Below are 144,179 nucleotides of genomic sequence, written 5' to 3' on the forward strand. Positions count from 1 at the left end.
CAACCCTCAAATAACTGTCAGGATATCATTTTTTTCAAATTTATGGGTGCAATATGGTGTCTCATGTTGTATTTTTTCCAATTTTTCACCTCTACTACTTAAATTGAAAATATTTGAATATACTTATTCCAGTTTATTTTTTAAACGTTTATTTAAAACATTAACAGAGAGCTCAAGAGACAGTGAACAGGGGAGGCATAGAGAGAGTTAGAGAGAGAATCCTAAGCAGGCTCTGTGTTGAGAGCACTGGGCTGCAGGGCTTGGTCCCACGAACTAAGAGATCATGATATGAACCAAAACCAAGAGTTTGACTCTTAACCAACGGAGCCATCCAGACACCCTCAGTTTATTTTCTATGATTTGCTTGTTCACAGGTTTTTACCCATATTCTATTAGGTAATTTGTTATATTCCTTATTGATTTTTCACATTTAGTTTTTTGATATCTAATGTATATAAAATTTTTCTGTAATTATCCTCACCAGATTTGTGACTAGTGTTTTGACTTTGTTTACTATATAGACATTTTTAATTTTATCATAATCACATTTTTCAATAATGTCCTTAATGATTTGATATTTCCTGTTTTAAAAATCCTTTCACCTTCTGAAATTATAAACGCCTTTATATTTATTTCTTTCTGAAACTTTTAAAGAATTATCTTTTACACACCTCTAATGAATACAAAATTTTATTTTGTAATCTAGTTTGAACAGAAATATGCTTTTAATTTTTCCCTGGAGGGAGGGGAAATGTTACAGCTAAAAATTTAAAAATCTATCTTTCCCCAATGATCGATGGTATCTCTCAGAAGTTATTTTGTTTTATATTTGTTTATGCATTCTTTATCTCTCTTTCTTGTTCCACGTATCTGCTTATATATTCATGACACAATATTAAACTATCCTATTTATACTTTAATATATTTATGCTGATTCTGAATTATAAAGTATTTGTAAACTTTTTTCCCCAACTATGTTATTAGCTCAAGAAAGACAAACACTGTATCAATATTTTTAAATATCTGCAATAATCAAAATGAGAGTTTTAAATACCAAATGGAAGGGAAAACTAGGGAAGAAAAAAAGAAAGAAGACATTTTTTTCTTGTTTTAATATTTTTCTAGATAAGTAGGTATGATTCCAGAAAATTGAGTGTGGAAATCACAGAAAAAAAAAATCAGAGAAAATCAAAAGCCAACCAAAAGCACGAGAGTGTATTTTACTCCCCAAATAATTATCTATAAATCAAGGTAAACTGTTATGTTTTCTGGAACATGCTTAGTGTAATTATAAGGTTGAGATAAGAATTCAGTTTGTTTTGGAAACAGACAAGCTTGTCTCTATAAATTTCTAGCTTTGCAAAATAAGAAATGTATCTAACCTCTGTATTTATGCCTCATTTTCCTCTTCTGTTAAAGGGAGTAATGTTTGCCTTATACAACGGCTAAAAATATTGAATAAGATAATGAATGCAAAATATTTATGGTCTGACACATAATATAAAATAAATATACTCTAATAATTACAAAATGAAATACTTAAAATTGTGAGGAAGAGGATTTCTACTGGTTAATTTTGAAATGCATATGAGTTTGAATATTACACATTAGTCAATCACTTTCTAGGTGTGAATTTAAAATTAAAATGTGATATTTAATAGGTTTTTTTAACCAGTTAAAAATGAATAAATTCAAATAAGTGGTATATATGTGTTCTGACAGGGTAGGATATTAAAAAAAAAAAAAACTACAGTAAGGATTTCCTCTCCAATTTCATATTTCCTGAACAGATGTAGATTGGCTCTCCCTTATCCTTTCTGAGCTAATAAAACAAATTTAGAGAAAAAGTAAATTGGCAAGTACATAGCTTCAATTCATCACAGAGCAGTATAGATACTCTAATCTCCTCTTTTCAGAGAAATGTAGCCTACAAAACACTTTCTTCATCAGAAACATTGCTGTAGTATTGTATAGTGATTGTCCAAAGAATGATATATATTTTTAGGTATTCAGGACTATTTTACCTATTCTGTACCACAGGAACTCTTGTGATAGGTAGCACTACATGTAAAGGAAAAATTTTTTTCAATATCATAGTTAGCTTTGGGTTAATATAATGACCAAATTATCTTGGATTCCTCTCTTAGTTTCATAAGATACTTTAAAGCTATTATGAAAATGTGTTTAACTTTAATTGATATTAATTATGTCTATTTTGCTACGTGTCAATAGTTATTTTGCTAACAAACTGAGTCATTACTTTAACATGAGAGCCCTGGTGTTTCTGTCATTCAAAGAATTTCTTCAATAGAGAGATGCTATAGCTAAACATATCATTGAAGGAGAGAGCCTGGAAAATCTAGCAGTCTCTTCATCCTAGCCATAGTTGCATCAAAGCAGGTGGAGTTTTAGGTATTAACTGAGCTGATGTGAAAGGTTATTTCAACATAAAAAGCTGCACATATGTATTTATAGCAGCCTTATTCATATTGCCAAATACGAGAATCAACCAAGATGCCCTTTGCTATGTGAATGGATAAACAAATGGTGGTCCATCCATACAAATGGATACTATATGACAATGAAAAAGATTGAATAATCAACACACACAACAACTTGGATGACTCTTAAATGCATATAGGTAAATGAAAAAAAAAGTCTGAAAAGGCTACATACTTGAATGTTTTTATTGGTGTGACATTCTAGAAAGGGGAAAACTATAGAAATGAAAACAGATCAATGGTTGCCAGGGTTTAGGAAGGAAAGTGGTAAATGAATACGTAAAGTATAAAGGATATTTTAGGTAGGTGAAATTATTCGATGTGATAATGTAGTGATGGTTACATAGCACTGTACATTTGTCAATTCCTTTAGAATCTTACAGAAAAAAATAGTGAACCTTAATGTGTGCAAATTTAAAAAATCAATTAGGGCATCCCAGCATGTAATGTAGGCTGCAGTAAAATAATTTAACTAAGTTATAATGTATGAGACAACCCCACTGACTGGGCGGTGCTGAAATGAGTGTAGAATTGAGGACTAAAATGAAATAACTCTACGTAAGTACTACACTCTGGAAAAAATTCCCTCAAGAGGATATGGATTAACAATTCTGAAACTACTATCCATATATACTGGGAATAAACAGATAAATAAATGGATGGATGATGTGGGAGCCAGTTATCCTACAATTGGAGTGAGAGATTATAAGAAAGTAAGAAGGCTAGGATAAACTATAGGGTACTAAAGTAGAACTGGAAACATCAGTATGAATTTATGTTTATCCTAACACAGACCTATACACATAGAACAGAGAGAGAAATAATCACCAAAACACATGTAGACATGAGTTGATACATACATGTAAATCTCCTATCTTTGTTCACTGAGAAGGCCTAAAAGAAATGACATTCCCGTGAGAATGGGGACATCCAGTGCCCAGTTCTTGGATTCTAATGCCACTTTTCAATGAAAGGAATCCAGTCTTATTGGCAAAATGGCTATTTCTAGGGTAACGGAAGAAAGTATATGAGCCTTGTAGTGCCAGAAAATAAGGAAGTACTCAAAACAAACAAACAAACAAACAAACAAAAGAAACTGAAGATATGATAAAGGGACACAGAAGCTAAATGAAAGAACTCCTAGTGGCCAAAGCTGAAACAATGGATACAGATTAATAATAATAGTAATAGTGATAATAATAATAATGGTAATCATAATAAAATATAATATTAGATTATAACCCAAAGCATAAAATAAATCACCTAGGAGTTCATACTGATATACATAAATAATTGAACAAGTGAGGTGGCAAGGGAGAAGAATAGACACATTTCTTGTGCAGAATAATTTTAAATAATTTATGTAAATATTAGAGTCTCAAGAACGTGGTTATCAATTTTCCACGCTTTTGTATAGGCTGTACATAGTGACTTGCTACCAGAAACTATAGTATAAAAAAGAGGAAAAGAGTAACTTTACCTGGTAAACACTATCTTAGTCAGCTGATAAAGGCTAATGCCACCAATGGTCAAGTCATGTTGATAGTAGGCATCCTTGCTATGATGTGATGAGAATGGCACCTTTTCTTCAAACCCCTTCCTCTAGTCCAACCGTTAGAAAAATATCAGACTATCCAAAATGAAGGATAGTCTACAAAATAGTTGACTGATACTCCTCAAAACTGCAACAGTCATCAGAAGCAATGAAAATCTGACAAACAATCTTGGTATAGTGAAATCTAGGTAGAAATGTCAACTAAAAAGGATATAGCATCCTGGATGGGATCCTGGGATGGAAAAAGACTCACTAGGTGAAAACAAATGGCTTTTCTTAATAATCACAGGCCAGTGTCAGATTTTTGGTTGTCACAAATGTACCATACAAATGTAAAATGTTAATAGTAGGGGGAATTAAATATGGGCTATATAAGATACCCGCAGACACATATAGTCTTTGCAACTTTTCTTCAAATCTAAGACTATTCTAAAATAATGTTTATTTTTAAAAGAGCTCTGTGGGCAAAGGAATAAAAGTTAAATAGTATGAAGGTGAATTATTTTCTTATATTGCACCAAAATGTAATTAATTGTATTCTTCAAACACAACTAGAGGTTTGAAATCATTGCAAAAAAAGACCTGTGAGATTGAACACTAACTGAGAGAAAGCAAATATATTTCTGTTTTTTAACTTAGGAGATGTAAAATATTCAATGACAAAGAAACTTTAAGTCAAGTAAATATCTCAAAGTAAAATAAAAATTAATCTTTACTGACACTATTGGGTCAGTTTATAATATCAAACCAACTGAGAGAAAAATATATAATATTTGGACAGATTTAATGGTAGTAATTCAACATAGTTAATTTCTATAATTCTCAATAATGAACCATAAAATAAATATATCACTAAATATGTTCAAATTCTAGTATATAAGTAATTCATATGTGATAATGGACTAAAGCAGATTTTTTAAAATCATATATTAAAAATTGTTTCCAAAGTTTATAGTTAAACTTTCACTAAACTATATATTTTGGGAGGGGGGTTGTTTTGGGTAAGGTATAAACATCTGTTAAAGCTCTGGTTGTGTTCAAGCAATAAATATATCTATTATTGAGAACTATCAAAGAGAGAACACAAATCTGCTATAGGGTATGTTCTGTTTACTGTATGGTGTTTTCAGATTAAGATGGGTGAACAGATCAATTCAAAACATCTCATATGGTGCAACATTTACTGGAAAGTCTTATTATTTCTCTCTGTATTAATGATTGCACTACAATTTAAAATATGTTTAAAGTAACAGTAAAGTTGGCATCAACAGAAAAGTGAGATTAATTGATATTGAGTGAAAAATGATTATTGAAGCCTTCAAAGTGCATAGATCTGGAAGCCTTTACTATAACCTTCTGCCTTTCTAATAAGTCGCAAGTGCACCAGACAGAATAAGCAAAAATCAATTTAATAATTCAAAATGAGTGAAATATTCTAACCACAGTTCTTATGGTTACATTAATTGATTTTCTTTTTTTAATGGCAAAAGCACAAACTTGAAGCATTAACCCAAAAGGATCTGAGGTCATTTCCCAGTCAATGTGATTAATGATTTCAGGTTCATCAGTACTTAAATTTGCAAATTGGGAGTGTTGTGCTGTAAAGTAAGAAATGCTAATGCTGGTCGTATTTCACCTATAGTTTTCATCCTTCATTTAGGGCATATCTGTTCTTATCCTTCCATTTCTTAAATAGGTCAGTGACTCCCATAATCCATAGCCTGGTGTTTCAGATGGGTTTTGAAGATTTCTGTTGGTTTATGGCACTATTCTTAGATGTTTAAGAATTATCAAAATTATTTCCATTTGCCTGCACATTTGAAAAAATATTACACAACCCACCCCCTAACACAAACTTTATAAGTGCTGCCATATAATTCCATGCTTAACTTCATGTTAATATTTAAAATCAAAATGTCATTTAGTAGTATTTTAATTGGTAGGTAAACTACAGAAAATTAATATATTTGAATTTAACTATATGAATGCTATATATATATACATATATACATATAAATGTGTTATATATATATACACACACCCACATATATATATGTATATATACATACACGTATATATATATGTATATATATATACATATATATATACGTGTATGTATATATATACACACACGCATGCATATTGGGCCAAATAAAACTTGGTTTGAATGATACATGAATAGGGAAACATGTTATATAACTGAGGCCTAATAGAATGTAGACATGTAGGCATTCCAAAAGCAAAATACCTACATATTTTGTTAGACATTCATAGTTTGAAAACATATGTCAGAGCTATCAGTTTGTAAGAGGAGCTCATTAATTCAGCAACAAAATCTCAATGAAAAATTTTCTATAAATGACTTATTTAATGTGTGCTGTTTGGAGACTGCCCTTTAAAACAATGGCTTAGTTGTTAAGAACATTTTGTCAGTGATAAGCATACCAGGTCTAGTAATGAACTAAATTGATAGCAGCAAAAAACACATTTCTGCTTTAAATCTAACATTTGTGATTTAGTTTCCATAAATCAACACTTTTTATAGTAAATCTATGTTGCTGAATTCTATTCCATTTGAAGCTTCCTTTGTCTTTAATTTATGATATATGTTTAGTTTATAATTATGTAAGGATTACATGTTAAATTTTTAAATAAAAATTTAAATGTGTATATACTTATGTAAAACTGCAATACATTATCACAGCAACATTAGAAAGTCTGCGAGAAATACTACTGAGGTGATTAAGGAAGGAGAATAATGGCCCAGAGAGTGAGAGCCAGCCCATGGGGGAGGTGTTTGGGGCTCTGGATTTAATGATATGTATCTGAAAAGGGTGCTGGCAGGTAAGTTGCTTAGTGTCTCTAGGAGGAACTGGTTTACCCTGGGGGCTTCGTCCGTCCAGGGTCAGCAAGGTCCCAGCAGTCAAAACATTAGAATACAGAAAATAAAGACCTTGGTAATACAATGTGGACACAAAAGAGGATGTGATCAAAAAGGAAGAGATAGTAAATTCTAAATTGGGGAAACAATGGAAAAGGCTTTCTAAATAGGTGATCTCTAAAATATATTGAGAAATGAATAGGATTTTCGTAAGCTCACACACAGCAGTTTGTGTTTGATGGAATAAAATGTTAGGCAAAAGCAAATAAATAAAAATTTAAAAAAAGTTTATTTTCAGGCATATGAGAGACCCTGGGAGCCATGGGATGTGGCTGGGGAATAAGTTTGTGACTAGAGAAGAATTCATGGACAAAAGCATAAAATTATAATTCCTCTCCAAAGTAGAACTTGTATCCTCAGAAAACAAGTTAGAAGGAATATGCATCACATACATACCTTCCTCCTAATTTTCCAATCTCATCCACTAACCTGACTACTAATCTTTCTGAATTATGATCTGATCCTGTGGAGAACTCCTAGCTCCCAGTTTGGGCAGATCAATGACAACAGAGCTTAAACTACCCTACTTTCTACATTGATGCCATTTTCCCATGAGTCCTTCAAATGTTTATCTAATTCAGTGACCAAACCATTCTCTCATAAATTAGGAAGAACAAGCCCAATTATCTCACAATCAATTCTTCCCTCTGGACTTTCACTGCCATGGTTACAGGTGGAAAACATTGTCCCGGAAACTGGATAATTGAGCAGAGAAATGCATGATTTAAAAAGGAGCAAGAAAAATATATACAATAAAATCTCTGTCAAGGAAATCAAGAGTAACAAAATATTACTTAAATTAGTATGGACTTATTCTCTACTAATCATTTTATCAACATTATTTAGTTCTTATAACAAATCTGTAAGTAGGATTTACTCCTCGATGTAAAATAAGGACACTGCATAAGGATCACCTGAAATATATCTGGGGACTCATCCCCAAGGAATTCTTATCTTCTAGGCCTGTCATGGGGCATAGGAATGCACATTTTAACACATATCATAGATTATACCAATACAGGTGACTGTGGCCCATATTTTGAGAAACACTGGATTAGTCACTTATCAGTATCATACAATAAGTAGTGGACTTCATTGGAGTCCAATATTCATTCTTTTTCTCCTCATTATGACCCTAGAGAAAAAACGTTTTCTCAAAATATTCCAAATAGCCTTATTTTTTTTTTACAAGTTCTGACATTATTTATGAAACATGTCTGTTTACACAAGAGGAGATGTGTCAAAAGCTATGATGGGGTCAATTGTTCTTTGACCCAAACAGGAAGGTTTAAGTTTATTCTCCAGACTTGAAACATCTAATTACCCTTATTTTGATGGCTTTCCTCCCTGTTACAGATCTAGGGAATTATCTTTTTTTTTTCTAGAGATATATAGGAAAATATCTAGGAAAGCAGTATCATTCCATGTCAAAAGGCTGTATACAATTTGAAACAGGACATTTTCCCAATAGATTTGAAAGTTAGATTTATGAAATATTTGGTTGTTTTTACTGTTGCCTCTTAATCATTTCACATAGGACTTAAGTTTTCCTTCCAAGTATTAAAATGGAATTTACAGATACCTGTAAAGTTAAACTTCACTAAAACTCCGTAGTGAATAAAATCTCACTTTAGTATGTGTCATGCATAATGATGTATTAATAAAATGAAAAAAGCCATAAACGTGGTAACTTTTCTATTTTTTGCTCTGTTAATAACATGCTTTTTGAGCTAGGCCAAATTTATTTAATTTTACTAAGTTCTTTTGTAATTTATCTACATAATGTTTTAAATATAAACTTGCCAACTCTTTGAGGTACTAAAATACTAACAAAAATGTTCCTTTCAGCTCAGGTCATGACCTCACAGTTGTGAGATCTTGCCCAACACTGGGCTCCACGCCTCTTCTGGATTCTCTCTCTCTCTCTCTCTCTGCCCCTCTTCCCTGCTTCTGTACTCTCATTTTCTCTCTCTCCTTCAAAATAAACTAAAAAAATAAGAATAAAAATGATCTAGCTGTGATGGAGGATTGGGGTGAATGCTCTGAGCAATAATACGTTTAGTAAAATTGAGGGTGATAGATTCAATGTTAAGTCTCCTTGGATCCTATGTGAGAAACCCACAAGAATTAAAACATTAATTACTTTCTCATGGTAGAATATCTTTAATTGATCAAATAAAATGTAGAGTTGAACATACGCCAGAGAAGACTTTACAAGTAAAAGGTCATTTCTCTTGCTTTGTTTTTGTCTATTATGAAGCTGGATTATTGGATTGGTGTTCCTATTAGTGGATGTTTTAAAATTTATCACAGATAAATTTTCTTTTAACTTCCCAATAAATACATTCTAGCTTCTTCACTTGGATAAAGTAGATCACCTGTTCAATTATTTCATTCATAAGAATAGATTTGGAAATCACTTATATATATAAAATTACTTCTTTGGATTTTTCCTCATTTTACTTTACTGTACAATTATAATTAATTATTTTAGTTCTCCTCAAAGTCCCATTAAGTAAATAAGTAGAATTCTAATTTTTCTGAGTGTATCCTATTCTATTTCATATCAAACCCTTGTCTTTTGGTAAAAGTAAAATGCCCATTTGCTATGTCTTAAATATAAAGAGAATACAAAACTCATTTGCTCTTGGTAAAGTGATCAGGTCATTAGAGTTCAAAATGATGTAAATAGTTATGTTATTTGAAATAATTAGCAAATAGAACTTATATTTCTATTTAGGATCAGAGATGAAGTATCCAATATTAAAAAGTAAAACTTTAGCAACAATAGGATATTTACAAACTTAGTTGACCTAATTTGCTGCTTCTAGTCTTTCGCTATCGTGTTCCTCTTATAGGAACTTGTGGGAATAATTCAAAGAATAGGAAAAGCCATATGTATGTTCATCATGTACTTATTTAAGCCAATAGACTTCAACAGTATAGAAATAGTTACTTAGAAATATAGAAATACATCCAGTGACTGGAATCATTATTAGGCAATAACTCTAGAATCCATGTGTCCACATGGTAGACTGTTCAGTAATAGTAATTTTTTAAAGCAAGATAGATATATATGTACAGTTAGTGATTATAACTATAAAGAATATATGCATATATATGAGTCAAAACTAGAAGAAATTAAGCAAAAAAAGTAGTCATTTAGGGAAGGAGGATTACAGGTGACTTCTCAATATGTTTTCATATTTTTATTATATTTGTTATACTGTTTACCTAATTTAGAGTGAGAGATCCCAACCAGTTTCCAAATAAGAGAAAAACTTATAATTTTTAAACAGTAAGTAGACAATATATTAAAACTATATATGGAAGAAATATATTTACTATTATTTATTGTCATATTTATTCTCCGCCCATAATAGAAGTTGCATTTTCTTTAATTGTAAAATTAGTTGCTGAAAATATGAATGCCATCTAATGCACCCCCACTCCTCAAAAAAAAAAGTAGAAAGTTGACTCTTACTCATCTCAAGAGAGTCTGCAAACAAATAAGTAAATAAGGAATATATCATTAACCCCATTATCAAATATGATTGAAGTATGGGAGAAGTTGAAGATTTTTTTATTGATTTTTGAACAAACTATACACACAAACGTGGGATAATGCAAGGAAAAAGAGAATTCAACAGACAAAAGCCGAGAATATATTCACCCAATCATTCGCACTTCGATTATTCAACCAGCACAAATTCACAGAGCACTGATTATTTAGTAAGATTAGGGGGTGAAATAAGAGACTACATCAATATTTATTGAGTTCCTACTTGACAGAATCACACTCTTGGTTTTCCTAACACTCTTAAGAGTTCGATATGCAGCCTTTGTCCCTTTATTCCTGCTTATAATTATTCATTTAACAGATACTTAATGAATACCAGCCATATGTGAGTCACTGTCCTGAGTATATTATATTGCATACATTAGATTTGGTATCTGTCTGTCCTCAAACAGTTTATATTTTAAATGGAGGAGAAAGGCAGTGAATAAGTAAATAAATGAATACAACATGGATGTTGATTTGTATGATGTAAGAAAGCAGTGAGATGATATAAAAGAAACTGAGGTGAATCAAGTCTCTCTGAGAGGATAACATTTAAACTAGGACTTGAAGCATTTTTCTACCATTCCAAAAAAAAAAAAAAACTTAATTGAATTAAGCCACCTGCACTCACGCAGGCATTTAAGCCACATATGTGTTAGAACTAGGAATAACGTGTATTTTATTCACAGGTTACTTGTAATAGTGTCCAATCTAGATAGAAAGCTCACCACTTTTGCCATGGAACTTAAGGTGAGAGACCAAAGAAAAATAGACATGCCTCTCTTCATCCACAGATGCTCAATTTCTAAAGAAATGATGAGCAAGTCATTAACTAGAACATTCAAACTCAGATACAACCAGTCAGTTTGGTATTTGCATACCTTGTCACTTTTATCACTTCATTAGTAGTCTCCTGAGCTCCACCCACATTTATGCTAGCAGGACTTGTAATAACACTGAAAGTCAATTCTGTCTGCTTGGTTTATGGAATCAGGTCCTGAACCTCACATTACCGAACTTGTTGTAGGAAACATGGGGTGTCCTCGAGATGATGCTTAGTTCCAGGCTCCATGCGTTCATAACCATCTAGGGTATTTCACATTTGTTCTCTGGTTGGACAGTTCCTAGAAAGCAAAACTATTGGTTGTTGGATGCTTAGCCTGAGCAAAGAGAAGAGAATTGAGGAGAGAGGGTAAGAAAAGAGATGGGGTTGTAGATGAATGGTCTCAACCGCTACAGTTTAGAGTAACAAGGATGAGTAAGGTTTCTAAGGATTAAGTGGAGCAAGTGAAGACAGCTATATTTGAGTACTCTTACCATTTTCCATTCTAGAGAACAATCTGCCAAAAGAGGACTTCAGGAGCAAGAGGCCACTGGGACTATTACTGAAGGATTACTACTAAATGGAGGCAAAACTTGTGCTGTATTTCTCATACTAAGACATAGTAGACCTTTAGCCCTTTGAAGAATCCGTATGAGACACCCATGAGACAGATAACATTTTGATGGTACCCGGTCAACAGGCATGGATGAACAGATGATGGTCAGATTAACGGCAGCAATTAATAGAGAAACTATTAAGGCACAAATTAAATGAGAGACATCTGTCCTTTATTCCACTCCCATTCATTCTTCTCTCCACTCCCATTCCAGAGTGACCAGAAGGGCAAGGAGATTTCCCAGTGGCCTCACCAGTTCTCAGTCCCATCTTTGACATCAGGGCAAGACCAGGTATAGGAGGCAGACTAAAGCCTTACCACCCACTATTTCTTTCCAGACCTTTCAAGTCCCAAAGCTGTGTGTAGAAGGAAAAGGGAAATAGATTGGATATGAGTCTAATTCTTTAAGTTACTTTTTGTGTCAAATGATTCAAACTTGTACAGGATAGCTTTCCTGTTTTTAGAAAATCTATCAAATATTTATGAAATGCACCTCAATAGGTGTTTAATTTTCTCCATATAGCTTCAAAAAAGTCAAAAGGGCTCTGATTCCAGTTAGCTTCTTGATATCCATAACCAACAATAGATATTGGGAAATCCTGAATGCCAGAGGAATAATTGTATTGCTACACTATATGAAACAGATAACTTTTGTTCACCTATTCTAAAGCAGGGTAGTTAAGAGGAAGTTCTAATAATGCAGGTAAGAAACCTTTAATTGTTTTTGTTTTTCCTCCCTGGAGTCCCCCTACTATAGAAAGAATGTGCGTTTTCTTTACCTTGAAAGATATTTGAAAGTATTATAAGAAGAAACATCTACAAAGTTTATACGTTCCTACCTAAAACATGTTATGCATTCAAAACACATTAGTTATTTGTAGCTTCATTACCTGGTAAAAATGGTAGCCTCTGAGCACATTTTTTCTGTAACATAGGAAACAATTTGCACACTTCTTTATAATAGAAGACAAGGTTTTATCATATATATGTGTGTGTGTGTGTGTGTGTGTGTCTGTGTGTGTGTGTGTGTGTGTCTGTGTGTGTATGATATTTGATATTCCTTGGCTCCAAGAGAGCAGAAATCCTGAGCACAAAATATAGCAGGATCAGATTTGAACCAGTCTGAAGTCCAACCCCTCACCACAAGGGAAAGCCATATATAGACTGATGAGAAATTAGCTGTTCATATTTTGAAAGGGATATTGAGGGAATAATGAATCTTCTATAGTGAGAGCAGTGTTAAAGAGTATATTCTGAAATAACTTTGCATTTAAAGCAAATACTAAAAACTTACTGAAAATGTAGAGAAAGCCAGGAATGAGAAAAATGATAGTGTGGCTGATATCTATGAGTAGGGGAAAAACATTAGAAGTGGTTCAGTAAAACTTAGATAACAAAAAAAAATAATAACTGGTAAGAATTAACCCTGGCAGGAAAGGAAATTATCCTCTTAGCCACGCTCACAGAGGATAAAGTAACTTAAGGAAAGAAATACTAGAAACTGAATTCTAGACTACACATGCTAGAGCATCAAAACAAACCCTTTTGTTTTAATGTACTTAACAGTATTTATGCTTATCATTCTATATTATTAGTATATTATACTGTAATATCATTATATTATCAATTATAATTGCTGTATTGATCTCATAAATTCATCCACAAACTGTACAAGCACTTTAATACACATATACTATGAATAACTTAAGAGGAAGAGAGTATTTTTTTTTCAAAAGTCTATTAGGTAATGAATATTTTTCTCTCCCATCCATAAAATTGCAAGTTACTTTCAGACAGATACATGGGCTAAACAAAGTCCACCTAATTCTTACCAAACATAATCGGTTCTTCAGAGTAAGCAACACTAGGGAAGGCAAAATGCCTTATAAAATGCTATTTAACAATGCTCATCTCTGTCCTGGACATCTGCACATTTGACATTAATATGGGAGCATTTATTTTGACAATTTCTTTTTTACCTCCTTTTTTTTCTGAATAGGTATCTTTCAGAGAAGTAAGGTTTTATTGAATTTTGGGGGATTCCTAGAAGAGTGTAGGTTTGTATTCCAATTCTGTTATAAATATAAAATATCTAGCACATTTACATCATTAAAATTATAGGCTTATTCATTTGCATGATAATAATGCAGATGATGGTAAAATATGAAATGATTGTTTTCTTACATAAGAAAGAAAACTTCATAAGTGAATTCACTTCTAGTGAATATGAAGTGAATATGATTTCTAGTGTTTAAACAGAGGCATAATTTATTTTAACAACGTGTATTTATAGAAGCTACTAAAACAGGAGGTTTTTCCTTGGGTGTGTGTGTGAATTTCAAAAGAAAGAAGAAAAAGCAAAGCTTTCGTAACTAACAATGCTTATTACTGTTCCTAACACAATGACAGTAAAATAATATTGCCACTGAATAGATAATTTTCATCTCAGGCCATCTGCAGATGTGACTCTATTAATTCATCAGGCACAAAAAGTTATTGGTATTCCCAGAGAAGTTAGAGGTTACATCACTTTCTAGACATTAGTTTACTATTGGTATTTTTAGACATCTGTCATTTATGTCTATGATAGATTAATGATAAACTAACTTGCACCTTAAAATATATTAATATTTGTGGCATACTTGCAACATTCATTCATTTTATTTTCCTGGTAAATAAACCCTGATTGAAGACTATAAAAATTAGGATACAAACATCATGATATAAAACAATTCACTGCTATCTCAAAAATGAATAAAATGTTTAATGAGATATTATAATGGATTGATTTAATTGATCATCACTACAGTTTAGTCCCTATCACACGATTAGGAACAAAGAAGATATATTACTTAAATGTGTACCTGTTGTGTCAGTTTTTGCTAATGTGTAAAATTCTGATGCTGTGCTAGGGAAGGTGAACTTTCCTAAAGGAGGAAACTTACAGGAAGGCTGAAATCTTTATCTTATCATGAAAGCTTTGCCCCAAAAGACATATTCATATGAGTGAGAGCAAACTTGATGTGACTTACTAAATTTATGGCCATGGTCCTGTTATATCTTCCAAATTCATTTTCTCAGTGAAACCGCACATGCTTTCCTCTAGAGAGTATATTTTACACCTAAATATCCTGCCAGTTTTGAAGCTAAACAGCAATAAGTGAAAGGAACTGTTTTTATTATTTTTTTTTTTTTAGATAAAGTAACTGAGTCTTAAAGAGATTATGCAATCTGAATAGGCCACACAGCCCACAATTGATTAAGGCAGGATTTTAAACTTACGCTATAATATTTTCTTTGTTATGAAGCGAATAACAAATCATAATACATATCGCAAATATTCTATGAGAATTTGGGCTCCAGATACTTGTTTTCAAATTTTAAGTAGGCTCCACACCCAACATGGGGCTTGAATTAACGACCCTGAGATCAAGAGTTACAAACTCTACCAACTGAGCCAGGCATCCCTGGATATTTACTTTTTAAAGAGATTTTTTTTTCTGGAATTCAGACCATGCAATGAAGGGGTATATACCAGAAACAAAGGAATTCTAAAAGTTTGGAAGCTTTGATATCCATTCTCTAGATGTTAATTTCCCTCATAGTCTTAGCAAATAGGGCACAGATTGAAGGAGATAAGGCATATTGACATTTTTCTTCATGAACCTTTATTTTGTGTTAACATGCTCTTTGTTCTGGTATACAAATGTTTTAAATTATTCAGTGAATACTTCACAAGATTATACAGTTGACCCTTGAACAACATGGGTTTGAACCACATGGGTCCACTTCTAAGCATTCTTGTTTGTAAATACAGTACATCAGTGTAAATATATTTTCTCATCATTATCTAAACATTTTACTTCGTCTAGATGACTTTATTGTAAGAATATGGTATATAACACATGTAACATGCACAATATATGTTAATCAACTGTTTATGTCATAGGCAAGACTTCCAATCAATATTAAGATATCAGAAGTTAAGTTTTGTGGGAGTTAAGAGTTATACGTGGATTTTTTTCACTGCAAGGCCTTCAGTGTCCCTAACCCCACACTGTTCAAGGGTCAGCTGGAATATTACATTAGAGGAGGATGCTGTATGCAGTTGAGAAACACACGTACATTCTTCAAAGTCTGATTTTGTTCTGTCTGATGAAAGTAATAAGAGATGTGACAAATTTTTGTGATAGATACAACAGGACCAAGGAGTGAGACCAGCATAGCTGGAGATCAGGACCTCTTTCATACAGTCGCTCTCTAGATATGAATGGATAAAAAGCTTCCCCACAAGAAGATCGCATAGATATATACACTAGACTGGGTCTTGTTTCTTGGTAAAGCTAAAAAATAACTCAAAGTCTCTGATAACGACCCCAAAACAAAATAAAGTCGTCCTAAATTTTAGGTTTTTAACTTCAGGCCTCTGGAAGAAGCAAACACTCTATATGAATAACTGTACTTGAGATCCAGCCTTCAAAAAGTTATCTGAGATGAAGGTTCCAGAAATACAAATTAATAATAAGAATACATCCTTCATTTATAAGGGAAAACATAAATTACAGTATCATAACCACAAAAAACTAAAATATTGAAATACTGAGGTAAGAGTATGATTTTTAAAATAAAAGAAATGCCGGGGTGCCTGGGTGGTTCAGTGGGTTAAGTGTCCGACTTCAGCTCAGATCATGATCTCGCGGTTCGTGTGTTCAAGCCCCGCGTCTGTGCTGGCAGCTCAGAGCTTGGAGCCTGCTTTGGGTTGTGTCTGTCTGTCTGTCTCTCTCTCTCTGTCTCTCTGCCCCTCCCCCACTCGCGCTGTCTCTCCCTCTCAAAAATAAACAAACATTAAAATTAAAAAAACAAACTGGGTTTAAATAAAATAAAAGAAATGCCTAACAAAGGAACAAGAGACTATCAAAGTTTTAAATAGGGACTGTGCACCTAGCTGAGCACTGAAACGGCCCTTACTGAAGGGTCTGCAATGTCTCAAGGGACCTCAAAAGACATCAGAAATGGGAAGGGCCAGAAAACCCGTGTATGAAGATGACCTAAAGGGTCTTTGTCAGGTCTAGGTGGAAATCAGTAAACCTCAATCTCTAGAACTGTAACAAATTCCGCTTTGTGACATACAAGTATTTGGAGAGCGGCTGGCAAGCACAAATATCCACTCCCCACCTTCGCGTATGTAATTCCCTGTGGCCACCAAACTTTGCAGCAGTTTTTCGGAGCGGTCCGAAAGACCGTTTCCCGGGAAGGCTGTCCTCGGGAAGACAACAAAGACAACAAAGGCTGTCCTCGGGAAGACAACTTACCCACTCTGGGGTTGGTTTTCTTTCGGGACACAGAGATGGCTTGCGGAGATTCTCTGCAGACTCACTGCCCACCGGTGGGGGGAAGGAGGTCAGCAGACAGCCTCCAGCTGAGGTCTGATCACCCGCAGAGAGAGCAGCTTCACCTGAAGTTACCTCCTGCCTGGGTTAACCTGAGGCTGCTGGCTGGACAAGGTGAGAACGTAAAGGTTCACGCTCCCGCTCCACGTGGGCTATTCTGTCAGGCCAGGCTTGTTTCAGAGTTCCCCGGGAAGGATGCCCGAATCTTCAACAGGCCTTCGTTTATACGCCCATTTTGTCCCCTGCCCAGTCCTGCTTCCAAAACCTTTCCTCAAAACACCTGAACTCTATCTGGCTATTATGCATTTCTTGAGGATGCCGCCTGGAACGGAAATCAAGTGTGTGTGTGTGTGTGTGTGTGTGTGTGTGTGTGTGTGAATCAAGTGCGATCTTTAAAAATGAATGTGTGTGTGTGTGGGTGGGTGGGTGTGTGTGTATTTGCAATGCCAAACGTAAAGAGTGGGCCAAACTGCAGATGAGAAGGTCCAAGGCTAAACATTAAGAGTTTGGAAATGAACTCAAACCATTCTCTAAACATCGTACTGTAAATGGATGAGACTTTTCAGCTAAAAGACAAAAAGTACCAGACTGAATTAAAAAGAAAAGAGAAAGAAAAAAAGAAAAATTGGGCCCCCGGGGTGCCTGGGCAGCTCAGTTGGTTACGCATCTGACTTCGGCTTAGGTCATGATCTCGAGGTTTGTGGGTTTGAGCCCTGCGTCCGGCTCTGTGCTGATAGATCGAAGCCTGCAGTCTGCTTTGAATTCTGTGACTCCCTCTCTCTCTGCCCCTCCCCTGTTCATACTCTGTCTCTCTCTGTCTCTCAAAAATAAATAAATGTTAAAAAATGTAAAAAAGGAAAAATTGGGCCCTATCTTTTTTAATTTTTTTAATGTTTTTTATTTATTTTTGAGACAGAGAGAGACAGAGCATGAACGGGGGAGGGGCAAAGAGAGAGGGAGACACAGAATCAGAAGCAGGCTCCAGGCTCCGAGCCATCAGCCCAGAGCCCGACGTGGGGCTCGAACTCACGGACTGCGAGACCGTGACCTGAGCTGAAGTCCGACGCTTAACCGACTGAGCCACCCAGGCACCCCTGGGCCCTATCTTTTAAGGAGAATCACATCTAGACATAAAGATACAGAGAGATGAAAAGAAACCGACAGGAAATGTTGAAGTATTTGCTGTCCTTACCAAATAATCAACGACACACCAAAAACCTGCGACTCAATGGCTACACCTGGAACTTTGTGGAAGAAGGTATTTTCCTGCCTCCTTCATGTCTTTCTGTGAACTCACCTGCATCCACACTATTAACAAAAATGACTGTTATTTGAGAACATAGGCAACCAATGACACTGCATTCTACACAGTCCCTTTATACGTAAATCTTGACAAAAAAGAAAAGTAAGGGAGGGCCGCCTCAGTTGGTTGGGCTTCCTACTCTTGGGTTTGGCTCAGGTCATGATCTCCCAGTTCATGAGTTCAAGCCCCAGTTTGGGCTCTGCGCTGGCAGTGTGGAGGCTTCTTGGGATTCTCTCTTTCCGTCTCTCTCTGCCCCACCCCTGCTTGTGTTCTGTCTCTCTCCTCTTTCTCTCACTCTCTCTCAAAATAAATAAATACATATTAAAAAAAAAGGAAATGGAATTAGATTCTATTAGGGGGAGGAGAAGAGACTGAGAATTCCTTCCATGGTACAAGCACTCGTCCAACCACCATTGTGGCTGTTACTTCCTTTCCTCTGTATCTGTTGTATGCTACATACTAATGAAATGTTAAAGATAATGTACACGCATCTAGACAATCCAAGTAATAATAACAGAGAGGAAGAAAGTAAAACTCACTGCCAGCCATTGTTAACACAGGAAATTGAGATCTATGATGAAACCTGTCAGTCCTCAAATCTCGGGTCTCCCAAATTTTATGCATTATGGTTGTTCACCAATAACAGCTCCCACAACAAACAGTATTTTAAGAGACGTTACTATTATCTTTGCTTCAAGTACATTACATGCATGGTAATTTATATTTGGCGGCAAGGGCAGGTTATGAGAAATATTGGTAAATAGAATTTATTAGAAGCAGATAGTGGCTTTCAGTTCGTAATAGTGAGCCGGCGGAATAGAAATGAAGTTTGGTTATTTTTACTTCTTTATTTACCTTTTAAAGTTTTTACAAGCTTCCATAAAAATGGTCTAGCGTAGAAGCCAGGAATATTTTGTTTGAATGCCTTGGCTTCTAATTTCCCATATAATTCCATGATTCACTTTGTTTTTCTTAAAAAAGTTATTTATTCCATTAGTGTATAATTTCTAATGTCAAAGGCACATCCTGCCTTGCCAAAAGCAAGCTCACTAAGATTTTTAGAGTAGTAAAAGGAGATTAGTGTTGAGCCCTAAATGTGGAAAACTACTAACAGAAAATATTATTTTGGTCATGATGACCTTTTCTTTTTATCGGTAAAATTTAAATTACAGAGAAGAAAAAAAATAATGAAATCCAAAGTAAATATTTTACTCAGACTTTTGAGGGTAAGCATTTTCAATTCTTGTGCAAAATATAACATAATTATTGTGTCGGAATTGCTGCACAGAAGCATCCTCTTCATAAAGAAATACTAATTTTTGTTCGCTGACAATAAGCAGCATTCAATTCAATATTCCGAGCAGAAAGTAGGTACGGATACACAAAGATCTGTATTTTCAAAGTATAAAAATCCTAAAGTATTTTGTGTCCAACTAATGTTTTATTGATCAAAATACATTATGATTGCATCAGAAGTGTACATAATGTATACATTCATTTAACAATTTTTTTTTTAAATTTTTTTCAACGTTTATTTATTTTTGGGACAGAGAGAGACAGAGCATGAACGGGCGAGGGGCAGAGAGAGAGGGAGACACAGAATCGGAAACAGGCTCCAGGCTCTGAGCCATCAGCCCAGAGCCCGACGCGGGGCTCGAACTCACGGACTGCGAGATCGTGACCTGGCTGAAGTCGGACCCTTAACCGACTGCGCCACCCAGGCGCCCCTAACAAATATTTTTGAATCACTTACATGGTATCATGCATTTGCTGCGCTGAACACTGGGAAGACACACTACCTCCTTATCCTTGTGAGGCTTTGCTGGAGATCGAAATTAACCAAGTCAATACATTTTTAGAAATATTATCAGCGTATAGTAAGTGCTTACTGCTTTCCATTCCCATTTCCCTTAACAGGTAATAAAAAAGTTAAATATATTTCTTTCTTCAATTTTGTTCTACAAATTCAATTATTTTTTAACCCATGTCAGACAGGTTTTATTTCCTGCTTCTACTAAAATTCTTTAACGGTCACCCGTAACCTTTCATAAGACCACGTCTGCAAAAACTTGCAAATATTTTTCTAAGGGTTAACTTCGTATATGCGATGCTTATCTATGTAATGGGTTAGTTGTATCTATTATATACATTTCATTCCTTCCCTCCTCCAATTTCTTTTGGTTTTATATTTTTTAATTACATACAGAAATTGTCTGTTTGAAAATAGCCGTGGTACATGGGGAGGAAGAGTAGCAGTGGTGCATGAGGACAGAGAATTACCAGTAAGAAAATGAGAAGTGGCCAGTGTCAGAGGTGGGAGAAGCATGAAAAAATGTGAACATCATAATTAACTGCCACTGGGGAATGGATCTGAGACAAATAAGCCAATGGATCATGGAGTGCTCTTAAATGGGGAGGTTGCAAGGGTAGGAAGGGTGACTGATGCTTGGGTTATATGTGTATTTAAATAGAGCTTATCTATGTGAAAGTATGCAAGAATTTTAACAAGTCTTACTCTAGAAAACTTCTGCAGAGAGCACTCACTTGTCAAATCTCAACTCCCTTAGTGAAAGTCAGTAATACCTTTCTTTGCTCACATAGCCTTTTTAAAATATCCAAATCGTAGTATCCATCAACTGACAATATGTACTTTAGTCTTCTGTCCATGTTTCTGAATTCTACAGCAATTTGTGAACTTCATAGATTAAGAAACTTTGCATTTATAGTTAAATTTCTTAGTAAACATGCCTTTCTATATCTACAAAGATAAATGTTAGATTAACCAAGATCAAATATTTCATTTTTGAATTCCAAGGGTTAATATACTACTAGCAAATAGTAAATTATTCACTACGTTCATGCTAAATGAAACAAAAGACAAACATTTAATCACTAACAATAAAAGGATGGGATCAGAATCATGAATTTGCAGTATTTTTAGTTTGAATCTCAGAAATCTTTAACCCATGGGAATTTTTTAAGTTGATTTATTTTGACAGAGAGAGAGCGAGAGAGAGCGAGCAGAACAAGCATCAGCGGGAAAGGGGCAGAGAGAGAGAGGGAGTGAGATCATCTCAGGCCGACTCAGCACGGTCAGTGCAGAGCCCAAAACAGGGCCCGATCTCAAGAAATGTGAGATCATGACCTGAGGTGAGATCATGATCCAAGTCAAAAAAAATAGTTGGATGCTTAGCCAGCTGAGCTACCCAGGCGCCCCTAGCCCTTAGGAATTTTGAATGTTCGTGTTACTAATTTCAAAGTTGTTTCTTAGGCATCTAACAATGTTTTATCACCTTCTGTTACACATGATTTTATTTCAGTCTTTTGTTTAGAAGTAGCTTGCACCATCAGAGAGTCTATATATCAACACAACGGAACATTATCTGTCTGCAATAGGAAAAGAGGGAGATGTTTATGTGATAATACAGAACAATCTCAAGTACATATGTACATATTTGTATGTGTGAAAAAGCAAATTATAAAACAGTATGTGTAATATTTTATCATTTTTAAAACAAGGGTGAGCATATATATAGATACATATATACATTTCTTTTACTTGTAAAAAATAAATTAATAAAAATATAAACACTGGGAATAGGAAATAAAAATGAATTTGAAAATGGTTATTTACCAGAAGAAAGGGAACAGGGCGAAGGGACAGGTATGGAAAACTAACATTTCTGCATATATTTTCACATATATTTCACTTTTTTGATCATGATTTTTAACATTCAGAAGGTAAAGTTGTATTAAAAATCTCAATCTTGGGGATCCTGGGTGGCTCAGTTGGTTAAGCATCCAACTCCTTTTTTTTAAAAATTTTTTAATGTTTATTTATTTTTGAGAGAGAGAGAGAGAGAGAGAGAGAGAGCGAGAGAGAGAGAGAGAGCGCATGAGTGGGGAAGGGGCAGAGACAGAGGTAGACATAGAATCTGAACCAGGCTCTGGCTCTGAGCTGTCAGCACAGAGCCCAATGCAGGACTTGAACTCACAAACCATGAGATCATGACCTGAGCTAAATTCAGACGCTTAACCGACTGAGCCACCCAGGCACCTTAAGCACCCAACTCTTGGTTGCAACTCAGGTCATGATCTCAGGGTCCATGAGTTTGAGCCCTGCCATAGACCCTGTGTTGGACCAGGAGCCTGCTTAAGATTCTCCCTCTCTCTCGCTCTGCCCTTCCCCTGCTCATGCACTCTCTCTCTCTCCTCTCAAAAAAATCTCTCAATCTCGTAATATCGAGAATAAACTAAAACGAAAAGAACTTTGTTGTATCCCAAATTACTGATGTAACCACACAAACAGAATACTTTTTGATGACTTTAGATATTGTTTTAACTATGTATCCTAATAAAATAGATTCTAAATATAAACACACAGCTGCAAAGAAAACTTACATCTAATTTATTAGTCCGATCATTACAAGTAATGCTAATATTAATACTGTGAATATTTTTCTGAACTAAGAACGTATAAATAAATATATATAGTAACATTAAGAGGGACTGACATATACCTCAGTAAAAACTGGAAAAGGTATATCAAATAAAAAAATCAAGAAAAATACTGTACTATTAATTTTTTTAATTTAAGTAATCTCTACACCAACATGAGGCTCGAACTCACATGAAGCTTGAACTCATGACCCCAAGATCAAAGAGCCACATGCCCTTCCGACTGAACCAGCCATATACTACTATACTATTAAATTTGAATTAGGAATTTCACATATGAATTTATGTTAGTTTTCTTTCTTTTAAAAATACCTATTTTCTAATTTCATCAACTGAAAAAGTCTAGAAGCAATGGGAACATAATACCGATGCGGATACTTCACATAGAAATTGGTTACTCTATCACTTCCTTCTAAAATAAACCAAGACAGAAAATAACCTGATCCAGGGGGGCAAGAAAGATTCAAGAGACCCAGAGACATTTTGTTGTACCAGAAAACAAAGTAAGCAAAGAATAATGGGGTAAAATTTAAAAAGTGAGTCCATTTGAAGGGGTTCTCATTAACCAAAGATTAAAAAGTAGAGCATCAAAATAATAACAATAATGAATTGATCAAAATGCATTGAACTAAAAAAAAAAAACCGCCATGAGCTCATATTAATACACACACAAGACAAAAAAGGTAACCAAACAGATGCAGGGAACACCATTTTAAGTAATTATAATAATAACTACATAAGCTAACATTTTCAATTAAATGGAAAAACTGAAGCATTAATTTTGTATTTACAGTATAAACCGTGCCCTACAGAATAAACATCATTTAGTTGATAAGTAAAAATCTCTTTTATAATTACATTGCAACTAATAAATATAGAAGGCCTAATTAACTTAGAAAATCAACATTTTATAGCCCTTAATAAGAGATTTGCGTAACGCCTCTCAGTGCGTAAAGCTGTTAGTCGAAAGCTTTACAATGAACAACAATGGATGTCACCACCTAAATTCCCTGACCCACTTTAACCAAAAGTGGGACAAGATTTATATCCCTGAAGTATACAGTATGAAGTATACAGCATAAATTATTTTTGCTTAGTGAAACCTACATCTCATCGGGACTTTAGAACAAAAGCCCATGCTTTTAGAGATGTGTGCTAAAGTATGTATCAGTAAAATAACATGACCTAATGATGGGCATTTGCTATGGAACAATTCATTAGGACGGAAGGGAAGAGAGAGAGAGGAAAAAGGAGAGAGGAGAGAGAAGATAGATGAAATAACAGTCCTGATGAATTTAGGTGATGGGCATTTTGGAGTTGATTATTTTAGTTCCCTAACTGATAGTATGTTTGAAGTACTTCATAATTCAAAAAAAAAAATATATATCTAGTGGGAACACTGACAGTAAAGTAAACCAATTTTGGTACAGAGTGTGGATAGAACAGGTGATTTCCTTGTAGAAAAATGAGTGTGAGATTCTGGTAGAATATTAAATAATGTCAGTTAAAAGTTTGATAAAGTTTGGCCAAAACTTATCAGTGAGTTTCAATCTTGGCCAATAAATAACTAAACAAGCAAATAAATAAACAAATAGAAGATTGAAGACTCTAGGTAGCAAGCACTTCGTTAGGACCTGGGATTACAAAAATAATCACAGCTTGGTTCTCACCCTTGGAAAAAGTATAATCTAGAAGCTCCCATTGGACCTAAGGATAGAGACTTGGAAGTCTTCATCAAAATCATAGTTAAGCACTTTCTAGTCTTTCTGGATTTTATTTTGTTTTGTTTTGTTTTTACATCTCAACAAATATCTGACTAAACGATTATTTCAAAAACTACTCAAAACACTGAAACCATTTTCTGCTTTTGCCTTATAATGCCACTTTATATAATTGATTCACTTTATAAATTACCCTTTGATAATTTATTTTTTATTCAAAAGGAAAAGAATGCTGAGCTAATATTTTAACGATAATGATTCAATTTCTCATATCACTTAAATATGCAGATATAAAATGGACTTATAGTTTTCTGTAACAGACTTCACAAAGTTCTTACCAGACAGAATAGAAAGAAATGATATAAAAGCCTAAAGTGATAACGAATGATCAAAGTCATCCTTGCACTTTATAGAATGCATTTCATTATACTTATAGATATGGAAATTTGTCTGCCACTTAGGCATCTAATCAAACTGGCAATTATTTTCTTCAGGATCTGCATTGATAGCAAAATAAACCTAGCCATTGCATCAGTATTATAATAGTTACGGAAATTGGACCTCAGAGTGACACTTCATATTGACTAAGTCTAGACTACAAGGCAGAGTGGTAACTATAAAATTATGCCATGACCAAACTGTAAGTGCTGAAATGATCTCAGAGAAAGCATAACAGAGGGAAAGGAAGCAAATATCATTTTCATATGGACTTAAGTTTCTTGAAAATATTGTAAAACTTTTCATAACATAGGCAAATCAACGTACGTTAATTGCTGACTATAAACTGACAACAACTTTAAAGTAATAATCTAGACCTTTGTTTCAAAATGTTCTGTAATTCTTATAAGCCATGAAATTGAGTGAATTTTGTACCTGGTAATATAATACCTTTAAAGGAGGAGGAGGGTGCTTAAATAAGTGTGCAAGTGACTATTCACATTATAGTACGGTCAGTGATAGAATAGTGTTCACATGGATTGCAGTCAAGGGCAATTACATGAAAAAATGCATAAAAGGAGAAACCTCAGGTAAGATGGCCCTTAATGGGGTTTTCATAAATGAAGATCATATACTCATGATCAAGGTTCACAGCATGTTGAGGGAAAGCAAAGCTACAGTCAGATTTGTGGACAGTGTAGATTAACAAGTGAAAGAAATGTTTGGACACATAGGCTGGAATTAATGCAAGAGGATCAAAAACAATGTGAATGTTCTTTTCAGTTTGCCAATCAATGAAGGGTCAATAATGCTTTTATTTGGGGAGGTGATCTCATTAGAACTGTAAGCTTGCTAATTTGAAATAGGACAAAACAGATCAGGCAACCAGTTAGTAATTTAGGCAAGAATGAAGGGTAAACTTGGGTGCCATCATGGGAATTTTTCAGGTACAAAGGTCATCTGAAGTCTGACTGAACTGAGTAAAGAAGGCAGGAGGGAAATGATCAAAGATGGTTCTAGGCTGGGTAAGTGGGAGAACTGTGCTATCAACAGGAAACTGGGATGGAAGGTTTAATTCCCTTAGGGAAATCTGATGAGTTTTGGAGAGCCTCTGTAGAGCACCACAGGCAGTTCACTTAAAGGAATTGGAAAGGATGGCATAGCTGGGACTATGGAGTCCAGGTATAATATTCTGAAACTGTGATCTTGGAAAAACAAAACAAAACAGACAGACAAAAAAAAAAAAAAAAAAAAAAAAACAGGAGTGGGAAGAAGGGTATGGAAGAGCCATCATTTATGATTGGCTGATGTTCTAATTATTTTTTTCCATAAACCATCACCTTCTCAAATTATTCTTTGGGTCTATAGAAGAAATATAAGAAGGAAAAATATGAAAATCAAGCAAACAAACAAGTAAAAACAAACTCAGCCGCAAGGGGTTTTGAAGTTCAAATACATAATGTAATTATATGAAGTTAGGTTATTAAATAAATAATAAAAAAGATAATATTTTATATAGCTTCTCTATTCTCTATAGTACCCAATGCTTAACTTTTATACTAAGTAAATACTTCATAAGAAACTAATTAATGAATTGCAATTACATGTACATATATTAATGAATACAGATAATGGTGACATATCAGCTTGCCATCGATAGTGTAATAAAAGAAGCTAATTATTTCTAATGTAACAACAATATTTACAAATACATTAATGACTTTTGTACATCATCAATTTGAAGTTACTAATATAATAAAGCCCATAATATCAAAAGCAATTACTATTCTTATTAATTAGCTACTGATGCAATAAAATCCTAAGAAGAAACATAATTCAATCAAGGGCAAGCTCTCAATTTAAAAGATTTTAAAAATAAATACAGAGTATCTGAGAAATTTTATCAAAATAGATAAATGTTTTTTCACATTCAATCTTTTCACAAGATTAAATCGGATGTATTTCTATTTAGCAATTTTAAGGTTTTATTCTGAAAGCAGCTTCAATTACGTTTTGGTATCTTCAGAAGCTGGAACACTGATTAGCATATTGTAGATAGTACCCAACAAATTCTGTTGGAAAAAAATGAATGGATAAAGACTAGATAATCCAATCAACTGATTTCTAGATAATAAAACTTATTATCTACTATATATTTATAATCTGTCAGAGCTTGTGCTCAGCAAAGGCTCTTATTTTATTAATTCTCACAGGGTTCTATGAGATAAGGATCCCTCAAACAGGGAAATAAAGTTAGGAATGCCTATGGATTTTATTTAAGGTCCTACAGATGGTACTGATTGGAAATGGTATTGGAACCTGTCCATTTCCTCCCCAAACCCTTGGTTTTAAAGTGCTGTCTTATACTCCATTTTTATTTCCTTCTCAAAGTCTTTCCTTTCCATTGACTATTATTTTTTTTTCTGAAGAATCATTCCGATAGTTATTGCTTTAAATTCTTGGTATAATGTAATGGTTTCTACTCATATATTTATTTTTCATTTCTCATCATAGAGGAATCTGACTAGCTCACCTTAAGTGGCTCAAAAATCATACAAGAGTAAGATGGAACGAGTCAGTTAAGTTTTATGTACCCGACATTTTCCACTGCTAAATCTGAAATATGCTGTCAACCTATGTTGTGGTATTCCTAGGATCTCTAAACCAGCAGTATATGTTTTATTTATTTTATTTTATTTTATTTTATTTTATTTTATTTTATTTTATTTTACTTTTTAAATTAAATTAAATTAAATTAATTTTATTTTATTTTATTTTATTTTATTTTATTTTATTTTATTTATTTTTAAGTAGGGTTCACACCCAGGGCAGAGCCCAACATGGGACTAGAACTCACAACCCTGAGATCAAGACCTGAGCTGTGACCAAGAGTTAAACCCGTAACTGACTGAGCCACCCAGGCACCCCCAGTAGTAAATAATTTAATTCATTGATGCGGAAAAAAACCCAGGAAGTTTAAATATTATTTAAAAAGAAATGTTCAATATGTTCATTAAGGACCTTTGCTACGAAGAATTAAGCTCAGATACTGTGATTAATTCATAAGCATTATGAATATATTTATATATACATATACCCATGTCTTTATATCTACAATTTTCTTCTTTCTAAGGCTTTTCAGTGGTATATTTACTTTATGTTATTTATTTTATTTTTTAATTTTATTTAAATCCAAGTTGTTAACATATATACATATTTTTCTTCAGTTCATGGATTTTGTCTTTTTAGTTTTGTAAATATGCTTGCTTCTTCTCTCATACCTTGCTTTTCTCATTTTCATATATTTCTTGAATATGATGAGGTTTGTCACGCTTACAGATTCTCGCTATAGCCTTACATTTAAAATCTCCAACTTGTTTATCCTTGATTCTTCTCATGCTTGTTGGTTAGAAAGTGTACTAACGTCATCTTTCGAATGACCTAATGGCTACAAACATACTGATAAGTCTTGTCAGTGTCTGCGAACTCTGTCGTGACTGATAAGAAATGAATCATAGACCACATCAATATGGAAGCAAAGCTCCATTATAGAAGAAAATGCATTCTGGAGCATGTACTGGGTGTTTGAATAGCAGAGCTAAATTCCATTAGCAAGAAGTTTCAAAGCAGCAGTGTAGGTAGGCTGGCCTAAGAGAGAAGGTCTCCACCACTAGATAGAAGGCTTAATAAGTCACATGATGATAAGCATTTTTCAAAAAGGAAACTTTTTCTTTTCATTTGGTCTGAAGCTGTACATGGCCGAGACACATTAAAGTGTAGCAGAAAGGGATGGGCATATTACGGGTTAGCAACCTCTGCAGTGAATTTTAACTCCTTAGTAGTCAGCGGGTGACCTGTATGTGTGAAAAGGAGCAAGCACGGAGAACACCACAGCTATACCTGCGACCTCTTACCCTTGAACTGCGGACACACTCTTGTCTCAGGCTCCGGTGAAACTCCTTTCTCACTGCATCACAAAGGAGTAATGCTCATAAGTCCCGGTCTGAATTTGGTACCCAAACAACAACAGGGTCGCCTTGGACTGAGTCTCCTTACCATCCCACTTTGCTTCATTAAGTGACTTTACCACCAAAGCCTTTTCTGTTGTTGCTACTGTTAACACAATCAAACCTTCACTACCACAGTACAACAATCTCACTTAAAAACATTGTCTCAATGAATGCCATGAGGCCAGTGAAGTTGACGAAAAGCCTAGTTTTAATTTTGGCTGAAAGGATCCTGGGTATGTGTGCGTGCGAGCATTTGTGTGTGTGTGTGTGTGTGTGTGTGTGTGTGTGTTTTGATCCCTGTGTGTTCTTTACTTCACATCACTAAAACAGAGAGAAAAACTTTCAAAAAAAGCATAGGCTTTAAGGTAACTATAAGTGACGTTGCCCTATTATTGGTATGTCCTCCTGTCACCCATGGGCAACAAAGACATCAAATTACCCTGTTAGATTCAGGATATTTTTGGTTTTACTTGATGTCAGCTTCCCCCAAGAAATCCCGCTGAAGAGCCAAAGTGAGCAACCCTGTATGGGACCTTGCTCGCTCCTAAAGAAACTTGCAGATGACCTTCTCACTCCCCACCACAAGGAGTTCAAACATTTCACACGGCAAATGAAGCGTGTATTTTACCAGTTTCTCTATGTTATTTGTGTGTATGTCTATGTATGCATGTGTGTGCACATATGTGTTTCTTTTTTCTCAATTTTCTGATGTTTAGTGACAGGTCAATTTCCACAAGCAGAGAATTCATCTGGCCTAGTTTCACATATAGTAATCTATTTACCCATCATAACCAAGACGGAAGATGTCTATTGCTAAAGAAGAATCTCTTAAAATTGGACTATCTCTCCAAAGCCTTGTGCCTGTGATTAAGGGGGTCTGTTATAAAAGGCAAGCCTTTTTTATGAGAGAGCACAGACCGGGTGACGGAGTCAGATGTTACCAGCATTGTAGCATCTAAAAACGTGGAAGCAGAATTCAATTAAATGTTAGCAAACCTACAATTTATAGAACGACATGAAATAAATGAGATGCAATTTTAAAAGAAAACAATATACCAGGGCCCTGGGTGTCTCAGTCCGTTAAACATCCAACTCTTGATTTCAGCTCAGGTCATGATCTCACAGTCCGTGGGACTGTGCATTGGGCTCTATGCTGACAGCACAGAGCTTGCTTGGGATTCTCTCTCTCCCTCTCTTTCTGACCCTCCCCTGCTTGTGATTGCTCTCTCTCTCTCTCTCTCTCTCTCTCTCTAATAAATAAATCAAAACTTTTAAAAATTCTTTAAAAGAGAAAAGAAAAGAAAACAATATTAGGTGTACTAGTTTAACTACTTTTGCAACTTCCTGTGAGTCTTTAATTACTTCAAAATTAAAAGTTTCTTTTTACAAAGTGCTAAGTAAAATTACTAGTTCCACCATTTTCATTGTGACAATTTGTCATAGTCAATCTGCTATTTAGTTATTTAACCTTGTTTTTTTTTTCTTATAGAATCTGAAATATCCTGTCATTAAATTGCTACCATTTTTTTGCTAATTTTCCGATCATTTCAAATACAGAAATTATGGCAGTAATTAATATTTATGTAGAGCCTTACTGGTTACATTGCTTCAGTACACCTTTTTAATTATACAATTGTTTTAGTAACTTTTTGATCTATTTAATCGATGACAAAACTGAGGCTCAATGTGAAAAGGGGACCTATACAAGGTCACATAGCTGGCTGAATGCCAGCCATGATTCATATTTCTGTTCTCAAAATGTACATCTTCTGTTCTTTTTCTCTACATAATAACTGAAGGGACTTTAGCGATCTCTAAGGCTGCACAGCTCATTATAATGTTGAAGAAACTGAGGCTCAGGGGGGTCAAGTAGCTGGCCACTGGGAGGCTTGAGGCAGAGTTCAAACATCAACCAATAGCCTCCATGCCATTACTTGTAATAATCGCTGCACCGACAGCTTCAGTTCCCATGCCCTAGCTTTTTCCTTGTTCCTTTGATCTGAAATTAAACATAAATTAGTATGATGACAGCGTGGCTAATTTTTTTTTTTCTCCTCAGTCAAGTCTTCTCTGCCATATAACTGCAATGCTCTCTTTTCCACAGGTAGCAAATCCTCTTAGCAGGAAATCTCTGGAGATGTCCGTGTGACAGGAAATCCGGAGAGTAAACAAATAGGTAAAAGTAAAATAAATAAGTCCAGAAAGGTTGAGAGAGGTACAAAAAAAAAAAAGATGAGGTTTTTGAATTTGGTAGTAATAAAATTAGATTTAATCTTTAGGTGTTTGATTCTATCAGCAAAGTGTAGGGAGAATCAAAAGCACTGAAATGGGTCAAAAAAATACTAGCTTTTTTCTACCATCAAGGGTGTTCTACATGATTGTCTCAATAAGTAGATTAAAATAAAAAAAATACTCTATAGAAATAGAGATGTTAGTGCAACCTCGTATATTGCAAAAAAAATAAAAAAATTTTTTTTTCAATAGTATTTACAAAGACCAGAGTTGCAAGCCTTGCAGGTCCAAATTTAGAAAGCATGTTAGCTGAATGCTTGAAAGTCATTTGCTAAAGGAATATTTATTTGAACTTAACTGTGCACAATGAAACCAAACACAGCAGTGGAAAGTAAAGGTTGAATTAATGTCTGCAACTTGAGCAAGAAAATGAGCAGTAATTCGGCAGCATATATTTCTTTTTTCGTGTGAATATTCATTTCACAGTGTCTGCTACCCTATAGCTCATTATCTCACTTTGGAACAGATGATTTTTATTGCAGGGTACTTTTCCAATTCCCCTGGAACACTGAGTTATTTGCTATTTTTTTTTTACCATTCATTTAAATAAATTTCATGCATATGTATACTTTGTCTAGATACTGATTAATATCTAGAGATTGTTAAAGAGAAATCAAAGTAAGCAGTAGAGTTTGTGTATCAGTTCTCTATTACCACAATAATACTATATAATTATTTACTCTAAAATCAATGGCTTGAGGCACCCGGGTGGCTCAGTCAGTTAAGTGTCTGACTCATGATTTCGGCTCAGGTCATGATCTCATGTTTGTGAGTTCAAGCCTCAAGTGGGGCTCCACACTGTCAGCGCAGAGCTTGTTTGGGATCCTCTCTCTTCCTCTCTCTCTGCTCCTCCCTTGCTTATGCTGGCTCTCTCTTTCTCTCTCTATCTCTCTTTCTCTCCCTCTCTCAAAATAAATAAATAAGCTGTTAAAAAATATCAAAAGCAATGGCTTAAAACTATTTATGTAACACAAAGGGCAGCAGGTCAATCACATAGACTGGACTCAATGGGCAGTTGTTCTGATCTCAGATGGGCTACTTCACACATTTAATGTCTGGGTGTCTGTTGGCTGCCTATTGTCTGATTATTGTCTAGACTGTCTAGGGTGACGAGGACTCTTTCAACAGGCCAACCTAACCATGTTCTTGTGTTGATGTAGAGGAACATGTACAAGCAAGTGAACACATACAAAGCCTCTGAAAGCTAGGCTCAGAACTAGACATTGATCACTTCTGATACATTATAACGGCCATTGCAAGTTATAAGGCAGCACAGATCCATGGGAAGAAAAAAAGGACTCCCCCTCTTTAGTGAAAGTAGGGCAAGTTATATGGCAAAGTCTGTAGATTTACTTGAATTCGTTATATATATACTAATACTTTCCAAGAAAATAGTTCAGTAAAAAACAATTTTGTCTTAATGAAATATATTATGAACTATAATACTTTTTTGAGTTAAGAAAGTTTAATTTAGACTGAAACTGCTATGGTGTATGTAAAATTTCTTAGAATTAAAGATAAAGGGAAACCTTTTTCATGTTAATTTTTATCGTCAATTTTAAAGCCACTTAATAAATATTTATTAATCACTTACCATATGCACATTATGCTAGGTATTGGGGAAAACTGGTGACTGACAAAGTCAAGGTGATTCTTACCTGTGATTGTTAATTCTATGTGTCAGGCTAATACACTGTTTTCATAGAACTTGCAGTATTGTGAATCCATGTGCATCATTAGAAGTCCTCAGAACACTGGGGAAAACTTTTACAAAATGAAAAATAAAGAACTAGTAGATTATGGTGACCATCAATCCACTGTTAGAATTAGTTTTAAATTTAGAACAGGAGACCAGGACACTCAAGTTCATCATACCATTAATGAAAACAGCATCAGATGAATGCCGCACAGATTTTTAAATTTCTAGTATAATTAGTTGACAAATTAAACTTGGAAATTTGTTAAATTGTATACTTTTCTTCCATATTATTTGCCAACCAATATTAATTATATACCTGGGAGCATCCATTATATAGTAACTCAATTTACAAATCACTTTCATACATTTTCTTTTGTGACCTGTGAAACAAACCTCTAAGATAGGCAAAAAAGAAATTATTAGATATATTTTGTAGATACACTTGATTTAAAGCAATTATGTGATTTGTCTTTGTTCCTCAACTACTGCATATTGGAATTAGGAGATAAATCCATGACACCTGATAAGTCATCTAATGTTCTGTCCCTATGATAGTCTAGCTTATCTTCTAAAGCAAATGGGATTCTTACTCATACAGGATGGCCCACAATGCTACTGTGAGAATTCATGAAAATTCTTGTCATTAAAATGGGTACCCTATGTTTTCACAGGCATACATTTGAATTATAAGAGTATATTTATAGCTGAAGTCCCAGTTGAAAAATTGTTGGAAATCTAATTTCCCTTAAAACTCTGTGGAATTTAGGAAATGCCCAGTGATTTACAAGAGGTAGTTCAAAGGTTTAGTGCTTCTGGAAATCACACAGTTCTTGGAGATACTAATCTCTCACTATGTCCTCATGAGTACCTTGCAGCATCTCTGAAAAACATTCTTGTTGAATACTAAAGTGAGGTGCAGAATTCATAAGGTTGTAGGGGCTAACTCTGGTACCCCTCAGGTAGGTCAAGGATATACAGATATGTACAAGATGGATCAATGTATAGAGGTTCCAGGATTCTATAGGGAGGGCTTCCTTGGATGAAGCTGTGCTTCCCACGTCCAAGGCAGGGAGTCTGACCCTTGCATTAAGTCCAGTGGAGGTAAAGACAGGCTGCAACCGGCCCACCTGGAGAGTGTAACGTATGTTCTCTACTTTCGGAGGACAGTCAGGACCTGTGTTGGACTTACTCCTGAGAAAGTTAAAGCAGCTACTGGGAGGCCAAAAAAAAAGAAAAAAGAAAGAATAACATTCTACATGTAAAAAGTGCACTCTCACCATCGGGGAAAGCAAGAAATGTGAGCTATGCGAAAGTGGAAGTGGGGAGTCATTTGAAACACTGCACAAAAATACAGACTGGGAAGGAAACAAGATGGGAGTAATGAAGGGCAGGTGGCGACCAAAATACATTCTATTTCGTTGTATTCCATAGAGCTTGTTTTTGTAACATGTAACTTAAATTACTTATACCAATTCCAATCATAGTACAGTTTCTATCTCTTTCCTGCATTTCAAACATTCAGGATGAAGTAGCTTATTTTTTTTCTACTTCCAGGTTTTAATATTTAGTATGTTAGCATATTTAAACATTTATTATTTTAAATGGCCTAAAATATTATATACCTGGGAATAGAAATATTATATACCTATTTTAAATGGCTTAAAATACTATATACCTATGTTAGGTATTACTAACATAGGTGATTACTTTCCTGTGACTGGAAATTTAGGTGGGCTTCTATTATTTGGGTTTTGGTTCTTTTTATTTATTTTTTTAGCAACTATAAAGGATCTTAAAACTAACATATTTATTCATATAGGTATGATCTTCCTTTAAATCTTTTGTTTCTGAACTGATGTCATGTTTTCATGGGTGCCAGTATATATGGCCTAATATTTTAGAACATATACTTTGCTTATCTCCAACACAATGGAGTTTCAAAAATTATTTTTCCTCCTTAAATAAATGTAATGTGAGTGCTTCATGGAAGCACCAAATCATCTGTCAACTTCTTATTGATTCTAAATATGATTGATTATTTTCCCATAATGGTTCATAATGAGACGTATTTGTTGCTCTACAGTTTGTTATTATATACAGCCAGAAAAACGAAAATGCTACACTTTAGAGTCATGTTGCAAATGCAGAAAATTTGAGGTATATTTCATATGATACTATATAAAACTGAAAAGTGTAGAAAGTCTATTAATTCAAATAATCTATGTATGCCTTATGAACAGAAAAAAAAAAAAAACGGTGTCATACTTTCCTTATGGACCAGATTTTAAATCTGGGACACTTGGCTGAGTGAGTTGGTTAAGCATCTCACTTGGGCTCAGGTCATGATCTCACAGTTTGAGGGTGTAAGCCCCCCGCAGGCTCTGTGCCAACAGCTCAAGCCTGGAGCCTGCTTCAGATTCTGTGTTTGTGCATCTCTCTCTCTCTCTGCCCACCTTCTGCTCACACTTTGTCTCTCTCTCTCTCTCTCAAAAATAAACATTAAAAATATTTAGATTTCATTTGTATCTTCAATGTTAAGGTCTACCACTTATATAAAATTCATATGTATGCATATAAATGTACATAATATTCAGTCATATATGTATATATTATTGGGGAGCATGCAAGTTCTAATGTTAAAATTATTTTTTATCCTTACACTTTGATAACTGAATGCCTTTTCTTAGAAGAGACTGGGCTTGAGAAGGAGAAAGAAAAAATTTTACAACAATGTATGTTGGAATTCTTCAGGTTCTTAAGGGCAGAGGACAGACTGATGGTTACCAGAGGGGAGATGGGTGGAGACAAATGTGAAATAGATGATGGGGATTAAGGAGTGTATTTGCTGTGATGAGCACAGGGTGCTGTATGGAAGTGTTGAATCACTATATTGTACACCTGAAACTAACATAACACTGTATGTTAACTACACTAGAATTAAATTCAAATAAAATGTATATTGGAATTCTTACTATCAACACCATTTTTTATACAAATACGTTCTTATGAACCAGCAGTTAACCAGTCAAAACCTAAGAAAGATGAACTATTCCCTATGTGTTTTTGTTTTTGTGATGCTGTATAACAGATGGAATTTTATGTCATGTTACATTAGTATACTGTTAAATTTTAATTTCAATTAATAATCTTTACACTTTTCTTTTATGCACACAAGGGATATTTTAGGCATTCATTTCCCCTCTAATTAGCTTTTATTGCTGAATTCATTCTGAATCAAAAAGTCATTAGGTTCTCATTCACTGCTGAATTTACTTATGCCCTAATAAAATTAATTAGTCTTCTGAACAAAGACGTATAAAATTTTTAGTTTGCCCAATCTAGTGTTAAATTGGAGATCTCTATCTTTATCTATACCTGTATCACCTACATGGATAGCTATAGCTATATACACAATATTCCCCTACATAAAATCTTGATTATATTGTCTGATGATGACTACTTAGAGGTTTCACAGAATTCATTGGAGACTCATTTGCTACCATTTCCCATTGGCTGTGTGTTCTGTGTACATCTCAACATTCCCTGAATGTAATGCTCTTTCATACCTTTGAACCTTTGCTCTCTAGTGCGATTTTTTTTTCTTTAGCAAACTTCTAACCACCCCTCAAAACTCAGTTCTATTTTTTTTAGATGTGGAAGCTTGATATCACAACAAAACCATTATATTAGACACTTGATGTTGTAAATCTCTTAAGGTCCTAAAATCCATTTGTGGGACCTGAAACAGAAGAAGTGAAATTAAAAGCTGTTTAAAAACGAAACTTATGGAATAGTTCAAATGAAATAAAGTAGATTTCTTGTCAAGTAAAATAAGCACTTCAATACACTAATAAAATTGTTCTATATAAGGGTCCTGGGTCATTTTTTTTCCAAAAATCGGTTTCTATTGGCATTGAGAACGAATAGAAATGTTGAAAAAAAAAGTTTTTGTTCTTATTTTATTTTATTTAAAGTTTCATTTCTTGGCCACATATCTTGAAATTTAAACCCAGTGGCCTAAGAATCAGCATTTAAAAATATTTCCCTAAATGATTCTAATCCTCAGCCGTATTTAGAAACAAGTTTTCCCAGATACCTTTTAATTAATGAATGAATATGTATGTTCATTAAAAGTTAATCAGCCTATAAATGAACATCTAAAGAAGTGTTCCTGTACAGTTTGGATTACTTAAAGGGATTTTATTATCTTAACTTTTCTAAACATTGTTCCAATTTACTACATCTCACTTTTTTATTCTTTAAATGTTCATTGAAAATGCATAGTTCTGGTTTCTGAAGATACAAAAATGAAAGAAACACAATCACCTCTGGAATTTGATATGCTAGAAGTGTATAGAAGGCAAAGTCAATAAAAATAATATTTAGAATGCTTCGTGATGAGTCAAATCATTTTAACAAGTTATTCAACATATTACTTCTAAGTTCTCTCTCTATAAACAGGATCATGTGTAGAGAGCAGATTCAGGGACAGTCACAAGGTTCCTATCCCCAGCAATTAATAGAAATGTGGTAATTTCAGGGCACCTGGGTGGTTCAGTCAGTGATGTGTCCGACTCTTGATTTTGACTTAGGTAGTGACCTTCTGGTTTGTGTTCCACAAAGGATTGAGATACTCAATCCTTTAGTTTTCTCTTAAGGTCAGTTCTCAATTATCAATTATCCAGGATACAATGGCCTTGCTAATTGACTACCAGGCTCTAAACTGTTTGTATGCCCCATAGTCTTTACAATTTCTAAAGTTAGCAAGACAGCAAAGGAAAAATACATGAATTGCCCATTGGCAAGCTTAATTCATTTGTTCTCCCTATAACTTTATACGATATAGAGATGTAATGACAAATGACATTTATTAATTGTTTTGTTTTAATTAGAACTAAAATCTTCATTATCTTTCATTATCATATACAACAGTTTTTTTCTAAGAAGTAATCTTTAATTAGGTTTTAATTTTATTCTCTGCCTTTCCCAGCTTCCACCTTAACTCCTCATCAAGCATTTAATGTTCTTAAAATTAGCACTTAATTGCACAACATATGATGTAAACACTTGATGTTTTAGAGAGTTTAAGTGATGGTAAATAAATTGTTAAATGCTTCCTTTGTAAGAAGTAATTTTCACATGTCTGATCCTATATACCATAGGAATTTAATTAGAAGAAAGGATAAAACTATTAATTCAATAGAAGTTTTAGCTATTTATTTTATAACTGCAGGTTTTCTTTGCTGGTGCCATACGTAATTACCTATCTTTCCATGACTAATTTAACTTTTCATTTCTCTTTACTTTTAAGACCCTATGCCTGCAGCAATTTATTTTGACTTAGGTTCTCCCAACACCGTCCACAAATTCTTATACTACATGGACATACTTATCTTTGTGATTTTCCCAATCTAATCCTCTTATAAAAGTTCACACCTTATTCAAATCATCTACCAGGTGATTCTTTCATATTTTATTTTCATGGGTATAGTTTATTTCTTTGCCCTTATTATTACATCTTAGAAACTGCCAGCATCCAATTTTGCTATAGACTTTCTGTCAATGTGTTCTTTCCACCCAGTTGTCTGAGCCTGCTGATGCATACATTTTTAAAGTCCATTTTCCTGGTTCTTTCATTCCCTTCCAATTCATGATCATTATCTCCTAAATTGCCTTCCACTATTACATTTTCAGCATATGAAATATAAGTAATGAAAAACGTTGCTAGCATTTGGTCATCTATTTTGAAATTTAGTGTCTTCAGAAAAGTTTTGAAGCCAGAAGTATACTTCCTTTTTATAACTTGACAATTTATTTTAAAGCTAAGTGATTGGGAGTTCAAAACATGTTCAAATAGTTTAAAGGTGATCCATTTACTTGGCAACATGTCTTTTTGGATGCCTGAATTTGCTGAAATATCATCTTATTTAGGATTTCTTAGGGAAGCTGTCCAACCTAGATTGGATATTTCAATACATTAAAAAAAAAAAAACAAACTGATGTTCATTTCTATCAGTTGGCTTTCCGTCAATGTTTCCCTTCACTTTTACTTTTTTTCCTAAAAGAAATTTTATTGTGTGTATCAGTCAGTCATATCACATTTTAGCATTTAATTCCAACGATTATTCACTTATAATTTCTATACAGTTTATAGGATAACATTGTTCTGAAAAAATCGATGTTGATCTGACTACTGGTAGTGACAGCAGGTAACATGAGGTGTACATTTATGTTTTGAAAGTTAAGCCAATTTTTCACGAAAGTTTGGATTTCAGACCTCAAAAACCTTTCAGAAATCACCTACTGGAAAACAAACAAACAAATAAACAAAAAACAGTTGTTCAGTAAGAACTTCATATTCTTCTCGTATCTAAAATAGGCCTGCACATCAGAATATATTTATCCTATCTTATTTTAATCTTACTTTCAAAAACAACTGGATGCATTTGTCAAGCTTTATGATACTATGGATAGAAATACTGAAATATACTTTTACTTTTAAAATATTAAGGGGATCCTGGGTGGCTTAGTCAGTTAGGGGTTCGACTTTGGCTCAGGTCATGATCTGTCTGTTGGTGAGTTCCAGCCCCGCGTCAGGCTCTGTGCTGACAGCTGGGAGCCTGACGCCTGCTTCAAATTCTGTGTCTCCAACTCTCTGCCCCTCCGCCACTCATGCTCTCTCTCTCTCTCTCTCTGTCTCTCAATGAATAAACATTAATTTTTTTTAAACACTGAGGTATAATATCCAAAATTATTTTAGTTTTAGGTATACACATGATTCGATATTTGTACATATTGCAAAATAATCACCATTATTCTACTTAACATCCATCAATCTATATTGTTACCACAAAATTAGTTTTTCATATTGAGAACTTTCAAGATCCATGCTCCTGGCTACTTTCATTTATGGATAACAGTATTGTTAACTATCGTCACCATTCTGTACTCCCCCGTGGTGGTCTCATCTTATAATACTTACATAATGTTTACTATTTCAAATTTAAAATAAATTTAGCTATGAAAAATAATAATTTAAATAACTTTAATATAATTACTTGGGTGTTTTTCATTCAAACAAATTCTTGGAAATGTAGTCTAAAGTGACAATTTTAAAATTAACCTGAGCCATCTCCCCATTCTTTGTGTCTTCCAGGAAATGGCTTATTACAAAGAACCATTCCTCTTCAATGATTAGTAAACATTCACTGATGTCTCCTAATTTATTTAGGACAAAATCAGAGAGATACAAACTACAAATTCCCATTCCTTGTCTCAGAAATGATTAGCTGAACTGTTTGTAACCACTAACCAATGTGGACAAAGCAGCTGCTATTTTGACTTCAGTAAATTTGAGTTAAGCTTCTCTCCTTCCCCCAGGTTCTAGAACTTGGGGACCCACTCACCCCTGCAGGCCTAAGCTACCATCAGAATGCAAAACGACCCCTCAGTAAAGCCCCTCCTAAGAACTGGCTGACTACAAAACTAGCAAAGACACTTCCTGGTCCTCTGATGACACCACCCCTCACCCACACTGGATTCTTTCTCACTTCGTTTTCTCCTTTCTAGGAAAGAAAAGCTTCTCCTGCCTGACCATGGAAACACCTGCAGATCTTCTGGTTGGAAGTTCATAGTACCATTGCAGAAGCTCCATCAGTAATCCTTTCAAATATAGTCTCTTCTTAACTAAGACCCAATTTGTTTTTATTTAATAAAGATGATAACAACAGGCATAAAACATTCTCGCTTAAATGGGCAGTGAGTAAGTTTGGGTCCAACATTTGAACAAAAATGCTTGTTAACTAATTAAACCGATCTTATGACTTACAACAGAGAGAGAGAGACGGATGGAGAGACAGAGTGAATGTGTACATATGCGTTTGTGTATGAAAACAAAGGGCATTGTATTTTTAAATAAATGTTGGAAAATATATTACAAAATATATTGAATAAAAATAAGTAGACCTAATGTAGTGTTCCTGTTCATAATATTATTTTCTTAGCTTATTTAATTTAATAAATTGTGTTAATTGAATGGAATTTGTATCTCAAGTTCAATGTAAAATAACTGTAAATATGCAATTAACAGAAAAAGAAAAGAAAAGGAAAAAGAAATTTCCTATTAAGATTAATTTAATTATACAATTCTATAGTTTATACTAAATATTTTATTAATTTTTCATGCAATTAAAATATAATATAGATGCCGAATGACTTAGTTTCACCTAGTGGACATTTATCAAACAGTGGGACTTAAAACAAGAGATGACACATTCATTTAAGCACGTATGAACATTTTAACTTTTTTTAATGTTTGTTTATTTTTGTGAGAGAGAGAGAGAGAGAGAGATAAGAGCATGAGCGGGAGAGGGGCAGAGAGAGAGGGGGAGAGAGAGGGAGACACAGAATCCTAGGCAGGCTCCAGGCTCTGAGCTGTCAGCACAGAGCCCAATGAGGGCTCAAACCCACGGACCGTGAGATCATGACCTGAGCCTAAGTCAGACGCTTAACTGATTGAGCTACCCAGGCGCCCCAGCACATGTGAACATGTGAAAGAAATCTTATCACATCTGAGACTAAAATATTCACGATAAATATAAAATACTATACATTATACAAACTACAGGTACCAATCACAATGCAATTATTAAATTAAAAGATCACTTAAAATGCAAACCTCCATTGATTGGTAAAATTCATTTTTAATAACATACATTTTTTAAAAAGGTCTAGAACTAAATGGCAATAAATATATCACATGTCAAAATGTTTAATGCAAATGGTTTAATTCAGGTAAAATGGCATTTCAGGGGAATTACATAGCCTTGAATGCACATACTGCTAAAGGTTAAAAACTGAAAATTAATAAGCTAAATGTAGAATTTTAGAATTTTAAAAATGAACAATAGAATAAGTGATACTATTAAAGGAAATTAAGCAGTAAAATTAAAACATGTATGAATGAGGGGCGCCTGGGTGGCTCAGTCTGTTAAGCATCCGACTTTGGCTCAGGTCATGATCTCGCGGTCAGTGAGTTCAAGCCCCGCATCAGGCTCTGTGCTGACTGCTCAGAGCCTGGAGCCTGTTTCAGATTCTGTGTCTCCCTCTCTCTCTGACCCTCCCCCATTCATGCTCTGTCTCTCTCTGTCTCAAAAATAAATAAACGTTAAAAATTTTTTTAAAACATGTATGAATGAAATGATTGTATATATAAAATAGGAGAGATCAACAGTCAATTGGCTAATTGAGAAGATTAATAAAATGTAAAACTTTATAGCACATTTGATCATCTTAGAAAACCAAGTAAGCACAAGTTAATAATGCAAGAGACAAGCATAATTATAGAAGCTGCCAATGGCATGAGCAAACTTTTTCCAAATTATTTACCAATTATTTTCCAAAAATGACTTAAGTACAAATTGAAAATTATCAGTTGTGAAGCCCTTAGTTTAAAAGAAATTTAAAATTCTGCACACCAATACATACATATCCACGGCTGTTTTAAGAGTTATTCATGGAACAGAAAATTCCAACCTTACACAATGCTTCAAAAGTCAAGGAAGAAGGATAGTTACGGTATAATAACTCATTTTATAATGCTGGTACTCAACCTGACAAAACAGTGAGGAAAAAGAAAATTTTAGAACAATGTTACTTATGAACACGGGCAAATAAAATATTAGTATATCAAATGTAACCGTATATTAAACAACCACAATAAAATAATTGTGATTCAGTCTTCACCTCTCATATCACAAAATCTGTGTTGCCTGGAAGAAAGGAAGAAAAACAATGCTTTTGAAATGTGTTGAGGAGTTTTCCTTTGTTACATTTTTCAGTCATGTCTGTTAGGCACTTGAGAGGGTTTTAAAGCTCAATGAATTCACTATTTCACTAAGGGCAGAGTCTCAGAGCCAGGGACACAAACATTCACGGAAACAAATGCATGCGATCAGGTTGGCTTTCTCTATTACGGTGTAAATCTTGATCATACATTGGAAGCATTAGTGTTGCAGGGTCAACTGAATTGTTTTCTTGTTTCCAATTGCTTGTATCTGGGGCATCTGTCACAAGGTAATACAATGAATGACTAAATCCTATGTTGGGGAAAGTCTATAGTTGTGGCTTTTACTTGCAAAGCATGATTCTTTGGGGTCTTTGTTGTCTGAGAGTAAAGCAGAATGTGGTTTTCTGTAAGCATTAGAAATACAATAAACATATGCTCTCAATGATCTGCTGAATTCACTATCAAGATAAAATGAGATATTGCCTAACAATTAAGGTAAATTAAGCAGCTGTTTCTTACTATATTGTGCCAATGCTGCTTCAAAATTGTAAATTGTTGATGGGAGATCAGAATGGCAAGGAAACAGTGTCACTTCACATTTCTGTAGCTGTTCTATATTATGATTATCATAAGAAGGCAGTGTTTTTTTTTCAGCTGGTAGTGACTAGAAATAAAACACGACAATCCAAGGAATCTGTTTAAATTGGAAAATAGTAAAAAGTAAAAGAATTACAACATGCCAGGTGATCATTTTCTGCATTTACAAACACACACACACACACACACACACACACACACACTAAAGATTCACTGAATGTTCACTACAAGAATGGATTAATACCAATGTTGGGCATGTCAACTTCCCATTTGAAACTGAAGAATGTAAATGAATAAGGCGGAAAATGCACAACATTCATTATATCCTAGAGGTTAATGAGTACTCCAAAGAAATTAAAAAGCCTGTCTACAGAACTCAAAGATGCAATATTGAGGTTTTAATGGAAAAGGACAGAATAACATGGTTTCATTTGGAAAAAAAAATATTTGTTATTATTCCATTCTACTAGTTATATGTTTTCGTGTTATGTGACTGCCTTGAAATAATTTCTAAAGCATATATAAAAGTCTAAAAATTAAGGAAAAAAATAAAACTTTGTAGAAAAAGAAAAATGAGTTTCCCTATCTTTAGCCTGTCTCAAATGATTCCTTTGTCTTAGACCCATGAAATTTGTTTTTCTTTTCATTCTCTATTTCTTTTAGAGATATCCTTAAATTACCAAGAAAGAGAAAGATCACTTTATTTTCCTTTACGTATAGAAACATCGTAAACAAAATTTCATGTTTACACATACACAAATATCTCATTGAAATACTTGCAGCGTTGTTTGGATACAGTAATGAAACTTTTATATAATGAATATTTCACGCATATGTCTTCATACCATAAGGGCAACAGTAAATTTCAAACAAAAATGGGGACAAATCCCATTCATTAAATGCATCGTGGCCCGTTTTGGAAACATATTTTAGAACTTGCCAAGTATTCAGAAGTTGTGATTTATGTTTATCCCTTTCTTTTACTAAGGTTTTTTTTTAAATATGTGAGGTGATCATAACCATTTATGCGACACACTGTCATTCTTTAATGGAATTTCAGTAACACTAAGGTTTCTGTGTGATGCATTACCTTTCCAAAGGGATATAATGAAGTATAAAGAGGATGGAAAATTATTTTTCTGTAGGTTGCAAGGTAAACCAGGGATAGAATTCAATGTAAGCTCCAGAAACTTGGACTTGTGGTTCTATGCTAGAGCGCATTCCTAATATTGTCTATGTTGGTGGAGGTTATTTTGCTCGTATTTGCCAGTATTTACTTGATATTTGTCAAGTGACTTGCCCCTTTTAGCCTTTTTCTACTTTTTTAGATGACCCTTTTGATCTTATGGTGATGTATGAGAAAACTGAAATTCAAGTTAAACAGATTAATTGAATTTACCAGACTGAATTTTTACTCACTCATTTTCATAAATCTATTCGTAATATCTATAAAAACTCCCTAACCCCCTGACTTCACGTTTCAAACTATTATAACCACAATCATTAATTAACTTAGAATTGATGGTATTCCAAGTATTTCAGATAAATTTTGCTTTTGTTGTTAGAGTTGGTGTTTCAACATCTGTGTAGTTTTTTTGTTTTTTTTTTTTTTTTTTTAGAATTTAGCAGCACTTTGGGGACGCTGGGTGGCTCAGTCGGTTAAGTGGCCAACTCTTAATTTCAGCTCAGGTCATGATCTCATGGTTGTGAGACTGAGCCCCACATCAGGCCCCCACACCTACCCCACCCTGGGCAGGGAGGCTGCCTAAGATTCTCTCTCCCCCTCTCTCTCTCTCTGCCCTTCCCCAATTCACTCACTCTCTCTAATTAATTAATTAATTAATCAATCAAATTTAAAAGCACTTTAAATGTATCTTTCACTGTCTTCTCACTTCAACCTGGTAGAGTGACATGACTAGTATCAATGAGATATATCTGTTGATGGATTGGGGAAATCAAGAATTGGAAGAGTGATTTAGTTCTTTTTCTCCAGATGTAAAATGTGTAGTTTCTTGTTTATCAGGAGAACACCAGTGTTTTGAAAATGTTTAGTACACATTACAGCATAAGACGCTGCAAATGAATACCCTATTTATCTTGACATGTTCACATAAATCACAGGGCCAGGCATCCTTCAACGGGGAGCTGGCTGATTTGAACTATTAGCATTATGCTAAGAAGTATCTGGGATGAAGAGGAAAAGTAGAAGTCAGGAGACTGCTACTACTTGGCAAAGAAAGAAAGTTGGAAGATTTGACAGGGAGCTCTCTTTGGACTCTTTTAGAATACTTTTTACTACTAGTGTTTCTTAAATCAAGTATTAATTCTACACTTGTGACAGTAGAATAAACCCTGGTTTAGGTGGATATCTTTACATATGAAGACTGAGTCATTCATACCAAATAAAGCAAATTTAACACTACTAAGCGCCCTTTGTTTATCACTTATCCATACCCTCAAATCGTCAATTCTGGATAAAAGGGCAGATATTAGGAATTAAAACTGACACATGACAAAGACAGAAGAACAGATTATAAAGATGTTTGTCCCTCTTTTTCAGCTCAAAAAATTAGCCTTTATAGGGGCACTGGGTGGCTCAGCCCGTTGAGCCTCGGACTTCGGTTCAGGTCATGATCTCACAGTCTGTGAGTTCAAGCCCCGCATGGGGCTCTGTGCTGACAGCTCAGAGCGTGGAGCCCGCTTCAGATTCTGTGTCTCCCTCTCTCTCTGCCCCTCCCCCGCTCATGCTCTGTCTCACTCTCTGTCAAAAATAAATTAATTTTTTTAATTAGCCTGTATAAAATGAGGCATATCCTGTAACCATTGGATTATCAATGTTTTATTCAGTTATTTACATGCAGCATATAGCCCCAAACTTATTATTTTCTTGACTTTATGGGTTGTTTGTATAATTCTGCTGATCTGGGATAGACTCCACTGATCTTATCACACTTCATTTTATCTTCTGATGCTAGTGGTTTGGCTTAAACTCTCCGGTCTAGGAGAGCGTTACCACAGACAACTGTATTTTTCCACTTGTCTCTCATACCTTTTTAGCAGGGCTGTTTGGGAATGTTCTCTTGATGGTGGCACACTCTCCAGGACAAGAAGCCAAAATACAAAGACACTTGACCAAGTTTCTAGTTGCATCAGGTTTGCTCTTTTCTCCACTAGCCGAGACAAAACACAAGACCCGACTAAAGTCAAAGAATGGAGAAGCCTACTCTCTCCTTTTCATAAGTCACATTACAAAGACCTGGATATAGGAGGAGTCGAGAACTTAGGCCCATGTCATTATTCCCTGTACCACAATAAATGTTCCCTCTGTAGATAACTGTTGAACATCTATGGATGTTATAGAAAAAAAGTTATAGAAATGGCTCCAATAATGCACAGAAATGAAAGAGAATGACAGGTTCCCATAGGCTAAAAAAGAGAGTAGATTAGCATACTCTAAAGGTTATAGTCTTTTTTTTTATTTTTTTCACGTTTATTTATTTTTGAGAGTAAGAGACAGAGCGTGAGTGGGAGAGGGACAGAGAGAGAGGGAGACACAGAATTGGAAGCAGGCTCCAGGCTCTGAGCTGTCAGCACAGAGCCAGATGCAGAGCTCAAACTCATGAATTGTGAGATCATGACCTGAGCTGGAGTTGGATACTTAACCAACAGAGCCACCCAGGCGCCCCATCTAAAGGTTATAGTCTTGGTAGATTAGGATTGTAGAAGATTCTTGAAGTTAAAGTATACGAGCAAAGACAGGAGGAGGAGGGGCTTCGAAATTTAACTCTGATGACACTGTTTCATATAAAAATGATCAGTTGGAAATTAGAAGCTGAAATATTATCTATCTTGATGTTTAAAAGAGATAAGTAGTGGCATATAGGAATGACAACTGGTTATAAAACCTCTTCCATAATGGCTATACCTTCACTTTCCATATTTCAGTGTCTGGTCTTCTATCTTACAAGGACCAGAATTTGAACTTGCATTTTTTTTTTCTCATTTTGAATTACAGCCAGAGAAACAGGTTCACATAAATAAAACTTCTATACATATGGCTAATCTACAAAAAACAGAATGTCAAATATGAAAAAAGTGCTTTTATTATTATTATTTATTATTATTATCATTATTTACTTTACTTATTCCAGTATTATGAAGGTTTTTGACTCTTCTAGGGGATCCTTGCTTATAGTATGGAGTAAAGAAAATACATGTGTATTTTTATTTGAGTATATATAACCTCTTCCATTAAATAGTCATTTCAGAGACTGTAACTTCCTATAGTCTCTCTTGCTAATACCTAGTCTGGATTATGTGATAAATATTTTGGTAGCATGATCTTGCAGTGAAACAAGGGGAGTACAGTGCGCTTAGATTTAACTAACCCACATCTCAATTTATGAAGGAGGCCAGTAAGAAAGGATAAACCAGGAAAGTAAAGTGTTATGGGACCCCATAGAATTTTTGCAGAAATTAAGGAGAGATGATTTGGTTTTATTTGGCTTCATTTTATTAGCCATTCTTGGGAGGAATAATTGTAATAAGAATAAACCTGGAGTGACATTTGTGTGTGATTTTAAAAGCAGATTAGTTCTCACTGAGGGATATTAGCCTTTTTCCACTCATGGAAGCTGCCTGCCCAGTCCTCTCGTAACAAAGGATAATAGGAATTCAAATAAAAAGTAATTTGTTTTTTGCTGTTGTTTTGCTTTGGTTTTGGTTTTCTTTTGTTTTGTTTTTTGTTTTCTTTTTTGTTGTTGTGGTTGTTGTTTGTTTTTTTGCTCTCTTCCTGTTTTCTTCTCCACATTACCTGGATATTTAGAATCAAACACTGTTAGAGTCCTCAAAACACATCTATTCACAGAACAACTTTAAGTGAACGCTGCAGACGTTACTATAGATTTGTATGGGAGTATTGGGGAATGTTTACATCCAGACCATTATAGCATGTGACTTTAAAAATGCACCTTGGATATTTTAGTCTCTAAATTTCCTTTTTAGTCCATGTGATACTTGTTGGTTTTCTTTCTGACATATATATTAAAGTTGTGAGGAATCTGGGGGGCGGAGGAGGGCCACTCTCTTAGTTTCTTCACAATCCAGCCAGACCCCGCCCCCATAATTCCTCACAACTTTAAAATATAGCTTCATTATGGGCACTACTTCAGCTCCAACCTTCAAACTTTTATTATGTCTCAGTTTATCAAAATGGTGACATAGACATTAGGTCTTTTGGTTATTAAAATCCTCTCTTTTGAATTCCCTTAGGATACGTGTCAGCAGACTATGGCTTTCAGGGCCAATTCTGGCCCTTCTGTTTTTGTAAGTAATGTGTTCATTTGTGGAGTTCAGCCATGGTTTAAATATTGTTAACGACTGCTCTCATGCTACAATGACAGAGATGAGTAGTTACAACAGGGATCATATAGATCACAAAGCTGAAAATATTTCCTATCTTGCCCTTTACAGAAAGAGTATACTTATTCCTGCCATAGTGTATACTATGTTTTTCTGTCCTCATTGGACAGTGAAAACACACACACGCACTTACACACACACACACACACACACACACACACACACACACACACACACTCTTCTATTTGTTCAGGTCTATGAAGAACTGATTAAAGGCACTGAGGTTGAGGGTCGCCTGGGTGGCGCAGTAGGTTAAGCGTCCGACTTCAGCCAGGTCACGATCTTGCGGTCAGTGGGTTCGAGCCCCGCGTCAGGCTCTGGGCTGATGGCTCAGAGCCTGCAGCCTGTTTCCGATTCTGTGTCTCCCTCTCTCTCTGCCCCTCCCCTGTTCATGCTCTGTCTCTCTCTGTCCCAAAAAATAAATAAAAAACGTTGAAAATAAAAAAAAATTAAAAAAAATAAAAGCACTGAGGTTGAGTCCTTTCCTATCTTACATAGCTTGTGTGTGTCAAACAGAGCCAGAACCCTATATTTGAACATTACTTTGTCTTACATAACAATAATAAATGCATTTAATTTTTTTCAAAAACAAAGTCCTCTAATAAAGGGTTTTAAACTTTAGTATAACTATAAAGTATAATTCTAAGTATGAATATATTAACAGTTTATTTTATAGAAAATTAAATGTTTTATCTTTCTATTTTTAAGAGATTGTGAATGACAAACGGCAGAACTATAGCTGAGATTAAAGTGTTAGCCTAAAGTAAGATATCAGATACCAGGAAGGAATCTTTATCTTAAGCAATTAAGCAACATTTATAATTTCTATGTGAGTGAGCATTCATTTATCAGAAGAAGACATTTAGCTCATTTAATTCAACACTTGGTTCTGCATTTTTAGGACAGCTGGGAAGAATTTTTTCTTTTGGTCTATGGAAAAGACAAATTTAAAAGGCTAGGAAATAGAGTATGCTGAACATCATTATTAACAACTCCTGAAATTTCATAATGAAGCAGTAATTGCCCTGATCATAGATTTCTTTATTCCATTTTGCATTGATAGTGGAAAACTGGTAAAAACTGAGGTAATTGAAACACAGCAGGTTATAGTCATTAATACGTTCACAACTTGACAGTTTCATGTAGTGACACAGTATTCAGAAAATAAATACTTCATTAAGAAGGCAAAGGGCGTATTTTCTAAGATATTTCTATTGCTGTTTAATCCTTCGAGAGTTGCCATTCACATGTAGAGGATTTCTTTTATACATAAAATTTAAATATATACCAAAGAGGTAAAGAGAGCAGGTTCATGAATATAAACCCAAAATTACCATCTGTGATTGGAAAAATTTGTTTTAAGGACAACCAGTTAATGCCTGACACTGCATATACTGTTAATCATTGTGTCTATGAAACAGTAGTATTTGTATCAGCTATCTAGTGCATAATAATATTGTCACAAGCTTAACACATTTAAAGAACCCACAATTATTTTCTCATTTATTGCTTCTATGGTTCGAGACTCTGGTATGGCTTAGCTAGCTCCCATGTTTAATGACTCACCAGTTTGCACTCAAGCTGTCAGTCAGGGCTACACAGTTTTCTGAGTCTCTGTTGGGAAGAGTCTACTTCTGAGCTCATTCAGTTGCTGCAGAGTTCAGTTCCTTGGATTGAACTTTAGTTTGTTTTTTTGTTTTTTTTTGTTTTTTTTTCTTTTGCTGTGAACCAGAGGTGGCCCTCAACTTCTAGAGGCCACCCACAGCTCTGTGCACCATGGAGTTTCCCAACAAGGTTGTTTCATTCCTCAAGGCCAGCAAAGGAAAGAGAGACTCCAAAAGACTAGGCATTACAGTTTTAAGTGTGTAATCACATAGATCCTGTAACTTTGCCATAATCTACTCTTTAGAAGCAAGTCATAGCCATGTCCATACTCAATGGGAGGAGACTACACAAGATTGTGATCATCAAGAGGTAGGGATTTGGGGGACCATCCTATGAAAAACTCTTTATACTACCTCCCAGCACCAGAAATACTCTTTATACTGTCTCCCAGCACCAAAGAAGTAGGAATGTGATTAAAGTTGGACAAGTCCTGATGATAGTGATAGGTTTAAGGATGGGCTCACTCATAACTCAAGTCAACCAATCAGAAGACCCATTCCCTAGCAATGCTTTTTCCATAGCTAAGAAAGATCTCTATCTTCTTTGGTCTATAAAGTCCTTGTTTGTGTACTAGCCATAACATGTAATGAAAAAATATTATCTTAACCTGGGAAATCTTGACCAATCTATCTCACATTGGTGATATAACTGTCATCAGTGCCTAAATGTTTATGTTCTTGTGCAAGGACCTCAGTGACTGATGAAGATCCCTCCTGAGTGATAGTTTCTTTCTCTTGATGGATTTGAACATCAGTCAGGTAGCAAATATCTCTGGCTGGCTTAATAGCTATTCTACATCTTTAGACAACTTTATGTTTTTCTCCACTGATGTATTATGCGCTGATTATAAAAAGAATTTTGGGCGGGGTAGTTTACTTTACTCTGATGACTATCAAAAAGAGTTGATTAAAATGGTTGGAAATTAAAATTGTTTGAAAGTTCTGTTAGATTTCTTCCTTCAGAGAAATATTTTCAGAGTCATAATTTTTCAATAATATTATGTAATTCAGTTATTTTCAGTTGTATCATATCATATATCATTTATAACTATAAATAATATGAACAGAGACAATAACAAAAATAAAATTCTGGTGTTCTTGCTTTCTAAAATGAAACTTCAATAACTGGTTTTCAATAAATGGTTTGACAATAGCATCTTCCACTTCTTTTTAGATCAACAAGCACAGCTTCATCTCCAGTCTTACTCATTTAAAACCTCCGTACATTAGATTTCACTTCAGATATAAATTTCTGTGCCAATGAAAAATACTAAGAATATATCTCCTTCAAAGAAAAGGCAAATATTACATTTTCTAGTGCAATTTAGAAGAACTCAAAAGGAAAATGAAATAGATTCAAAAGGATTGATGAAGAAAAAAAAAGAATACAGCAAATACTTTCTAGTCGGTTGATTTTAGTAATTCACAGTTTCCTTTATCCTTCAACTAATATAACACCACTTTCAGAATAAAAGAAGTTTTTCTGTCTATTCAGATTTACTATTTAATAATACTTTTAAATGAACTTAATCAGTGGTGAAGGAAAGACTGTGAATAGTTCTCCCTCACTCTTTCTCTCCCCTTGTGTATGTATAAGTATCTATGCATATACAGATCATATACAGACCATAAAGTATTCTCTCTGTGTCTCCCTTTATATTCATATATATACCTGTATATACATGTGTATAAATATATGAAGGGAAAGGAGAGATATACAGTAAAGTTCAAAATTAGTTTAGTTCACCTAGTTTCTATATATAAAGTTACTTTCTAAGACAAGATAATTTCCTATTGAAGTAATATTCTTTGTTCTTTATTCTGGTTTCCATCCTTATTAATAATTTGATACTTTTAAGAACTTATGAATTCACATTTAGTATCCGTAAATGCCAATAGGCTGACACAAAATATAAAGTATATTCAAATGGTTCTAAAGAGACTTCAGCAATTTAGCTGCTTTCTTGATTTCAGAATATTTTTTAGGAACTGCTAATCTAACAGGTCACTGCGAGGTATTCTCCAGACATTAGCTTGGGCTGTGCCACTACAAAATCATGTAAAAAACCTATCTGTCAGGATTGGAACAAAGCTGTTTTTATTTTAAAATAAGAACATTTATTTCTATTATATTGTCTGTTAGGGTATTAAAGAAAAAAAAAAGAGGTGGTGTTTATCTTTTTTCACCGGTAGCTCTCAGTTTTTGATAAGTTGTAAATGCATGCCTCTTTCCTGAAACCAGTCTGGGAAGTTTACAGTTTTAGTACATTGGATACTGAGCCAAGATCAAAATTAGTTTAGTTCATCTAGTTTCTATTTTGTCTTAAATAATACTTTTCAAATTAAACTGCAAATATCTTGCCTACGGAATATTTAACAACTAACTGTCATCTGATCGTTACTCCCTGTGGTATGATTATGATTATGTCTTTTCCCTCCACTCCCTCCATACTGAAATTTTCGCATTCGTTAATAGTGTGCTATTGTTTCTATAATAGTTTCTCTTTTCTCTCCCAGAAAAAATGAATACTTTTTTTTTCAAATTTTCAAATGTTATCAATATAATTCTATGAAATCTATTTCATCTATCATCAGTAACGTAGTTCAGTTTGGAACTGAAAAGTACCACATTCTCCAACATCTAAGATGATATAACAACGAAGAAGGAAAAGAATATAAGACATAGAACTTAATTATGCTTTTGTCAGCTTTGGGCAGATAGAACTAAGAAAATAATCATAAAATGAATAATCTATAACGATGTCACACAGCTGTGAATACTTACAAGCAAGGAAGATAATGTTTGTAACTTTCATCTCAGCTTCTCGTTTTAATTTCTTTTTAATGTTTATTTATTTTTGAGACAAAGAGAGACAGAGCACGAATGGGGGAGGGTCAGAGAGAGGGAGACACAGAATCTGAAACAGGCCCCAGGCTCTGAGTGTCAGCACAGAGCCCGACGCGGGGCTCGAACTCACGGACTGCAGATCATGACCTGAGCCGAAGTTGGCCGCTTAACCGACTGAGCCACCCAGGCGCCCCTCAGCTTCTCATTTTAATGAAGCAAACTAACAATCTGAAATAAAAATGTTTTGGAATATTGATATTCTAAATTGATTCTATGTGAACTTGTTTCCTTCTTTTTTAAGGATTTCACTGTCTACCCCAAATAGAAATGAGACATATGAAAGAAAATATAGGACTCATGAGTAAGAAGAAATATGAGACAGGTCTTCAGGAATGGAAGAGTGATCTCTGTAAATGGGTTCCTCTTCAGAAGCAACAACACACTGGCATTTTTCTCAAAGTCAACGTTTGCAGAACTTTGGAAATTAACCTAAGATTTGCAACAGGTGAAGCAGTGTTTATTCAATAAAAATGGCTAAACATCCAAAAGAACTACAGTGTTTGTCCCATTATAATTTGACAAACTCCCATCTCTCTCTCCTCAGCTCTGTCATACTTCCAAAAACCAGTATGCTTGCAACCATGGTACTTGTAAAAAATGGCAGCCCCCTGCCCTCTTGAGGGAAGCAAATATGGCTGGGACTTATTCAAAATGTCCCATCCACAGAGCATTCTTACGATTTGACATGTGTTACAGCTGCCATGAAAAGTTTCATAAACAAAGTGTTGTTATCATTTGACCTTACTCTGAGTTCACTCTTCTCAGGCCAATTTGCAAAGAGTAAATCTTGAAAGTGGAAAAAAAAGAATTAGCTATCATGTACAAAGTTTCCTCAGGAAGATTAACAGCTGAATTTGCAGTACAAATGAAAGAAGACAGAAGGCAATAGAATAACATATATGAAGAATTGAAAGAAATAGAATGTCAGCCAAGAGGTCTATATCCAGTAAAAATATCCTTCAAAAAATGGAGACTTTAAGGCATTCCCAGATTAAAAACAATAACAATAACAGGGGCACCTGGGTGGCTCAGTGGGTTAAGCGTCTGACTTTGGCTCAGGTCATGATCTCACGGTTCGTGAGTTCAAGCTCCATGTCGGGCTCTGTGCTGACAGCTCAAAGCCTGGAGCCTGCTTCGGATTCTGTGTCTCCCTCTCTCTCTCTGCCCCTCCCCAAATGGCGCTCTCTCTCTCTCTCTCTCGCTCTCGCTCTCGCTCTCGCTCTCTCTCTCTCTCTCACTCAAAAATAAATAAATGTAAAAATATTTTTAAAATAACAGCACAAAAAATAATTCTCTAGTCAATTTGCTCTACAAGAAAACCCAAAAAGAAGTCTTGAGGATTGAATGCAAAGATTTTAGATGTCAACTTGACTCTACGTGAAGAAATTAATTGATGGATAAAACAAGTACATAGGCAAATATAAAACATAGAACTATATACTTTATAATTTTAAGTAATTCTTTCCTTCCAATCTGAATTAAGGGATAATTTTAAAATATTGTAAACATTCTAATTATTATACAACACCAATAATGTATTAAAGTTTATTTCCCTCCTTGGACTCAGCACTTTACAAGGTGTGAGATGATGGGGTGGCAGGGAGTGACCTCGGTCTGCTTTGTGCTTCCTTGCTCTGTCTACTCCCCACTTGCTCTATGCAAATGGAGGGCTTTCAGGTTCAGTGGAGAAGGTAGCAGAGGTATGATGAAGAATGATGTGGCAGCACTGTCATTTGCTTTATGCCCTACTTGTCCTTTCAACATTTTTGTCACTCCCGTATCCCCTCATGGAGATGACCATGGAGAAACCGAGAAGAAACTACCCTCTCACTCACTCTTGTTCTCTCTCTCTCACTCACTCTCCCTTGCTGTTTGCAATCTTGGGAATCCAAATTCCTGCATAGTACAATATAATTGTTTTATTATTTTGTCTTTATTATACATTTTTTCTGTCTTGGGGACTCTGAAAAAAATGGAAATGGATCATAAGAGACTCTTAAAAACTGAGGGTTGATGGGGGGGGTGGGAGGGAGGGAAGGGTGGGTGATGGGTACTGAGGAGGGCACCTGTTGGGATGAGCACTGGGTGTTGTATGGAAACCAATTTGACAATAAATTTCAAATTAAAAAAAAAACTGAAATGGAAAGAGACCAATTTTAACGTCCTTACAATTTCTTGCTGCAACATAAACACACACCTACCCAAGCACATACACACCACACATGCCCTCTGACAACTCTCCCTATAATTCACCATGACAGAATAGATCTATTAGGACAGTAACCACTACAAGGTGAAAAACAGCCTAAGATTCTGGAAAAAAAAAACACAAAGCGCAAATGGAGAATTAATAGATGTATTTAGGACGGTGTTAACTGTTCTATAAGGTGAAGACCACAAGAAGACTCAACAAGAACTATATTAATATGATGTGGAAATCAGGCGAGGTGACTAGCTGTCCATAAAGGAAAACTACCAGAGAGAACAGAATGGCAGTGCAAACAATACAAATGTTTGATTAAAAAAACAAAAACAAAAACAAAAACAGAGCGCCTGGGTGGTTCAGTTGGTTGAGTGTCTGACTGGAGTTCAGTTCAGATCATGGCCCCTGATCATGGGTCGTGGGATTGAGCCCTTTGTGGTGCCTGCTTAAGATTCTCTCTGTGTCTCTTTCCCTCTGCCCCTCTGCCCAGTTTGTGGTCTCTTTCTCTCCCCAAAAAATAAAGAAAAATGAAAATGAAAATAAAAACAACAGGTGGGTTAAGTTCTGAGAATATTCTAAAGAATGTAAACATCCCTTCTTTTTATTATATTTTCCCCACTGTTTGCCCCTCAACTTCCATAAAGTAGTAGTTCTATCTAAGCTTCAATTTGGCATTTTCTGTATATAGATAGATAGATAGATAGATAGATATAGATATAGATTTAGATATATACGTGTGTGTGTATATATATATATATACACTATATAGTATATATATACTACACTATATATATGTGTGTATATATATATATAGTGTGTATATATATACACACATATATAGTGTGTGTATATATATATATATATATATATATATAGTGTGTGTGTATATATATATAGTGTGTGTATATATATACATATAGTGTGTGTGTGTGTATATATATATATATAGTGCGTGTATATATATATACACACACTATATATATATACGCTATATATATATACATACACTATATGTATATACACTATATATATATATATACATACACTATATGTATATATATATATACACACTATATATATATATATATATATAGTGATTACCAACATCGTAAAATTAGAATAGTCCCTGTTTTCTTTTTTAAATCAAAAAATCCACTGACTGCCACGAACAATAGCAAAAGAGAAAAATCACTTGACCTATGAACCTGTTCCCACAGGATCTGCATTGTGAATGTTGTGTAGTGTGTGTCGTTTCAGATGAAGCCTGTCTCATTAGATGATTCGTGACTCCCATTTACAAATTAGAAGGCAGTTCCTGCACTATGTGAGAGCTTATTCTTGGTATCTAATTTGTGGCCGTGTAAAGTGAAAGTCATTGTTTTGTTTTTCCTCCAAGCAAAAGAGGTTATTAGAGAAAGTACCATTATTACAAAGCCTATAATTAGGAATATAAGCAATACATGATTCTAGAATGATTCACAATACATTTACTTTCTTTCTGATTATGTGGGAAGAAATTTTAAGCAAAAGCCGACAAGTTGGAAAACTGACAGGCGTGGAGGAGTTAGGAGCTAATTAGCTTTTAGATCATTGTGCCAAAATAGTTCATACAGGCAAAAGGAAAGTTTCCTTTAGTTACAGAGAGGAAGGCCAAAGCAAATATTTAAGTGAAATATACCATTTTATAAAATGTTGGCATGTAGTTATTTGATTACTGATATTCAACGACAATCAAAATATCATAAACTTTGGCGGTCTTCATTTCTTTGAAAAATAATTTTTCTAACATATGTGCTCGTGATAATAAACGAAGTTTTGTCTATATATAACAAAATATTTATTAATAATACACAAATTTGTATCTCTAAAATAAATTTACTATTATATATAGACATTTTTATCTATGCATAATAAAACTTCAAAATTAAATATTTATAAGTGCTATTTTTATTTTTCCAAGTTGCCAAACAGAAAAGTTAAAAAGAATGTTAGAAGACTAAATCGAATCTTTGTTTAGTTTAAAGTGCCAATAAATCAAAGTTGATTAAGCAAAGTTTAGTTTTGGAGTCAAACCTTTTTGAATGTAAATTCAAAACCCACATGCTGTGTAACAATGGGAAAATTAACCTGCATTTCAATGTATTCATCAATTAATATTACAATTCCAATCTCATGAAGTAATTTTGAACAATAGACAATGAAAACTTTGTACAATGCATATCAAAGTTCAAGGCACTTAATAAATACTAAACACTGCATAAATATTTATAACCGTTATTACTGAATTTTATTTTGTTTTATTTTCTAACTAGGGTCAAATCAAGCAAGCATGGAGTGATAAAGACACTAAATGCTTATTTGGGTGAAAGTTTTGCACTTTGCTAGGAATGTATTGAATGTTTTAGAATTTCATTAGACTAATAAAGCCCACTTAAAAGAATATACTGCAAGTGTAAAAGTCATATGCTCATTTATTCAACAAGGGTTTTTTTTTAATCTCTCTCATATACTATAGATATGGTGAAGCATTGAGGATAAAATAAATGTAAACTACCCTTCTTATTTTAATGGAGCTTATAATATGGGATAGCAGAGAGATATTGAAATAATTACCAAAAAAAATGATGTAAATTTGCTGGTGTGACAAATGAACTGAAAGAAAAATACATTATAGACACTATGTGAATGATGAAGGACTTGACAAAATTAGGGAGGGAGATCAAGAAGGCTTCTGGGAAGATTATAGTTAAAATACTATTTTAGATACTTCAGATTACAATAATTGGTGTTCACCATATGTCAAAGCTATAAAATAAAGGACATGGGAAAAATTCTCTAATACCATCGGGTAACATATCAGTTTAATTTTGAAAGCAAAATAAAAATATAATTTTTAGGTATAAATCAATACATAGGTAAACAATGTTGCAGGGAACATACTTGGATTAGACTTTTGGATGACAAAAGTCCAATTCAACTTTCTTTCTCTTTCTAACAGGTTTTTTTTTTTTTTTTGCGAAAATCTTTCAATATGTTCACTTCTTATACAACATAACTATTTGCAATTTGAAGTAGTACTTGAGTTCTCTGTGAAATAAATTTGAATGACGATGTCTTATCCAGATGTTTTTGAAAAGAACACTTTCGAATGTAATTTCATTTAAGGGAAGCGAGGTAATTACCAAAGTAACTTATGTGAGAAATATTACCTGTGTAATTATTTGTCCTCCCAATACATAAACTTGTGTCTCTATACTGGACTATAATGAGATAAATCATAAAATCAAACAGCATGCTGAGTTGCATATTATATTCTGTTAATATGCAGGGATGTGTTATGTTAAGTATTTCTGGCCAGTGAAGATAAGCAAGCACTTTTTTTTTTTTACCTCTGAAAGCCAACTTTTCTCTCCAGAGAGCTTAGATTTTGAATTCAAGACCTAAAGGAATATAATGAATTATTTACTTTCTGTTTCCTTCATAGGTAGACTAAGAATTGATAATGTTTCTTAATGTTTTTGAATACCATTACTGCATTTATATCAAGGAAATTAGCCCTGATAAATGCTTACATTCTTCATGAATATATGCAACAAACATATATTAAAAGATATTTAAAGAACATAGCTATAATTCTTACTCCTCAATGTCCAGGCTACCTAAAATGAGTAGTATTTTTTGCTATAATCCACCACCAGGTAGGCTGACACACTGTGTCTCATCACTCGAGATTGAGAGTCTTTGATCAAAATGGTGGCAGGTGTAGTGTTACTACAAACTGTTACTACAAACCCTCTTGCCTAAATTTTACCACCAACTCTGTGGCAATATCCCTATTCCCCCTCAGTCGGTATTTAGCTGGTAAAAACACAAAAATTTTTGAGCTAGATAGAAACATGATCTCCTGTCTTTGCTGTTGTGAAAACCACTTCTGGAGTGTTGCTGGAAGTAAACGATGAAATGCTTTCTTAGAACACAGAAAGTACAAGAAGTATTAACCTAAGAGGACTTACATTTTTAAGAAGCTTCTCAAACTTTATTAACACAATGGACTTTAATTCTGGAATTTGTGGTAGAAGTGGGTATGAGAAATCAAAATTGAATTTTTAAGATAATATGTCTTTGCAATTTTTTTTTCTGCTTTGGCTTGGATTTAAAGGAGCTAGCATATGATTCCTCTATTCCTCCACTGAGTCTGGAATCCAGGAAGAGATAAATGTAGGAATCAGGAAGGGAAATGTGTCACGTTTTGTATTGCTAAACCTCAAGGAGAGTTTTAGGCTATTAGCCAAGTAGAACCTTTGGACAGGCTTCCAGGGAATTTTTGGGGGGATTTCCAGGGTAAATATATCAGGAGACTTCACTCAAAATTCCCTAAGGGGAAGGTAAACAAGAAGCAAAATCTCTATGCCTTAATTAGTTCCCATCAGGCTATAAATATGAATCAATGGTTGTCCCTCACCAACAGAATGATTCCATAAACTTCCTCTGTTGAGGGATAAGAAATAGGCAATTGGAAGGAAAAGATCAAACCTATCCTCAATGACATCAATGTAACCTACTCCTCTCTGCTTTTTTGTTATAGTCCCTAACTGATACTTCCCGATCCACTCTTACCTTTTTAATATATAAAGTTGTGTCATAATAAACACTTTATTTGGGGATAATTTTAGATTCACAGAAAAGTTGAAAGAATTCCCAAATACACTTAAGCCAGATTTCCCTGATTTTAACAGCCTACAGAATGGTACATTTGTCGAAATTAAGAAAATAACATTAGTACCATGCTATTAACTAAACAAAGACTTCATTCATTCAGTTTTCACTGTTTTTTCACTAATATCCTTTTTATTGTTGCTGTTCAAGCATCTAATACTATTTTATTTTTATTTTTTAAAAGTTTATTTATTTTTGAGAGAGAGAGACAGAGCATCACCAGGGGAGGGGCAGAGAGAGAGAGGGAGACACAGAATGTGAAGCAGGCTCCAGACTCTGAGCTGTCAGCACCAAGCCCCACACAGGGGCTGGGGGGTGTGGGGGTGGGGGGGCTCAAACTCACAAAGTGTGAAATCATTACCTAATCCAAAGTTGGATGCTTAACTGACTGAGCCCCCCAGAAGACCCCACCAACCTTTTTTTTTTCCATCTGATACTATTTTAAAATGTAGGTTTTATTATTATGCAGGTGTGGTGAGACCAACATATCAGGAAATAGTTGTCATTGAGAAGACAGTTTGTTTCTCACAGGTCCCAAGAGGAATAGGAACACCACACTATGCAGATTTTATGGAGGTGCATCAGGGTTGGTCAAGGAACTAAGGGAGCTAGACAAAAGTGGACAAGCATCCTTATTTTGGTTTTCAAAGGAAGGAATGGGAGAAGAGAGTTTGAACAATTTCAATCGACTCTGGGATGTAAGAGCTTCTCTGGTTGTTTGGTACCTGGCTCTGGGTGATTAGGAAGAACAGTGGCCAGAGAGTGAGAGACTAATGAAGGAGGTGCTTGGTTGGAAAGGCATGCTCCTGGGTAAATCTTTAAGAACTAACTAACCCTGGGAGGGGCAGTGCCTCCAGTGTAGGCAAGTCCCCAAGATATCAAAATATCAGAATAAAAAGACATGCTTAATATACAGACATCGGACTTTATTCAGCCCTCTCTTTCACACTGCAGTTGGAGTAACATACAACATGGTCTAAAAGTCACTTTTTGATCTCTAATCTGTGTCTGCTTTCTTCAAAGATTTATCTTGCCCTTTACCCCACATTTTGTTTTTTTTTCTGAACTTCAGTCATACTGAACATGTTTTACCCCATGAAAACACTTGTTTTCTTTCTAATTTGGAATCTTTGTAAATAAAGTGATTTTGTTCCTGTGCACGTGTGCACTCTTTCCTTCTCTCTTGCTCAGATGGGCATACGATACATACATACAATAAACTGACTTCTATACTATCTCAGCTACCAGCTTAAATACTGATTCTCCAAAGCAATAACCCCTACCTCGCTGATGAAGCCACGTCCCCCGTTTATATTATGTAACACCCTGTATTTATGTTTCACTGCACTTACCATAACTCTTATTAAATAATTACATGTGTACTAAGTAGTTTAAGAATGGCTCCTCCAATATATTGTCAACTGTGTGATGTCAGGGGCTATTTTGTTCTCCTCATTTCCCTTAGTTCACTAAGCAGAGTTCTACATACAGTACATGCATAACAATTTTTCTTAAGGTGGATAAAGTTTTATCTGTGTTAAAATTATTACTGTAGGCTCTCTTTATAATGCAACTTTGGTTACATAATTTGGTTTATGTGTAGGTCAAATATTCTTAGAATTTTTCCATATTTGCCTAATTTATCTCTGTGTATGTGCTTCTGCATCTATGATTTATTTTTTTTATGGAACCACAGGAAACTGAGTAGCAGATATCATGATATATCACCCTTAAGCACTTCAGCAGGTGTCTTCTAGGAGTAAGAATAGCCTCTTTCACAATCAAATTACCATTACTATATCTAATATAATTAATATGAATTCCCTAACATTCCCTAAGATATTTCTCACTCTTTTTTAAACTAAATCCAAATACTACTCTTAACCTTGCTTTTTATCTATCTGGATTAATTTTGATCAAGAAAAAGCCCCTGTCCAAGTTTGGGCTCTCCCAGAAATAGATCAGAAGCTGTTTCAAGCTTAAGTAATTTATTTGGAAGGTGAAAGAAACACAGAAAGGGAGGGAAGAAGTGAGAGGTGAAAGGGAGGGGAGAGAGCCAATAAAAGGCACATCACCAAACCAGCTACCACTGTGGGTGATTGGCTCCTGATTCCTGTAGTGCAAGTCTAGAGTCAGAGCACAATATGACCTCTGATAGTTCCCCTCCCCATCAAAAGGGTGAGAGAGCAAGAGTGTGTATATCAAACTCTAGTCAATCATTAATTAATTAATCGAGTAGTCCTCAAACATTAATGCCCTGGTGCTACTTGCCTTACTGGCTTGAAAGGAAGCAGAGTATGCCCTGGTGGCAGGAAGAAAAATCTCCTGAGGCTAATCAGGGGCTCACCCTTGCCAATCAGACCGACACATCAGAGAGTAGTAAAGGCAAGAGCCTAGGGGTGAGGAGTGTACTGACAACATCTTTGTCTCCCACTTTTTTTTTAATTTTCTGATGATCTTGGCTTTTTGAGGGGACTAGGCTAGTTGTATTAATAAAATGTCCCACAGTATGAATTTGTCTCGTTGCTTCATGATGTCATCTAACTTGTTTATATTCTAATATTTCTTATAAATTAAAAATTAGTTATAAAGGCTTGGGATAGATTTCAATTGAAATTTTCACAAGGATGTTCCATAGAGGATGCTGAGGTTTCTCATCCTGCATCATCCCATGCTATATAGAATGTTGAATATTCCCCTTTGTATGATCTTTAGTCACCCAGTTATGGTTCTAACCTCTCAATTTTTCCACTGCAAAGATGATGTTTTCCCCCTTCACAATTAGCAAATAAATGAATTATGACATTCTGGCACCCTGCAATTAACCAGTCTTCACCTTTTCAAATTCTAGTCTTTAGCATCCAAGGATGAATCTTGTTTCAATCAACTATTTTGGAGAAGTTACAAGGGTTATTTTTCTTTTACAATCATGACCTGGCATTCTCCTATTTAAAAGAAGGAGAAAGAGAAACAAACTAAGAAGTAGGGGAAGAAGGCAAAGGGGAAAAAGGGGCTCTCTTTCATCAAGTGGGAATGCAAATAAATAATAGTTTCTTCCCACCAAGCTGGCCAAATACTCACATGCATATTTTTCCCTTGTATCACCAAATTTCATATAAGAATTTGGTATAATAGTGATTCATAGTGATAGTGAATTACTTAGCTTTCTTTTTTTTCACAAAAAGCATCCGTAGAGTTTTGTTTACTTAATAGTTTACATTCAATTCTAATAATTAGTATTATATTTAATGCACGTGTTATCATATTGCCCCAAATTTTCCAGGGAAATTGATCATCTGAAATGGTTATAGTGCCCTGAAGAACGATAATGCTTTTTGTTTGGATCATAGTGACTTGTACAATGTTAAGAATTTATTTTTGAACATATATCGTTAATATATTGGTGATATTTGCAATAGCAAGTTCTCATTTTATGTCTTTGTAGCTTCTGAATGCATTTCCCCACAATAAGCTTTTTTTAAAGGGTACATTTTCTTGGATATCCTTAGAAATTACTTCATTCATTATGTGCATGTACCCATAGCTGGAAGGAATGATTAAAAAGACCCATATCCTGTATGTAGGTTCCATTTTTCCTTCTTTAAAGATTCATTCTGTAAGTTTTTACATCCTAATCTTTAGAAACACTAAGAGTAATTCTTAATTTTATGAACTGAAGTAGCATTAATTTTGTATTTTGTAACTTTGCAATTGGAGTACATCAATATACACTTAAGTTTCCAAGGTATGTTTTCTAAACAATTTATTTTTTAGGAGGTAATTTAGATACATACGATTTCTTCCAGGAAACACAAAAGATTTTCCCCAGAGGGTTGTAGACACAGAAAAGATGGCAGCATACAATTTTCACAAATGAACTTTTAATAAGGATACTCTGCCAAATCACAACGATTTATATGCAATTGTAAAATATAAATACTTAATGTGGTTTTTAAGGCACTGACTTGTATTGAATCAGTCACCTCCATAAGTCATGGGTGTTGATTTTTTAAAACATTATTGATTTGTTAAAGAGAAAGGTATCTTGGGTCTATAATTTTTCTCATTATGAAGCACTAAGTAGCTACAGGCTTTTAAAATAGTGGTTTAGCTAAGAGAATCTATTTTTAAAAGATTAACTTCAAATGCCTCAGTGTACAATCTTTAGGACCATTTGGAATATAATTGAAAATATGCCTTTTATTTAGCTAGCCTTTATTAAATTGGTTCTCGACTGTTTCGACGATGGTTGGCAAAGGTGTATCACTGCATCACCTGGGACACTAAAAATAATGTGGACATATTAATGCCATCATAAAATAGATTCTTTGTAGCCTCAGGTAGAGAAAGGTGAGCAAAGCGTGTTTCCTGGCTGATGCTGCATTATCACCACATTGTGGTGTGGGGTTGTCGTTTTATTTCATTCTCATTCATCATTGATCCTTTTTCTCCCTACCTTCCACCTCTACTTTATCAACTAATTTAATGTTATTAAAAGCATTCCAATCATCATAGGGAAAATGTGAAGAATGATAAGTCACAGCCCCCGCTGTAGGAGATCTGAGCTGATCCTGGTGGTGTATGATCTGGTTAATAATTGTCCATCTTATGATCCAGCATATTTAAGATTCTGCACTAGATCTGGTTAACAATCGTCCATTTTATAATCCAGCATATTCAAGAGTCTGCACTAACTAGTATATTATAGGTTGAACTAACCCCTTTCAGCATTCCCCAAAATTAGTATGTTGAATTTTTAACTCACAGTATCTCAGGATGTGAACTTATTTGGAAATAGGGTCGACGCCGATATAATTAGTTAATATGCAACTAATTAATAAGTCATTTAATAATTAGTTACTCCAGTACGTCTAGTGTCTTGATTAAAGGGGAAAATTTGGACACAGCAACACACACAGGGATAATTCCATATGAATATCATCTTAATTATCTCCAAGCCAAGCAGACCTGGAACAGGTCCCTCCCTCAGCCCTCAGAATGAACCAGACCTGCCGACACCTTGATTTTAGACTTCTAGCCTCCAGAACTCTGAGACAATACATTTCTCTTGTTTAAGCCACCTGGCTTGGGATAGTGTCACCGCAGACCTAGCAAACCAATGCACAGCACTACTGTATCTTACAAGGCACGCTGAAAAAATAGGTCAATACGCTATAATGACTTCTAGAGAAGTATACGGGTAAAGGATATGTTATTTTCTCTTCAACCTAATGGGGAATATAATATACTTGCTTGCAACATAGTGACTCCCATTTGGATTGACACTTACTAGTGTGACTTATCTATTTTTACTTTATTACAGACCATAGCCATAGATGTCTCCACATCATTGAGTCTAATTGTACTTTGAAGTGTCTGAAGCTAAATTGGATGACATTTTCCCAGGCTGAGGGAAAGTATGTGCATTGTGTCCAGGAAACACTTTCTGTGGTATTCAGAGGCATTATCTGCTGGATAAAAGAGAAAACGGCCAACTTGATGGATCGCCTCAGAAAAGTCTTTTCATTTTGCTTATTGTTGTCCAAACATCTCGAAAGATAATAGATATTTATCTTCTTAACATGAGTGGCCAGTGTAATTAAATGGAAGTAATGACAGTTCTATTGTATTAGGTAGAACATTAAATCGATATTACACTGTCACTTCAATGGATTCTTAAGCTGACAAAAAAAAAACTTAGTTTTAGGAAACCAATTTTGGGGAGTTTTACTTTTACCTGAACTCTATAATGCAGATTTTTACCCTAATTACTGAAACTTCACTTTATTAGCATGGTCAAAGATGGCAAAAGATGTAGGAAATATGCCAATGTCACATTTTTGAAACAAACCTTATTGCTGAAATTCAAAGCAGATATTTAAGTTATGAGTTTTTATATTTCTACTGATAGAAGATGTGTGAGTTAAAACAGTTACATCTACAAAATCTTACGGTCAAAAATTTAGAGAAATTGTTTAAATACACGTGTTATAGATGTGTTTTTTAATTCTTAACCCTATAGGAAAATTATTTCAAGCTTTCTGTTAATCTTAACCCAGTTTCAAAATTATACAATGCCTTTTTTAATTACTTACACCTTGTTGCTCCCTAATTTTCTCTCAGAAAGCTGTTCTTAATAATCTAATACTCAGGCATGAAAATCTCATTTTTGGTTTTCTCCTCTTCCAGCACATAGAAAATAACGAATATGAAAGAAAACATCTTTCTGCTTTCCAGTTTACTGATTTACTAACTTTTTATTTTTTTTTCATCTATAATGAAAAGAAAGATTTCTATCTATTAAGTGCTATATATTATCTCTATTCATTAAATTTAAAATAAGTGGTTTTTCTATACACTTTACTTCCTAACAGTGGAATTCTAGATTTCCTCCCTCTTACACTTTCCTTTTCTCAGGCTTCCAGGTGTTTTTGAACAGGTTAGTGGTAATATTAAAGTCATGTTTATCAATATTGTATTTCAGTCAGAGTTTGATGAAAAAACCACAGATTGCACTAAGTATTTTAACAAAGAGAATTTAATATAAAGAATTGGTTCAGTAGGCATTGGCAAAGAAAAAAAAGGGAAAGGAAAGAAAGTTACCATAAAGATAGTACATATGCAGTGGGGCGCCTGGGTGGCCCAGTCAATTAAACATCTGACTTTGGTCCAGGTCATGTTCTCATGGTTTCTTGGATTTGAGCCCTACATTGGGCTCTGTGCTGACAGCTTAGAGCCTGGAGCCTGCTTCCAATTCTGTGTCTCCCTCTCTCTCTGTGCCTCCCCCACTCACACTCTGTGTCTCTCTCAAAAGTAAATAAGCATTAAAAAAATTATTTTTAAAAGTACCACTTGCAGGAAGTAGCTAAACCCCTAGGACCAGACCAGGGGTCAGAAAAACATGGCATATGGGCCAATCCATTCTGACACCTAATTTTTAAGGCAAACTAAGAATGATTCTTTATATTTAAGCATTTTTATGTACCTACCTACATACTATCATGAATTTTACCTCGTGGCTCTCAGAACTTACAATATTTGCCTTCTAGTCTTTTAATAATGTTTGTCGACCTCTGGACTTAGGGGAACAATGAAAAGAGGTCTTGTAATAGGTTCCCAGGAACTAGGTTTCACACCTCTGTTGAAATCTCCCAGGGTTTTGCTTTCAGGTTGGTTCTGAGAATGGCAAAAGAAGTAAAGACTAGAACCAACTACACTGCCAGGCTGGATGGCCATCACTGGGGCTGCACTGAGAGGAACGGTGGGCCATCTGGACCACTGGCTCTTCTTCCCTGCCTTTGGCCTTTGGGAGACCTCTATTCCTCCATGTTGGTGGTTTGCAGAGCCCTAGACTGAGCTTTACAGTGTTTGGAGCTTTGAATATTTGGAGCTGAGAGACTGCTTTTTTAACCACGGTGGTTTTTTAGGTAGCTCTAAACTGTTTGGCAAGAAGTATGCTTTTTGGCATAGATGATGTAACTTTCACGACAAAGAGGAACAATAAAGCATTCTTAAAGAAAACATTCAGAAACATCTGAATCTATTAAATATGACTTACTTGCTCTCTGATCTTATTTCTATTTGTTCTCAAGTACAAATACTGGCACCTGAAGGATCACTCAAACTCATTTTCTTCTTTTATTCAGAGTAAAGATTAGGTTTCCACATGGCTTCTTCGCATCGGTGCACTGTTAGAAATGGTAGGCGATGCTAGCTACTGGTTGTGTTAGGAACAAATTATCCCCATTTCTCTCCCCGAAGTCATTCACGTGAGCCAATCTGATTAAGTATTATTGATCATTGGGGCATCTGGGTGGCTCAGTTGGTTAACTGCCCGACTTCAGCTCAGGTCATGCTCTCACGGTTCATGGGTTCGGACCTTGTGTAGGGCTCTGTGCTGACAGCTTGGAGCCTGGAACCTGCTTCAGATTCTGTGTCTCCCTCTCTCTCTGCCCCTTCCTCTCTCTCTCTCTCTCTCTGTCTCTCTATCAAAAAAATAAGTAAACATTAAAAGAATTAAGCTATCAAAAAAGTATTATTGATCATTATCCTAACCCATGGATTTACTCTTTAGAGGTACAGTGCAGAAATACAAATTAATGGAACCAACCACGAATTCCTCTCTACCCAACACCTAGAGTCATAAATTAACATAGATTCATGGTCATGTTTTCTATAGTCACAAGATGGATAAGATATACAAGGAAAACAATTATAAATACTTTTGGATTATTATTTGGCTACTGCCTTCATGTTTCCAGAGAAAATCAAAAAGTCAAGTTGAATCTTAAATCACTATCCCAATTAGCAGAATGTATGAATTGCAAGGACAAGATTGTGACAAGGGCTCAACCACATCTATTCACTTCCCACTTCTCTTGTCTGAAGTGGAGACATGATTTTCCATGAGTGGTTATATAAGAGCAGAGGTTTGTTTTTCATTTGATAATTTGCTTCGGTGTTACTGAGTACAGGATCTTTTGAACTGAACTGATTACCTTTTGAAAACATTTACACATTTGAATCTTATATACATTATAGTAAATTTCTTGGTAAGGGAACAAACACAGACATTTTGCTAATAAGTGTTAAAATGTGAAGGTTAGATTGGTTAGAAAATATAATGAAACAAAGGTCAAGGGCCATGTGTTAGTCTTCTAGGCCTGCCATAACAAACCACCACAGACTGGGTGGCTTAAAAAAATGTATTTTCTCACAATTCCAAAGACTAGGAATCTAAGGTCAAGGTTCTCAGGAGTTTGATGTCTGTGAGAGCTGACAAAGATGATCTCATTAACCAAATTCCATTCAGGTTTCCCTGAAGTCTTTCAAGTACGCCTGACCTTAGGCTTCCATGTTCGTCTCTGCATTGTCTAATTTTAGCAAGAATCCAGCTAAGTCATTTTAACCAGACCCCTCCCCACCATACACTCATTATGTGATTATCCTTAATATCCAGTCTAGTTCCTTATTCTTGATCATATCTCAGGTGATGTCTGATAACATTGGTCTGCCTTCAGCAAGAATCCTATCAGGTCAGTTTAGCCAACACTCCTCTTATCCTTGATGTTTCCTCTTCATAATTTTCCATCTACTGACCCCATCCATTTGCACATGCTATTTGTAGAATTGAGTTTAATTTCCCCCACTGCAAAACTCTATCACATCTATGGTGATAGCCAGCTCCCTTCTTGAATAGTCTGCCTTGACTTCTCGAACAAATGTCATGAATAATTTTTTCCTTAACAGGGCTCTACCATGGATTGCCAGTGTCTACCTTCCCTGAGTGCTCACAGGAACTTTTTGTGCATACCTGCCTAGAGGGAGGAAAGCAAGTGAGCTCTCTAGTGTCTATTCTTACAAGGATATTAATCCTGTTAGATCAGTGTCCCATCCTTACGATCTAATTTAATATTAATTACTTCTTTGCAGAACCCATCTCCAAATACAGCCACACTGAGGGTTAGGACTTCAACATATGAATGTTAAGGTTAGTTAACACATCCATCTCCCCATATAATCACAATTTTGTTGTGTGTGATGGGAGTATTGAAGATCTCCTCTCCAAGCAACTTTCTAGTATGTAATAAGTACTGTTAACTAGTTACGATGCTGAGTATTAGACTTTCAAATACAGCCACACTGGGGGTTAGGACGTCAACATATAAAGTTATACATTCAGTCCATTAAAAAGTAGACAACTGTGGCGACACAGACAATGCACTAAAAAAATCTCTCTTAAAAACATACCAAGAGGTTACCTAGCAATAGCCTTTTTCTTTTCTTTAGGTATCTGTCTAGCATAACAACTTATTTTCAATAATTCCGTTCACTTGCAGGAATTGTAGAGAGTAACTTAATTAAATACGAAATAAAATAAGCAGATCAGAAAGAACCCATATTATTACAGAAACAAGAATAGACTAAAAGTGGGCATTTTTACTTTGAGAAAAAACATGGCTTGCTTCTTTTTTGTACTTGTGACACTAATCCTTCTATCAGATCAACACAAAGGACAATTACTCCACTTAAAACATTTTTATACATATTTTATGGAATAATTTGGGCAAGCATACAACCATATTTCAGTTGTATGCTGTGGAACACGAAAGGAAATATCAAGTAAAGGCAATAATTAAAGAAACAGGTTCATTTGTATGTTAAGCAGTTTCCGAACAGTACAAGGTACATAAGTACCAAAATATATTAACATAAACTTCCTCTCTTTCTCATATCTATTAAAAGTAATGCTTAAAAAGAAAACCTGAAATTTCAAAAATAAATCCTCTATTCAAGTAGATTTAAAAAATAGAGGTATAAATGGACACATGAAAAGATGTTCATTATCACTTACAATCAGGGAAATGAAAATTCAAAACTACAATGAGATATCACCTCACACTTGTCAGAATGGCTAAACTCAGCAACACAAGAAACAACAGGTGCTGGCCAGGATGTGGAGAAAGGGAACTCTCATGCACTGTTGATGGGAATGCAAACTGGTGCAGCCACTGTGAAAACCAGTATGGAGGTTCCTCAAAATGTTGAGAATAGAACTACCCCACAATTCAACAATTGCACTGCTGGATATTTACCCAAAGAATACAAAAACACTAATTTGAAAAGATACATGCACCCCTATGCTTAAAGCAGCATTATTTATAATAGCCAAGATATGGAAACAGCCTGGTGTCCATCGACAGATGAAAGTATAAAGAAGATGTGGAATATATGTATATTGGAATATTACTCAGCCATAAAAAAGAATGAAATCTTGCCATTTGCAATGACATGGATGGGGCTAGGAAGTACAATGGCAAGAGAAATAAACCAGTCAGAGAAAGACAAATACCATATGATTTCACTTATGTATGGAATTTAAGGAACAAAACAAAGGAGCAAAGGGGAAAAAATAGAGCCAGAGAAAGAAAAATCAAGGAACAGACTCTTAATTACAGAGAATAAACTGACCATTACCAGAGGGGAGGTGGGTGGGTGAATGGATTAAATAGGTGATGGGGATTAAGGAATCCATTTGTCGTGATGAGCACCAGGTGATATGTGGAAGTGTTGCAAGCCCTATTACACACCTGAAACTGATATTACACAGCATGTTAACTAAGTGGAATTTAAGTAAAAATTAAACTAGAGGCATAGATACCTGTAAGTGAAGGAGAACAGCCTCAGAAGAAACCAATCTGGCCAGCCCTTTGATCTATCTCCAAAACTGTGAGAAAATAAATTTCTGTAGTTTCAGCCAAAAGATAAACTGCAAAATAAAAATAGAGGCATCAATTATCTTATTCCAAAAGTAATTTCAGTAAACCAGGAATGAATTAACGAACCAGAATTGTAGCAGTGAGATTGCATGGCAAAGGATGAGTTTGAGTAATATATAGAAGAAAATTATAGATGTGTGTTTTAGTGATTACTATATGCAATACTCAACAACCTGTTAAATGCTTTGATTCTTAGTTTGCATACCTTTAGTAAAAACTCCATCAGATTTATAGTAAGGATCCTATGAGATAATGCATGCAATGATGCCTTCAATGAATAAGGCAGTAGGCAAGATTTTTCGTCTGTCTTATCTCCAGCTTTATTGAGAGAGAATTGACAAATAATATGGTATGAGTTTAAGAATAAACAAAGTATGCTTTGATAGACATGTATATTGTGAAATGATTCCCACAGTAAGATTAGTTAACACACCCATCTCCTCATATAATCACAATTTTGTTGTGTGTGATAGGAGTAGTTAAGATATAATCTCTGGGCAACTTTCTACTATATAATACAGTACTGTTAACTATAGCTATCATGCTGAATATTAGATTTCCAAAACTTACTTACAGCTGGAAGGTTTTTTTGTGTGTCTACAAGAAACTCACTGGGTTTTTTTTTCAACTTTTTGTTTAAATTACAGTTACTAACATACAGTGTAATATTAGTTTCAGGTGTGCAATATAGGGATTCAACACTGCATACAATATTTGGTGCTCATCACCTCAAGTGCCCTCTTTAATCCCCATTAGCCACTTAACCCACCCACCTTCCCTCTGGATGGAGATAGAGAGTATTATGCTAAGTGAATTAAGTCAGTCACAGAAAGACAAATACTGTATCATTTTACTCATATGTGGAATTTAAGAAACAAATGAGCATAGGGAAGAAAAAGAGAGAGGCAAACCAAGAAACAGATGCTTAACTATAGAATAGGGGCAGTTTGTACTCTTTGATTATCATCATCTTCCTATTTCCACTAACCTCTGGAAACTTCTATTATGTTTCTATAAAGTTTTACTTTTTTTAAAAAGACGTATTTATTTATTTAAAAGAGAGAGAGAGATACAGCATGAGCAGGGAAGGGGCAGAGAAAGAGGCAGAGAGAATCCCAAGCAGGCTCTGAGCGCTGAGCCCAACACAGGGCATGAACTCACAAACCATGAGATCATGACTTGAGTCAAAACCAAGAGTCAGACACTTAACTGGCTGAGCCACCCAGGTTCCCCTAAGGACTTCCAGGACTATGTCAAACAGAAGTGGTGAAAATGGGACCCTTATGTCGCTCCTGATTTTAGGTTAGCTTAAGGCTTACCAATTTTGTTTATCTTTACAAAAACAAAAACAAAACAAACTCTTAGGGGCACCTGGGTGGCTCAGTCAGTTAAGCATCCGACTTCAGTTCAGGTCATGATCTCATGGTTCCTGAGTTAAAGCCCCGTGCCAGGCTCTGTGCTGGCAGCTCAGAACCTGGAGCCTGCTTTGGATTCTGTGTCTCCTTCTCTCTCTGCCCCTCCCTCACTCTCATTCTGTCTCTCTCTTTCAAAAATAAATAAACATTAAAAAAATGAAAAGAAAAAATGCTTAATTTTATTGATTTCCTTCTATTGAATTTTTAGTCTCTATTTCATTTATTTCTGCTCCAATCTCCATTATTTCCTTCCTTCTGCTAACTTTGGGCTTAGTTGTTGTGTTTTATTTCTTTCCATTTTTTCAGTTTGCAATTCCTTGAGGTGTAAAGTTAGGTTATTTCAGATCCTTTTTTGTTTCATCTAAATGTAGGTATCTGTCATAAACTTTCCTCCTAGAACTCCTTTTGTTGTATCTCATAACTTTAGTATGTTGTGTTGTGTTTTCATTTGTCTCAAGATACTTTCCAATTTCCCTTTTGATTCCTTCCTTGATTCATTCTTTAAAAGTATGTTGTTCATTAGCACCTGGCTGGTTCAGTTGGTAAAGCATGTGACTCTTGATCTGGGGACTGTGACTTCAAGCCCCACATTGGGCATAAAGCTTACTTGAAAAGAGCATGCTGTTTAATTCTCACGATTTTGTGAATATTTTGATTTTCTTTCCATTGTCAATTTCATTTTCATACCCCTGCGTTTGGAAAAGATATGAGATATGATTTCAATCTTCTTAAATTTGTTAAACCTTATTTTGTGTCCCAACATATGCTCTATCCTAGAGAATGTGTCATGTATATTTGAGAATATGTATTATGCTGCTGTTTGTTTGAATGTTCCGTATCTGTCTGTTAGGTCCATTTGATTTATAGTGTTATTCATGTCCATTATAACTTTATTAATTTTCTGCCTGGATAATTTATCCAGTATTGAAAGTGGGATGTTGAAATCCCCTCCTATTATTATATTCCTTTCTATTTCCCCCTTTGGATCTGTTAATATTTTTGCTTTAAATATTTAGGTGCTTCAATGTTAGGTGCATATATGTCTACAATTGTTATATCCTCTTATTGAATTGATCCTGTTGTTACTATATAGTGACTTTCTTACTCTCTTGAGACTGATTTTGACTGTAAGTCTATTTTAACTAAGTATAGCCACTCCTACTCTCCTTTGGTTACCTCTTAGAATGGTAATATTTTCACAATCCATGTAACTTTATGTTCCTGTTTGCATTTGAAAGAGCAAACACCTTTTCTAGTCTTTACAGACTGAGTTCAGCAGGTAAAGACCTTTTCCTGTCTGGTTCCTGGGATTATGGTATTACCTCTGGAATCTCAGTTGTGCTACATTGGAGCCAGTTATAAGGCTGCCACTGGGTCTTCAATGGGGCCCATGGTTGGAGGGCTTGTGAAAAGAGGCTTGTGAATAGCATGGATTCTATATGGGTTATGGAATTGACCTCAGTACCTTGTTCAACAGGATGGAGCTGGAACAAGGGTACATTTTGTGATCAGGTTGGTGCTCAGAACGTTGTATGGGGCCTATTATCAGTTGTATGGTGGTGTGGCTTCTACCAGATCCCTAGGAGGGCTGCTGTCTGGTTACTGGATGGCTCCCTGGGTGGCAGGACTGGACAGAGACCATGGCTGAAAGGGGCTGGAAATGAGCCCAGGGTAGTTTCATGTTCCACAAACAAGATTGAGGTCTATAGACCTGGCTTTGGAGGCATGGTTGGACATGCCTCAGCCACGTCTTTGCGTGGCCTGGACTTGTCCTTGACCATGGCTGGATGGACTCAATTAATTATAGGCTATCTTTTCAGGATTTTCTGAGCATCAACATGAGTATCTCCTGTGGGGTCCCTGTGCTGGCAGGACTGCTCACAGACCGAGGCTGGGAGTGGTATAGGGCCCTTTTAGGCTCTCTGAGGGTACAGACAAGAGTGTCACTCACTTGTTCCATGAACCAGCAATCCCACTCAGGGCCTATGGATGAGAAGGCTACATTCAAGTATATGGCCCTTTTGGGACCTCTGGGTAGACAGGAGTATCTCTTACTGGGTCCCTTGGCTGGCAAGCCTGTGGGCACACTGCAGCTCTGATGGGCTTGGAACTGAGTGGAAAGTCCTTCAGGATCTCTGGGGGTACAGTAGGGAATGTCCCCTGCTGGGTTCTTCTACCAACAGGACTGTTCACAGACTAGTTGGGATGGGCTGGGGCCAAGTACAGGGCCTTTCCAGAATCTCAGTATTTACAGATGAGAGTGTATCCCTGGGACTACACACCCTTAGGACTGATGAATGACTGGCTCTGAGGAAGCTGGGCAACATGCATGGCTCCTTCAGGGTCTCCTGGAGCACAGATGAGTTTCTCCTGCCTGCTCCCTGTGCCAGCAAGTCTGTTTGTGAACTGTGGCTGTCTGGGGCTGCAGCCCAACTGGAATGGGATTCCAGTTATAGGACTGTCACTGAGTTTGACAGACTTACCTCCAGCACCTTCCAAACCATGGCCTAGAGTGCTGGATCCAGTTCACAAGTTGCTTCTGGGTCCACATTCAGAACTGAGGCCAATACGTCTATTACCTGATGTGCACGCAAACTTGACTCTTCTCAGATCCATGGGCCTACAGTGCTGGTGACAGACCCAAAGCCAAATGGGGCTGTAGCTGAGTTCTTAAGGGGGTACAGAGCTGTTATCTGTTTCTACAGCGTGACCACAGCTGGTGGGTCTGTTGTCTGGGCACAAGCCTTCCCTCCTAAATGACTCTCCAGTCTAGGACCACACCAGGGTTCCACTCTCCTAACTGGATACCAAAGATCCCATGAAGGCACTTTTGTTTGTGAATGGATGTGAAATTATTGTTATTGAGCAGGGGGATGGGAGCAAGAGATGCCTTATTCGGCCATGTTACTGATATCAGTTCTCATTCTAATAAGCTTCCATTTTTACCATATATCTGGGTTTGTATTTATTTCACCATGTTTATTACAAAAAAAATGATTTAAAAACATATTTGTGGCTGCATGTTTGTGAGTGAGAGAGAGGAAAAAACCCACTAATAAATAGCTTCAAATAACTATCAAATCTGGCCTTATTTTGAGCTTATAGAATGCAAAAGAATGTTATAATAATATAACTTTTTTTTGCTTCATATTGTTCATATTAACTTCTTCTGTACATCTATTTTTCCCTGCACTTTTGAGTAAAATCTAAGATACCTCCAAGACTGTTATTGGCAATTAAAACTCCAAAAAACCCATAGCTCAAAAACAAATCTGATGAGTCTAGTGTGTAGTCACATCTCTGGACTTCATTAAGAATAAAACACCTCTTCTCTCCCAGCTGAGGCTGCTTCATATATAGAAGTGTGATCACTTTTCTTTGTCCCTCAGTGGGCCTCTTCTTCAAGCTCTTCCTCAGTCCCTCAGCGTCATTTTCTGATTTCTCCAGGGTGGGAATAAGGAGCAGCTGGGAAGAAACATAAGACTCAGGAAATAATTTATTTCATTAAAAATTATAGGAACGGGCGCCTGGGTGGCTCAGTAGGTTAAGCGTCCGACTTCGGCTCAGGTCATGGTCTCGTGGTTCGTGGGTTCGAGCCCCACGTTGGGCTCTGTGCTGACAGCTCAGAGCTTGGAGCCTGTTTCAGATTCTGTGTCTCCCTCTCTCTCTGACCCTCCTCCATTCATGCTCTGTCTCTCTCTGTCTCAAAAATAAATAAACATGAAAAAAAAAACTAAAAAAATGATAGGAACTTGTGTTGGTTTCTTATAGCCAACGAAGATATTTAGAGTTATATGTCCTTCGGGTGGGCTTTTCAGAGACTGCCCATCAATATAGATGGTTCCTCTGTGGATTCCTTTACAATTTCTTTCCTCTACCTGACTGCTTAGCACTTTGTTCTTAACTTCTGCTTTATGATAGTCCACCCCACGCAGATGGGTTCTTTTGGAACTTCACCAAGGAACTGTCTTGGAAGAGAAACAAACTTTTAAGACAGCTCCAGGCCAGTTCTCTTTGTTGCCTATTTCTAAAGGGAATGTACCTTGACATCGTTTGTCCATAAGCTCTGAATGTGAAGACTCTCCTTTCTACACAGCCACTCACCTCAGTTCGATGGTCAGCAGCATCTTCGCGGGCTTTCAGGCTTTTCCAGGCGTGTTTATGGAATCAGCTATTTTACACTTCCACTCCCAAATATCAAGGGAAACAGGCTGAACTCTCTGAATTATTTCTTCCAACCATGTTTGTTATTGGGTAGAAAAGGAGATGGAAGTATCATCCTCTATTACAGCCGCTTTAAAAGGAGTGAGACTCACACCATACGAAAAATCCCTTCCAAAGAACTTCTATGCTTATCTGTCTCTTCAACATTTCCCACTTTTGTACAGTCAAAAAAAAAAAAAAAGTAATCCTAGAGGCCGAAAAACTAATCTTTAAGTACGCTTTCGCTTATTCCTCTTTTCTCAAGTAGTCTGAACACTCACAGAAAATGTGGGGCCAGAGCGATGGTAGTGGTGGGGGGGGGAGTCATAACCTCAGGGTCCTATTTCTTAGAACATTCAGAATTAAGCTGGCTAGTAATTCTATTTGGTTTCCTAGTACAACATATGCAAGATTATAAGCAAAATGGCAGAGTACCACAGAAAATGCAGACAAAGTTCTTTAAATCTTTTAGAGTTATTTCTTACATTAGCTCATTATTATGTGTCTGCCAGGAAACCACTGCTCTAAACAATGTATATAATTTTGATATAAGTCATTATCAACTCTTTCATACTGACAGCTGAATGAATGGAAGGTTTTTTCCCCTCATTTCAGGACATGGAGGACTGTGTTAAGCATTTATTTTGAAATAAAATATACTGTATAATTAATTGTGTATGAAAAATATTCATTGCAGAATTTATTTTTCAAGAGTTTTCTTGGGCTGCAGTTGATCATACATATTTCATACTATTTTAGATTTGTACATTTTTGTATTTGGTATAATCTAGTTCCAACTGTGTTAGAAAATGAATACCAAATACTCTCTGAAGGCAAACTGAGGGGAAAAGTGTTTTATCTGGTAAACTGAAATGTTAGGTCATTAAACATATCCTTCCTCATCATGCCTTTTTTTTTCTTCTCCCAAGACCACTTATTTGCATTCAGACCATGCGGAAATGTTTGTAAGTCAAAGCCGTACCTGAAGTGAGAAATACGGACATATTTAATGTTTAAATTCTCCTGGTCTTCATTCTATCCTCTTCCCTCTTTGATTTCATGTCCTCTAGAGGCTAAAGAATTAGGAAAACGAACAAAATGTCATTTCCCATACTCCTTTGAACCCAAGGTTCCTCATATAGATATACTCGCATGAGATTTGCAGGCAGAAGAGAGAAATGTGATCAAATCAACTGGTGTAGGCAGTTTGTGCATTTTAGCTCTTCCTCTCCTAAAATACTTATGATGGATACGTATTCAAATCTTAATTGTCATAGGCAACTACTGTCAGGTGGCTGCGGCACAGGTATTATAACAATACCACTAGTGATTCTTCTGGCTCTTTTTTGCTGTGTATAATCCAAGTCTTGTTCTCGGTATATATCTTTTAATGAGTACTTGCGTTCTTAAACTAGCAAGAATGGATTCTATTTTCTGCAGCTAACAGCTCAGGCAGCAATTAAGACATTAGGGCAACATGAATGAGGAATTGGTGGTTTTCTAACCTGAATGGGTTTAAAGGCAGTGAAGATTGGATTAGAATTACAGGAGAGAACAGTGTCAAAACACTTGCTTGAAATTGTTTCTGATGTCACCTGGAAGGATGGGTGGAGGGAAGACAACTCTTTTGTAGACAGAATGGAGACTAATATAGGGCAATTTAAGGGTTACAAGAAATTCAAGACTATGGAATGGGCTGATTCCTTCTAACTAGAAAGGATAATGAATTTAAAATCTGAAGATTCTAAATTACAAGTTCAAGCCTTTGTCAGAGAATCAAGAAGCACCTATAACTTCCCGAAATGTGCCATATATCTTGCAGCTGTAGATCTGATTTAATGAAAACACAGATTTAAAATTCACATCTTTGCCAAGCCAAAAATAAAATTTTGGTTGAAAGAGTGTAGGAAACCTGGAAGAATTTGGATGACTCCAAGTAATGAAGACTCAAATCTCACCGAAACTTCCTTGCCAGTAGAAACAGTACATTTCTCCACCTCTAGAAACATTGAGATTGTTTCATCCTTTTTATAAAACTATACCTGAAGTGTTCCCATGAATGTAATTTCTTCTGATAATTTTCCCCTTTCACCCTTCACAGCCTTCATATGAGCAGTATCTACAGTCACATTCCCATATGCTTCAGGGTATCAGCAACTTGAAAGATAAACATAACACAATAAAAGAACTCAAAAATTAATAAAAAGAATTCAAAGATTGTGTTAATTTATCACAGAATCTGAGAAATATGTATGAGAATATGTACTTACTGTGTTAGATACATAAGGGAAGATGATTATATGTTGGCTAAACATATTGACATGAACTAAACGGAGATTTTCTTCAATCAGTATACTAGCTCAAGCAGTTATAAATGGCTCTAACTGTTGTTTAATTAGTGGCCTCTAACCTGGATTCAATATAAATGAAGTTGATATATCAGATATTTCTTGCTCTGATATAGAGGATAAATCAAAATATCTGTGGAAACAGAATAACATATATAAGGGAGATTGTCCATGATCTGCTCAGCTACTGTCTAACTGCATATTAGAGGAAGATGGAGAAACTAGTTTCTTCCCAAGGCATTTTGGAAAACACTTTTGAAGACAGATTCAGCACATTTGAAAAGTGTTATAGTGTTTTCTTTATAGTTTGAGTATGAAGTTAGAAGATGCTGCCATTTAAATGGGATTTCTGGTTTTATAGGTGCTGTTGGTATCTTGGAGTGACAAAAGCCAGGTACAGTGATTTTATTTTCAGAAATACATTAAATTTTCTTATTTATTTAACTGTATCTTATTAGATACATATAATGATGTCTTCATTTTTTCCACTCCAATCCTTAGTCCTTTTATGCCTAAATTTATGTGTGTGTGTCTGAAGAAGTTATACCCGGTAACATCTATTTCTCCCATTATATTAAAAAGAATACTTTTTTTTCACCATAAAATATTATGTTTCTTGAGGTCTCCGGTAGACAGCATTTATGCTATGGAATAATTTTATTTACTTATTTTTTCCTCTGGTGGCTATAAAACGTTTCAAATTAATTGCTGCATCCACTAAGATAATCATACAGTTTCATTATTTAAACTGTTAACGTGCTTACCTTTCTTATTTTCTAATCTTGACTCTTCTATTTCTAAACTCTATATTGATTATAATGCATCTTAAAGATATTGGAAGATTTTTAAACTTACGACCGTATCATATTCATTAAGATTAGCCTATAATTACGTGTACTATTTTGGCTAGGTTTGGTTTCAAGATTATACCTGCATTTTATATGAATTGTGAGAATTTCTTTTTAAATTCTTCTCTTCTTAAGAATAGTTTATACAGAATACACAGCGTGCGCGCACGCGCGCACACACACACACACACACACACACACACACACACACACACACACCATTCTGGAAAGTTGAGAACTGACCAGTAAAACTAAAGGACCTTCCTTATTTTCTACTGGTGCAAATTTTTACAAGTTATTACAGTTCAACTTATTTGTTGTATTTCTTTTCAGATCAGTTAGCTAAACTGCATTTTTCTAGAACATTATTCACGTTTTCAATTATATGGGTATACATTTTTATTTCAAATATTTTATGTACCTGTAGTCATTTCCAATTTTACATATTTTGTATTTCCATACTTATTTATACTTTTTCTTCATCATTTTTGCAGAGGTTTAGTATTGCTGACACATTTTCAACATCTTTGTTTTAAGTGTTTTTTTTTTTTTTTAATTATGCTTCTCTTTATTATTTCTTTCATCTCCTTTTAGTTTGGTCTGATTATTTTTCTAATTTTTTAGGCTGGATCTTCAGACCGTCACTCTAGGTGTTTCAATGAGATAAAATTTGATTCAAGTTGTAGTGCTGTTTTACTAATTACAATTTCCATTTTCTTTTAATCTCTTTGCCGTAAGTTTTTCCCATATATTCTTCAAAGTTAAGTAATGGTTTTTAGTTTATATTTGATAAAGTTTATAAAGAATTAGTAGCAAATGCAAATTGATTTTTCAGTCCATCTGGCTCACACATTGCCAGAAAAATGTCTCAATTTACAATTTAACTCTCTCCAGGTACACTTCTATACAACTTAACCAGCACACTCATTTTATTTCCTCAACAGAACCTTGAAACATTCTATTTACATGTCCCAAACCACTGGCTCTATCGGTCTCCATGACACCACAATCCCTTGGCTTTTGTTGTACCTAACTGACCCCTTCTTTTTTTGCCCTCCTCTGGTCCTCATATCTATTTATATGTAATTGCTGTTCAGAAGTTGACCTGGAAGCCTTTTCCACCTCTTGTTATGCTTGTTTTCAGCTGAGTTTACCTATTCAAATGGCTCAAAAAAGTCTGTTAATCTGAATTGCAGATTCATCAAGTTAATACTTCCCTTGACGTTGTCATTTGAAGGTCTACTGTATGACTGCCCACGCCAAGTAACAACTATTTTTCTTGTCTCCATTCCTTATTTTTGAATTTCAGTGAATTTGGCAATGTGTATCATGGTTTTGTTATCTACTTCTTTTTCCCCTCCAAATTTCCTTTCTTTGGTCCACATATTCTGGTATTCTGTCATCATTTCAGAAAAAGGAAAAAAAAAACTTCCTTCAATTATTAAATAAATGGCTTGAAATCTATGCATAGAATTTTGTCACTTTACTCAAAGGTGCTTAAGTAACACATGTGTGGTTAATTGCTTGGCAGGAAAAACCCCAAATTATTTGCTCTGATAGTTTCAGGGTAGGGATTTATGCCCATTTTCACAGAGTACATGAGCTATTATGGTAGAACTAGTGGAACATTCTAAGCCAACGTTTTGAGTGGTGGAGACTGTTAGAGTACCATGAGAATGATTATCCCCATTCAAAAGTACAATGTTCTATAGAGAGGGAATAAAACTGGAATTCGGTGCCGGGATATGAAAAATAGTATTCTACTCATTTCAAAGCTAAACACGTTGCTAAGCTTAGAATTTCTGTCAAATTTGTACAGCATAATCACAAACCTTATACAAAAGTGTCATTTGAACTAATCCATTAGCCTTGTCCAAATTAGCTCAATTGTTTATAAGGTATTAAATGCACTACAAAGCCTAACATGTTTGTTATGCTCCATAATCATAGCACCTGTTAAACAGCCCACCGCAGCTGTACTTTTAGCAGATTACAGGCCATTAGGCAAGTTATACAGTACCTTCTTTTTATAAGCTAATTTCTTTTCTCTTGCATGAGACTTTCTGGATCATAAAAAATGAGAACTTTTTCATAGCCCTTCACTGATTGAGATGAAGAGAGTGATTTTAAAATTATTAGGATGCTCAGATACAACTCGCAAGTGCTATAGTAAAATGAAGTAGTAAAATATTTCATTAACTTTTAATCCAATATAAGATTGTTTTCTTCCCCTTGGGACTAGATGCATTGAGATTTATCATGCTCTTTGGGGGATGATTTTTTGAAGAAAAGTTAAAAGTAACAGTATGGAGTAAGGAAACACAAAGACCTATGTTAAAAGACTTCTTTACAGGGTCCAGAAAGTTGCCAAATGGAAGAAACATCTGGCATCTATTTTATTCTCTCATTAATTTCTTAAGCATTTGCAGGTTGTCTAAATCATCAAAACCCTCCTGTGTATTCAGGCACATACACACAAAATTACCTTTAAAGTAATAAAGAATATAAAATAGATGAGGCAATTTATTCACTTATTCAAGGCTGTGTAAGAGTCCAGAAGTTTTAGGCATTCTTCTGGGTATTGTCAATAAAACAGTGAGGAAATCTGACTTAACTAAGTTGATCTCTGCTCTCATGGAGCTTACGTTGCCTGGAGAAGGCAGACTTTAACAAATGTACCACAAAAAGCAAACAGTGACAATAGTGTGTGTGTGTGTGTGTGTGTGTAAAATATATATGCACACATATCCATGTATATGTGTATATCTCATATCATATGTACAGTACACACTGATCACTCTATGAAGGAGAAATGTTCACATGTACACACATTACAGTGTGCTGTGGCTTGCCATGATACTGAAGGAGTAATATTTTCATTGAAATCTAGTGTCACATTAGTAACAATGGAGTAGAGTATGTGAAGTAGGGAGGAAATAAAGTGTTATTCTGGACAAAAGAAACAGAGAGTAGAAATTCTGCAGCATTGCACAGGAAGCAAGTGAAAAGGTGAAAGAAGGCCAATAAGGCTAGAGTACCAAAACAAGAGGGAAGATTGCAATGGATGAGTCTACAGAGTTTCTTAGGGACCAGCTCATTTAGCACCTTGAAACCCATGTTGGTTTTTGGCCTTTATCCTAGGTACAATGGAAAAACAACATAAGTTTTGAAGTAAGGAGGTCCGATGATCAAATGTACATTAACAACTTCTCTGGCTGCTGTAAGGAGAATGGAAACAGAGGATGGAAGTGGTTGTAATCAATATACGGCCATAGAATCAGGCCACGGAATATCTCATTCGGCTACAAACTTCAAGAAATCAAGTCCTATTTCACCACCATCCCCCTGGAGTTTTCATACTGTTTATAAGGAATTTATGTGACCCTTCACATTAAAATGAAACGATGAACACCCATTGGAAAATGGCACTGTGGGAGTGAATCAGAATATAAATTATCTAAGTGCACTTATTTTTTTTAATGTTTATTTATTTCTGAGACATAGTGTGAGTGGGGGAGGGGCAGAGAGAGATGGAGACAGAATCTGAAGCAGACTCCAGGATCTGAATTGTCAGCACAGAGCCTGACGCAGGGCTTGAACCCACGAACCAGGAGATCATGAACTGAGCTGAAGTCAGGCCACCCAGGTGCCCTATCCAAGTCCATTTATAAACTGTTATGCCATTTGGGGTGTCAGAGGTGTCAATAATTAGTAGCTATATTCCCTGACTGGGTTTGTAACTAAGAGAGAGGTTGACAAAGGAGACTGGCAGAAGGTGATCAAGATGCCACCTCTGTTAATGGTGAAGCCACAGGGTATGGCTTAGCCCTGGCCAAATGGCTTAGGAAAACTGCACTCAAAACTGAATAACCAAAATTACCGTGTTAAAGGCAAGTCTAAACATCATGAAGGAGGATGGGAGGTCAGCTGGACCTCTAATAGTTAAACTAGGGAAGTAGAAAAACATGTGCTCTCTGAGACAGTTATATCCCCAAACAGAAGAAGGAATCAGAAGAGGTTCAGCCATGTTCTCTTAGTGTTTCTCTTTCAGACTCACCATGCGATGAGATATTCGTCTTCCTTTAGAATGAATTGGTGAAGAGAGGATTGCCACTCTAGTGGAGCAATCTCAACACTGAAAACAATGAATGGAAAGTTAAGGTTCTACCTAATATTTTGTATTTTTTTATGATGTATCACTCTTAATTATTTTTCTTTGGAGAGAGTGAGAGAGGATTAGTGGGAGAGGAGCAGTGAGAGAGGGAGACTGAGAGTCTCCACCCCAGTGCAGAACCCTGCATGGGATTTGATCCCACCACCAAGATTATCATCTGAGCCAAAATCAATAGTCATACCCTTAACCAACTGAGCCAGCCAAGTGCTCCCATCATTCTTAATTATTAACCAGTATCTGGCTCTTCCTTTCTGTGAAGGAGAGCAGCAGTTTCTTGTTCCTTAGGGAAATCCTCCCCTACTTTCCTAAGCCTGGTTCCTAATATCAATGAGCTTCCTCTTTGGGCATGACAGTGGGTGTGGCCACTATACCTTTTGCATTCAGAGGCCAAGAAGTGGTTCGAAAGAGTAATTTAACAAACTCCACGGCACTTTGAACATAAACATGAAATATTACATTTTATTTCTTTGCTCAATTCAGACACAATCATATTGTCTAGTATAGTTTATCAGAGATTTTAGAATGATACTAAAAGAATGTAAAATTTTAAATAATACAATGTTAATGATATGGATATAACCAAATGCTTACTCCTTCTTTATAAGATACCCAGGGAAAAATAGAACTAAAAAGATGAAATCCCCTTATAAATTAAAGTTCCAAAACAAAAGAAGAAATAATGTTGAAATAAAATTATTTTAGTAAGCTTTGTTAAAGTACACATTCCTAAATTCTTATTTACTTTAAATGAATGTAAAATCCATAAAAATGAAATTCTTCCAAATTTCTTATTATTTTAAGTTTCATCAAGAATAACACCTGGAGACTCTTAAATGCAGAGAACAGTGTTGCTGGAGGGAAGGTTGGTGGAGAGATGGGTTACATGGGTGATGGGCATTAAGGAGGGAACTTGTTGGGATGAGCACTGGGTGTGATATGTAAGTGATGAGCCCCTAAATTCTACTCCTGAAACCAATACTACACTATATGTTAATTTACTTGAATTTAAATTAAAAAAAATAATAATGTATGAGTGGAATTGGGTATGCTTTCATTAATATGACCTAGGCTCACTAATAAGAATCATACAGTTCCCTTAGGATCTCAAAATCTGTAACAAGCCCAATAATAAACAAAAACACAGTAAATGAAGAAATAGTCTGAATATATGCAATCATGAAGGGGAAAATATATGAATGATCAATAGGATGTAAATTTAAAAAAAATTCTATTGTTTATTTATCTTTGAGAGAGAGACAGAGAGTGAGCAGTAGAGGGGCAGAGAGAGACACACACACACAGAATCCGAAGCAGGCTCCAGGCTCTGAGCTGTCAGCACAGAGCCTGACATGGGGCTCAAACCCATGAGCCATGAGATCATGACCTGAGCCGAAGTCAGATGCTTAACAGACTGACCCACCCAGGCGCCCCTCAATATAATGTAAATTTAAGTAGTCATATAATGAGTATAATAAAAGTAGTCATCAGGGAAGTGCCTATTAAAGCCAATTTTCATGATCCTCATGCTTAAATAGTTCAAAAAAATTTTAAAAATATATGTAATTATCAGTAGCTAAGTCTCCCACCAACTAAATTTATTCTTTCAATGTCATTCTTCAGGCTAAGATGTACTTACCCCAGGCCAAATTATTTTTCCAAAACAATATACTATGTTGTCAAATCCCATACCAAAGGCTCAGTGGCATATAAATGATGAATTTTAGATAATCTACAAGATTTCAGCCTCAACAGAATGCCAGATACCAACATCTGAACAGATAATTCAGTTGATATTTCTGAACCTTGTGATGCAAGAGCCTATTGAAAACCAATATTTCCACCATGCTTTTTAAGGCATTCTCCTTTGTCTTTTTTTTTTTTTTTTTTGCTTAGAACCTACATCACAAGTTTGATCCCTCTCCCCTGCCTTACCTCTGCCTCTCTCTCAAGGTAGGCTAGTATTATTTCCTGGAATCAAATATTTTATTTCTCTTTCCTTTTGCCTTGACTTTTGGTTGAAGTATTTGTCTTTGTTCGTTTGTTTTTTTCTTATATATAATTCTGGATTCAGTTGGTTGGTTTTCCATTGTGAGAGATACAGAATCTTGTAATCTTACTCGTGTTCAATTCTTTGAGTTTAATAACTCAGCCCTGGAGACATTCTGCCATTAGAATAATATTCAATCTAGGTCTAAACTTCATTTATTATCGTTCTGTCCAACTCTCTTTTAATATATCCCATCTTTACTGTTCTTTATCCAATAATCCCATTTTCCTTTATTTCTCAGTCACATTTTCTCAGATAATACACAGTACTTACATGCCTACTTAAATAAAATAAATATGACTTTTTAAAACTCCACCAAGCCCTTAAACAAATTTTAATGCTGATCTTCCTCATTTTTCTCTTTACCTTTCATTCAGAGCTTCTGCTATGAATTCATCTTACTGTGTTGATGCTCAGGGAGTGGTTTGCTAATCGCCTTTCCTAGGAATTTTTTTATGACTTCAATTGCATTTAAAAAATGAATTTATTAAAGTATAAATTACTCTTAAAAGTATTTACATAACACCCCTAATAAAATGCACAAACTTGAAATATATAGATAAATGTATTTGTCAAATATATATTCTTTTCTACCATGTAACCACCATGTCAATCAATATATGGAATATATCAATTGTCTTAGACAGTTCCCTCTAGGTTCTTAGTATAGTGCAATCTTGATTGGATGTTTATCACCACAGATTAGATTGCCTGTCTTAAAACTTCATTTAAATCCAATAATGTAGTAGGTACTCTTTTGTGTTCCATTGACATAATATCTGGAGATTCATCCATGTTATTGAATGTATCAATAATTTGTTTATTTCTGGCATTACATTAATTAGTATAGTGTTTAATGGTGCAAACATAACATAATTATTTAACATTTGACCTGCTGATGAATATTCGGGCTGTTTTCCATTTTTTGCCGTTGGGTAAAAACTTCCTACCAAAATTTTTTTGTTTAAATATTTTTGGGACATGTATAGTTTTGTTAATCTTTGGTAAATATCTAGATGTGCAATTTCTAGATACTGAGATAGATGTATATTTCACTGTACAAGAAACTGCTTACATACAAATTATTTAATTTCCAAAGTTGTTATACCATATTATACTCTAATAAATAACTGATAAACTTTCTAGCTGTCCTACAGTCTTACCAACATTTGGTGTTATGGATCTTTTAATTTTAGTACATCTTACAAGAATGCAATGGTTTTAATCTGCATATCCCTGATGACCTCTCATATGCTCATTGATTTACATCTCCCTGATCATTTATGTACTTTTTTTCTTTGTGTTCGTGGCTAGTCACGCCTTTTCCTCATTTATTTTGTTTTTTTTCCTGATTATTAAATATCTATTCAATGTTCAACATTCTTTGTCAGATATATGTATTGCAAACATTTTGCCCAGTTTGTGTCTTGCTTCTTCATTTTATTAATGGTATTTATCTAGAGCAAAAATTTGTAATTTGGTGAAGCTTAATTTATCATTTTTATTTTATAGTTAGTGGTTTTTCTACCCTTTTAGGTAGTGCTGCTTCTGCCCTTTCTCATAAAATTTTTCTTAACCCATGACTGTGAACATATTTTTCTACATACTCTTCTAGAAGTTTCTCTCTCTGACATATGATATTATTAACGCATACTTTAAATATATTTTAAATTGTTTTAATGTTTATTTATTAAAAAAAATTTTAAGGTTTATTTATTTTTCAGAGACAGAGTGTGAGCAAGGGAGGGGCAGAGAGAGACAGGGAGACACAGAATCTGAAGCAGGCTCCAGGCTCCAAGCTGTTAGCACCGAGCCCCATGCAGGGCTGGGACTCAACAAACCGCGAGATCTTGACTTTAGCCGAAGTTGGATACTTAACCGACTGAACCACCCAGGCTTTAAATATATTTTAGATCAAATTTAAATATGTTTTAGATCAAATTTCCTGAAAAGAAGGAAACTACTGAGGTATTTGTACACAGTTTTAGTAGGGAAACCTCTTACATATAAGTCTTGTAAGGGATTAAAGTATCTCTGGTGCTGGGATTGACCAGAAATTAGAAGTAAACTGCCCCAGGGCAAGGGATGTAGGAAGAGCTGACTCTCTTTGACCAAGAGCAATTTTCAGAAAGGAATTCAGCCTTGAGCCTGAGCATACCAGACTTGGTCCAAGGGCTGTACTTTGCTGACCCCTGACCAAAGGTATTCTGGATATAGCATATCATTTACCAATTAAGAAAATTTACTCCTTTTCCATCAGTTCTGATAACTGTTATTGATTTATTTTGCCTAGTTGCATTGGTGACATATATCATCATGTTAAGAAAATATCCCTGGGGGCGCCTGGGTGGCTCAGTCGGTTAAGCATCCAGCTTCAGCTCAGATCATAATCTCTGGTTTGTGGGTTCAAGCTCCATATTGGGTTCTGTGGTGACAACTCAGAGTTTGGAGACTGTTTTGGATTCCGTGTCTCCCTCTTTCTCTGCCCCTCCCCTGCTCATGCTCTGTTTCTCACTCTGTCTCTCTCAAAAGTAAATAAACATTTAAAAAATTAAAAAAAAAAAAGAAAATATCCCTGAATTTGTATTTCTTGACTGTTTTTATCACATGTAGCTATTGGCTTTTGTCAGAAGGGTTTTTTTGTTTGTTTGTTTTTTGTTTTTGCCTGCATGATGGAGATAATAATGGTATTTTATTAGATCAATTAAATGGTGCCTTAATACTAATAGACTCTACAGAATTGAGCCAAAATTATATTCCTGAAATCAATTCTGCTTGATCAGTCAGAAATTTTTCTCAGTAGACTAATTTTTCAGATGTCCACATGGAGAAGAATATTTTTAGAGATTTTCCATAGAATAAACAGGTAAAATAAAAACTAAACTAAACCAACAAAGAAGGAAGGAACAGTGTAAATAAAAGGTTGATTTATGCTTGCTAGGGATTTTTTTATAAAACTAATTCACGTTAAAGAGGTAAGTCAAGTAGCTGGATGGTAATTTTCAAAATAAAGGTGTGCTACCTGTCTTGAAAAATAATTTACTCACCATGCCTCCACAAGTTGTAGACAGAGACCGCGTAAGTATTAAGTGTAATAAAATCCAAAACCAAGAGTTCAATGATTTGGATGAGATTTCATTAAATAAACAGTATTTTACTTTTTCTCTATGTTGATATTAAGTATTCTCCATATGATGTGAGGAGAATGTCACATTGTCTCTCTGGTATTCCTCTCAAAACCCATAACCACTGTCTAACCAAGAGAATACGCTTACACAATTTAATATGAAAAGACAGTCTACAGTGTACCTGACCAGTCGTCCTCAAAACTTTCAAGGTCATCAAAAAGAAAATAAAAGTCTAAGAAACTGTCACAATCTAGAGGACTTTAAGGGGATATGATGACTAAATAAAATGTGAAATGCTGGATGAGATGATCCTGGGACAGAAAAACTACATTATGTAAAAACTTTTAAAAAATCCAAATATAGTATGTACTTTGGTTAATACTAATTTATCAATATTGGTTCATTACTTGGTACAAATGCATCATCTGAATACAAGATAATAATAAGGGAAACTGGGTATGGGGTTACGGGAGCTCTTTGTACTATCTTTGCAACTTTTCTGTAAATCTAAAATTATCCTAATACAAACACTTATATAAAAAACCCTACAGTGAGTTTTAATTGTTAGTTTCTATTCTAAATATACATTTAATAGAACCTAGATATAGTTTACCAAATAGGATTCTTTTGTAAGTATAAACTTAAAAGTAGTTGCCTATGCTTATAACTGCCACTTTGTTGTTATATTTACCCCTTTGAAGCAGTTCATATATTTTCTTGAGTTATAATTAGCTCTATTAGTCATTTTTGGATCTTGCAATGTTTTTTATACACATGTTGATAAAGACAATATAAAAATAGACTATTAAAACATTAAAGCAAGTTATCCTTTGCTTATTAGCACAGTCTGTAGATTGCTTTGGGGGTAGCTTGTCCTCTTTGGCAGTCATTTCAATACTCAATACGTAGCTTAACAAACATCAAACCCTAATTAAGAAAAAAGCAAGATAATGAAACTGATTTTTCTTCATGTAATAGAGAAAAAAAAGTAACAAACAAAATGCATTTTCAATGGGGGGAAGTAAATGTGTCCTCCGAAATCCCATATGCACCTAAAGATATATCTCATACATATCCATCTGTTCACTGTTTTTTAAATAAACATTACTCATTATTTTGTCAGTAATTTTTAAACACCTTTATTGATGTGTAATTGAACTACAATAAATCACATATACTTCAAATATATTTGCATGTGTGTGAGGGAAACAATAAACTCATCACACCCTCACCACAATAAGGATAGTGAACATGTCCATTAATATCAAAAGTATCCTGGTACAACTTTGTAATGACTTCTGCCTTTTATGCACATCACTCATTCTCTTTTTTTTTTTTAACGTTTATTTATTTTTGAGACAGAGAGAGACAGAGCATGAACGGGGGAGGGTCAAAGAGAGAGGGAGACACAGAATCTGAAACAGGCTCCAGGCTCGGAGCGGTCAGCACAGAGCCGGACGCAGAGCTCTAACTCACGGACTGCGAGATCGTGACCTGAGCCGATGTCCGCCGTTTAACCAACTGAGCCACCCAGGCACCCAACACATCACTCATTCTTAAGCGAACAGCCACTGCTCTCTTCCTCTCACTATAGATTAGACTACATTATCTAAAATTTTATAGATATGGAATAATAGGATAAGTTCTCTTTTGGTCTGCCTTTTTTATGAAGCAAAATTATTTTGAGATCCATTCATTTTGTTTTGTGTAACGAAAGTTCATTCCTTGTTATTACTGAGTAATATTTTACTATATGGATATACAGAATGTGTTTTTCTTTTTATCTGTCGATGGACACTTATGTTATTATCAATTTTTGACTAATTAGTTGGTGTGAATTATTTCTGTAAAAATTTTTGTATGGTCAAATATTCCTTTTTTTTTTTTTGAATAAAATGACCAGATTAAAGAATAGACATGTATTTAACTTTTAAGAAATTGCCAAAATGTTTTGCAAAGTAATTGTACCTTTTCCATTTTTAACTGAATTATTTTTTTAATGTTTATTTATTTTGAGAGAGAGAAGGGGGGGGTGGAGAGAGAGAGAGAGAGAAAGAGAGAGAGAGAGAGAGAGAGAGAATCCCTAGCAGGCTCTGCACTGATAGCAGAGGCTCCTTGTCATGAACCATGAAATCATGACCTGAGCCAAAGTCAAGAGCCAGATACTCAACCAGCTGAGCTACTCGGGTGCCTTTGAAGTATTATTAAAAAAAAATACAGTACATAAGTTGTATGAGTCCATACACGATTCTTGTGTTTGGCATTTCTCAAAGGAAATTTTTCCTTACCGTAAAGTTTTCTGGGAGTAGTCAAATAGCTTTGTGTGGTGAAATAAGCTTCTCAAAAGTCATATGTTATTAAATTGGTGGAAGATCCAGAACATGGGTAAAGTTAATTTTATTACATATTTAGCCATTTGTTAATTACACTAAAAGAACAAATTGTAGGGATTTCTGAGGCCCAAAAAATACTTCTGGGCCTGAAATTCACTTCTGTATAAATACATACATCTAATACTTCTCATAAGAACACGCTATGATGCAATCTTCTATTTCAATCAGATTATCTAACATTGCGATTACTAGGTATTAACCAGTAGAAAAAATAAAGTATCATGCCTTTTTATCTCTTATGTTAAATTTCCTTAACATAAATGTGGTAGAGAAATAATATATTATAAACAGTTTCCTTTTTTTTATGTTTATTTATTTTTGAGAGAGAGAGACAGCACAAGCAGGGAAGGAGCAGAGAGAGGGAGACACAGAATCTGAGGCAGGCTCCAGGCTCTCAGCAGTCAGCACAGAGCCTGACACAGGACTGGAACCTCGAGATCATGGCCTGAACCGAAGTAAGCCGCTTAACAGGCTGAGCCACCCAGGCACTCCTATTATAATCAGTTTGTAAGAAGCTTTCCTAGTTCCTTTATATTTGAGTTTATAAAGACTTAGATATGTTCATATTATGCATGTTTACTTAGCACATTCATTGTGAGAAAAGCTTCAATTCTTATCCCAACATTTATAATATTATGACAGTTTTATAATTTTAATCTATGTATTTATGGTTTTTTTTTCTTTATAATTTCAGGAGTGATGCTGTTTTCAGAAAGCTCCAGACTGGGGAGACATGTTATGAATCTACACTTAGCATTGGGATGGAAAAACTCCACAGGCACACAGATATAGAATATTATTCTAATAAATAGTACAGCTCAGACTATTTATCGGGAAGCATTTTTTTAAAAGCCACACTAACAATTTAAGCCTAAACTTCCTGCCCTTTAATTGAAATTAAATGGTTGGCATAAATATTTTCAACACATTCTTGTTTTGAATTTATGTCTTCTTTATGCCATTGTGTTTGTTTTTGCCTTTCTCAGGGCACTTGACAAAATAGAGTGGCCTGAGAAAATTTCTACTAATATTTTCCTGAATCAAGGGAGTGTATTTTTATTCTTGGGTAACTATTCTCATAAGTGATTGGTATAAAAATAAAAATTAATTTAAAAAATTACAAAATACCCATTTCAAATAATTTTTAACTCCAAATTTTCCATTAAACCTGAGTAGACTAGGTGGCATGAAATTACGCTGATGAAAATATCATGTTAATAATAACTGTATCGACATGAAAGAGAGCAAATATAGTTTACATTTAAACACGTTCTCCCTCAAATCATTTAGCTACCACAAAGATTTTGTTGAAGTTTAATGGACTTAAAATCTGTGTCTTGCTTTTCAATGAGTATAAAAATGCTTTCATGATTTTGGTCAACCGGGCTATTTCCATTTTCCTCTATGATTTCTTCAAATTAAAGAGCTAACTCAATACAGTATGCAAATACTTCACTCTGTCTATTCTTAGCCTTGCTTAATGTTATTTTTAAAGTCAGATATGCCATTTTGTTCGAGAAGAACCATTTTACCAGTTGCCATCATATCTTTGAGGACTTCCTTATTTAATGACCTATAATCAAACAAGAGATATATTCTGCCCTGGCCATTCCATTTTTTTAATGTTTATTTATTACTGAGAGACAGAGCATGAGGATTGGAGGGGCACAGAGAGGAGGAGACGCAGAATCGGAAGCAGGCTCCAGGCTCTGAGCTGTCAGCACAGAGCCCGACGCCGGGCTCGGGGCTCGAACTCACAAACTGCCAGATGGTGACCTGAGCCGAAGTCGGACGCTTAAACGACTGAGCCACTCAGGCGCCCCTGGCCATTCCATTTTAATCATCCTTCCTATAATCTTCCATTCCTCAGGATAATAACATTAGCTCAGATGATAACTCCAATAAATGTCAAAACAATATATAACCTCTACTGAAGATTTTCATACAAGCTCTATTGTGATATTGACCAATTTGTAATAGTTTTTAGTCTCAGTGATCTTTTTAGCAGCTATAGTGTTCATCACCAAACAAGATTTGGTGTTATCCACTCCTGCCAAGGCAACCAAAATTGTGATCTTAAATAAGCATTTATTTCTGCTTCTCTGGTCCATATAGAAACAAGTATTTTTAGATATTGGACAATAAACAGCTGAAGAATATAATATCTGAGAGAATGTAATCAAATGAAGTGAGTCTCATGATAATCATGGCTTATCTCTGGAGTCATATTCTGGGCATGGTGCATGTTAAGGCAAAAACTCAAAGGGTTTGAGATTTTACCCTCTTTGTAAGTAAGCTAACACATCAGTTTGCCACAGATACATACACACGCTCAAGTTAACTGGATGAGAAAACAGACGACTTATTTATGCAAGAGTATCTTGTGTCAGCTCCTCATACTCTTATATATGAGATTACACTTGAGATCCAGCTATCACCTGCATGTATTTGCACCACAGGAGAGAAATTCTGAAATTATGAAACCTAGATCTTACATAGCAGCTGTTGGCACATCTGTGTATCTAACTTTTCAGAGACAGCAAGAAAGATCTTCACTCTAAATGTAAAATATTCGTCTCTGGAGAAGGAAGGGAAAATCTCTAGCTTTCTTTCATCACTATGGAATATTAGAGATGTCACAGCCATTTCATCTGGCTCAAACTCACATACCATAAGTGCTCAGGTATAACAATCCTAGTTAATAAAAACTGTAGTAATATTCTCCTTCCCTTTGAAAAAGTGACAGCTGTGAGGGAGGGCGAGGGTTTGTTCGAGATGAGTGTTTCACAAGAGCCAAAGTGACTGTCAGGGGAGTTTCGTATCCTTCCGCAACAAGTGAGGGCACATGGAGGGTAAACCTAGTGCCAAGAAAGCACCCGCTCCCCCAGAAGGCAGCAAGTGAAAACTGTGCACCCAATGTGGCAGATCAGTAGCAAAGGGAAAGAGCAGGAGTGAACAGCCAGGAAAACTACAAACACCATCAACGGTCTTCAAAGGGAACCCTGGGTATGGTGTCTGTGTATATGAGAGAACACTATTTATATCTCTTGGGTGTAATACATGATCTCAAAATCCCAAGGTATGGTTGCCATTCAATCATCTTATGGTTCAGGTATCTCCTTTCTAAGAAAGCGCTGACCAGGCAGAAACAATAAAACCGTGAACAGTGTTGTCTCAGAACTGTAGATAGGGGAAATCCAAGAAGAACATAACAGTCTCACTGAGGAGAGAGATTCGAATTCAGAGAAAAACTTGAATTTGTAGTATATAATCCAGAGAAGTGGAAGCTACATAGAGAGAGAGTTCAAATCTTCTGGGTACCCTTAACCAGATGACAAATACTAAGCAATGCATGCATAAAGTCTTATTCCATAAAACCAAGCGAGGAACAACCAAGCAGCTGTATGCTAAAGCTCACAAAGGGCTAGGACACACATGAAATCTGGCCAGCTAATTTAAAGAGTCTTTGTTGAGGATTTAGTAGAGATTCCAGAAGGGGTAAATGATATAGTAAAGCTACACTATTTTAACTAGTCTAAACCAGTATAAAGGCTATGTCAAACTTGTTCTCAGAAACCTGAAATCAAGGTTCAAAAGAACTTAAAGGAACTTAAATGTCTTTTAGAACAAAGGAAGAGACAATTGTTGTAGGAAGACAGCAAAAATTGCCAAACAACAATGTAAAACTTACAATGTCCATCAGATAATCAAAATTATGAGACACAGGAAGAAGCAGGAACATTAGACCTATAACCAGAATAAACATGAGTCATGAGTAACAGACATAGAAGTAATAAACATGACTGAATTATTAGACAAGGATTTTAAAATAGCAATTATAGCTATATTCAGATTTAAAGGAAATTATAGTAAACATAGTAAGAATATGAAATATAAAAGAATTCAATATGACATCTAGAATAAAAATAAATAAATCCACAAACAAACGTAACCAACCTGATTAATGCCAAGCTTACAGGACCATGACTAAAAACTCATCCCCCAAAAAACAATGTTAGGAATAAACAAGAATGCCCATTCTCCCCACTTCTATTCAACATTATCTTGAAGGTCCCAGTCAATAAAATAAAAAAGAGAAAGAAAGCATGTATTTTGAAAAAAAGAAACACATATTACCCTCTATATTTTTAGAGGGTATGATCTAGCACATAGAAAATCCTAGGGAGTCCATAATAAAACTACAAGAAATAATACATATTTTTTTCAGTGTGGGGTATAAGATTAATATACAACAACATCATATTCCTATACATTTCCAAGATGTATAAATTAAAAGACTAAAATCATTATGATAGAATCCAAAATTTCAAATTCACAGGGATAGAGTGTATACACAATTCAAAATCCTTAAGAATAAGTATATAGATCAATAGGAAAGATTGGAGTCCAGAAATATATCCAAACATATATGGTCAATGGAATCTTTCACTTCAGTGTCAAGGTAGTTCAATGTTAAATGGGTATTCCTTTCAAAAAATATTGCTGAAACATCAGATATTCCTATGAAAAAGTCAAAATAAACTTTAAGCCTTGCTTTAGATATAAAACTAAGAATATGGATAATAGAACATTAAAATTAAAACTATGGAAAAAATAAGGAAGGATAAAAGAAAATCCTCACCATCTTACAAAGTTTTCTTGGAAAGGAAATAGCATTAAAAAATAAAAAAAAAAATAGTAAATGACATTGTATGTTAAAAACTCTTGCTCTTCCGAAGACATTAAGACATTGAAAAGGCAAGCTATAGGCTGAGACAATGTAAAGTATACTTTTAAAAATTGCTACCACTCAATAAAAAATAGGCAACATATTTTGGGCATACACCTGTCCATGATTTTCTTGCCTGAGAACCAGTAACAGAAAAGCTACTCTCTGGAACATTGCAGGTTTCCATGGTGGAGTAAGGTGAGAGAGCCTTCTGGATAATCCAATAGTAGCAATTAAATGCACTGCCCTCAAAGTAACATACTTTACTCTTGCTCACAATTATTGGCCAGAATTAGTCATGTGGCCACACCAAACCATCAGGGAGCTAGAAAATATAATCCTACTGTGTGTCACTAGACGAGGGAAATCCTCGGTGAGAAGAGTAACCGTATTAATCCACAAGTCAAATTGGGTGTTTCTTAATACATTGTACTACTGAATTACATAGCTTGATGAATTTTAAAAAATCCCATTCTAGCCCAGGAAATAATAACACATGTGAGACTTACTGTACTTCAGGCACTGTTCTAAGCACCTCATACTTACTTAATTCTCAAACAACTCCCATGAGATAGGTATTATTATTAACATCAATTGTGCCTGATGAGTCTGAGCCACAGAAAAGTTAGCTGCAGCCATGTAAGTGGTAGAACTGGGATTTAAACTCTGGCTATAGAATCCTTGTTTCTAAACCACTCAGCTCTAACACCTGTTAAAAATTAAATTACACATTTTCTTTTTTGAAGAGGGCTTTAAGACTCAGATTTCATCTGTAAGGTATGATGTGAGTTCATGTTCTAGGAAACAGCAGTTTACATGGGATCTAAAAACACAAATTTAAATACCAAGCAGACTGGATTTTAAGATATTATTCAGCCCTGGCCTGTCTGTGTGACTTTGGGCAAGTTATTAAAAAAAAAAATCCATTCCAGGATTAATTCTTATAATATGCTCTTAACTAGAAGATTTTGCAAGATGGTTTAGGGACAGGTCTTGGCCAGGTTCTAAGCTGAACTGAGATTTATGGCCATGGTCATTTACAGCAGAACATTGTGCTCTTTGCTGAAGTTCAGTATAAAACTCTAGCTGATTCACGTCGGGAAGCTAAACAGGTGAACATATTTAAAGACCCGCTTGGAAGTGAACCTCACACATTTCTGTGCCAGCACAGAGGTAAAATGTGCTTCCCACCTCTGCCCTACTTCCCAGGCCCTGACACTGATGGCTCACCTAAACAACCTTTGCACTTGCTACTTCCTCTCTCGGGGATATCCTTACCCACTTTCACTGCCTGAGAAGTTACTCTCCTGGTCTCAGTTTCCACAGCACTTCTCAAGAACTTCTGTCCATACCCCTCAGTTAGCTCGATTTGCTCCTTTCTCTCTGTTGTTCATGTACCGTTGTTCATATAACGCGCACTGTGGTGCACAGAATATGTCTCATTATATTAAAACTGTATTTATATGCACATCCTTTCTTTTTTTCAGTTTATTTTATTCATTTTGAGAGAGAGAGAGTGAGAGAATCTGAAGCAGGCTCCGCACTGCCAGCATAGAGCCCCCCTCCAGGCTCAATCCCAGGAACCTTGAGATCATGACCTGAGCTCAAATCAAGCGTCAGTCACCTACCTAACCAACTGAGCCACCCAGGTACCCCTAACCCTTTTCAATGTCATAATAATTGCCCTAAACTTTTCACAGTTTTATAACATTCATGTGTGTTTTATGTGCAGCTTTCCCATATTAAGTATGGTATTTGTTTCCTAAGTCTTTGCTCAGGCAATAAGTTAAAATATGACTGTAAATCAGAAAAAAGATACATCAGTTGAAAAATATTGTTCGTTTTAAGAAAGATATTGTGATGGAGGCCTTGGTTGGCTCAGTTAAGCGCCTGACTTCGACTCAGGTCATGATCTCACAGTTCTTGAGTTTGAGTCCCACGTCTGGCTCTGTGCTGACAGCTCAGGGCCTGGAGCCTGCTTCGGATTCCGTTGTCTCCCTCTCTCTCTGCCCCTCCCCCACTCATGCTCTGTGTGTGTGTCTCTCTCTCTCTCAAAAATGAATAAACATTAAAACAATTATAAAAAAAAAGAAAGATCTTGTGACAAAATAATGTAACATAATATAGCAATTTCAAGCCCAAAAATTAGTATACTAATAAGATTTATTTTATTTTTTTAAAAATGTTTATTTTTGATAGAGAAAGTGTGCAAGTGTGTGTGCACATGTGCACACATGCACACGAGCAAGTGGAGGAGGGGCAGAGGATCCAAAGGGAGCTCCTTGCTCACAGCAGTGAGCCCGATATGAGACTCAAACTCAGGAACCACGAGATGGTGACCTGAGCCAAAGTCAGATGCTCAACCTACTGAGCCACGCTCAGAAGATACATTTTAAAACTGAATGAGTGGTGAACAGAACTATGGATCGTTTAAACTTAATTCACAGGGCTTCAGATACAATAGTGTGACAGACGAATTAAACTTCAAAACATTTTGTTTTAAGCTTCAAAACTAACAGAATTACCCAAAGTATAGTAAGAAGTAATTTTACGTATAATTTGGAGGAAAGTTTGAAATGAGGAAACTGACTCAAATTAAATTCCTGTGAATGTTTTCCGAGTTCGGGCTTGTGAAAAACCCGAAACTAAATTCAAAGACACATTCGAATCACTTTGTTTTCGTCACATGTTTAGGATTTTGAGTTTAGACAAGACTAAATTGATTCTTAGCTGCGGTAACAACTGAGGCCTTCCGGAAAATTAAGTGCAGTGAGGAATTCCCCATTTCGCTGGTGGGAGCACAAATGAAGATGTTGAGGAAAAAGAGCCTAACAATCTAACAAATCAAGAGTATGGTCCTTCCGTTAAAAATACAGAAGGATTCTGGTAGCTACAACTTCCTGTAAGTGAGAATGGACCGCTGTACTTAACTTTCGGGTCAGTTCAGAGCTTTTTCTAATGGCTGGGAAATCTTTGGGCGGAGGTGTGAAGGATACAGAGGGTCAGAAGAGCAGTGATCCAGATGGGAAGTGTTTCATGCTAGATACATATGCATTACTGAAAGCCCCAAAGAGAATTTAAAATTGTAAACACAGGGTAAAACTCGTATTCCGGAAGTCCACCAAGGATGTGGTTCGTAATGAATATCCTCAATGCAGTCCAAGTGCTTGCAAACACATTCTGCAGTGCCTCAAATGGGAGACTTTTCGGTAATATTCAGAGAGACAATGAAAAATCTGTCATAATTATCATCTTCCAGGTGGTTGCCTATCTCATAGACAAGCTCTTGTTCTTGAGGTACAGGACACTGTATGAGGTGAAAAGATATATGAAAGCACTATTTATATTTAATAACTTTCTATTGTTGCAGTTATTAATATGTTCTGGTAGAAATTTTGGGCAACATAATTAAGGATTTCAACTTTAAAATGTCCTCCTCCTGACAGCTGGTAAGCTTTGCTAGGAAAAATTAATTTTCTGCCTAAATGCTGAAGTGTAGAATTATATTGTACTTGTTTTTTTTTTTTTTTTTTTTTTGGAAAAGAGGAACATGAAAATTAGCACTTAATCTTTCTGCTGAATTTCATATTTAAGGTACGATATTTTTTTTACCTGTATTATACCCTAACAAATTGTGGAAGAATGCCCTAAAAATATCTACCTTAAAAATTTATTAATATGTGATTTTTCTTTGCTTCTCTATTCACCTGTCAGAGTAAAAGACTATCTCTTTATAAGCTAATGATTAATCTTACCCAGGTGCTGGAGATTATCTTAATGCTTCCATCTTTAAGACTCTGTTTAAATAATGGTTTGGCATCCCATTGTGCTTATCAATCAATTCTATGTTCCCCAAATTAATAAAAGAGTTAATAAAGACTTTCTTTACGGTAGGCAGTGATTTTATGTTTCTGCTTAATGAACTTTCAGGTCAGTTAAATTTTTTCTTTTAATAAAAGCAAAAGTTCCTCTACCAAACTTAGTTTACCAAATAGGGTAGATGGAATCCCATCTTTAGCCTTGCTAACCTGTGGAGACCTGGCCTCAGCCCTACCATACATATACAGAGGCTATTGACAGTTTCATGCCATGCTGAAATGCATCTTTCTTTTTAAAATTTATATTGAGAAAGAAAGAGAGAGGGAGAGAGAGAGCACATGTGCCTGCGCACCCCAGGGGAGGGGCAGAGAGACAGGGGGGAGAGAAAATCCTAAGCAGGCTCCCTGCTGTCAGCACAGAGCCCATTGAAGGCTACTCCATCTCAAAAACCTTGAGACCTGAGCCGAACCAAGAGTCCCAAACTTAACTGACTGAGCCATCCAGGTGTCCGAAAATCTTTTTAACTTCAAGAGGAAAGTGACACTTTTGACACACAGCTTGGGGAGTTAAAAATTACCTCACTGTCCTGCCCCATGTGTTACCTCTTACCTGTGACGCTCATACCTTCTCCCTGATCTGCCATAAATTAGGCACCTACCCTGGAGTGAATAAAGTGTCACAGAATTATAATTTTTGCCCCCAATCTGAAATAAAAGTCTAGGGACACAGAAACACAAATTTCATGAACGGGATACTCATATGAATTATCTCATTGTTGTTGTTGTTGTTGTTACTTCTCTCTTTAAGGACCCGGGTTCTAGGAAAAGCTTGCTGGTGCCAGCTGGGACCAGCAAGCTGCTGGGGGGTGGAGGGCAGGGAGTGAGTGGTCTATATACTTGCCCACCATGGGGGTTGTACCATGGCCCCGTCCCAGCAGGCACTCTCATGCAAAGCTCTTGTGTAAATTCTCTTAATAGGAAAGAACTTTAAAAATAAAATGTATGCTCACAGAAAATGGTTTTCATTTTATTAGGTCTCTCTTTATATCCTCCCACCAGTCCTATGGAGTTGGGATACCCTACCAGTTATAGCACCAAGAGATAAAAGAACAGTGAATACCCATGGGGAGTCCCTTAAATTGTCTATTATCTATAGCCAGCTTAGCCTATTTTCTGCCACAAACGCAGCACTCAAAAAATAGTAGTCATTATGATTATTTTAAGCTTTTCATGGAAGGTGAAATGTATGCTCTTTCTTCATGGTGTGTTTGATAAAAGATGATAAACATCTCTAGTTGTTAATATGCCGCAGTAAAATTAAGCAATGGCAGAGCAACTTAATACAATGGAAAGTGTTAAGTAGTTACAGTACATTTAACTGAAAAATTGATCAAAAGCTTGCTTTATTTCTACTTATTTTATTTAAGGTAAGTATAATATCAAAGGAACTAGAAGTCTCATTTAATTCCTTCTCTGCCTCTTCAACTGTACTTTCAAACATTGCAGAAAGCTCTGATCTGGGTGTGCATGACCAGAGATTTGACAGATGCTTGCCTTTTCCAAGGTGAATCGCTTTTATTAAAACATATTGTGAATGGCATTTTACCCTCAAAACATGGCATTTTAGAGGTCAGGATAGTACTTCTCCAGCTAAAAATAATATTAGAAAATGATTCTTACCAAATAATAAACACCTGGCATTGTATATAAAGAAAAAGGAAGTGAAATACTTTTCATGTCAAAGATTCAATTCTCTTTTTCTGTTTTATGATCAAAATCACTAAGCACCTTACACGTCCAATAAATGGAACAATACTTCATTGTCATGCTTCAGATTGCAAACCTTGTATCATTCTATTTCAAATCATCCCAAGCAGTTGCTGAACACATCATTACTTTCCCTTCCCTAAAGGGACATTGGAAACATTTTCATAATGAAGTGCATATTTTGAAAAAAGGTTATTATTTAATAAAGATAAAAAATCATCAGTTTAGGCTAAGCAAAAGAAATATAAATACAAAAGAAATAATGACGAATGGGAGTGCCTGGCTGGCTCAGTCACAGAGCATGCAATTCTTGATCATGGGTCATGAGTTCAAGCCCCACATTGGGCATAAAGCCTACTTAAAAAAAAAGAATGACAAATGAAAAATAAAGAGCTTTAGGTTAGTGATCGCACCTGAAAGTATCATTCTTTTATATAAATTAATTTGGTGACAAATAAATCATAATTATTCATTTCAGAAAGATTTTCCCATATAACAAATATATTTGTGCATAAAAAATAAAAATGATAATTTTTATATGAAATCATTATCTTTCCCATATGCATGTACACACACCAACCTTTATTTTGAGATGTGTCTAATTCTCCGAGGTTGGGTGAATTGAATGGTAAGTAAGGGGAAAGAAGAGAAGAAAAAAAAATACGGGAAACGGAAGAAATATAGTTTCTTTGCTGTAATTACTTTGCTGTAATTACACTAAAAAGGGGGAAAATGAAGCTCAGTAACCATATTTGCTGCGCAGCAAACTTGGTAGTGAATGTACATTTTACTCATCTCCTGTATGAATTCCAGAAACATTTATTGAGCATCTACTGCATATAGGTTACTGTCCTTTACACAGGCAACACGGATGAATAACACATGGCTCTTGACATCAAATGTTCATGGTCCAAAAGGACAGATAGACTTGCAACCACATAAATGTATTAAAATATATTAGAATAAAAAAATATATTAGAATCAGAATATAAAAGTGAACATGGATTAACACCTGGAAAGCACAGGGAAATTCACTATTATCTCACCACATGGAGGAAGGAAAGGGGCGTCATAGACAACTGGACTACCATGGAGGTCGAGGATGCACTGGGATTTGAAGGAAGACTATAAATATGCAGACAGGGAATCTGAGAAGGGCATGTAGACCAGAAAGCCTGTTCCAGGGAAGAGACCTGTGATGTCTTGCACTATTGCTGGAACATGGAGCGCAAAGGGGTGAATGGTAGCACATGAGTCTGCAGTAAACCAGAATACAGACAGTCCTTGCTTGGAATGCAAGACATCCTGGGCTTTAGTCTTGGTAACACAGAGTCTTTAATTTGGTGAGAAGCATGTATACAAAACCTAATGTTGAAAGAGAAAGCAGTTTTGCAGATAATGCAACTATAAGGGAAAGGAGGTTTAGAGATATCTTGGTAAGTTAGTGAATATTATTTACTGAATGTTATTCTTGTATTTGATAACATCTCCAACTCAAGAGTCTGAAGATTGGATCACTCTTAATCCCAAAATATGCCTGAGGCCAAGACCAAAGTGAACTCTGACTCCAGTCTTCCTAAAAAGCCATTTTTATTTTCTTTTAATCAGTGAGAGCAACATTGAACGGTATATTGCCAACTGACTTCTCTCTCAAGAAATGCTGTAACTATTAATATACAAATAAACTGCACTTTCTACTGGGAGTTAATCTATGTTTTAAAAAAATTGTTTGGAATTTTTTATTTAAACCTCGTATAATTGGTTAACATAAACACTTGTTTTTATTTTTCTGCTGCTCTAGGACAATGACTTTTGATTTCATCTCATGCATTTTTTTAAATAAAATAAAATGTGTATTTTTTTTTCCTTCTGTTTGTTTTTTCAAGGCATGAGAAGTTTGTGTCATATTTATGCCTCAATTCAAAAGATAGCTATTGTCTGATTAATGTCCACCATTGTGTTTGGCATGGAATAGCCAAGACGCAAGTTTCCTTTTTCTTTTTTTTTAATAAGGTTCTTCCATTTTTTTAAATGTTTATTTATTTTTGAGAGGGAGGGAGGGAGGGAGAGAGAGAGAGAGAGAGAGAGAGAGAGAGAGAAAACCTGAGTGGGGGAGGGGCAGAGAGAGAGGGAGACACAGAATCCAAAGCTGGCTCTACACTAACAGCGCAAGGGGCTCAAACTCACTACCCATGATATCATGACCTGAGTAGAAGTCAGACGCTCAACCAACTGATCTACCCAGGCTCACCAAGAAGCAAGTTTTCAAATGCCCTTGGGGGAGACATATTCTTTGTCTTGGAAAAGAAGATAATGATAAGTGGGGGAAACAAAAAACAAAAAAACAAACCCTAGGGAATAAGTGTCACACTACCTGGTTGTGATTAGTATAACACTAATGGAGAACAGCATAGCATTAGTAACAATTGGTGTCATTCACCTTAAAAGGGGACTCAAAATAGAGGTGGCATGCAAAAGAGAGGATTTTTCAGTTTAATTCTTAAAATGATACATTATATTCCTTTTAAACAGTTAGCAATGAAGTTTCATCTCCCATGCCAATTTTAAATCACTGGTAGAAGCTGTCTTTGAGATATGGGGTAGGGTTCAAAGGTCACATTCATTCTCAGAAGGAACTAATTTAATGCTGTAATAGCAATTCTTCTAGAATGTGGGATAAAGGAGAGGTACACATGTACCATATAATTACTATCCCTGACAAACATGTACAACATCTTGTATTTAAAACAAAAACAAAAACAAAAACAAACAAAAAAAACCCCAGAAGAATCACATGCAAAGATGGGAGGCATTCATGAATGTACTGTGTCGGAGCTACAGGGATGTTTGATGAAGTAATATTCACAATAAAAAAAAAAAAAAGTCCGTGCTAGTAATTGTGAGAAAATGAGGTCTACTCTCTTCTCTAACCCACTGTTTACCAACCAATATATGTACTGGTTAACCTTTGTCCTTTACTCCGGTGATTTTGGCGTTATCACATCTTAGTTTTATTTATTCCATCAATGTTTTTAAACTAAGGGTGCATCATAAAATTAGCACTTATGGAGTGAGACAAAAGTACACCCACTTCATATAATATTCTGGTGCCAGAGAAGGCAAGTGACAAATGGCTGAGTGGACTGGGCCGAAAGGATTGCAACATCAGTGAAATCGGTTACAGGATTAATTTGATGACAAGTCACCATTACAATCTCATCTTTTAGGTCCCTTTACTCTGCCTTCCATAGACACCTTCAACTAGCTTTCGAAACCACCTGCGGTCTATGAAAGGCCCCTATTACCCCTAGGCTTTTCCCACACTCACATTCTGCCTGCAGTGATTCATTGCTTATTCTATACCTCACCGTCAGTCTCCCTAAATTTCTACTGCTATTATGATTATTGGATAATTTAATTCGATTGAGGTACCACATTTTTGCAGAGTTTCCTTATCCTAAGCTAACTGAATCAGGTACCTGTCTGCTCCCTTAATATATCATGTATTATAGATTTCTCACAGTTTTTCTTTCTTTTTGTTTTTTTATACTTCTTTGTCTCTCGATGTCTGGCTTCCCAGTAGTAGGTGAGCTTCTTTATAGCAATAGCATTCTCTTCTGTTCTCACTGCTTCTAACAATGCCTGGCAAGCAGATGGTGACTGATTAATACATATTTGCTTAAAGCGTAAACAGTAAATAATTTTAAAATTAATCACCCTCTTATTTCATTTATTGAAGGAATTGTTCTTTCATTGAACAACAAAAAAAACTCATCTGGCTTTTCAACTTCCCCTAATTTATGACTTAACTAGCTCTGTGATTATGTCTTTATAGTTCTATAAATTTTGCTCAAGCTACAAAGTTATAGCAAATAGTGCTTGAACACAATGTCTCTAAGTCCAAAGAGTAAATGCCCTAAATAGACAATTTTGAAGAGAGCATATAATATTCATCAGTTTTCTTGTTGGTGTCTACATCCAGTGCTATTTTCTTTCCCATGTAAATTATCATTTTGATTAAATTCTTCATGTTTTAAGTACTTATAAAATTAATGGAATTTGCCATGTGTTTTAAAGATACAATTTATTAATTATAAAATTCAGAAAAGAATGATCATTTATGGATATTTAAGGGGAAATCATTTTAAAAAGTGAAACAATTGAATGACCTTCACTACATTTTATGTCATGACCTCATAGAAATAAGAGAGACTTTAAATTTAATACATATCCTCGATTTTCCACTCTATAGGTGAGGAAAACAAAGCTCTGAGAGTGTGATTTGCCCAACATGAGATGACCCTTAGTAATAAAATGAGCACAGGCCCCCTGACTACTGACCTAGTGGTCTTTCCAGTTTACAATGACATTTCAAAGTTTTGGGGGTTGTGGCATTTTCTGCTTTACCAGATATCTTTTCTGAATTTCTCTCATCTGACCAATAAATGGAGGGGCATTCCCTCCTTTGGAGGCAGCCCACTGCTAAAGAGTGAAGACTCCATCTAAACTGCTAATTTAAAAAGTAAGTGATATACATGGAAGACGAGAGAGAGAGAGACAGAGAGAGAGAGAGAGAGAGAGAGACTGACTTAATTTTGCACCTTCTCTTCATATAACAAGATCTGGAGAGAGGCAAAGTGAATCAGAATTGAAGATAGGCAGAACATTTTCAGAAATAATACACTCTTTGATCATTAACTTCTCAGAATGCAGAAGACTGCAAAGAAAGAAAAAGGAGTGTTCCTTATGAAGTTGGTGGATATTGGCAAACAGGAGAGAGAGAAATTCTGCTTCTCAACTCTAGGTGGGTGTCGGCATTTAGGGCACCATCCATGCCACCAGGCTGGGGAGAACCGTTCAAATGGTGATACAGTCCCTTGTTGCATGAAGATTACTCCCCACCATTCCTGAAGTACATGTGTGGCAGGGAAGAAGATGTTTCCGATATCATATGGCCTCAACTTGGGGGAGGGGTGTCGAGAGTGGTGGTTGGCAGGTTGCCGGATTCTGCAGCATGAGATCGTCTATGCACATTACAGGAAGACATTGCACATTACCAACCGAGGGCTAAAACAGAGGGGCAGCTGACTCGGAGCTGTTCATCGGCACTAAGGGAAATGAAGATTAAGTATATGCTGGAAGCAGCCCTGGTATCAGACAGGGTCAGCCCAAAAAAAAGACATGAAGGGCCGTATATATGATTCAATTTCATAAATATGTAGTCATTCTTCCTCATATGTCTGCTTTCAGAGAATTTAAAGTGTGACAGAGACGCAGCAAAAATATTCAAGGGCAGAAATTTAACCTGTACTTGGATTAGCATAATTTATTATGAATTTGACAAAACAAACAGAAAAACATTAGTTTCAGCGAAATATTTCCATGAAAACTCATGATGAAATCATCTGCTAAAATGTATAAGAGCATCCTTTCCCTTCTGAAATACATATTCTTGTAAAGAAAATACACCTTAGTATTCAATTATGCAAAGTATGAATTAAAGAGGATCCAGTCTATGAGTACTGAGTTGGCTCACTAAACATTGTATAAACCTAAAATTGGTAGCACAGCAAAGTCAAGCCTTGTAGAAAAAAAACAAATATTAGTCATTTCAAAATCACAGGCCTCAATATTTTGGCCTCATAGTGAAAAACAATTAGCTTTTCTGTAATATTTAATTAAGTATGTATTATTATAAAAAATTAAATACAATTTAATGAAAGTTTAATTTAAAAGTTCACATTGTCACAAATCCAGAATTTGTGTTATTTGTGAAAATTTGAAAATGTATTAAAATAGGTTTTATTCTTTCATAATTCTAAAAGTGTCTTAAGAAATCTAATGCTGTTACATGGAACATTCTCCAAGATAGATCGCATACTGGGTCACAAAACAGCCCTCAATAAATATAAAAGAATTGAGATCATACCATGCACAATTTCAGATCACAATGCTATGAAACTTGAAATCAACACAGGAAAAACTTTGGAGAACCTCCAAATGCATGGAGTTAAAGAGCATCCTATTAAAGAATGAATGAGTCAACCAGGCAATTAAAGAAGAAATTAAAAAAGGTATGAAAACAAATGAAAATGAAAAACAACAATCCAAAACCTTTGGGATGCAGCAAAGACAGTTTTAAGAGGAAAATACATTGCCATCCAGGCCTATCTCAAGAAACAAACAAACTAACAAAAAAAAAAATCCCAAATACAAAATCTAACAGCACACCTAAAGGAACTAGAAGCAAAACAGCAAAGACACCCCAAACCCAGCAGAAGAAGAGAAATAATAAATATCAGAGCAGAAATAAACAATATAGAATCCAAAAAAGAAACCAAAAAAACAAAAACAAAAACAGTAGACCAGATCAATGAAACCAAGAGTTGTTTTTTTTTCTTTTTAAAAATAAACAAAATTGATAAACTTCTAGCCAGGCTTCTCAAAAAGAAAAGAGAGAGGACCCAAATAGATAAAATCATGAATGAAATGGAATTATTACAACCAATCCCTCAGAAATACAAGCAATTATTAGGGAATACTATAAAAAATTATATGCCAACAAACTAGACAACCTGGAAGAAATGGACAAATTCCTAAGCACCCACACACTTCCAAAACTCAAACAGGAAGAAGCAGAAGACTTGAACAGACCCATAACCAGCAAAGAAATTGAATCAGTTATCAAAAATCTCCCAACAAATAAGAGTCCAGGACCAGATGGCTTCCCCGGGGAATTCTACCAGACATTTAAAGCAGAGATAATACCTATCCTTCTCAAGCTGTTCCAAAAAATAGAAAGGGAAGGAAGACTTCTAGACTCACTCTATGAAGCCAGCATTACTTGGACTCCCAAACCAGACAAAGACTCAGCAAAAAAAAAGAAAACTACAGGCCAATATCCCTGATGAATATGGATGTAAAAATTCTCAACAAGATACTAGCAAATCGAATTCAACAGCATATAAAAAGAATTATTCACCACAATCAAGTGGGATTCATTCCAGAGCTGCAGGGCTCGTTCAATATTTGCAAACCAATCAATGTGATACATCACATCAATAAAAGATAAGATAAGAAACATATGATCCTGTCAAAGATGCAGGAAAAAAAATTTGACAAAATACAGCAGCCTTTCTTAATAAAAACCCTGAGAAAATCAGGATAGAAGGAACATAGTTAAACATCATAACAGCCATTTATGAAAAGCCAACAGCTAATATCATCCTCAATGGGGAAAAACTGAGAGCTTTCTCCCTGAGATCAGGAATATGACATGGATGTCCACTCTCACCACTGTTGTTTAACACAATGTTGGAAGTCCTAGCATCAGTAATCAGACAACAAAATAAAATCAAAGGCATCAAAATTGCAAAGATGAAGTCAAGTTTTCACTTTTTGCAGATGTCATGATACTATACATGGAAAACCCGATAGACTCCACCAAAAGTCTGCTAGAACTGATACATGAATTCAGCAAAGTCGCAGGATACAAAATTAATGTACAGAAATCAGCTGCATTCTTATACACCAATAATGAAGCAACAGAAGGAGAAATAAAGAAACTGATTCCATTCAAAATTGCACCAAGAATCATAAAATACCTAGAAATAAACCTAACCAAAGATGTAAAAGATCTGTATGCTGAAAACTATAGAAAGCTTTTGAAGGAAATTGAAGAAGATACAAATAAATGGAAAGACATTCCCTGCTCATGGATTGGAAGAATAAATATTGTTAAAATGTCAGTAATACCCAAAGCAATCTACACATTCAATGCAATCCCAATTAAAATTGCATGAGCATTCTTCACAAAGCTAGAACAAGCAATCTTAAAATTTGTATGGAACCACAAAAGATCTCAAATAGCCAAAGTAATTTTGAAGAAGAAAACCAAAGTGGGAGGCAACACAATCTGAGACTTTAGCCTCTACTTCAAAGCTGTAATCATCAAGACAGTATGGTATTGGCACAAAAACAGACACATAGACCAATGGAATAGAATAGAGACTCCAGAATTGGGCCCACAATTGTATGGCCAACTAATCTTTGACAAAGCAGGAAATAATATCCAATGGAAAAAAGTCTCTTCAGCAAATGGTGCTGGGAAAACTGGACAGCAACATGGACACGAATGAAACTAGACCACTTTCTTACACCATTCACAAAAATGAACTCAAAATGGATGAAGGACCTGAATGTGAGACAGGAAACCATCAAAACCCTAGAGGAGAAAGCAGGAAAAAATGTCTTTGACCTCAGCTGCAGCAGTTTCTTACTTAACACATCTCCAAAGGCAAGGGAATTAAAAGCAAAAATGAACTATTGGGACCTCAACAACATAAAAAGCATCTGCCCTGCAAAGGAAACAGCAAAACTAAAAGGCAACCCACGGAATGGGAAAAAATATTTGCAAATGACATATTGGATAAAGGGCTAGTATGCAAAATCTATAAAGAACTCACCAAACTCCACACCCCCCCAAAAAAAACAAATAATCCAGTGAAGAAATGGGCAGAAGACAGGAATAGACACTTTTCTAAAGAATACATCCAGATGGCCAATAGACACATGAAAAGATGCTCAATGGCACTCCTTGTCAGGGAAATACAAATCAAAACCACACTGAGATACCAACTTATGCTGGTCAGAGTGGCTAAAATTAACAAATCAAGAGACTATAGATATTGGCGAGGATGTGGAGAAATAGGAACTCTCTTGCATTGTTGGTGGGAATGCAAACTGGTACAGCTGCTCTGGAAAACAGTGTGGAGTTTCCTCAAAAATTTAAAAATAGATCTACCCTATGCTATTACCCAGTAATAGCACTGCTAGGAATTTACCCAAGGGATACAACAATGATGATGCATAGGGGCACTTGTACCCCGATGTTCATAGCAGCACTTTCAACAATAGCCAAATTATGGAAAGAGCCTAAATGTCCATCACCTAATGAATGGATAAAGAACATGTGGTTCATGTATACAATGGAATATTACTTGGCAATGAGAAAGAATGAAATCTGGTCATTTGCAGCAACATGGATGAAACTGGAGGGTATTATGCTAAGTGAAATAAGTCAGGAAGAGAAAGACAGATTCCATATGTTTTCACTCCTATGTGGATCCTGAGAAACTTAACAGAAGACCATAGGGGAGGGGAAGGGGAAAAAAAGTTATAGAGAGGGAGGGAGGCAAAACATAAGAGACTTTTAAATACTGAGAACAGACTAAGGGTTGGTGGGGAATGGGGGAGAGGGGAAAATGGGTGATGAGCATTGATTGAGGAGGGTACCTGTTGGTATGAGCACTGGGTGTTGTATGGAAACCAATTTGACAATAAATTATATTTAATATATAAAAAATAAAAAATAAATAAAAATAAATAAAAAAATAATGCTGTTATATATAAAGGATTATAAAAGGCATTATTATACACTTTATAAAATGACATTATCACATATTTTTATTAGCAATCATAAATTTTATAATTAAGTCATTGATCAAAATGATATACATAGCTCTAACTGTATCTACATATATTTATTCATCTATTTTTGTAGGTTCAAAATTATTACACAACTCCAGTATCTTTTTCTTGTATCACCTTGTTCCTTCCCCACATTATCTTATATTTTCTTTCTTTTTTAAAAATTTTTTAACATTTATTTATTTTTGAGAGACAGTGTGAGCAGGGGAGGAGCAGAGAGAGAGGGAGACACAGAATCTAAAACAGGCTCCAGGCTTTGAGCTGTCAGCGCAGAGCCCGATGCGGGGCTGGAACCCACAGACCATGAGATTATGACCTGAGCTAAAATTGGAAACTCAAATCAACCGCCAATGTACCCCTCTTATATCTTATTTTTGTGAGTGGCATCTCCATCCACCCAATTTCTGAATTTGAAAATTCTGTATTTGTCTTTGAGTTCTTATTCCTGTACACTCCAACCGTTCCACTGGCATTCATACCATACAGATTTTTAATTCTAAATGATTTCTTGAATCTAGCTTTTCTTCTGTTGATTTAATGAAGCTTTTATCTTTTCTTTATTGCTCACCTGGGCTGTTATAACACCACTGCAACTAGTCCCCGCTACTTGGTTCTTCCCATTCCAGTGTATCTTCTAATGTTTTCACTTTCCTCACTATGATTCTTTTACTTTCTGATAAAAACCTCTACCAAATGGCTGCAAGATGAAATCCAAACTTACTAGATGGACAAAGTGCTGACAAATCTGGGCCCAAATTATTTACGACCTACAACCACCTCTTTAGTTTCTATCAGTAATTCACCCAAAGTTTTGCTTTTAGGATATACACTTTATTGATGCTCTACATGTGCATACTACATTAAGTGAAATTTCTGCTCATTCTTTAAATTCAAAATTAAACGCAAATTTTCCTCAGAAATGAAGAAAAAATTTCCCCAGAGATGGAGAGATGATACTCTCTCTCTCCCATTCCCTACTTTATTCATATTAGTGTTTTACTCACCACAGTGTAATATTAATTTAAAGCTGCCATTTTCACTAGATTGCTCTAAGATTAATGTTTATAAAAAAACATTCTACTTTTTATTTATTGGCAGCATGTAGCAAAGATCCTGGAGTTCAGCAGAGGCTAAATTGATTTCGTGAAAGAATCAGAGGTTTGTTCAAGTTAGGTATCCAAGTGAACAGAACTTGGGATAACTATGCATATTATACACACTTGTCTTTAGAACCATAAATAAAATAAATGGCAAGAACAACATCACAATAATGATTTAAATTATTTTTTAGCGTTTTCTTATCTCATTTCAGGTAATGTATTATTGCAACTAACAAGAACTCTAAAAGTGTTCATGTGAAATATAAATGGGGATAAAATGAGTTTAATCAAATCTCTCTATTCAGAAAATTAAAAAAAAATAAAGCAATTTTTTACATGCACAGCTTAAGTCATAATATTCCCTTATATTATGATAAATGTCCAACTTCACTTCTTCAGGCTTACACATCTGCTTGGTTCTGATGAGATTGCTTAGATTTTCTATTGATAACTAAAAATAGCAGTATTGCAAGGTGGTCCTGCCTATTAATTACTGAAGATTTACTTTCAGCAGGATGTAAAGACTTCTTTTATCCAAAGATATGTCAATAAATGGACTATTTTATTAAACATTATGATTTTTCATTCTTTTTACTTTATTGTTAGATAAGACTTTGATTTGAGGTTGTTAGTCATAAATCAATGGTTTTAAGAGGTAAGTATTTTAAATATTTTTTCCTAATCTTTAAAAGACATAAATGTAGAAGTCCCTAAGATGCACAGTGTTCAGAATGCTTTATGTTATTGTAACAATTTTTTTATAAATTTTATTTATGAAAGCACTTAACAATAAAGTCTCTAAATGCTTGATTTCTTTCTTAGCACTATGTTAAAAAATTGTAGTGGTGTTTCTTAATATATTTCAAATTATCATAGTTCAGTTTAGCTTTATGTAGGTGTTTTTGGGCTGAATTATGTCCTCTCAAACTTATGTATTGAAGCCTTAGCCCCAAGTACCTCATTATGACTGTATTTGGAGATAGTGCCTTTAAGAAGTGAAAACAGTAAAATGAAGCCATTAGAGTGGCCCCTAATCCAGTATGATGAGTATCTTTATACAAAAAGTTGATTCGGACTCACAGAGAGACACCAGGGATGATCATGTTAAGAGGTGGAAAGAGGGTGACCATCTGCCTGCCAAGGAGAAAGATTTCAGGAAAAACCAAGCCTGCTGACACCCTGATCTTGAACTTTCAGCCTCCAGAACTGTGAGAAAATAAGTTTCTGATGTTTAAGCCAACCAGTCTGTGGTATTTTGTTACGGCAGCCCTGGTAAACTAACACAATAGGGGTTTTGTTTTGTTTTGTTTTGTTTTGTTTTGTTTTGTTTTGTTTTGTTTTGTTTGAACTATGAGTTAGTACTCTTTACTCAAAGAATTTGTTTTCTTTGGAGATGGCACATAACTGCATTATATCCAAACCATTGTAGGTAAGAATCCCAGCTCAGCTACTTAACAGTTGCCTGATCTACTAAAACTCACTGACCTTCAATAATCCCATTCATAAATGGGAACAAATGCATCTACTTCATAAAAATACCTGAAAATTAAATGAGTTTAGTTAGATATTGTAAACTAACTGAAATCATTAATTTAAATGGCCATTTTAAAAAATTAATGTTTATTTATTTTTGAGAAGGGGGGAGGGGCAGAGAGAAAGAGGGAGACACAGAATCTAAAACAGGCTCCAGGCTTTGAGCTGTCAGCGCAGAGCCCAATTCAGGGCTGGAACTCGGGAATGGTGCGATCATGACCTGAGCTGAAGCCAGATGCTTAACTGACTGAGCCCCCCAGGTGCTCCTAAATGACCGTTTTTTAAATGGGAAAGACTTTGGTTACTTTTGGAAAACTTCTATTCTCCTTAACTAAAACATTTACTTGTCATTGTTCAGTTTTTTTTTAAGAGACTCACCCTCTTTGTTTTATTATCTCTTGCTAATCTTCTTGAATAGCTCTCATTTATTCAATGCTATCTGTTTAAAACACTATGTTCTTGATTAATAATAATTAAAACATCCCAAACCTCACAGTAGAACATCAACAAAAAGTGCATAATACCAATTATACTGAAAACTTATGGATATTTAACGTTTATTTTTCATTATTAATAGGACTCACAGAAATGCAAAAATGTGAATCCCTTCATTTTATACCTGTGCTGTCCTATTTAAATCTAATTTAATTATATTAACTTAAATATTTAGTTTCTCAGTCACACCGGCCATGATTCATGCGCTTAATTGCTACATATGGCTAGTAGCTACTGTATTGATCAGTGAAGATATGGAACATCTCTACCATCTCAGTAAGTTTTCTAAGATTGTGCAGCTAGTTATTAACTATGAAAACCATATAAGTTCAAATCATTGGGTAAGGAAAAAAAGACATTTAAATCCCCTTACTACTGTCATTCATGCCCTATAAAGGCCTGAAAGTATTCATACAACAATACCTATGCTTAATTATAAAAACACAAAATATACAGTTTCTATATCAATAAATATTACAAAGTGAAGTTTTCTTTTTTACCATAAGACTGGGAATATGTCAGTTAACTTGGCTTTATTTCTTTTTTGATAATCATGGAAATAGATAATTAAATGATGTTTATTAAAACTCCCTCTGGCACTCAATATTTCAAAACAATATGCTTCTTATTACTGGATATCAAAGAAGAAGAAAAGAAATAGTTGAAAGATCACTTAAATTACTTTATCCTATTAAAACTTCTATTCATGGATATCAGGTTTCATTACGTTCTGCAGACCATAGGATTACAATGATATTATAAAAATATCTCATCTAGTTCAAAGAAAATGAGAATGTATACTCAATAATCTGGAAGAATCATTGTTAAAAAGAAATGCTTTGCAGTGCATTTAGTTGTTAACTGAATTGTTAACTTTGTTGTTAACTGATACCTAAAAAGTAAAAATCAAGCAAGAAGTGTTATCATAACTTCTTCCAAGAACTATAATGTTGGTACATTAGATTTAGCTCAAAAAATGTTTAGAAATTTTATTAGTTAATGTTATTATGAGGTAGCATAAATTCACTTTTTGTGGTCTATCAGATTTTTTTGACTAATAGATTTTATTTATTGAGCAGTTTTAGGTTTACAGAAAAACTGAGCAGAAAGTACAGACAGAGTTCCCATATCCCCATCACTCTTCCATCTGGGTTTCCATTACTAGTAACAACTTGAAGTAATGTGGTACATCAGTTATAAGTGATAAGCCAGTATGGATACATGATTGCTAGCTAAAGTCCCTAGTTTATATTAAGGCTCTCTCTTTGTGTTGTACCTTCTGCAGGTTTTAACAAATGTGGAATGACATGTGTCCTCCATTACAATATCATACAAAATAGTTCATTGTCCTGAAAGTCTCCTGTACTCCACTTACTCATCCCTCCATCCTTCAGCCTAAAACCCTTGCAGACACTGATCTTTTTACTGTACCCATAATTTTTCCTTTTCCAGAATGCCATAAAGTTGGTCACACACAGTAGGTAGAGTTTTCAGACTGGCTTATTTTACTTAGCAATATGCAAATTGTTTAGAAAAACGTGTGTGTGTGTGTGTGTGTGTGTGTGTGTGTGTGCGCATGCGCACGTAAAACCATTTCTTCCCCAAGTCTTGTTCATATCAATTAATTACATCATCAATTGTCTAATTGCTCAAACAGTAATAGAGTGGTCATTTTTTTTAGAGTGTTCATTCTTGATTTCTCTCTTCCCATCTGTTATTCATCTGCTGACATACAGTAAATCACCAACTTCAACTAGCAGAAATTCTATATATCTCAGTTCTGTTCTCCTATCTATCTGCACGACCACCTCCTCCCAATCCAAACTATCACTGTTCCTCATGTGGACTAGTGAAATACTTCCTTTCTTCCAATCTTGCCTGTGCTTTCCTTCTAAATTGAATCTTCTAATACTGACCAGTATCCTATTAAAAATATAAATTGATTAAATTACCGCCTTGACTAAATACATTATAGAGTCCTCACTAAACTGAATAAAATACTCATTCTTTCAATGACCTATAGGGATTATCTATAGGTTCCAGACCATTGCTACTGTCCACACTCAAGCTTCACAGCTTCTGATCATTTCTAGAACACATCACATTTTCCCAGCTTTAGAAGTATATATTTTAAAAAATGGGCTCTTGATCCAAATGTGTCCTGTTCAGATAAGCAAAACCCAAAACAAAATCTATATCTCATAGTACACATAACATCCTTTAACTCAACGATATTTCCTACATAAATTCAGCAATCGTTCACAGTAAAACATATTTTATTTTACCTTCCAAGTCATTTTCTAAGGTGTATTATTAAAGAAGTTTTTCAAGGAAGTTTAAAGAGGTAAAATCTTGGGAAAAACATAATTTATTTTATACCATCAGCCACTCAATGATACTTTAGTCTGTCAATGAAATAAAATTGTCTCATTTATTCTGGTATAAATTTCAGATCTGAGTGTGAACCAATATAACAATTTTCAATGTCAGACAAAGTCCATGGAAAACAGAATAAATTACCTTTTCTTACCATTATTCTTATCATATATTTTCTGAAATGATTTTAAGTTTTCTGGAGATATTGTAAGCAGTAATGAATAAACTTCTGGGTGTGGTTTAAATGTAACAAAATATGTTTAAAAGTATTTTTTAATATTCATGAATTATGTTTTTCTTTAAGAAAAAAGTACACTTATCTAAATAATAGTACTAACAAACATTGTCCATATGCAGTAAATTATTGCATTTACATGCTTTCTCAACTGCCTAATCTCCACATAAATAATATACATACTGAATGATTATCTAAAACTTAGTCCTGCATAGGATTCACTATGGATGTTAAAATATTTTAATTATTATTTGGTAATAGTTGGTTATTATTAGCTGTTTATACAGCAGTTGAACATAATTAAACTTGTTTTTATTACATAGGTTAGATCTATGAAAACATAATAAGGCTTAGAACCATAGCATAATTTTTACAGAGTTAAACTGAGAAGTCATGTTTTTAAAGTTAATGTAGTTAATATGAACAATAACACAGGGTGGGGAGACAGAAGACTCAACTGGGTAAGTCTATTTAGGCATAAAAAATAAAGGGATTAAAAAAAGTTTTGATACTTATTTGCTGTATGATCTTAGGAAAAATATTTATCATCTTTAAGCTTTGGTTTGGACATCAGAAAAATGGGAAAAAATCTATCTCACTGGATGCTTTTAGATATTAATGAAGTAAATGTATGTAAAATGATTCATCTATTAGTGAAATATGTACTGAACTGTCAATAAATGGTAGATATGGCATTGTTGTGAATAAATCAATATCATCATTTATTCTGGAGAATCTCCTAAGGTAGATATGATATTTTGCCCTACAGAGCAAAGATTGGTCCCACAGATGTGGTTTGGGACAATGGGACATTTTTCTAAGTCCTGAAAGGTTAAAAAATGTACTTTAAAAGACTCATTCGTTGCAATATATTCCCTTTGAAAGATTTACACATTCACACGTTAATTAGAATAATAAATAACATAAAAACATAGCCCCAGGTATCCGTAAGGAAATATATCACCTCGCCTGTACTTTCCTGGCCACTACGAATATCCAATCTAAGGAAAATCCCAGGCCTAGCACAGCTATGAAGAAAGTAATATGCTGACAGCAAAGAAGAATGGAAGAACAATGTGAAGATTTAGGATAAGAGATCAAAGCAACAAGAAAACAAGTTTAATTGTGTGAAACTAATAAACTGCAAAATGTGAAGATAAATTTTATTGCTATTTATCAAAAAATATTATTTACTGGATCAAAATACAGTGGGGTTTTTTGGCAGTGTTTGATAGCTATGAAAGCCTTAAAGGATTTCACATGAGTGTAGGGAAATGTAATCACCTATATAGACTAAATGAATAATGGTTTAGAATAATGTAATAAACTGATCCCATGAGTATTTAGAGTCTGAAGGTGTAATTACGAGAAAATTAAATCATAAAATATTTGTTAAAATGTTAACCACAAAAGAACAAAATTCAAAATTCATGTAAAATTGTTGTGTTTTACTGATTTTTGAATCTATGTGAAAGTAAGGTTAATAGAGGTTTTTTTCTTTTTAAAATTGTCTTTATTATTTCCATTAGTAAATATAAATTAATACAATTCAGGATGAAGAAAAAGAGAAACAAACTTGTATAAAATATCAAACTCTATATATTTCTTCTCTAACTTTCAGGAAATATTTTCACTATTCATTTAAAATAGAACAACCAACATAATAAAGAATGAGTTTACCAAACACTATAATACTCTGTTCTCTCTACTATGAAAGAGACTTTGCCCTTGAATAGTTCTAAACTTTATAAATACACAGAGGATATAATATAATGATAAACATGTGGCTTATGGATCTAGACTTCCTATATTTAAATCCTGGCTGCCACTTACTGTGTGATCTTAGGCAAGTTGATTAACACATATATAAAGTGAGTCTGTTAATAGAACCTACCTCATAGGCTTGGCCAGAAAATAAATGAGTTAATGTGTATAAATCATTTAGTATCTTGAACATAAAAGTGCAAGAGGTATTGGCCATTATTTTAAGTGTTTTTATTATGTCAGTGATATAATATTAAAAAGGGCTTTAGACACATTTCAGCAGAAATATGTATTTCTAAGGGAGTATTAATATGAAAATAGAGATATAATGAATCTAAGTGAATGCATTTAGAGACAACAGCATTCATACTCACAGAGACTCAGTGTTTTTGTTTTTCTAGTTAAAGACCTTAAGTTGAGAAGTGATTTAAAATTGATTTTTGTTTGGAAGGACGTCCCAATCTCCATATGCATATAGATAATTATCCCATTGGACTAAAAGAACATATTTGGCTCAAGAGCTTTTGAATTGAGTTACTTTCCTATGCCTACTAAACATCTCATTAAAGCTTAATGGACCAACACATCTGCCAGAAACCTCTGAAATTGCAGTGCCTTCAAAAACTATTAGATTGCTTAAATGTTGCTATTTTCATTCTTATAACAGTTGTGGAATACGAAGGTGACAATGTTCCTAATCACCATGATCAGTTCCAGGTCATCTTACATTATAAATGGATTATTCTACCTAGGGTGAAAAATATTTACCTAGAGAAATGTACTGCATTGGACATTGAGTGAAATACTTCTGGCACTTTTCAAGAATATTTGAATTCTCGGTATAATAAATATTGCCAATAGGTTTTGACATTTATGATGTAAAAGATATAAATCCTACTTTCTATGAGTGTGCTCTATAAAATATTTTTGAAAGTCGAAACTCTCTAATTCTTATAACAATTATTCTTTAAGATGTGCCATTCTTATCAAAGAAGTTTCAAAAAAGAGTAAACTTTTTTTTTTACCAAGATGACCTTAACATTCCCTTCAGCTTGATTAAATTTTAGACAGATTCCTTCCTGACTGTAGGCTCCTGCCTCCTATTTTATTTTTTAGAGTATTTGCTTTACAAAAAGCTCAACTGTAAATTCTTTCTTTCCCTTTGAGACAAAAGTCTCCTCTTAGCAACCCAGGAAAGTCTTCCTAAGGACCTGGGAGCCATCTCTTTGAAATGTAAACATCAAGAAAGATGGTGGGGTCCCATCTCCTAGTCTGTGTTGGAGGCTAGATTAAAGTCTAATTTCCATAAGCAACCATTAACAAACACAGATAGTCCTACTATATTGACCATCCTCCTCCCTAATGTCCTCCAATCATTTTCCACCAGGTCCTTCCAGCATACCAGCATATAAAGACCCACCAGCCTTTTACTTCAATAGAGTGGGGTTCAATATTTCTTCCTTATTGTAATAGTCTTAAATAAAGTAACCTTTGCCTCTCTAACTTGTCTCATACAATTTTTGATAGTTTGTTTATTTGGATATTTATTTTAAGTAACAGTCACTGGTATCAAGGGAAATCAAATCTCAATATTAAACTAAAAGGATGTAACTTCACTATATTTCACTGAATTTTATGATGCAATTCTTATTTTTATAAGTTTATAAAAACTATAAAAGATGTCACCCAGGTCAAATTTTTTAAAGGGACACAGCTTATGACATTCTTCTTGCACAAAATTTCTTTTATAATTCAAATGAAAAGCTGTACACTTTGTAACACAACCTCAATTTAATACAGAATAACTTAATGCTTATTTGGAAAGTAGCCTCAGTAGGAAAAACTGTAATATTTGAAGACTACATATCTAACACTAGTTAAACTTCTACCAACTTTCTGTTGTTTTCAAGTAAGGATACTTGGTTTAGAGAACAGAGAAGAAAATGTATTATTAGAGCAAAGATCACATGCACACATACAAAAAAAGTAGAATCTCACACTCTGCTGTAAATTTATTTCTTATGTGTTACCTTTCATTACAAAGGGGGAAAATATGAACAACGTTTTATTTTAGTCAGAGTCCATTCAGAAATACTGTCTGTCAAAAATGATAGATGCTTAAGAGAAATAGAAAACTAAAGAGCAATTAAGGATAAATGACACCTCATTGTCTTTGAAAGACATCTTTTCTGAAGAGTTAAGGAGCACAATACCTTGAAATGTTTATGTGGAGTAAAGCCAAGACTTACATATGAAATGTGCAACACTTGGCTAACCTTCTAAATATTGCTAATTATGTTGAATAATTGCAAGACGAAAGGAACAGTTGGATTTGCATGAATAGAGCTTGGAGTAGAGAGCAGCCCATTTAGAGAACAGCATAAGGAAGTTCCACATAGCAATCTGAGGCAGGGAAGACAAAATATTCATTCTTATGTCTCTTATATTGACTTGTTTCACTCTAGATTTATGCCATATTTAGCATAATTGCCCATATATGTTTCATAGATGCTATTGCCTGTATATAAAGAAACAATTCTCTTTCACATTAGTCCCTTAGATAGGCATTTAAAAAATTAATGGGAAGTCATGCTTTGATAAGCATTAGTGAGATAAAATAGTATCAATTAGTCTCAACAGTTGAGTAAAGCAGGCACTCCTTGGCATGATTTATAGGTTTCACAAACCCTCAGTGACCAGACACAGCTTTCTCTACAGAACCGCCATCTTGAAGTTGTTGCCCATTTCTAACTATTATACTCATCACCAAAACAAATATCCAAGTTAGGGAACAAATGAAAGTCTTAACTAATAAACACTAGTTTCAAAATCACATTTGTTGCTTGATTAAAATTCAAATAGCCTTTTCTAAGAGTACTGATTAATTAATCAAATAAAATTGTCATTATATTGGAAGAAATAGAAGCTATGTTTGGGTACTTATGTTAATATGTCATAATGGGGAATGGGCAATAATACTCTCAGAGAATGGTTATAGCAGTCCTTAGCAGTGATACAACTGTGGGAATGTCAGCCAGATTAAGAAAGTTGAGGGGAAATCTTTGAATAGATTGAGAAAGAAGAGAGTTTGGGATTAGGATGAATTGGCTAACAAAGCTAGTCCAGATTCAAAGTAAGAAAAATATCCTTGCTCATTCCATATTTTTTATTTTTATTTTTTAACATTTATTTATTTTTGAGAGACCGAGACAGAGCACAAGTGGGGGAGGGGCAGAGAGAGAAAGAGACAGAGAATCCCAAGCAGGCTCCAGGCTCCGAGCTGTCAGCACAGAGCCCTAGACAGGGCTTGAACTCACAAACCGCGAGATCACGACCTGAGAGGAAGTCAGACGCCCAACCGACTGAGCCACCCAGGTGCCCCACATTCCAATTTTAATCCAGGTATTTCTTTTCCTTCGATGTTTCTTTATAGCTAATCTTGCATTCATTCTCTTTGGTTGTCCCTCTTTTTCTGACTTACAAAAGAGCTTGAGGGAAATAGAACTTGTGCAGGAGGATTTCTTGTTACGAAGAATTAAAAGCACTTATTCATCAGAAACTTCTCAGAACCAAATGCTGTTAAGATATTGAGCCAGTAACAGTTGCTTCAACAAATGTGTATAAAATTTAATTTTAAAATTCATATCAACTCTCCAGGGTCTGAAAGATGGCACAGTAGGAGGACCCTAAGCTCTGCCCCTCCCATGGATACAACTAGGTAACACTCACATCAGTGTAAATACCCCAGAACACAACCTGAAGACTGGCAGCACAGACTCTACAACTAAAGGTAGAGAAGAGGTCATATCTAAGATGGTAGAAAGGATGGGCATGCAATGGGGAGCTAAAAGACCCAGGAGCTATCTGCAGGAGGGAGGGAGCCATGGGCACAGAGAGGGGAAAGAAGTATACTCTAACATCAGGGAATCTGAACAGGGAAATGAATCCCCCTAACACTTGGCTTTGAAAACTAGAAAGGTCAAAAATTAGAGGGTCATAAATTCTTACAAGAGGAACTTACAATTCTTACAAGTGGAACTTAAAGCCTGCAATTTTAAAAACTCAGCAGGCATGGTTCTGGGAGAGCCTAGAGGGTGATAGGAAGCTGAGTCTCCACCCTTAAAGAGACAACACAACAAACAATCCAGGGAGATACAGCATAAAAACAGCAGTTTGAAAAACATGTGGGGCATATAGGAGGGAGAGTTATTTGTGAATCTCAGAACATATCCCAGAGGGGCAGGTTTCCCTGAGGGACTTCTCCAGAAACAAAGGAGCTTAAAGATGCCATTTCCCTCCACTGCCACTCAGCATAAACACACTGCCACTTTCAGGAACAGCAGAGTGCCAACAGTCACTATCTAACTAGCTTATACCATGCCCCATGCCTCCATACTTTGGTGGATGATTCTTTCCAGTTATACTTGTTTCATTTCTGGTGTTTCAGGCCCCTACCCCAGAAGACCGATGCAAACCTTCCAACACTGAGTCTCCTGACCTGCCTTAATTGTAAGGCCTCAATCCAGGAGATGGCAGTGGTGGTGGCGGGTCCCACAAAAGACTTATGAGGACCTTGCTAAAACTGCACACCCTGCCCTGGCCAGCCCAGTGGCAGCAGTGGCATGTCCCCTCCAATATGCTTTTGGCTAGAGCCCATTCAAACCAGGGCCACAAGCCTGGAAGTGTGCAAGCAGTCCCAACAGGGCCAGCCCACTGCTGCCCGTGGGATAAGGGATAATTACCACACACACCCATAAGGGATAACACAGGGAAGGCACCCAGAAGTTTGGTGCTATTGCATCTCTGAAAAATGCTTGTTCTGACTCAACTCAAGCCTAAGGTAGCCCAAGATGGGTCCACTAATACCCCAGGGACCAAACACTGCCCACAGAAGGCAAAGCGAGCTACTGCAGACAACTGGACCAAAGGAAAAAGTGGCCAGGACACAACAGCAGAGTGCCTGCAACACATATAGTAGACATCCTTGAAGAGCCAGGTTCTGGTGAACAATGGACACTGCACTGCAGGGCACTACAGGACTTCTTCTTTGATAAGGTCACTATTTTCAAGAAAAGGACATATAGCTGACATTCCTAACACAGAGAAGCAAATGCAGGGGGTTACACAAATGAGGAGAGAGAGAAATAAGTCCCAAATGAAAGAATAGGACTAAACCACAACAAGAGACCTAAGTGAAATGGATATAAGTAATATGCCTATTAGAAAATTTAAAATGATGATCATAAAGATAGTCACTGGACTTGAGAAAAGAGTGAAGGACATCAATGAGACCCTTAATAAAAAATGATAAGAAATGAGGAACACAATTAATGAAATAAAAGATACACTAGATAGAATAATAGCAAGCTAGAGGAAGCAGAAGAATGAAACAGCAACCTGGAGGGTAGAGGAATGGAAAGTAATCACGATGATCAGGTAAAAGAAAAAAATCTGCAAAATGAGAATACACTCAGGGAACTCAGCAACTCCATCAAGAGTAACATTTGTATCCTATAAGAATTCCTAGAAGGAGAAAAGAGAGAAAAATGGATCAAAAAATTGATTTGAAGAAATAATAGCTGCAAACTTCCCTAATCTGGGGAAGAAAACAAGCATCCAGTTCCAGGAGGCACAGAGATCCCCCAACAAAACCAACCCAGGAGGTGGACATCAAGACATATAACAATTAAAATGACAAAAAGTAGGGATAAAGAGAAAGTTTTAAAACAGCAAGAGAAAAGAACAGAGTTATATACAACGGAAACCCCATTAGGTTATCAAGTGATTTTTCAGCAAAATCTTTGCAACTCAAAGGGAGTGGCATGATATATTCAAAGTGCTAAAATAAAAAAAAAATCTGCAGCCAAAAATACTGTATCCAGCAGGGCTATCATGCAGAATAGAAGGAGATATAAAGAGTTGCCCAGACAAACGAAAGGTACAGGAGTTCATAACCACTAAACCAGCCCTACAAGAAATGTTAAAGGGGATTCTTTGAATAGAGAGGAGAGAACATAAGCGAAACTAAGATGAGTAGGAAGCACAAAAAGCAGTGGAAATAAATATATATGTAAAAATCAGTCAAGTGATTCACAAAATAAAATGATATAAAGTATAATACCATATACCTAAAATGTGGGAAGGACAGGAGTAAAGAATGGGTTCAAACTTAAGTGACCATCAACACTAATATAGACTGCTTCATGCAGAAAATGTTACATGCAATCCTAATAGTAACCACAAATCAAAAACCAGTAATAGATATACAAATGATGGAGAAAGGAATCCCAGTATATCACTAAAGAAAGCCAGCAAACCATCAGAGAAGACAGAAGAAAAGATCAGAGAAGAACTACAAAAACAACCAGAAAACAAATGAATGACAATAAATACATACTTATCAATAATTACTTTGAATGTAAATGGACTAAGTGCTGCAGTCAAAACACTAGGGTGAAGGAATGGATAGAAAAACAAGACAAAGGGGTGCCTGGGAGGCCAGATGGTTAAGTATCCAACTAGTGATTTTGACTCAGGTCGAGATCTCAGGGTCATAGGATTGAGCCCCACTTCAGGCTCTGTGCTGACAACGCATAGCCTGCTTGGAATTCTCTTTCTCCCTCTCTCTCTCTGCCCCTCCCCCAGCTCATGCACTCTCTCTCAAAATAAATAAATAAACATAAAAAAAAACATAAAGAAGGAAAAACAAGACCCACCTATATGCTGCTTATAAAAGACTCTTTTCAAACCTAAAATACAGATTGAAAGTTAAGGGACAAAGAAATATTTATCATGCAAATAGATGTCAAAAGAAAGCCAGGGAAGCAATACTTCTATCAGACAAAATAGACTTTAAAACAAAGACTTTAACAAGAGACAAAGAAGGATACAATATACTCATAAAGAGGGGTATCCAACAAAAAGATATTACAATTTTAAATATTTATTAACCCAACATGAGAGCTCCTAAATACATAAAACAGTTAATAACAAACATTTAAAAAAAACTAATTGTTAACAATACAATAATACCAGGGAATTTTATACCCCACTTTCATCAATAGAAAGATCATCTAAACAGAAAATCAACAAGAAAACTGGCTTTGAATGACACATTGGACCAACCTTAAACAGCAGAATACACATTCTTTTCAAGTGCACATGGAATATACTTTGGAATAGATCACATGTTAGGTCACCAAACAAGTCTCAACAGATTCAAAAAGATTGAAGTCATACCATGCATCTTTTCTGAGCACAACACTATGAAAATCAGCTACAACAAAAATCTGTAATACATGGAAGTCAAATAACATACTACTAAGCAATGAATGGGTCAATCAAGAAATCAAAGAAGAAATCCAAAATTGCATGGAAAGAAATGAAAATGAAAACACAATGGCCCCAAATCTATTAGATACAGCAAAAGCAGTTCTAAGAGGGGGTTTATAGCAATAGACACCTACCTCAAGAAGCAAGAAAAATCTCAAATAAACAATCTAACCTTACACTTAAAGGAGCTAGAAAAAGAAGAACAAACAAGACCCAAAACTAGAAGAAGTAAGGAAATATTGGAGCAGAAATAAATAATACAGAAACTAAAAAACAAACAAAAAAAAACAACAAACAATAGAACAGATCAAGGAAAACCAGGAGCTGGTTCTTTAGAAAGGTCAACAAAAAGGGATGCCTGAGTGTCTCAGTTAAGCGACCGACTTCGGTTCATGTCGCAGTCTGTGTGAGTTTGAGCCTTGTGTCAGGCTCTGTGCTGACAGTTCAGGGCCTGAAGCCTACTTCACATTCCCCATCTGCTTCTCTCTCTGCCCCTCCCCTGCTCACGCTCTCTGTAACTCTCACAGTACACATAAAAAAAGATCAACAAAAGTGATAAACCATTAGCAAGATTTATTGAGAGAGAGAAAGATTTTGAGGAGAGATAAGATGCAGATAAATATAATCAGAAAAGAAAAAGGAGAAGCAACAACCATCCACATAAATACAAAGGATTGAAGAGAATATTATGAAAAACTAATGCCAACAAATTGGACAACCTAGAAGAAATGAATAAATTACTAAAAATGTATAACCTACCCAAAATGAAGCAGGGAGAGATTGAAAATTTGAATAGACTGATTACCAGCAATGAAATTGAATTAGTAATCAAAAAATTCCCGTCAAGGGCTGCCTGGTTGGCTTAGATGGTAAAGCATTTGACTCTTGATTTTGGTTCAGGTCATGATCTCACAGTTTGTGGGAATGAACCACGCATCAGGCTCTGTGCTGACAGCATGGAGCCTCCTTGGGATTCTCTCTCTCCTTTTCTCTCTGTCCTTCCCTTTCTCATAAGTGTCTCCCTCTCTCTCTTTCTCTTTTGCTCTCAAAATAAATAAACTTAAAAAAAAAAAACTCACAGAAAACAAAAGTCCAAGGCCAGATGGTGTCACAGGTGAATTTTACAAAACATTTAAGGACTTAATACCTATTCTTCTCAAACTATTCCAAAAAATAGAAGAGGAATAAAAACTTCCAAATTCATTCTTTGAATCTGGCATTAACTTGAGACTAAAATATAAAGATACCACTAAAAAAGAGAATTACACGCCGATATCTCTGATAAACATACATGTAAACATTCTCAACAAAATATTAGCAAACTGAATCTAACAACACACTAAAATATCATTCACTATGACCAATTGGGATTTGTTCCCAGGATACAAGTGTGGTTCAATATTTTCAAATCAAACAACATGATAAATCACATCAATAAGAGAAAGGATAAAATCATAGAATTATTTCAATAGATGCATAAAAAAAAAGCATTTGGCAAAGCACAACATCCATTCAGGCAAATAAGCCTCAAAAAGTAGGTTTAGAGAGGAAGTACCCTTATATGAAAAACCCATAGCTAACAACATACCAATGGGGAAAAACTGACAGATTTTCCCCTAAGGTCAGGAGTAAGACAAGGATGTTCACTCTCACCACTTGTATTCCACAAAGTACTGGAAGTCCTAGTCACAGCAATCAGACAAGAAAAAGAATTACAACGCATTCAAATTAGTAAAGGCGGATGTAAAACATTCACTATTTGCAGATGACATTACAGTATATGTAGAAAACCTAAAAACTCTATAAAAAACTACTAGTACTGATAGATGAATTCAGTTAATTTGCAGGATACAAAATCAATATACCGCTATCCATTGCATTTCTACATGTTAATAATGAAGCATCAGAAAAAGAAATTAATTCCATTTACAACTGTACCCAAAATAATAAGATACCTAGGCATAAGCTTAACTCAAGAAGTGAAAGAACTGCACTCTTAAAACTATAAAGCACTGATGAAAAAAATTGAAAATGACAAAAACAAATGGAAAGACATTCCATCCTCATGGATTGGAAGAACAAATTTTGTTAAAATGTCTATACTACCCAATGCAATCTACTCATTTAATGCAATCTCAATCAAAATACCGATAGCACTGGGGCGCCTGGGTGGCGCAGTCGGTTAAGCGTCCGACTTCAGCCAGGTCACGATCTCGCGGTCTGTGAGTTCGAGCCCCGCGTCAGGCTCTGGGCTGATGGCTCAGAGCCTGTTTCCGATTCTGTGTCTCCCTCTCTCTCTGCCCCTCCCCCGTTCATGCTCTGTCTCTCTCTGTCCCAAAAATAAATAAACGTTGAAAAAAATTTAAAAAAAAATACCGATAGCATTTTTCACAGAACTAGAACAAACAATCCAAAAATGTTTATGAATCTGCAAAAGACCCTGAATAACCAAAGCAATCTTGAAAAAAAAAAAAAAAAACGGAGGTATGACAGTTCTAGACCTCAAGTTACATTATAAAGCTCTAGCAAATAAAACAGTATGGTACTGGCACAACTATAGACACATATATCAATGGAATAGAATAGAGAACCCAAAAATAAATCTATAATTTTATGGTCAACTAATCTTTGACAGAGTAGGCAAGAATATGCAATGGCAAAAAGACAGTCTTTTCAACAAATGGTGCTGGGAAAACTGGACAGCTACATGCAAAAAAAAAATGAAACTGGGCCAATTTCTTACACCACACACATAAATAAACTCAAAATTATTAAGAACTTCAATATGAGGTTTGAACCCATAAAAATCTTAGAAGAGAGCATAGGCAGTAATATCTCTGACATTGGCAGTAACAACATCTTTCTATATTATGTCTCTGATGCAAGGGAAATGAAAGCAAAAGTAAACTATTGGGACTACATCAAAATAAAAAGTTTCTGCTTTTTAAAAGACAACCTACAGAATGGGAGATGATATTTGTAAATGACATATCTGATAAAGAGTTGGTTTCCAACATATATAAAGAACTTAAACAACTCAATACCAAAAAAAAAAAAAAAAAAAAAAAAAACTACACACACATAAAACAAATAATCTAATTATAAATGGGCAGAAGGCACAAACAGCCATTTCTCTAAAGAAGACACCAGATGGCCAAGAGAAACATGAAAAGATGCTCAATATAATTCATCATCAGGGAAATACAAATCAAAACCACAATGAAATACCACCTTATACCTGTCAGAATGCTAAAAACTAAAAACACAAGAAACAACAGATATTGTTGTGGAGGAGGTAGAGAAAAGGGAACCCTAGTGCATTCTTGGGGGAAATGCAAACTGTTGCAGCTGCTTGGGAAGACTCTATGAAGATTCCTCAAGAAACTTAAAATAATAGAACTGCCCTTTGATCCAGTAATTGCATTAGTGAGTATTTACTCAAAGAATACAAAAATGTAAATTCAAAGGGATATGTGCACCCCTATGTTTATTGCAGCATTATTTACAATAGCCAAGATATGGACACAAGTGTCCTTTGATACACGAATGGATAAAGATGATATGGAATCTACATATAATGGAATGTTATGCAGCCATAAAACGAGTGAAATCTTGCCATTTGTTACAACAACATGGGCAGATCTAGAGTATAAAGCTAAGTTAAATGAGCCAGTCAGAGAAAAACAAATACCATATGATTTCATTCATACGTGGAGTTTAAGAAACAAAAGAAATGTTAAAAGGAAAAAAAAAAGGTAGACAAACCAAAAGAATAGACTCTTAAATATGCAGAACAAATTGTTACCAGAGGGGAGGTCAGTGGGGGGGATGGGTTAAATAGGTGAAGAGGATTGGAGTACTCTTATCTTGATGAGCACTGAGTAATGAATAGAATTACTGAATCACTATTTTGTACACCTGAAACTAAGGTAACACTGTATGTTAACTACACTGGAATAAAAATTACAAAAAAAAATTCTATCAACTCATCACAATAAATACAGATAATATCATACTGGCAGGATGGGTCAGATACATTCACTAATTTACAAATCTCTATTCTTGTTTTTCATATATTTTTCTCTTCTCTTTACACATTCTCTTTTTCTCAACTTACATTTTAGGGTTATAAAAATGTAAAGATAAAATAATATCATCTATCATAACAGATGTCTGAAACTAGAACTCTGGACCAATTGGTGAGGGACAGCCAGTTGTAAATTGGCAAACCTTCAGGAAAAGCATAGAAATAAAAAGCTTTAGTAGGGAATTCAAAAAAAACTCTTCTATAATGCCCATCATCACATTTTCCTCCAGTCTTGTTCAGTAATACTGACAGTGTGACTAGTTTTGAAGAAATTGTAAGAGGAAACTTAGCATAACTTTGAGCAGAGAGCCAACTAAACCAATCTGTCCTTGTTGAAAATCTTCAGTAGCTACTTTATTCAGTTACTAATCTGACAGATATTATCTCTGAGGTTACGACTGGCTGTCTTCAAGGGGGGATTTGAAAGATAGTAAAGGAAATCAAGTGAATTTAATATTAAAACTATTTAATGTGTATAACTGAATATGAAAAAAGTGCCTGAATTCATAGATTGAAGGAACAACTGAAGGAAATAGTTAGGCCTAGACATAGATAGAGATCTATTGATCTACATGTAAATGTACATATGAAGGGGGATTTCTTAATAATTTCTATATATAAAGAGATATGTTAGCACAATATGCCATGGGGAATGAAGAGAGTGTCTAATATTGGTAACACATCTAGAGTGTGGCAGTTTTTCCTCAAAGTCTTTTTCAAGGTTTTATAGAAAACATTTTATTATTAAAGTGACAAAAGACTGAATAAAAGACCTTTATAATATCCAAGTCAACATTTCATAATATTTCAAAGAGAAAGGTTTTTGACATTGCTCACGGAGATGGACACTCTATCCGTGGGATGGCTAGATCTATTGCCATGCCCCCTCCACTGCTTAGTCCACAGTCCCTACCTGAGAAAGTATCTCAAAGAAATATGTCCTTGCCCTTTGCCACAAACGATTGAATCAAGGCTCCATTATCTTATTCTTGTGTACCAAGCCATAGTCTGTGTAGTGGTTAATGGTGTAAAAAGAAATTTTCAATTAGTGTTTAGAGTCTTTCCATCAATCATAAACTTTCAGGACTTAGAAGACATTTGGAGAGAATCATGTCACTTTGTTAACAGCAAGTAAATAGTACTGAATTAATTTATAGAAATTGGCCATCTGCCACCATACTTAGTGAGACACCTACATATATGAATAACCAAAAATGATGAATCACCAGAAACTTTGGGACAGAAACATACCTACCTAAGAGGATGGTTGTTTATATTATAATCACCTATAAATTAAAAATATATATATATATATGATGCTAATTCCCACCACCAGAGATAATAGGATTATTGACTTGGCCATTATGATTTTTATAATCTCCTTAATTTATTCTTATGTGGAAGGCTTATTACTATCTAGAAAAATTTAGATCATACTCACATAGAATAAAGTAAATGGATAGAAATGCCTCTATGATATTATTTTTGAAAGATGTTGTCCTTTTAGGGACTTAATAAGAGTGCAACATATAACTTGACATCTTACTGCATGTATTCATTAGCCATAGACCAAATTTGTAATTGGTTTCATTGTGAATATTGTACAATGTCTCAGTTACCCCGCTTTTAAAAGCATGTAATGTTTGTTTATTTTTGAGAGAGACAGAGACAGAGCTTGAGCTAGGGAGGGGCAGAGAGAGAGAGGGATACAGAATCTGAAGCCGGCTCCAGTCCCTGAGCTGTCAGCACAGAGTCCAACATGGGGCTTGAACTCATAATACATGAGATCATGACCTGAGCTGAAGCTGGATACTTAACCGACTGAGCCACCCAGGCACCCCTCAATTACCCCACTTTTTAAAAAAACATTCATTACGCTTCTCGAACTTAAAAAAAATTACTAAGCAATTTAGATTAATTTCTAAAACATTTTTGATAGAAGTTACATTTTCTTTTTTTTTTTTTTAATTTTTTTTTCAACGTTTTTTATTTATTTTTGGGACAGAGAGAGACAGAGCATGAACGGGGGAGGGGCAGAGAGAGAGGGAGACACAGAATCGGAAACAGGCTCCAGGCTCCGAGCCATCAGCCCAGAGCCTGACGCGGGGCTCGAACTCACGGACCGCGAGATCGTGACCTGGCTGAAGTCGGACGCTTAACCGACTGCGCCACCCAGGCGCCCCGAAGTTACATTTTCATCAGTTTCCGATAACATAATTTTTAGGAGACAATTGAAAAAGAATAAATTATGTTGTATTTATTTTCTAATAGCAGGCACAAAGAGATGTTTACTAAACTACAGATAGGCAAAAAACATGCTTTACTATTTTCAGTTATTATTGTATGATATTATTAAATAATGAAATATTATCAATGTTAATTTTCACTGAAAAGAAATAATATGTATTTGAAGCTACTTTTATGATTAACAAATATTGTTGAACTCCGTCAATACTAAGCCAAATGTTTAAACCTTCTTTATGATATGACACCTTTTTGCATCTTATTTTTTCAACTGGTTGTTTTAAAGTTTATAAATGCCAGTCAGTTTACATACAGTGCAATATTAGTTTCAGGTGTACAATATAGTGATTCAACACTTCAATACAACATCCGGTACTCAACACGTTTACTTCTTACATTTTACCACCTATTTAGCCCATCCCCCCACTCACCTCCCCTCTGGTAACCATCGGTTTATTCTCTATAGTTAAGAGTCTATTGCTTGGTTTGCCTATCTCTCTCTCTCTCCTCTCCCCCCTCCACGCCTTTACTCATTTGGTTTCTTAAATTCTACATATGAGTGAAATCAGATGATATTTGTCTTTCTCTGACTTACTTTGCCTAGCATCATACTCTCCAGCTCCATCCATGTCATGAATGAAGGTCCTAATGGGAAGCAAAGTCGTTCCTCCATGTTAGAGATCAATCCAATTAACCCAAAGCGTTTGTAAGTCTAGATAATTTTTAATAGAAATTAGTAAGCGCTCTGGACACAACTAGATAGATGAGCACCAAATATCTTGATCATTAATATCAAGAACAATAATATGGTAAGAAAAAGAATAGTATTTAACATTAACTTTGTGCACCCATGCAAAAAGTGATGTGCATTCCTGAGAAATAATGAGGTGAAACAGTAGGAATTTTACAATACCTATTACAATAGATTGTCCAAAGTATGAACTCAATAAGTATTTATTAACTGGTTCAATAAATTAATACAATATTGAAGAATATTAAATGATGTAAGGAAAATATGTGGCTTTAAAACACTTCTCTCAGGGAGCCTGGGTGGCTCATTCGGTTAAGCATCTGACTCTTGATATCAGCTCAGGTCATGATCTCGCGGTTCTTGAGATGGAGCTCTGTATCAGGCTCTGTGCTGACAGTGTGGGGCCTGCTTGGGATTCTCTCTCTCCCTCTCTCTCTATCCCTTCCCCTCTTGTGATCTCTCTCTCTCGTTCTCTTTCAAAATAAATAAACTTAAAACCCCCAAAGCAAACCTACAACAACAAAAGAAAAACACTTATCTGGAATATTATGTAAGTATCCACTCAATCTTTATTCAAAGCATCCAATATATTTTCTGAAACGATCATTCTCCTATACTTGAAAAAAAATCTAGATTGAAAACACATTTTCAGAAATATAATTTTCTATATGTCTTAGCTCGGGCTGCTATAACAAAGTAACACAGTCTTGGGGGTTGGAAACAACAGAAATATATTCCTCACATTTCTGGAGGCTGGTCCTGGAGTAGGGTGCCAGCATGGCCAAGTTCTGGTGAGGGTGTTCCTCTGGGGCACAGATTGCATTCTCCTGGTTAAATCCTCAGGTGGCAGAAAGAGGGTGAAAAAGTTTTCTGGGGCTCTTTTTTAAAGGGCACTAATCCTATTTATAATTTTTACTACCATTATTTCAAAGTTGTCATATATGCTAGAAAGAAAATAATTACTGTCTCACTTATAATTCTCACATTTATTTTGACAAAAGAAAAGTTGAAAGATACCCTATAGGACTAAATGAACAAGGAGAAATTTTGTTACATATGATAAATGATGTTTCCAACCTTTTGATAAGTCAGAAAGTGTAATACAGCTTTTATTAGTTCTAAATAGGCATATTTAATAAATATTAAATTTTATTATTCTCTCATAAAAATAGTGTTACTCCTACAAAATGTAGAGGGGAATATTCTAGATAGAGAATAATTCTGACTTTAACTTCTCACCAGGGGCGGCACCTGAGATAAAAGATTGCAGGCAGCAGTTTATTTTAGGAAGTGATCCTAAGGAAGTGAAAGAGAGAGAAGCGAGAGACTTGGAAAAGTGATAAAGAGGAGGCTACAAAGCCAGTCTAAGCTTGTGCTGTTGGGCTGCTTACTTATGTGGTCCCCTGCACCTCAATTCTGTTGGCTACTCTCAGGGAGCCTTGCAGAATGAATCGCGGACTTAGGTCTGTGAAACAGGCAAAGGTGACAATATACACTCAGACTCTTCATTCTCACTGATGAAGGGTGGTCTCAGGTTTTGTTAACCCCTGTTGCAGGTTGGTGCCCCAATCGGATGACTGAGCTGATTCCTAGAAGAGTCCCATTCATGGTCCCAGAGAAGCCCTGGGGCGGAAAACAAGAGATGTAGAGTTGAGACCAGGTGAAATGCACACAGATTACATCCAAGGCAGATGATTGCTACGCAATGAGGAAGAACTAGGGTTAATTGAAGGCAAAGAGGATGTGTGACAGAGGGTAGATATATTTGCTACTGAATGTAAATATTTTTTTAGGCTATCGTATTCTTTTTTTTTTGTCTCTCCCACAGTTAAAAAAAATAACCAAAGTTTATGTATAATGTTATGTCTGATCAATTCTTTTGAAAATTTTGATTATTTTCACACGATTTTATGCACAAATGTATGTGAATTAAATTTTACTCTTTCATTTGAGGTTCAAAGTTTCATGAGACATGCTCCATTTTTCTTGGTTGGTGGGTTATGTTTTTACCAGATTTATCAACCATGGCAAACCTGAGGGTTTCTTTAGATACAAGAATACAAAGATCATTCTGAATTGTGTATTTGCGATTATGAGGTTCTTTTTTCCAGCTGTCATTTATATTTCCCTCTTCATGGGTTGGATACATTTACACCTATTTGCGTTGTTCATGAAATGAGATTCACGAAGCTAAAATTTTGAATGGGTGGAATTATTTTGGGGTCATAGCCCTCTACCTGAGAATGACAAAATGAAGGCCATCCTCCAGACTGAGGCAGTCTTCAGTTTCCCAGTTTCCAACCTGTACCATGGCTTTTGGTTACTTCCTGCTCTGTGTTTCATCATGTATCAAAGCTTAACAGAGCCAACTTCTCAGCAATTTATTCTCACCCAATGATGTATGATTCTTTGCATAAACCTTGTTAATGTTCCATGACTGAAGTAGATCATGGATACTGTTTGTAATCTGTTGTTGTGTATTTGTTCCCTACAAAAGCCTCCTGTCTGTACTCCTTTCTACTTGCTAATGGTTTTAATGTTGATAATAATATTTGGCCTATTTCTTTCCATGCAGACTAATCCTGGTTGATGTCTTTATTTTACATGTATAGCAAACACAAAAGTATGATTTAAAACTGCCCTAACTAAGAAGAGGTGTGATCATTTAAACAAAGGAACCAGCCCTTATACTATGGCTGGTACACCTGCTTGTCAGTAAAGATAAGCTCCAGCTGCAAGCTCAGCACACAATCAACATCCTCCAGGACTTTCTGTTTCCTTCTTTCTCTCTTTGTTTGTTACCGCAATAGCCATCATAGAATAATAGCTTTGTGCCTCAACAATGCTGCAGAGAAACAAAATCAGAGGCTGCTCTTCTGTTCCTGTGACAGAATATGTATCAATAGTCTCGCTCACTGATGATTGCAGTCAATTTTGTTTGTTTGTTTGTTTTTCTCAATTATATAGATATCACAGAGACAGAGCAATATAGTAGTTTAGATCATAGACCACTTTGGCTCAACAACACTTTCACTTTCTGGCTGTGTGACCACAGGCATGCTTTTGTAAAACTTTGCTCCTTAGCTTGTCTTCTGTTAAATGTGCATAAAAGTTTTTTCTTATGCATAGAATTCTGAAAAGTAAATTAATGCATGGAATATTCTTTAAAAAGTTACGCAAGTATTAGATGCAATATAAGAGTAATTATTGTTATTTGATACTTGAAGGCTCTCTTCTAAATGTGTCCTCCTCCCAAACATGTAATTTTTCAGTGATCTCTCTGAGCACAGGATAACAATCCAATCCACTTCTAAAATCTAGACAGAAAGAAGGACTAACTGTGAGTCATAGTTAGCATGGGGATAAAGAGTAAAAGTTACTGAGGATAGGATACATCATTGCCATTTTCTTCTGAGATAACTTCCCCCAAACCTTTATCCTTTACTTAAAGTAAGCAATTATAGATGCTAATCACATCTACAAAATAACATCACAGCAGCATCTAGATTAGCGCATGATTGAAGAAATGGGAGTACGGCCTAGCCAGGTTGACACATAACACAGACTATCACAAGTCTCTTAAGCATTATATATTTTAACAGATTTCATTTTATTGATACGTATTTCCTATTATTATGAAAACAATTATATATATATATGTCATATGCAAAGTCATTAGATTCAGAAAACAAGTATAGTAGTAAAGAATACAATTTAAGTAACTGATTAGGCAATATCATAAAGCTCATCTAAAATTTGATTTGTATTTCTCAGTGTAAATATCTTAGAGGCCTGAAAAATTTGCAAATGATGTAATGATGTTGATGGAACTTCCCAGAAGCTTACTACCAAAAATCCAATACATATGAAAACAAAAATTTTGAAATTGCATTAAATGTAAGTAAGCCTAAATGAGGAACAAAACTGCTTTATGAAATGTTGCAGTAATATTGGAATGAACTTTATATATATATATATGTGTATATATGTACATATATATGTGTATATGTATATATGTATGTGTATATGTATATATGTACATATATGTATATATATATATATAATTTTTTAATGTTTATTTTTGAGAGAGACAGACACAGAGCACAGAGAGAGAGGGAGACAGAATTCAAAGCAGGTTCCAGGCTTTGAGCTGTCAGCACAGAGCCTGACATGGGCCTCAAACTCACGAACTGTGAGATCACAACATGAGTTGAGTTGGACACTCAGCTGACTGAGCCACTTAGGTGCCCCTGAACTTAATATACTTTTAAAAGATTTCACAACAAATAGCCAAAGCAAAAATGCCTTACAAATTGGTAAGGCTAGGTTTAAGACCAAAACGGTAAGGAGGTAAGGATAAGATTTTAAGCAATTGAGGGTAATTCAATTATGGATTAAGAATGATGAAGAAGATTATTAAATCAAAAATGTTTACAACAGCTTGATATGTCTATAGACATTAGGGACTGTACTCAGTCAAGAACACAGACTAGATTCTCTGAAGTCAACTGCTTAGAAAACATTCTGTGAAGAAATGCCAAAATTGTGAGGGGAAAAAATGGTCAAATACCTACATAAATTCTTAGAAACAAATATGGTTTTATAGCAACACTTCATAAATGTATGTAGTAGTGGGTCCTAACTCTAATCCTAACCTTTGCACTAATTATTTCTAGGATACTGTTAAGAGAGGAAATTGTAAAGGATGTGTCAAGAGTTGGCTCTAAAAATAACAACATTCAAGTTATACTTTTTTTTTAATCACAGAAAGGCTCTTGTGTGCAAATATTTTTCAATTGACCCAAATTCTGAGTATCAGTTTATCTGCATGGAAAATCTGTTAGCATTCTGATCTCTATAGTCCTGTTTGTTTGGGGTGTTTTAGGAGAAAATGGAGTCAGAGTGGCCCCTTGGGTCTTTTAATGACTCTATCTTTGTTGCACAAAGTTTTCTTAAATAATTATGAACTAAAATAACAAAACTAAATTTACTTTTACACCTAATCCAATAATTTATAGCAGTATTGTACAGTATTTATGAGCTCCAAGAAGTATTTTATGTAATTCAGTGGGTCACATTATTTTCATTGGGCATTCCTGTATCAATGCACAAACTTAGTTTGTACCACCTGAAATTTAGTAACACTTCTTCATACTATTAGTAATCATTCTAACATTCCTCAGTGGCTTATAATACTCCTTTATTATAGGTACCATATTCTTACATATTTTGATCTACACTGGAATTTATTTGATAAATACAGTAAGTATACCCAATATCTATGGTTTTGCTTTCTACTGTTTCAGGCACTCTTGGTCAGCCATAGTCTGGAAGGACAAAATCTTCTTTCTGATGTATTGGTCAGGTCAACATTAGCCTATGGTACGTCACAATGCCTATGTCATTCACCTCACTCCATCTCACCGGGTAGGCATCTTGCCATCTGACATCATCATAAGGAGGGTGAGGACAGTACAATAAGATATTTTGAGAGAAAAAAAAAGGGAGGGAAAGAGACCAAATTCACACAAATTTAAATGCAGTATATTGTTATAATTGTTCAATTTTATTATCCGTTATTGTTAATCTTGTGCCTAATTTACAAATTAAACTTTATTGAAGATATATATGTATAGGAGAAAACAGTATAGAGTTCAGTACTATCTGTGGTTTCAAGCATCCACTGGGGGTCTTAGAATATATCCCCCACAGATATGTGAGAGGTACTTACTATGTCACAAAATAAGTGATGGTAAAACTTTTCATCATATTTCATTACATTGTTTCAATATTTATAGTGACCTATATAAAGATCCCACCCAGTGACTGACCCACTGGCAATGCTCTGCTTCTCAACCTCTTTCCTTTTCATTAGTCTGGCATTATACTGATGATGAACTTGGCATCATTTAAAGTGTATGAGCCTCAAGGCTAATATTTATCTTAAAGGCTGTCTTCTACTTAAAAGGCTTTCATCTACTTAGAAACTGTAACAGCATCTCCTTAATTTCAATATGATAGTTCATGTAACCTGTGTCTATACCTCTTGAGAAGGGCCATTTGAAATCTTTGAAGAAAACACAATGCCTGACTTTTCTACAAAACAGTGAACATGAAACCACTTAGGAACCGTAACATTCTCACTTACCATTAATGCCTACTTTTTTATTCTGAGGTTAGAAATGGTGGAAGTGTTTCCTCAAATGATGATAACTATAAATAATCTTCCGGACACAACGTGAAGATATTTAATAGCCTCTGAAGCTGTGCCAAGGTGAGTGAAAGTTATCATTACTACTCTCAACCTCTGTTTTCATGTATCTTCCCTTCCCAGGCATCCAGAACTCTCATTCATTCTTTGGAGTTCCCCTCTCAGATTAAAGGCTGATTTTTGCTTCCTTAGGCTATCTCCTCCTCTAAAACATCTCCAATTCCCCTTCTCAAATCACACATGATATAGGGCTCATTCTCTTAGGATTTTCTGAAAAATTACTCCACACCAAATAAGTGGTTGATAAGGATACAACATGCTGTTCCTTGGAGGAAGCATTTACTATTTAATCAAGGACTTCTGGAATGAGCATGATGAACTCAAAGGCATAGAATGTCAAGGATAGGACTGAGGATGCTGAGGCCAGCTGGCTTATTCTGCTTCTACATGAGAACTGCACCAAATCAGAGACTCTGATACCCGGGGATTGAACAATTTGAACATGAGCTATCTCATTTTGGAAAAAACAGAGAAAGGAGAAACAAATTCTGAGACATCGATGGAGCACAATATTGGGATTGAAAAATATCAGGGCATTGGGGCGCCTGGGTGGCGCAGTCGGTTAAGCGTCCGACTTCAGCCAGGTCACGATCTCGCGGTCCGTGAGTTCGAGCCCCGCGTCGGGCTCTGGGCTGATGGCTCAGAGCCTGGAGCCTGTTTCCGATTCTGTGTCTCCCTCTCTCTCTGCCCCTCCCCCATTCATGCTCTGTCTCTCTCTGTCCCAAAAAATAAATAAACGTTGAAAAAAAAAATTTTTAAAAAGAGAAAAATATCAGGGCATTTAGATTCAGGCACATCTCAGCCAACAAAGTAGATAGAGGTTTAATAATGGGTGAAATAAGAAGCAGAGATTGGATATAATTGGAACTTTCTTCTCATTAGTTATTCCTTACTTTCCCTCTCTCTCTAGCCCTCGTACAAATGCTTCTTTGTAATCGGGGACACATATTATTAAGTTGAATGTCAGCAGAGGAAGTGTTAAGGGGTACATGTGTCAGTATGGAAATGTTAATAGCACCTCATGCCCTGGACTATTTGTGGTCTAAAGTACATGTGGTTCTATTAGAAAATAACTTGCATATGATTTGCGCTCTGAGTTCTTGTTCACAATTCAATTCTAAACCGGGAACAGTATTTGAGGAGTCTTTTAAGAGAGAAGTTTTATGTTATTTCCCCAGGAGTTTAGCATTTCAAATATTTTAGCTTTTCCATTGATTAGTATCTGAAAAAAATCAAATATACGTACAGTAGCTTTCAGACTGTTGTTTTGTGTTTTGCACATCTAGAGTCCTAGAGATCAAATTCATGTTAACTGGCAACTTCCTGGGAAAAAATATATGCTATCGGCTTGACAATATCTACTCTAGAAACATTGTGTTATATGGTTTAACACCATCTATGTTAGAAACATTGTGTTCTATATGCCTGGCAAAGAAGATTCAATGATTACTTAAAGAAATTAAGCACTGGATTATTTTTAAAATTGTGCTTGATAAAGCTCTGAATCTGTGTGGAGATATTTATGAGATTGGGAAACTAGCTGTTGAAGAAGATGAGCCATTAGGAGACTCGAGATGGCCACAGGAAACAATTTGGCAAGGAAGGAAATAGTGTTCCTCATTGGATTTTGGATTAACGGTCATTTAATTGATCCATTTGAAAAATACGCATCCTCTGTTACTACTGAAACTATTAATGTGTTTTGAAATGCATGTGGGAAGATAAGTTTCAGTAAGCCCTCATGGTAACTTATTCTACATAAAAAATATTTTTGTTTAAGAAAAAGTTGTATACAGGGAATGATGATTTTTTTTATTTCTCTTTGAACTCACTTATCTTACCCCAAACATCCCCCTTAGTATAGACACACACACACACACACACACACACACACACACACACACAGTCACACATACACGTTTATAGGGAGGGTATAGGAATTTGTGATATTTTTTGTAACCTATTTGGTAGCAATAGAAAATATTAGTGGCTTTTTGGGCCATAGAACCAAGGTAAAATAGCATGCATTCTGCATGTTTAGAGGTGATCTTCTCTATAATTTGGGCTAAAGAAACAGCTAAATTGCTTGACAGAATATCGAAGGTTAACAAGCACACATATTTTCCTCCTTCTTTTCAGAATACAAGACACCACTAGGAAAGAATTTCTCAAGTATTCTTTTTCACCCAATCACAAAGAAAAGTACATTTTTTTGTTCTTTAGTTGTTTCATCTATTTCCTTGTTAAGGTTTTGTTTCTCTTGCCTTTCAGCTATTACAGCCAGACTTTTTTTTTCAACAGGATAAGTAACACAGCATCATGCCTGTATTGATATGAACTATAAGAAAGCTGATCAGCATGACAAATATTTCATACCCATTTTTATGGCAAATAAAAAAAATAGAAATCTCTTTTGATGTATTTTGCTGAGGGATTAATTTTGCGATCTTAGTCTGTGTGATGGCTTCCCAGAATTTTAAGCAGGATTGTGTACAAATGAAGTAATAGGTAGAGAGAATCATATAATTTGTCTTTTAAATAGGGACACTTTCAGTAATGAAAAGGGCACAAAAAATAATTACCAGGTGTCAACCGATCTATAAAAGGCAGGAACCCAGACCGCCTTGGAAGAATCAAGAGTAATGATAAAATACTATGTAGTAAGATTCACAGAATTCTCCCAGATTTCCTCATATGTAACAAATATGTTTCCTTAAGCACACTTCAAGATATTGAACAAACAGCAGTATAACCATTCAAAATCACTGAAAAATAAAGGTGGGATTATTTTATTTAAGAAGTCAAAATTATAATGAATATACATTATTAGCATACAAGTTGTTTAACGTACAATTATTAATGTGTTTTTTAGATTAATATATCAGATTGGAAAGGTGACACTTTTGAAAGCTCAAGAAATCTGCCTTTGAAGTCAAGTGTGAAATATGGGGGGGGGGGTTCCATGGCATTGGCACATGGGAGATAGAGAACACATTATTCTCAAGTGATGGTGGAAGCTGGTTAACCCAGCTGCCTGGGTGACTGGGTTGGTTCTCAGACTCATGAATTCTTAAAAGGGAATGTATAACTTGGACAAAGAAACAGGCCCACACAAATATCCATCATCTCACAGATTTCAGAAGTAAAAGACAATAAGAATTTTAGAGGTGGAAAGGTTACTAGAGATAACTTACTTCAAATTGCTAATTTTGCAGATAAAGTTACTGAGACTTACTGAAAGTGAGAGATTTGGCCAAGGTTAAATAGTTTTAAGAAGTTTTATTATTGTCTTCTTAGATGAAAAGGAATTTTAAAAAGTATTCCCCATTCAATTATGAGATAATAGGAGTATAATAGAAATGAGAACAAATATGAGTAAGAAAGAGTGTTCCTAAAGGATTTTTATAGCTTAATGAAAATTTGCAGATTTAGAAGAATAAGACACCCATTGATTACTTGTCATTTGAATTGTTAGGACAAGAATTAACTACTTTTATTATTTTTACCATTTTGATGTTCAGAAGTAACAGAATTTAGTACCTAAAATATTCTTAGAAATTTAGTAGAGCTTTTTACAGCTTTGACCTTTCAATATTTCACATTAGGATTGGTTGGCAATTCTTTCTATCCCCACAGGTTACCAAGGCCATAAAAAGAGAAGGGAATTGAATAACTAGTGAATTAGACACATTATATGAAAAGGCCAAAGAAGTCTATGGCTCTGTAATTTATGTAATGCATAAGATAT

The sequence above is a fragment of the Felis catus genome, chromosome C1 (genome assembly GCF_018350175.1).
Source record: "Felis catus isolate Fca126 chromosome C1, F.catus_Fca126_mat1.0, whole genome shotgun sequence".
Classification (NCBI taxonomy): Eukaryota; Metazoa; Chordata; class Mammalia; order Carnivora; family Felidae; genus Felis; species Felis catus.